We start from the raw sequence: 138744 nt of genomic DNA, 5'->3' as shown, positions 1-138744 counted from the left end.
CAGTGCCTAAAAAATTAGGAAGCCCACCTCTGGGGTATCTGTGCGGTGTTTCCACGGATGATTAGATCATGAGGGCTGAGACCTAGTGAATGATAACAGTGGATGGATTTGAATTTTGACTAGGCTGTTGAATAGATATTGGAGGTAGTGGGACTTTGGAAAATGGGACCTGGTGGCAAGAAGAGGTCACTGGGTGCATCCAGCAAGGGTGGGGATTGTTTGGCCTGGGCCCTCAAAATCATTGGTATGGGACAGGACAGGACAAGACAGACTCGTGTTTGTGCGCTGCCAGGGGCCTGTCTGTCAGTATTGATAATTCCTTGTATGACCCTCCAATGATGTTATAAATACCTGAATGTCCCTTAGAAGAGAAAAGATTTCCCACTCTGCCTAGCCCCTTCCTGTGTTCACTGTGCTTCCTGGCTGCCATGAGTTAAACAACCTCCTTCACTGTGTCTTCCCACCACCATGATGGACTGAAACCTCTGAACTGAGCTATTTTTAAATTAAGTCCTTTTATCTCAAAAGGAGTTTTTGTCAGGTATTTCATCACAGTGATGCAAAGTCTGACTAAAACAAGCCCTTTAATCTATTATAAGTCTCTTGCCTTTTTGTTGCTTGTCATTGTATTGACATTCCTGCTGGAGTCCTAACCATTCTGCCCAGATTGAACTCAAAACTGTGATCCTTTTCATCTCTGCCTTCACAGTAGCTAAGATTACAGGCAAGAATTACTATGCCCAGCTGGCCAGTAATTTATGTGGTATTTCATTCTCACAGTGCATGGTCTACAGGTGTTTGCCTCTAGTACTCAGAATGTTACCAGAATTAATACAAGCAGAGAAGCTGCTTATTCCGTTGCCAGTGTTGCTTATTAGTGTGTCACGGTATTGTTCATGCTGTTTTTAACATAGATGTGTCCATATCTAACAAGTGCCAGGACAGGGCAGTCGGTGCTGGTTGCACCAGGCACTGGGGAAATGGCTGTGATTGGGCTGGGGATGTGGCACCCTCACCAGAAACGGCAGTTGTAAGACTATTCCTAATACTTGTCTTTTTTTCTCCTAGGGAAAAATTAGAAGAAAAAGCCAAGTTATATGAAAAAATGACTAAAGGAGACTTTATAGGTAATGTCAATAATTTATTTTCTGTATTTACTTCATTTTCTGTAACTCATAGGTAGCATGGATATTAATATGTTTAAAGAGCTGTAAGAAAAGGGAGAGATTTTTGCCTTCAGTGCTGCTCCAAAACAGGATAGGATAGTCCACTGATTGCCCAGTGGCTACAGTGAGGCAGGTGTCACAGAGCCCTTCATGGGTCTAAAAAGGTTTCAGTGGGCCATCGTTATGTTATAGCTGAAGTTTAAGGTTAAGTTTACATCTTTGTTTAAGTAAAAAAGAAAGTAGGTGAGAGTTAGAGTTATATCACTGTGTCCAGGTTCTTTTCTCCCATTTTTCCTCTTTGTTTTATTTCTGTGAGGCGCATATGATTGCTTTAAAACAATGGGAATAACATACCTCTTCTTTTTCAACACTAATTTGGGTTAAAAAATAGTAGGAGGGATTTTGAGAGGCAGGACACTTTTCATTGTCAGAAGGGAGGAAGAATGATGGTGTGCTTAGGTTATTTTCTGGACATATAGCATCTTTGATACTGCCTTAAGGGTTTTGGCGAACTGGGGAATGGGTTCTGTGGTAGGAATGGTATGCGAGTAGATCAGCAGGGCATGGACAGGGCCAGCACTGAGCAGGGCCATCTTCCCTAGCTGGGGCAGTGGCCCAGTGGTAGAGAAGAAGGCTGGGTGTGGGCCAACCAGTGTCCCTTCGCACACAGACACTCAAGAGCTGGGAGGTGTGGGAAGGCTTTGCTACTTTTCTGCAGAATCAGTTGGTGATTGTCACCAGGTGGCCTCACCAGTGTGCTCCTGCACCTGGGCTCCAGAGAGCACGTCTCTTCTCTGAGATAGTACTACACTCGGGTTTTTTTTGTTTTTTTTTTAATTTAATTTTTTTTTTATTGTAAAGATAGTATACAGAGGGTTACAGTTACATGAGTGAGGTAATGAGTACACTTCCTCTTGAACATTGTTACCCCCTCCATTGTTCTCCCCCTACCATCCCCTCCCTCCCTCCCTTCCCCGGGGTTCTTTTTTTTTTTAATTGTGATTAAGTGATTACGTAATTTCCGGAAGTTCACAGTATTGTGGAATGATGATACTCATTTAAAGTCACAAGTTCATTCTAACTTTCCTGGAGCAAATTGTCAATCACAGTCTGTAATATATAACGGTGCTCACATGTTATATACCATATATGTGATCAGCAGTATGGGGATATTTAGTAGTGGTTCGACCAGATGAATGGGAGTTCTTTGTTTCTTAAGTCCTGTTAGTTTTGTCATATCACCTAACATTTTGGATTTAGCATCCACTTATCAGGGAGACCATGTACCGTTTGTCTCTTTGTTCTTGGCTTACCTCGCTCAACATGATTCCTTCTAGCTCCATCCATTTCCCTGCAAATGCCATTATTTTGTCCTTTCTAATGGCTGCATAATATTCCATTGTGTATAGATACCACAGTTTTTGGATCCATTCATCTGTGGTGGGGCATCTGGGTTGTTTCCATATCCTAGCTATTGTGAACAGTGCTGCAATAAACATGGAGGTGCACGTGTCCTTGTATATTGGTTCCTGTTGTTCAGGGTAGATGCCTAGAAGTGGTATGACTGGGTTGTAAGGGAGGTCAATCTTTAGCTTTCTAAGGACTCTCCAGACTGCTTTCCAAAGTGGTTGTGTAAGTGTACATTCCCACCAGCAGTGTAATAGGGTTCCTCTTTCTCCACATCCCCTCCAGCATTTGTCGTTGGCTGATTACTACACTCGTTTTTGTTGATTCTGGCTTGAGTCATTGAAACAGAAACCAGGTCCAAAGGACTGTGGATGTCCAGATCTAGTCTGGACAAGGCTTCCAGCCTGCATCTTGATGGCAATACTGACCTGTGTGCTTGAGCCAATAAGCTTCGGAGACTCTCCTCTAAACGGGATTACAGTGCTTGCTGGTGACAGAGACTCTTAGTAGCTGCTCAGTATATCTTTATCTGTGTCCTCAGAGAAAAATACTCACTTACCTTAACCATAGCAAAACTTCACATGATATTGTCTGCAATTATGTGAGCTGTCCTGGGTGAAATTAAACTAACGTTGTGGGTTGCTGTATCCTGGTCAGCATGTGTCTTAGCTCCTCACATGCTCTTCAGCCCCAGGGCAGACAGTATCCTGTAGAGCGCCGTGTGTTCTACAGCCTTGTCCATGAGCTTGAAAGAAGTTCAGATGGCTACTTTTACCTGAGTTATGACCTGCAGAACATTTGCCCTGCCCATTACCTGGTTAATAAGGGGCAAAGGTACAGCCCAGTGCTTAGAAAGGCTGTTGCACCTGCAGATCCACTGTCCTGATCTGCAGCAGAAGAAATGCTATTCTGCTCCTACAAAAGTCACTGAAAATGAGGGTTTTGGTGGTTGTAAAATGGTGTTCTGAGACTGTATTGCTTGCTCAGATGACTTATTGAGTAAGAAGAAAAATTTGGGGCTTTTAAAAGATCTTTTTGTGTGTGATCCATGTTTCCAGTGGCCAGTTGACAGCTTGCTCTTAGGTGCCAGTGCCCTGAGTCTTTGCAAAGCACTCTAGGGTGGAAACACTGTGAACCATGGGCACCTGAGCTTCCAGGCAGTGAGCGTGATGACTGTCTGCCAGTCCCAGGCATGGTTTTCTTCCTTGATGTCAGTAACCTGAAAATTGATTTTTGTGTCCTAGATGAGGAAGTGGAAGATATGTACCTTGTGGATTTCACACAGAAGATCATAGACAGACGCAGAGAAATGGAGGCGTTTGGTGTCAATAGAGAGTCCTTGAAAGGAATAGAAAGGGATGATGACGAAGATGGCGACAACCTTCCTGAAAGAGACATACCTCCTCCGCAGGACCCTAGTGAGGAATGGTGGGTGATAGCGGGAGAGAGCAGAGTGACACTTTCAGATTTATGTTAGCTTTTTGTTGTTGTTGGTCGTGGGCAAGCCCCGTCCAGCATGTTTTCTGCTAGTGAGATGTGGATGCTACCTTCTGCTCCCTATGTGACCTCAACCAAATTCCTGACTTCTCTGAGACCCAGAGTCTTATCTGTGAAATAGAGATTAGAGTGTCTCATTCCATGTTTCCACAATCATTTAGCATTAAGAGATAAACAATAGGGGCTGGGAAGGTAGCTCAGCGGTAGAGTGCATGCCTTGCAAGCATGAGGCCCTGGGTTCGATTCCTCAGCACCACATAAACAGAAAAAGCCGGAAGTGGCACTGTGGCTCCAGTGGTAGAGCACTAGCCTTGAGCTGAATAGCTGAGGGACAGCGCCCAGACCCAGAGTTCAGGCCCCATGACCGGCAAAAAAAAAAAAAAAAAGAGAGAGAGATAAACAATCTAGGCTGCCCAAGAATTTACTCTCTGGAGCATAAACAGATACTCTGTAAAGCTTCATTTTTGAAATCTTCCTGGGTTTTCTGTTTATGTGAAGGATGCCACATCCTTACTGGCTTATGAGTCAATCAAGTCAGTAGAAATTAGAAGGAAGATTCCATTGTAATTATTTTCTCTCCCTAGACACTCATTCCGCACACAGGACATTGCTTAGAGACTTAATAATCTTGACTGTGACCTGCTGTCAAACTCCGTGTCCTCATTATGGGGTATTTCTTAGAACTTGCTTAGGACTGTTTGTGGCATATTTTGTCATTTTATCAGGCTGTGATCCTGTGGGCCGTTGTTTATAGGAAGCCAAGTTCTTATGTTCAAATACTACTGAAGGTCTGTGGTAGTCCAGAAATAACACTCTATTAAGATAAAACAGGTGGCTTTCTACCTACCTTCTAAAAAAGCTTATGTCTTAAAGAACATTTGGCCACTGTCTGGCTCTGCTGTAGGAACAAAGAGAACATGTATCCTCTTTTATCAATGCCTTCATCATCTGAATGCTCATCTGATCTTGGATGGGCTTCAGAAAAATAGTAAGGACTTCTCACATGTTTCCCACCTTCCCCAAGAGATGGGGCAGAGGGGAGCTCACTCTGCCTGGAAGCTCCAAGCTTGCCCAGGCAGCCAGGCTGCTCAGTAAGCAATTACTAATGAAACAGAGCCATTGCTGACTGCTGTCTTCCTTCTCTGCTGACAGGATCTGTTTTGGAGGCCCACTGAAGAACAGAATACTTTGTGATTGCTTTTCTGAAAAGAAATCACATTTCCTTTGAAAGCTCATTTTATTTTTGCTTATTAATGCCTATATGATTACAAGCAATTTGTCAGTGATTTGAGTCTAGGGACAATGCAAAGCGCCACATGCTACCATATATGAAATAAGACACACTGCAAGTATTATTTTAACACTAAATGCTAGAATTATAACAGTTCATAAAATCCTTGTAACAGTAGTTACATTCCAGGTGGTGGAAAAATCTTCCTGTAAAAATACTGTAAATTACACAGACCATCTGGCCTGCTGGTTTCCTCCCATTCACTTTTTTTTTTTTAATCTGCTTTTAGCAGTTGGAAGTTTCATATCTGTGGCAATCAGCTATAAACTATAGTAGTAGATTTCTGCATTTTTAGATAATGGGCTAACAATGAAAATCAGCATTACTTAAGAGGAAAGAGACTGATGGACCTTGAATTGGTTCACTAGTACCTATTGGTTCCTGTGGTGTTGTCAGCATCCTGCAAAAGGCTATGTGAGATACCTTGCATTGTATCTTATTGTAAATAAAATGTTTTCTGTGAGAACCCACAGATCTTTCCTATTGGTAGAAAGTCACAGAATTTCATGTGCTGTGCTGTTTGCTGGCTGCCTTGTCTCTGCTGTGTAATTAGGGCAAAGATGAAGAAATAGGTATAGTGATTGCTTCCTTCTAATAAAAATACCTGAAAAATACCACCTCTTTTAATCAGGAAATCTGTAACACAATGGAAAAAATTGTACCGATGAGAAGAAAGCAGGGCAGAATTAGAAAGTGGGTCTTTTAGAAAACATGTTCTTAATGGTAGTGATCTCTGAGGTTCAAGGTTCTTGGTAATGAAGTCATATTATTTCTTTTTTATTAAAAATGTTATTTATATGTTTATCAAACCACAAATAATTGTTTAGATTGAATTCTTTCAGCTGACTTTAAAATTGCATTCACAAGGCCTGCATTTCTTCACTGCACTAGCTGCCTGACAGAGAGACCTGCCCCTGTGCACCAGACTTTGTCCCTAGCCTCTCACTTTCCTTTCAGGGTGGACTACGTGGACTCTCTGGGGCGGTCTCGGCGCTGCATGAGGAAGGACCTGCCAGACCTGCTGGAGATGGACAAAAACCTTCAAGGGAGACTGTAAGTTTTGGTGTGCACCTCTTACCAGGAGACACTGTTTAATCACTGCCAGTTATCTTTATTGTTCCACAAAGATTTTTTTTCTGATGTTTGAGAATATTTACTGAAGCACTTCAGTGGATAGAGTATCTGTATGCACATGAGCCACACCCAGGAAACAGTTTCCATGGATTATCATCTCTTCTATTTTGCCCAGTATTAGGGTTCTTAATTGCTTGGCTTGCTTATATAGCTATACCACTGCAATCATGCATCCAGCCTAGTTTTTTTTTCTGTTTCTTATATATTTATGTGTGTGTGAGAGAGAAAGTGGAGAGGGTGCGGTGGATAGGGCTAGAATGAGATGACTTGCTAAAATATTTGGGGAATATCTGTAAAGTGCCTACATTTTTTTCATCACAAGTAACTTTTGTGTGAGAATTGTTGGAAGATGCTCCATCTTGTCGGAGCCTTCCAAGCCAGGAATCTTACAGGTAGGCCTGGACTCAGCAAGAAAGGGAGAGCAGAGACCATGGCCATCTGCCAGGACAAGAAGTGGTGCCTGTGCATGGGGTTAGGCCCTCCCTAACAGTTCCTAGGAGTTCTTTCTCCTTGCCGGTGCTGCCTCTTTTTTCCTCCTCCCCAGAACCAAGATGAGAAGGAAAGTTATGTCTTTTTGGTTTTCTTTTGTTTTTTTTTGGTTTTGATTTTGTTTTAGATAGTGTCTTGCCATGTCCCAGGCTTGCTTTGAACTCATGATCCTCTTGTCTCTTAACTCCCAAGTGCTGAGACTACTGACATGTACTACTACAGCCCATTGCTTTTGTCTTGAATGCTGAGGCAAGACACCAGTTTGCCTGTATAATACATCTGGCTCTTGATTTAAAAGGAAAATACCAGTATTGTTGATCAGAAAGCTTTGCTAGGTAACTGTTGTCTTTATCAAATAGTGTTTCTTGGAGGTGGAGGTGGGGCACACCTGTGACCTCAGCTCCCTGGGAAGTGGAGGACTGCAGTTGACAGCCAGCCTGGGCAGAGTCAGTGAGACTGCCTCAACAAATGAGCCAGGTGCAAAATAGTCATGTCTGTCATCCCAGCTGGGCACGGATCCTATTTGTATAATAGGATTGCTGTTCATTCTGGCAAATATATGAGACCCCCACCAGAAAAATAAGGAAAGAAAAAAATATTGAGTGTGACTAGTGACAGACAGAGCACCTGCCTAGCAAGCTCCACGCCTGGATTCCAGCTGTAGTGTCACCACTAAAATGTGTCTGTGTTGTTCCCTGTCCAGATCCAATGGATTGAGCTTAGGCACTGCTTTCCCACAGTCTTTTTGAAGAGTTTTTTTGCTCTGTTCTTCTACTAGCTTTGTTAGTCCTGCGAATGAGAAAACCTTGTTATCTGAAGACATGAGGAAAGAACTTCAGCGCCAGCAATGGGAGGAAGAGGAAAGGGAAGCCCTGAAAAAGCCAGTGGGGCCCGTCCATTATGAAGACATCCGAGAAAATGGTATGCTTGTCCTCCAGTGCTCTGAAAGGACTGCTGTCACCACCTGCCAACAGCTCTGACACAGAGGTCAAGATGCTGCTTTGGAAATTCAGATAATCCCTCTGTTTATAGAAAAAAAAAAGACTAGAAATTGGAATACCTTCCATTACATAGAAGTTCCATTACATTTCCAGAGAAAAGTAGGAACAGCCATAGCTAAAATTTATGCATCTTTGTTATGTTTATCACATGGGACACAATGAAAACTAGTTCTAATTTTTTTTAAAGTGTGTAAATATCACTGTGTTTCCTTTAGGTTAGGAGATCTTGAGTGTTTTACTGATAGAGTCATCTAATCTTTTGAATAATTTTGACTTATTTCAGAGGCCCGACAACTCGGTGTTGGATATTTTGCCTTTGCCCAAGACAAAGAGTTGAGAAACAAGCAGATGAAAACTTTAGAGATGCTACGGGAACAGGTACAAATTAATTCAAAGTCAAATTAAGGATTTCAGTAACTGGTTTTCGTTGGGCTTGTTGTGCAGAAAAAGCAGCAAATAAAAGTAGGAATTCAAAATGCTATAGTAGGTCGTGTAAAGGTTTCTTGTGCTTTTAAACTTTAAAATTAGAACTGTGTCAAGCTACTCAGGAGATGGAGATCAGGAGGGTTACAGTCCAAGGCCAGCCTAGGCAAAAACGTTAACAAGACCCCCTATCAACAAACAAGCTGGCGTGGTGGTGGCGTAGGCCTCCTAGCTACATGGGAGGTATATGATGTGAGGTTGGCCAAGGTAAACAGTGCAAAAATAAAGGGGGGGGGGGGAGAGAATAAAGAAAGGAGTAACACTGTCCACATGAAATGTACTTAATACCCGACTTATGTAACAGTAGCCCATCTGTCTATCACCTTTCTAGAAACAATTAAAAAAATTAAAAGTAACAAAAACAAAAAAACTAAAGCAAAGATGCTGGGGGCTATGGGTCAAGCAGTAGAACACTGTTGACCTAATTCAAACTCCCAATAGTACCCTCCTCCTCCCCAAAAGAAACTTTTCAGACCTAATGTGACTTTCATGTTTTAAATCTGCGGTGTTTTGGGGATGGTTTGAGTAAGAAAATAAAGTTTCTTTAAGGGAAAACATCAGATGTTTGTGTAATAAGTTTGTTTTCAGGGTCTCAAGGAGAGCTTTTTAGAGATACTGTGAAAATCAGTCTTTTCGAAAAAAATCATTTCATTCATTTAAGCAGAAATACTGTACATTTGGCTTCAAATAATTTTGTAACTTTCTATATCCTGTTAAGACAACAGATCAAAGAACAAAACGAGAAAACATAAAGGAAAAAAGAAAAGCTATGTTAGAAGCAAGACTTTCTAAGCTTCGACAAAAAAAGATGAAGAAAAGCAAAGAAGATGGGGCAGGAGAAGAAAATGGAGGTAAGTTGTGTCTTGCTTGCTGAATTTCACGGTGAGCATGCTCGTCCCATTGATGCTCACTGATGGGATTGGCATTGTGGGAATCACCACTTAGTTTTATCTGTAGGCAGAAAATGAACTTTTGAGGCACTGCTAGAAGCAGTTTTTAGAACAAAAGTGGTACAGAGTGACACTCTAGTCCTTTTCGACAGTAGACAGAGATATTAATAAACTATATATGGGGTTGTTTCCTGGAATGTCATTTTAGTAAGGGAGACTTAGGCATTCAAAACATAGATATAGACTTAGACAAAGGCATCTAAGGTGAAGTTCAATCTTGTACATATGTAAGTGTACATAAAAAAATAAAAATTGTGTTGAGTGCTTTTTGATGTTTTGAAACAAGTATACATTGTGTAATCTTTAAGTCAGGGTGAATAGATCTGTTTCCCCAAATAGTTACCATGTCTTTGTGGTAAAACCATTGAAAATTCTTTCTTCTAGTTTTTAGATTTTAATTTTATTTGTGATAATATAGTCTCAAAAAAATATGTTCCCAAAGTTGGGAACTAAAGAATTTAGCGAAATGGTTATAGGTAATTTTCCAAAGCATTGTGCCCTAGACTGGGATTGGGAGCTTGGAGCACGTGTCCCTGGGGAACACCACAGAGCACCCCAGGCAGTCAGCCTTCTCTTCCTATGTGTGATGGCCGGACTCTGAACCAGGCAACAGACACCCTTTCCAGAATGCCTTCATGAGCACAGAAGGCTGTTTTCCCTCTTCAGGGTGTGGGGTGATCAGGGTATCTTAGTAGCTCTGCCTCAGAGCTCATCACATCCTAGGCTTCTCCCATCTTGCTGTTCCCCAGTGCTGCTCCTGATGGCAGGGTCAAAACTAGGCTGTGCTTAGCACAGGGGAAGTTGGGAAATGACCTCTCATTTGAGGCGACCACACGCCCAGCTGAACCTGGACCGTTTTATTACCGAGAAGATAAAGACAGTAGGCCATTTTATAACCTCTGGACAAAACTTTACCTTTGAAAAGTTACAAACTGGAAAATTATCTATTTAATTTCATTAAATGGTATCATGGTAACATGTTAAGCTCTGCATATTATTTGTTTTTATTCTGTCTCTGGGATATGCCAGGAGATGTGAAGTGCCAGCATAGTGGGTTTTTGTTGTGTTTGTTGTTTAAATATTTTCTTTAAAATTTAGAAACTTTAGAAATGGCCATAATTGAATAGCACATTGTAGGTTATGGCTCCATAGCACCCTGACTGTGTTTGCTTTGTCTGGGCTTGATGCTTTACTTGGCTAATTTGGGGTTTTCTGATCCTTTGATTGTTGGCTTAGGAAAACTTGGGGGGCATAACAGAGCAGTCTTTGAAATCTCTGAACCTGGGTTTAGAGTCCTTTTTTTTTTTAAGTTACTTTTTATTGTAAAGATACTATACAGAGGGGTTACAGTTACATGAGTAAGGTAATGAATACATTTCCTATGGAACATTGTTACATCTCCTTTGTTTTTCCCCTACTATTCCTTCCCTCCATATCTCCCCAACTCCTCCTTCTACCCTCCTCCCCCGAAGTTGTAAAGTCCGTTTTCAACATTGAGTCCTTTCTTAACATTGAGCTGAGTCTTCCTCAGTGTCAAAGTGGGAATAAAATGGAATACTGCATTTATTAATTTGTTATGAGTTCAATAACTAGTTGTATATAAAGTGCTTACACAGCCCGCCACCTGGGATGTAATAGGTACTCTATAAATACTAGATGTTGCTTTTACTCTCAGGACTAGCATGGTCATTTAAAAAGTATTACAATGAGGTCTTATTTCCATATGTAAAACAGATGGAGACATTATTGGACCTTTGCCATCAGAGGCAAAGGCTATGCCAGCTCCAGCTCCAGCTCCAGCTCCCCAGAGCAGCAAGGTGGAAGTCATCATCCAGGAGAGGAAGGATACCAGGCCAGGAGTACCTCACGTCAGAGAGTGGGACCGAGGAAAAGGTAAGGGAGAAGGTGTCAGGTGTGAAACCTTTTCCAGTCGGCAGCCTTACGAGGGTGCATTGTTTTACCCAAGTGTGATTCTGGTATGGTGCTGTTGTTTATGGTGCTGGGATCGAACCCAGGCTCTCGCACATGTTGGGCAGGCCCTCTGCTGAGCCACCCCCAGCCCCTTGGTGAGTATTGAAGGTCCTTAGAGGTCTAAGGAAACCTCAAAGTCTTAAACTTGTTTCTTTTCCACACTAGTCGGGAGACCTGTAAAATGCAAGTATAAAAGAGCAGGGTCTGCAAAGGCATCATGCCAAAAGGATGGAGCTCCTTTTGTTTTATTGGGTTTTTTGTTTTATTGAAGCACAAAGGAAAAGTTTAAATTAGTGCTGTTTTTGTGTGGCGTTATACTGTAGAATGACAATTTAGTTAAGATTTGTACACATTTCTTCTGTGTCTCAACGAAAGACAACAAAATTCAACAAAAGATGAAAGTTTATGTTTTGGTATGATATACCGTATCTTGTCAAACAAATGATTTGACTATTCCATTTTTTTCTTTTTTTCTCTTCAAGTGAATTTTAGAGCCTTTTTTGACAGTCTTCAGAACCTGCAAGCCTTTTCACAGTCTTTCTCTAATCTTTCCATATCTTAAAGTCACTTCTTGATTGTAAATGTGTGTATGTATGTATGCATATGTGTGTACGTATACACAAATGTGCCAGCACAGGGGCTTGAACTTGGCCTTGCCCTCTCACTTAAGTATCTCATACTCAACTATTGTTCTACCTCTTGAGCCATATCTTCAACCTGGCATTTTGCTGATTAAGTTGAAGGTAGAGTGTCTCAGAATTTTCTGTCCCAGCTGGCTTCAAACCTTGACCCTTCAGGTCTCGGCCTCCTGAGTAGCTAGGATTACAGGAATGAGCCACTGATGCCTGGCTGCTAATACTATTTGTAGATATAAAATACCACCCCCCCTTTTGTTGGTTGTAGGACTTAAACTCTGCCTAAGTGCTGTCCCTCAGCTTTTCAGCTCAATGCTAGCACTCTACCACTGGAGCCAAGGGCCACTTCTGGTTTTCTGAGTGGTTTATTAGAGATAAGAGTCTCACAGACTTTCCTACCCGGGCTGGCTTTGAACTGTGATCCTCAGATCTCAGCCTCCTGAGTAGCTAGGATTACAGATGTGAGCCTCCAGCACCCGGCAATATAAAATATGTTTGACAAATGACAAATGACAAAGCTTTGTCATTGGCCTTTCTTATCTTCCAGAGTTCAGTATGGCTTTTTTTTTTAGGTCCTGGGGTTTGAACTCAGGACTTAGGTGCTGTTCTTGAATTTTTGTACTCAAATCTAGTCCTGTACCACTTGAGCCTACAGCTCCACTTTCAGCTTTTTGGTGGTTATAGAGTCTTAGGGACTTTCTTGCCCAGACTGGCTTCGAACCAGGATCCTTGGATCTCAGCCTCCAGAGTAGCTAGGATTACAGGCATGAAAATGGCTTTTCAGAAATACATGTATAAGCTAATTGGCAAATAATAACAATGAATTTATCTCGTAATTAATTAATCAGTATTCTAACTATTCTTTCTCATCTTCACTAGAATTTTCCTTTGGTTACTGGTCGAAGAGACAGTCAGATCTCCGGGCTGAGCGGGATCCTGAGTTTGCCCCACCATCAGATTACTTTGTGGGTCAAAAGAGAACTTCTTTGAGTAGCCAAATGTGGAACAGATCTGGACCTGCACCAAGTGACCCCGAGCAGCCCTGTGCCGAGGGCCCGGAGCCCCGCACTGCACACATGCCACCCCCGCCTGCTCGTGAAGCCACACCACAAGCCCCCACAGTCAATTTTGAAACGCTGGATGATATGATATCATACTATAAACAAGTAACATGATCTCCAACAGCATTTTGAACTTGGGTTTGTACCCTTAGTGGTGACTTCCTCTCCCAGAGGAGGAGAAACAACTTTGGGGACTGAAATGTACCTGTATCCTCTTTCCCTTTCCCGAGAAGGCACAGGCTGGTCCTAGGCTGGATTTATCAGTAGTGGGGAAGGTAAATGGGAGAATGGGAATTTTTCATTACCTTGCTGTGTATTTATTACAAATGGGTGTAGAAGAAACCTGCTCTGCTTCATGCAAGTGCAGTCCAGGCTTCTTTTTTGGGGGAGAGGGTCAGTCATGGGGTTTAAACTTTGGGCCTGGGTGATGTCCCTCAGCTCTTCATCTCAAGGCTAGAGCTCTACCACTTGAGCCACAGCGCCACTTCTGGTTGTTTATTGGAGATAAGTCTCATGGATTTTCCTGTCCAGGCTGTCTTTGAACCATGATTCTCAGATCTCAGCCTCCTGAGTAGCTATGATTACAGGCGTGAGCCACCAGTGCCTGGCCAGTCCAGGCATTTATAATGCTTTTTTTTTTTTGTCAGTTGTGGGGTTTGAACTTAGGGCCTATGCACTGAGCTCTTGTTTGTTCAAGACTAGCACTCTTACCACAAGAGTCTCATGGGGACATTGAGCTGTGATCCTCAGATCTCAGCCTTCTGAGTAGCTAGGATTACAGGCGTGAACCACCAGCACTGGGCTTACGCTCTCTATTTCATACCTACTCCCATGACTTAGATTTATGAATTATGAATTTCAGTCCTTTTGCAAACACTAGCATATTAGGTACCTTTATTTAAAGGTTCAGCATACAGGTTAGTTGGAGCATAGATCAGAAGGAGCTCTTGATTGTCCAGCAGGCAAAGGAAGAGTATCTTAAGAGAGGCAAAGTAATCCATTTCCCCAGAAGATCCTGGAGCTGGTGCAGTATTTGAAATAGTGAGGCCAGGGAGAGTGCCTTTGTAATCCAGGAAGGCTTTCCACATCTCTGTGCACAGTAGTTATCTGATGAAACATTTCTGGAGTCCACTGAGACTGGTCAGAGATTCAGTGGACTCAGTGCATCTTGGGTATAACAATTAGAGCTTTTTAGCTTGTCCTGTCCTCCTGCTGACACTCCAGACTGCCCTAGGCCTTCCTGATTGCATCAGATGTATGCTTGTGTGGAGTGAAGCAGGTAGGTCCCTGTGTCCTTACTATGAAGAGGTGTCCAGGTAGGCAGGGTTCCAAGGAATGGCACTAGGCTAGAGACCGCCCTGCCTCTGTCAGAGGGACCCCTGTATAGCACAGATAAGTAGCTGGGAATTGTTTGCCATGCCCATCCGACTCTCTGGGGCAGGCCCCAGGCTGGTGGGTGTCCTGTTGGAACTCAGCTTAAGTCTTCAAAGTTCCCTGAAGGAGGAAGTGGGAAGGAGATAGCATCCAGCCTCTGTGGCTGACTTCTCCAGCACAGTGGCGTCGGACAGGAGTGCCCTCATCCTCACTACAGATGACATACAGGAGCAGGGGAGAGGGTCAGCAACTGGTCACCAAAATGCCACTATGTCTAACCTCTACAGAAGTCATGCTCCAAGTGCTCTCTGTTCATAGCCTTGTTGCCTCAAGTGAAGCAGATTTGGACAAAAATTTTCTTACTTCTGAATCCATAGCATTGGCAGAGTTGCTACCTATTGTCATTCTGTCGGCCTAATCTAGCAAATACCTCTGAATAAATGCAAGTGTAACCCCACTAATTGAACTATCTTCTTTGCAGAAATTGACAAGCTGATCCTAAAATTCGTATGGAAATGAAAGGGATTCGGAATAGCCAAACAATCTTGTTAAAAGAACAAAGTTGGAGGACTTGCACTTGCTGATTTCAAGTCCAGTTGCAAAGCTGTAATACCTGTTGTGTCCTGGCATAGGCACAGATGGATAGATCAGTGCAATAGAAGTTAACTCATGGTCAGTTGACTTGACAGGAGCACCAGGACCATCCAATGGGCAACTAATAGTCCCTTCAACACATAGGGCTGGGACAACTGGATAGCAATTACTCCTACAAAAGACCAACTTAAATAGACTAAAGACCAACCAGTTGAAACAGCTTAAAGGACAAAGGAGGAAAAGGCAAAAAAAAACTAAAAAGAAATAATGACTATATGTTAAGAGTCATAAGAAATGGAAAAAGGAAGATGAGATGGGAAACAGGAAATAGACCATGAGAAAGATGTAGTGAATGTTTGTAAGGCAGGGCAAGTGAGGACTCAGGAGGGGGCTGGGAGGTGGGGGACGGGGAGGGGGGCGGCGGTGGTACCCTTGAAGGAGGGACCAGAAGATCAGCCAGATGGCATCCAGAGCCTACTTCAGGGTGGGCCCCCCAAGTGGCATTTTTGTCCTGGCCTAGAGCACCTAGTGTGAACAGAATCAGTTGTGCATGTTGGCTGTGACTAATAAGTCATGATTTCCCTGGGATTTGAGAGACTGTACAAGCCTATTCCTAGTACCTTCCTTGTAGCATAAATTTCAGTTTTTGTGAGTCCAGCTATATCCTGTTCTGCTTTAGACCCACAGTTCAAGTGTTAGTACCCCTTCAGGAAGTCTCCAGCTTGTTTGGTACCACTTAGTGTATCCAGCAGATGGCGTTGGTGTACTCAGATCCATGCTCTAAAGCAGCAGTCTAATAGAAATATAACTATAATGTTGTTTACGAAGAACAGTATTTTAAAAATCCGATTAAAATAATAAACCCCAATATCACAAAATAAAAAAATTAAAGCCAAATTAACTTGGATGTTTTATGTTCAACCCAAGCTGGCCAAAAGGTAGCATGTAGTTAATTCATGGAAATTATCAGTGAGATAATTTAAATTTTTTTACACTGTCTTCAGAGTGTCCTGCATCACAGCAAATATCTCCGTTTGAATATGCTCTCTGTGCTTTGTGTGTGTGTGTGTGTGTGTGTGTGTGTGTGTGTGTGTGTGTGTGTGTGTGTGTGTGTGTGTGTGTGTGTGTGTGTGTGTGTGTGTGTGTGTGTGTGTTTGAGATAGGATCTCAAGATACAGCCCAGGCTAACCTTGAACTCCACAGTCCTCATGTTTCCACCTCCCAGTCTAGGGATTCCGGTGTGTACCACCCATAGCCATCCATAGCTTGGACATTATGTGCAATATTTGATCCATATTGAGATGTCCTAAAAAAGACAGTTGAAGTATGTTCCAGTCCAAATTGTTCCCCAAATATTTAAGATAGCCAACAATAGAATTACGTTACAGCAAATAAAACTAGCGATATAGGTCCTTAGCACCTGATGCAGCTCCACATGACTGGTTCTGTCCAGCCACACAGCTTCCATTAGTAAGTGAACAATCAGCAAGTGAAGTCAAGATACCCCACATGCAAACTTGGGAGCAAGTAGAGGCAAAACCTGCCTCTGGCCACACCTCATGCTTTCCTTGTAACCTCTCCTCCAGGCCTTTGTGTATATTAGAACAGTTTGTTTGAATTGGCTCACTAAATCATTTTGTTTACTTGTAAAATTCCCGAAAGAATATTCAAATCCATATACATGAGATTCCTTCTCTGCTTAGCCCTGTGTTTGCCATAGACTTGGGGATCATTTGTTCCCCTGCAGGCCACAATACTTGCAGCCTGTGCTCTGGCTCTCAGCTAACCTTGTGACATACTGATGCAGTAGAATTTGGAATGGGGGTGGGTACTGGTCTTTACAGTTAACATAGCCATGCCATATGCAGGTCGTTTCCTTTTAAGCCAGCAAGTCAAGTTACATCACTTGTAAGTCAAACTGCTCATATATAATACTTCCATGACTAAGGTAAATGGTGATAATTGCAAAGAATTTGTCGATCCCCTGAAAACAATGAAAGAAGCTCCTGCCTCTCTCCTGTTAGGTATTATTGGGAAGCATGTTGCTGGGGTAGCTTTTGGATATCTCCCTGTCTTTTTAAGTGTATGTGTGGGTACTTGTACACACTGGGGAAGAAGAGCTGGGGACAGCGGTTGGTATTACTGTCTAGGAAAACTGGAAAATCAGAATGTTCACACAGAGCAAGGTGTTTTATGAAAACCTGTTTTTAGCCTAGTCTGCCATGGTGTTTCTTAATAAATCCAGGACTGTGTACATTCATGCATAGCAAATGCATGTTTGTCTGGTAGAGGAATGGTCAGAAACATTCCCGCTTCCACTTACAATTTAAATAGGCTGCTCCACTCCATCTCTAACTGCCATGTTCTCCCTAACTCTGAAATCTCACCATGCTTAGTGGCAGCGTGGCCTGGGTAACGTGTGTTCTCTGGGGCTCGCTGTGGCTGCGGTATGGCCTACTGTCCTTCGTTTCCTTCTGCTTTGTCACTGTTAGTATTAAGCTTCCCTGAGCTGGGAGCGGGTGTCCATTCGGTCCACACCACCCTGTCCACACACTGTCTGTTGTTTGTGAAAACAAGAATATTCAAGAGTGGGCTCTGCTCCCATCCAGATGACCCAGGCCACAAGTACCTTTGAAAACTGGCCTGCTAGCTTTGTGGGACACCGGAATTTTTATTTTCTTCCCAACTGTTTTTAAGTCTCCCTGTGTATCTTAATATATCGGCATTTCCTTTCCTTTTCCTTTCTTTTTTCTTTTCTTTTCTCTCCCTCCTCTTCCTTTCTTTCTTTCTTTCTTTCCTTTCCCATCTTCCTTCCTTCCTTCCTTTCTTCCTTTTCATTTTGGTCTGCAGTTTTCAAAGTACCTGTAGTTGGTGTGCAACCATTTGTGTGGTTTTCCAGGAATCTGGCCCGAGTGCCAGGTATACATACTATTTGTCTGGTTTTCAAAGAATCTGTGGACAGTGTGCAGGCATACCCTACCATTTGGTTCTCTTGCTTCCACTTACCAGTTCTAAAGCTGGTCTGCTCAGATATTTTTAATGGCTGCCTAATCATCAAAGTGATAGATTTCACTGTTCAGCACTTCGGTTGTTGCTGTGTATTATCTCTATTAATTAGGAAGGATGTGGCTGAAAGGTCTTTAAAGACAATTAAGCCGAACTAAATCAAAATTTAATAAGCATAGCTATTTATAGGAAGGCTGCTGCTTTTGAATCCAGCCCCTTTCAGGAGTGACATCACTGGGTCAGAAGGATGGTCATTGTTAGGTCTGATTTAGGGCCCATCTCTGTAATGCCTTTGCCACCGCAGTAAGTCCTCCTGACTGAGGAAGCACGGGTTCAGAAAGGATGGGAATGTGGGCCGCCTTGGGTTGGTGTTGAGCCCTGGCAAGGTACTGTGTGAAACTCGATTGTGCGTCTGCTGGCCCTGACGGTGCTGGAAAACCGCTTCTCTGTGGTCAGGCGCTCCTGCTTTCCTCTCTGATGAAAAGTCAGGCATTTGCCAGAATCTTCATCAGCCAGGCCAGAGGACAGCATCAGTGAGCCTTCCCGCCTCTGTTTCTTTCCTGCCTCAAGCGGCCTGGTCTGCAGCTGTCTTTGCCCAGCGCACTTACATCTGGATTCCATGCAGATTCCTAAAGCTGATCTAGAGGAAACCAGAAACTAGACAAAATGGCAGAGAGAGAGATCCAGCCCCAGATAACCTGCGGAAGATAACTGGAGGAAGGCTGATTTCATTTTGCTTTTAGTGTTTAGTTTGTGCGTACTGAAAAATGTGCTGGTGGATGAGTGCAAGTACAAGGAAGAGCGTGTGCCCCTGCATTTCCCCTTTGTCATGTGTGCAGGCATTTACACAGCCATCAGCATGGGTATGGCGTGCACTGGCATCAGTGTCATCACAAAGAAGGAAACACTGCTAGCACTGCATTGTGATGGTTGTGATGACAACATAATGTGACATAACCAGACTAGGAAGCTAACAGCTCCATTATGCTCTCATGTGGACCCCTGTGTCTCCTATGTGGCCTGTCTTTATAGGCCTGGAGACTGTACTTGTTTGCAGCATTCAAAGATATAGCAAGTACAAGTTCTCTGGCGTGACATGCAAGGCTTCACCTGGCCTCATCTCAGGCCATATTACCAGGTTGGTCTTCTGCCATCCTACAGTTTCCTTGGCCCCCACTGGGGTCTAGATGGCCCTGGGCCTTTGCCATGCTGTTCCTTCTGCAGGGGCTCCCTCTCACCTTCTCTACCTGGCTTTTTGCCATCTTATGCCATCTGTTGTTCCTCCCTCTTGACTTTCCTCTTTAGGTTTCTGTGGCCTTTGTTCACTTTTCTGTAGTGATACCTGTCAAGCATAATAGCTAGTTTTGGTCTACCTCCCCCCATCCTCTCAGATTTTGAGCTATTTGGGGATAAGGGCTGTGTCTGGGTGATGGAAAGGTAAGTGGCAGGTTATAATGGGATAAACAGTCACAATCACCTGACTGGCAAGGACCACATTTGGTGGCAAGGATAGAGATCTGAGTGGATTGCAGAGACTAAGGGTTTATTATCTTGTGATGGCAGTTTGGAGGCAGGTGATTAAGATATAATGTGGGGGTGTCACAATTGTCAGGAGCCCTGGCTCTGTTGCTGTGTAGCCACCACTAATGTTTGCTTTCCCTCTCCATGGCTCAAAATGGCTGTTTGGAGCTACAGCAGTCTCATCTGTTTTGGACAACAAAGATGAAAGGAAGAGGGTAAAGGAAAAGCATTCTCTCCAAAAAAGTAGCTTCCTTTTAAATCATGTCTGGAATGCTTGTGACATTGCTGATGGGACCAGGTAATGCAGCCACTTTGGAACAGTACAGCAGTTCTTCAAAAAATTCAATAGTGAGCAACCTTATGACCCAGCAGTTCCACTTACAGAGGTACAGCCCGGAGGATGAAAAGCTTCCTCTGCCACTGAGATAAGACGATGAACATTAACATTAGTAATTGTTGATTCTGTCTGCAAACACTTGTGCAGAGTCTTGTGGCAGCATTCATGAAGGCCCCATGCAGAAGCAATGGAAATGCATGTCTACTAGTACACCAACAAAGTTTAACCTATCTATACAACGGAATAATATTACTCGGCCATTAAAAGAGATGGAGTACTTGCACATACTGCATCGTGGTTGAAGTTCAGGAAACAGCAAGTACGAAGAGCCACTCACCAATGACATGACTCCATTTACATGTAATGTGCAGAACTGCCAGATCTCTGCAGACAGAAACTGGATGAATGGTTGTCTCCAAGAAAGAAATTACTGATGGATTTCTTTGATGAAATGTTCTAAAATTAGTGATATCATATAGTAAATACCATTTTATGTATATATATATATATATATATATATTAAAAATCGGTATCTGTAAGACTGCTTTAAAAGTCAGCTTTTATCTGTAAATCCTATCTTCAAAATTAACCTCAGAAGAAAGGAACTCATTGGATGGGGGTGGGGTGTAGGAGGAGGAAGTTCCCCAATGAGATAATATCGCAAAGATTTTCAAGGATTCTATTAACCATTATCTTCATCTGGGTCCTAACTTAAAAAGAAAAAAGAAGAACCGTTCCTGCATGGTCAGGGTCAGATCCCGCTGGCTGGTTGCCGGGCTGCCCATGTGACTTGAGCTTCTGAGTGGTTTCTTTGTTCTGTAGACTTACATTTCAAAGGCTCATCTATTTCTCAAAGCTTGCAAAGCTAAGGCATGGGGATGAGGGGTCAGCAGTGGACATAGGAAGCCACTGTACCAGCAGGCCGGCAGAACATGAGCAGGATTTGCTCCGTGTGGCTCCCCTTCAGATTCTATTCCTGGACAGCAACAGCATAGAGGCCATGAAGGAGGACTGTGGTGTCTGGAAAGCCTGCGTGCTTGACCTCTAGAGATAGTACCTCCCCACCAAGAGCTCTGGTTCCTCAACACACAGCTCTTTTTATGTAGCCGCACTGGTCTCAAACTCATGACCCTCTTGCATCTTGGGTGATTCCATGCCTGTTCTGGTGTTGAATGCCAACAGAATGTCTCTTTGTCTTTCCAGGCTTTTACCAATAGACCATAGCAGATCTTCTGTTTGGGATGTGTGACTACAAAGGTATGGCAGGTCGCCCTCTCTTCCTTGCCTTTCTGTTCCTCCGGCCCCCTCACCCTCCCGCCCCTGGCCCCTCCCTTTGGCACTCAGTTTGTCTGACTGTCCCTGAAGGTTTTTCTGGACCTATCCCCACAGCAGATCCTCTGAAAGCAGCTCTGGGGACCTCCACTGTGCGGGAATGACCGGGGACTTCCTTGTCCCTGCAGGTTAGGAACTGCTGGTGGAATGACCTGTGAGGGCCACTTCAGCATGCACACCCCGCCTGTCTGGGAGGCCTTGCTATAGTGTGAGCTGCTGTCCTGGATCACGTGTCAGAGCGCTTGCGCCAAGTCTTGACTACAGAAGGAACCTCTCCTCTGAAATGGACAGTATTACCTAACATGATGTGTGCGCAGGCAGCATGAGCATGGTGAAGGGTAACAGACAGCTGTTTCTGGAATATTCGGCCATGGCTCCCAGGCTGCTGGCCCGCATCTGCAAACTCATCGTTATCTGCCGCAACGCGGGCGTTGCCGTTCCGAAGGGCATCAGGAACATCTTTGAGTTCACCTGGGAGGAGCTCATTGCTGACCCCACGGTGACCACCCCTTCCGACATCGCGGGCCTGGAGACCAGCTTCGGACCCCCCCCTACACCTGCAGAAATGGCTCAGCCACAAATCCTCGTCCAGAGGAAGCCATTACCCTCCACACCACAACCCACATCAGGGGCGCTGGCCAAGCAGCCCACCCTCCCTCGCAAGCCCTCCCGCCATGGGCCCTCTGGCCAGGAGTCCCTAAACAAGTTTCAGAGGCAGTCCATCCATCTGCTGACGGAGCTCCTCGCCCTGAAGATGAAGGCCATGCTGGAGGCTGTCTCTGGTAAGGATGGTCACGCATCTCCCTCTATTCCAGCCCGTGGGTGTGTGTATTCGTCGCGGCCACCATGGACAGTGACAGTTGAGCATCCTTAACCTGAGCGTCTGAAGCATTCTCAAACCCGAAATTTCCCGATTGGCAATACGGTGCCACAGTGAGAAATTTTATGCCTTAATGTCCTGTGAAAATGGCAGGTGTGCTCCAAATACTGTATTAAATTCCCTTAGGTCTGTGTATAGGATGTACACAAGCCATCAGTGAGTTTCACGTTTAGACTTGGGTCCTGCCCCCAACGTAGCTGATTAAATAATGTGCAAACCGCAAACCAAAACACTTCTGGTCCTAAGCACTTTGAATAAGAGATATTCAACTTGAATATAATAGGTTTGTGCTAGATATGGACGGTGGTCGAGGGTCTGCTATAGAACCTGAATTTCTCCCCTCGGCCCTGCCAGGAATCGTCCCTTTCCCCTTCTCTGATCTCCCCTCCCATTTCCCAGCTCTATGGAGCTCAGGTTGGCAGGTTAGCAGGACAGCAATAAGCAGTCAGAGGTACAGAGGGTGGTAAAGCTACGCACAAATTTGTGAATGAAGAGGGTCAGTTGGTGGGAACTCAGCCAATACCAGGGAGAGACAGGGTGGGCAGACAGGTAGAGAAATGCTGCCTGCTGGGTCTCAAAAGCAGGAGACTATTTCCTTAGGAACCCCTCACCTTTCATTAGGAAGTCTGCACTGCCCGTATTCCCCGAGGCTGTTTGCACATGTCTCATCCCGGAGGCGCCGCCCTGTGCCGTCTCCATGCCTGTCATCATTCCTCTGCAGGTGCCAACCCCCTGGATATCACCAGGCGCTTCGTGGAGGCCAGCCAGTTGCTCCACCTTAATGCCAAGGAGATGGCCTTTGACTCTCTGATTGGCACCGTTGGGAGAACTGTCTACAGTGTGGGACATGTAGGGAAAGGTGGGTGCCTGAGCTTCTGCTTATAGGCAAAAAGTACATGCAGTGTCAGCAAGGCCGTTGCAAAGGTAAAACCCCAGCATAGAGGCAAATATAGAGCCACAGGGGCCCTCTGGTGCTGCTGGTGAGTAACCACTTGGTGCTGCGCCCAGAAAGAGCAGTCTGAGTGTCTCTTGGTGGGAGACCTATGCACCTCACAACTCGGTGCTCCCCCAAAATGTATCTACAGTGAAATCCCTTGAAGCAGTTAACACACACTAGAAAAAGATTTTAAAAATTATATCTTGCCAGGTGCTGGTGGTTCATGCCTGTAATCCTAGCTACTCAGGAGGCTGAGATCTGAGGATCACAGTTCAAAGCCAGCTGAGGCAGGAAAGTCTATGAGACTTTCCTTTCCTTATCTCCAATTAGCCACCAAAAAAAAAAAGTCAGAAATGGCACTGTGGCTCAAAGTAGTGGAGCACTAGTCTTGAGCACAAAGCTCAGGAACAGTGCACAGGGACTGAGTTCAAGCCCTGGGATGGGCACACACACACAAAATTATATCTTAATCACTCACCTTCATATACAAAGTAAGCCACCCATTACTCATTGGTGTCTTTCTTTGTCTTCTGAGTTGGTTTCTTTGTCAGGTTTTCCCTGATTGGAGGCCAAACATCTGATGATATGGAAATCCAGTGCAAATAAAATGAATAGTTAAAATTGCAGCTTTGGGGGGAAATGTAGGGTTTCATGGAAGTCAGTGAAATCCCTAAAGGGGAAAGTCCTCAGTTCCCTGTGACAGGATGAAACTATTTAGCCACCAATGGGGGAAATCTCAATAACAGCTGAATAAAAGCTGGTTGGAGTGTCAAAGAACTAAAGATAAAAAGTGATAAAGTCCTTAAATATTTTTACAAAAGGTGGTTATAAGAAGATCCTATTTTGTGGCTATACATAGTTTTTCTGGAACAAAAACCTGGCATAACCAGTTTTAAGTTCTATAAGAATTGGTATGTACTTATGTTATCAAATATAATTTGTGCTTGCGTGTACATGCATACTAGTACTGGGGCTTGAACTCAGTCTGGGCACTGTTCCTTAGCTTTTTTTTGTTTAAGGCCGGTGCTCTACCAGTTGAACCACAGCTCCACTTCTGGTATTGGGTGGTTAATTGGGAATAAGAGTATCGTGGACTTTCCTACCTGGGCTGGCTTTGAATCATGATCCTCAGATCTCAGCCTTTAGGATTATAGGTGTGAGCCACCAACATCTGGCTCTGATTTTTGTCAGGATAAAGAAGCTTATTTTGATAGGTTTTGGTTTCTTTTTCTAAGATAAGTTACAGTTAACCCCCTTCTCTCCAAATTACCATGAAATAGAGGTCTCCATTGAAGGGACTGACATTGTACAAGCTCATTTGGTATCGAACAGCCAGGTTCTGTGACCACCTGTCCTTGAACTTCACTGAATTGTTCAGGTGGACGGTGATGGACATACTGGGCTCTGCTGTTCATGTTCTGTTTGGGGGCTTAGCGCTCACTTCCTGTGGGATCGTGGCTGCCTGCGGGTGGTCTGTTCACAGTGATGAGGTGTGCAGGACAGGATAGGACCAGGCACACCCTCTCCATCTCAGGCCTTTGTGCTCTCCTACTTGAACACAGCTGAACTCTGACCATGAGTTCCAGACGCAGATTAAAAAAAAATTTTTTTTTTAATTCTCCTACTGGGGCTGGAAAGGTGGCTCAGTGGTAGAGCGCTTGCCTTGCATGCATGAGGCCCTGGGTTCGATTCCTCAGCACCACATAAGCAAAAAGAAAAAAAAGCCGGAAGTGGCGCTGTAGCTCAAGTGGTAGAGCGCTAGCCTTGAGCTGAAGAGCTGAGGGACAGCGCCCAGGCCCAGAGTTCAGGTCCCATGACCAGATCCCCCCCCCAAAAAATTCTCCTACTGAATATGTGTACATACGTCCCCCATCATTAGTCTCTTATAGAATACAGCTGTTTGCATAGCATTTGCACTGAGTAAAGTCTAAGCCAGCTAGAGATGATTTAAGGTATGTAGTAGGTCATGTTCTATATAAGTGCTATGTGATTGTATTGGCCCAAATCCTCGATTTTGGCATGCCCTTGAGTCTGGAACCAATGACCTGTGGCTCTCAGGGACAGCTGTATTATGTCCCATCACCTTTAACAGAAAAATAATCTTAGCTACTGAGGAGGCTGAGACCTGGAGGATCACTATTTGATGCCAAAACTGAGCAGAAAAGTCCATGAGACTGCATCTCCAATTAGCCAGCAAAATGCTGGCCTGTATTGGCAAAACAAAACGAAACCCAGTGTTCAGATCTTCACCATCAGTGCTTATCTCATAGTTACTCTGAGTCAGCGTTGTTGTTTTTTTTCAGGATGACAGCCTTGTGTCTCCAAGACTCCTGTATCCTGTGTAGCCTATGATTCTGAGGGGAGTGGGGGGAGAGCTTGATCAGTCTCTGGAGACCTCTGAGGAGATTCGGTGGCGTCTGCCCCAGGGAGGGCAGAGAAGACCCCTGTCACTGGGAAAGCATGCTCGACAGCTGGCACTGTGGGCACTGAAGTCACCTTTTTAAAGGAGCCTAGAGTTCAGGGACAGAAAAGCACCCAAATCTAAGTAACACAGTTTTCTGTTTCTTTTCTTTTTGTGCCTGTCCTGAACTCAGGGCTTGGGCACTATTACTAGCTTTTTTGCTCAAAGCTGGCAGTCTACCACTTGAGCCACAGTTCTACTTCTGGCTTTTTTGATCATTAATTAAATGTAAGAGTGTCTCAGCCTTTCCTGCCTGGGCTGGCTTTGAACTGTGATCCACAGATCTCAGCCTCCTGGGTAGCTAGGATTACACACCTGTAATCAGGTTCTTTTATGTGGCAGATTACAGACACTTTCCAGCAAGGCTATATCGGCTCAATAATTATCATGAATGTGTGCAGACTCCTCCTACTGTTCATGTTCCATATTTACCTACATGACTTGTATTAGTCTAACATGGCCACTGTATGTGTGTCCTCTTGTTTCAGTTGTATTGGTTATTAAAATTAACTTCCCAAGGGAGGGATTGGTGAGCAGAAAGGGTCACAGAATATGTAGATCTCCTCTTTCTGCAAGAATGGTTTCCTACACTGACAGGGTTGATGGGTTTTGTTCTTCACCTTTACCAGGACTGGTTCTTGTTGGTCTTTATCCACTTATAGTAGAGGAGACTGGAAGTTGTTTGAAGCTCAGTGCTTGGATCACTAGCTATGCCAGTCATCTCCATGTTTTGTGATGCATGTTTATAGTTCTTACTTGTGTGGTTGGGTTGGCCATTTTTTTTTCAAGTATGCTGTGAGGGGCATATTGCATAGTATCTCCTAACAGTGGTTTTGTGCCTGCTTACAGACAGGACCATCTCTGGGGAAAGAATAAGCGATGGCTTGGTGAGGTTCGCATCAGAAGGATGCAGGTTTTCTACTGGTGAGGAGAATGCTACATGTGAGATCTCAAATGCTCGCACATTACGTGGTTCCATATAGGAGGGTCCATACCCTGATGGACACATGGTTGAAGAAGCATCTGATCCCCCTCACTGGCCCAAAGGTCATCCTCTCCACCGTGTGTGGCACCCATTCCTTTTCACTTACCCTTTGGTAACGTCACCTTTTGCTTGAGTGCTGCTTCCTGCTCTGGTGCTAATGCACCCCTGAGAGGTTGTGGGGAGGCGGACGCACTGTAGAAGGGACCTTTCAGCATGTCCCCTAATTACTCTGAGCTTACCCATTCATCGAAAAGTCTGTTCCTCCCACGACGTAGTTGTTTTGTAACAATAGGTTCATATTTGCATCCTATACTATTAAAGTAAGTCTGTATTTACATTTTGTTTTAAAAACAGTTAAAGTTTATGCCCGGCATTAGGAGGCTGAGATCTGAGGATGGTGGTTTGAAGCCAGCCTGGGAAAAAAGTCCATGAGACTCTTACCCCAATTAACCACTGGAGTTGGAACTATGGCTCAAGTGTTAAGAGTGCTAGCCTTGAACAAAAAAGCTCAGGGACAGTGCCCAGGCCCTGAGTTCAAGCCCTAGGACTGACACCTACCCATACTCCACACACAGAAAACAACAACAACAACAAAAAACAGTTACAGTTTTAAAGCAGAAGATTCACTCGCTCTTTCCTCTCCAGAGTCCCCTGTGAACATCTCTGTCATAGGAGTGAACTCTCCATATCAGCTCATCTACCAGTCTTCTACTGCCTGTCTGAGCTTTTCCCTCTCAACTGCAAAGGAACCCAGGAAGAAAACAGGTAAAGAGTACTCCCAGCAAGGTCTGGGGCCCACTTGGTGGTAGTCTGGGGATAGAAGCCTGGGGAAAGGAAGCCCCGGGAGACCTTGGCTGCCCGTGTGGCTGGTGGACTGGGTACGCCTTGAGTTTCTGAGAGGAAGACTCTCAGCCGCCTGGCCTTGGAGACACCGATTCTCACCCATGTCAAGGTGGCTGAGCACCCCCAGCAGCTCCATTCAGAATATGCAGCAGACATAGCAGCCCACCCAGCCCGCACCTTCCATCCTTCGCACCATCTCCACTTCTGTCCTCCGCTTCTTAGCCATCCCCCAAATGGAGAGCTAATATTTGAACAGAAATATTTGGATCGCAAGCCTAACAGACCTGGCCATACCCCTGACCCTCAAGAAAGAAGGGCTTAGGGGAAGAGCAGGTAGCAAGTGGGAGCACACAGGAGAACAGCTTGTCAGAGGGATAGGGCTTCAGACACAGGCAGACCTCTAGGATGTGCTGATGACAGGATGGGCGGGCCAGGCGGCTGACATAGCAAAGGAGCAGGACTGTTGGAGACGTGGGTCACTCACCCTGTCGCCTTCATTCCCACAGACACGGGAGGTGAGGCTGGAAGCTGAAAAGCTTGGAGTTTGTTCTACACCCTGCATGCGGCCAGCTGTGTGACGTACCTTCCCCCCGGATCCTCTCTCCTTAGTAAAAGGGAGGGGACTGTCAGAGGCTTTCCTCATCTAAGCCCTATTCCCATCATGATCCATAAGGCTCCTGTCTGGTCTAATGCTGCCTACGCTCACCTCAGCTTTGACTTCTCTCAGACAGTGGGCTCGAGGCATGACCACTGACTTGCAGAGTTACATTGTTTTATAAGTCACCAGTCGATCAATTCTCATCCCTGCGAAACAAATAATCCCCTCTCCATTCCCCCAGCCTCCTTGCCCTGAGACACACGCCGCCGTGCTGGAGAACAGAGCTCCCTAACCTTGCCTCCTTCAGTTCCAGGGAAGTCCAAGGGTTTGGAGGATACCCAATCATTGCCAAGCCCGCACACGAAGGCCTTCCCCGATATCGAAATCACTGACCCCTGCCCCGAGGCCCGCGAGATGCTGCAGGATATGTGTCGCCACATGTGAGCCCCTAAGTGGCTGGGAGATGGGCATGGTCCTGGGAAACCCGCTGTGACAGAGAGCCAGCAGTGAGCCCTCGGTGACCGCGCACCACCCCCTCCCCACCCCCTGCCCCCGCCGCCCTGCCATCCTTTCTTCATGCACCGCAGTAATCCTTCCCTCTTTGCAGCTCATTTTGAGACCTGAGGCAGCCTGAGCAGTCAGATGGCCACTGGCTTCCTACGCAGTGATTTTTGCCTCTGCAGCATGCTGCTTTTCCCAGGAAGCCCCTTTGTGTAGCAACTGGAGGTCCAGTTTCTTGCCTGAGTGTCAGTTTCTTAGCATTATCTGCCCAGATGTTCTACCAAAAGGAAAAAAAAAAAAACCACCACCAACAACCACCACCACCACCTAGTACCTCTCAAACAAAAATCTACATGGGGCTGGGAATGTGGCTTCAAGGTAGAGTGCTCGCCTAGCATGCATGAAGCTCTGGGTCTAATTCCTCAGTACCACACCAACAGAAAAAGCCAGAAGTAGCATTGCGGCTCAAGTGGTAGTATGAGCCTTGAGCAAAAGAAGCTCAGGCCCTGAGTTCAAGCCCCAGGACTGGCAATGACCACAAAATGATGATGCGAATACTTCTGATTTTGTGAGTGTTCTAAGGCCTAGCAAGAAATTCAATGTTCCTGCAAGGGGCCAGACAACAGATTTAAGATTTATAAGCCATATATGTCTCCTGGGGGGGGAGTGGGCTCTGGGTCAGAGCGTGGGTAAAGGACAGCCACCCAGCTTATCTCTGTACTGTGGCGTTCTAGCAGCTCCTTTGCCCTGGAAGCTGCAGATGTGGGCTGGAGGGGTGAGCAGAATTCTTTCTGTATAGCCCCACTGCATGGGACCTTGCACGGGCTGCGCTTGCACCTCAACCCTAGACTTCCTCCTAAAACACCGCCTTGGGTGTGAGGGACACTAGCAGGGGGAATGGGGCCAGGACAGGGATTTTGGTGCCTCCTTGGCCAGTGAGCGCCCAGAGGCCTGAAGATTCACCATTCACCTGTCTCCTTCCCTGCAGACAAACTGAAAAGGCCACATGCAAAGGGAGGAGTGTCTGCCACCCCCTGATCTTACGCAACTACAAATCCAAGTCGGCCGGCCAGCCAGCGCCAGCCTCCAAAGTGGACTTTCACGTAGCTCACCACTCCTCCATGGGGACTCACACTTCCACCTCCACCCCTCACCAGCCCGTCAGTCACCATCCTCAGGGCGGCTCGCAATCGCAAGACACAAAGGCGCTCAGGAAGCCCCTCAAGTTCCACCACGCCTTCCACGATGGGTCCTCCTTCATTTAATATCCTTTTGCCCGGTGCTACCCTTCCTCAACCACCACTGAGCCCCCGAGAATTCTAGGCCTTGAAATAACCTAAGCAAAGGTCTGGCCAGGGCCTTGTAGGATAGTAAGCCTGCGTCTGGGTCAGATAAAGGAGAGTCAGAGGAAGATGATCCAAGTTTTAGGCTTTGAATTGAATTCAGATCTGATCACAGGAATATACCAAACCCCAGCTACCTGTGGATGTTTGTCAGTGCAAGTGACGCCCTGTCTTTGACGCTCTGCCAGGAGAGGGAAGGTAAAAGACAGTGTGGGTTATCTCTTGCTTAGAGACAGTAACTTGAACCCTATGACCTTTGAGAAGTCACTGGAAATGGTGTCTTGGTCGCATGTACCGTAGGTTTATATATACGCGTGTGTAATACACAGCTAGCTCGCCTTCTCACAGGTCTTTGCAAAGTTCTGTTTTGGAAATTTTACATGTCTACAACTTCATTAAAGATTAATGACATTCCTGCATATTACTCTTTAATTAATATTCTATTTTGTGTGGCCTATCAGTAATTAATAATTAAATAGCTGATTTAGGATCTTTATGCAAATTATTTGTATTCTCCTATGCATTGTCTAACTCTTCCTTTATTTAATTTTTTTGTCTAGTTGAGTAGCTTTAAATAACTTTAGCTTACCCAAATATAGAGAATATCTAGAGGTACCTAAGAATTCTTTTTTTTAAAATTCATTTTGATTATATGATGGAAAAGTGTTACCTGGTATTGCTTTTTCCTTTGATTTATACTATTGAGTTAACATAGATTTTAGAGCTTAAAATGTGCTTACAAGTATTTATGTAAATATTAAGGTATTCAAGCCTTAATTCTTGAAGTAATCTGATTTTGGAAGAAAGTGGAATTTAAGAAAAGTCAAAGTGTAAATTTTATACATGTGAAGTATGAATAGAAGGTAGAATGAACAGAGAATTTTCTTTCATTTATTACTTTACCACTCAACTATTTTTCTAAGTCTCGAATTAATTCTAAGCATTTTAGATATTTTTACCATCTTTTAATGCTTTGATATTTTGCTTGTTACATTTTAGAAAACTTCTAGCTTATTTCATAAACTGTTCACTTGCTTATGACTGATGCCAGGCTTTGACTAATAAATTGAAGGCTGTTTTCTGAGTTGTCAGTGTGTTTTCAGATGGCCTCTCTGCTCTGTGAGGGTTCAGTCCTCACAGGCATTACTGACACAGACATGCTCAGCTTTTAATGCATTCTACAAGTGGACGCACAGATTCCAAATTGTCCAAAGTGACTGTGCTCCTCATGGTGAGATCTCTATTTGTCCTTCTGTCTGTCTGTCAGTCTATCTCTCATATGATTTAATAAAGTGTTAGGATTTTGTTGCTGTTTAAATTCATTTGTTGTGCTGGTCTTACCAAGGAATCACTTTTGTTTAATTACTCTGAGGAAGTCCAAAGTTTTCTTTGAGGGTTCTTAGTTTTCTCTGGCCTCTTTTCTCTTAACAGTAGATTGATGATTTTATGTAGGTTTTTTTTTTTCAATAAAAGATGCCTTCTAGTGCTGGCAAAAAAAAAAAAAAAAAGAGTATGGTGATGTGTTCGAGGTATTTGTTTTCCTGTTCGTGATCCTTGTGATCATTTCCTACGTCATCCCAGAGGTTCACCTGCTCAATCAAGAGTGTAAGCTCTTACCCCCTCGTGCTCTGTCCATGTGTCCCATTGCTGTGGCTGAGGTCTCCCTCAGTCTGGGCACTTGGGATCCCCTGCCTTCCTGCAGGGGAGAGGACAGGTATCTGGGCTTTTCCCAGTGTCTCTCCAGAAGCCAGCATGCCAGCCAGGCTTGCCCACTGACAGCCCTCTCACTTCATCTGGCCTCCTCTTGGCTGAGCAGGGAACTCAGAATGTAAGTGCCCTGTCAAAGGAGTCTCCTTTCTCTGGCTGTAAATGAATCCATTCATCACATTCCACTTGGCTCTCCCTTCCCATTATCCAATCTAGAGCACAGCAAACTCCTTTGATGGCAGCTGCTGATCACATCTGGTTGTAGGGCTCCCCACTCCTCCTCTTCTGACTCTTAACAGTGTTTAATAGGATCAATACTATATGATTTAGGTTTCTATTGGAGGGACCTGAGATGGGCATGGCTTGGAAGCCTTGTTTTTTCACCTGACCCAGAATTCCAAGGTGCCTGTAAAAGGGACCATCCCAAACCTTCGGTCCATTGCTACTGGCACGTTTGATTCGTATTTCAACAGTGACTTGATGATCCTTTTTCTCTTTGGAAGTCAAAAGAGGCCAGGGCTGTGTGTTTAGTACTTGTGTGACCCTGCACATAGCACCTCCATGCTTTTCTTGATTATAACTTAGAAAGTTAGACCCAGTTGTCTTAAAAGAGAAATTACGTGTTTCTGTGTTCAAATGGCCAATAGGCACAGGTGCCTGTTTGGGAAACACTAACTTCACTCGTGACTTCCATAGACTGTTGGGGTCATATGCTGGCTCTGTTCCCAATCTCAGCCTCCAAAGTAGGGCTACAGCCAAATCTCCCCTTCCCTCCCTTAAAAAAAACCAGTCTTAAGAGTTTTACTCATCTAGTCAAAGAACCAGCTTCTGGTTTTGTTGATTCTGTTTTTTTAAAAAAAATTATTGTTATTATAAAGGTGATATACAGAGAGGTTACAGTTATATTAGCCGGATAAAGAGCACATTTATGTTTTGACAATGTCACCCCTTCCCTCACTCTCTCCCAGTTTTTCCCTCCCATCCTCACACATGTTGGTTCTATTTGTATTTTCTCTCCCTCTCTCCTCCTCTCCTCCCCTATTCCCCCTTGCTGGTCCTGGGCTTTGAACTCAGGGTCTGGGCAGTGTTTCTAAGCTCCTTTTGGTTCAAGGCTAGCACTCTATCACTTGAGCTACAGCACCACTTCTGGCTTTTTCTGTGATTTATTGGACTTTCCTGCCCAGGCTAGCTGTAAACTGTGATCCTCAGATTTCAGTCTCCGAGTAGTTAGGATTATAGGCATGAGCCTATAATTTTATCTTTCTTAACTCTAATCTTAATACTTTCCTTCCTCTGCTAGCTTTGCTTCAGTTCACTCTTCTTTTCTTTGTTGATCTGAGATCTTGTCTTCCAGTGTGGCTACTTAGAGCTACAGTTTTCCCTGAGTACTGCTTTTACTTCCTCTTCTAAGTAACTTTTGCTACATGGTTATGGTTTTGTTTTCCTTTATCTAAAGTTATTTTTTGTTAGTATTGGTCTTGAACTCAGGGCTTAGGTGCTGTCCTTGAGCCTCTTTGTGCTCAAGTCTGGTGTTCTACCGTACCACTTCTGGTTTTAGAGTGGTTTATTGAAGATAAAATTCTCATGGGGATGTTTCTGCCCAGGCTCGCTTTGACCTGGACCTGGTCCTCATATCTCAGCCTCCTGAGTAGCTAGGATTACTGATGTAAGCCACTAGCACCCGGTCTAAAGGTATTTTTAAATTTCCTTTGTGACTTATTTATCTGTTGGTGGGTTAATAATCTTCAGAGACCTACTAATATTCTAAACTATTTTCTGTTACTGATTGTTATTTCATCCCATGTGATTAAAGAAAAGATGTTTTCTATGGTTTAACTCTTTTTGAAACTTATTGAGATGTGTGTGTATATGTGTGTGTGTATGTGTGTATGTGTATGTGTGTGTATGTGTGTGTATGTGTATGTGTGTATGTGTATGTGTGTATGTGTATGTGTGTGTATGTGTATGTGTGTGTATGTGTATGTGTGTGTATGTGTATGTGTGTATGTGTATGTGTGTGTATGTGTATGTGTGTATGTGTGTGTATGTGTATGTGTATGTGTGTGTGTGTATGTGTGTATGTGTGTATGTGTATGTGTGTATGTGTATGTGTGTGTGTATGTGTATGTGTATGTGTATGTGTATGTGTGTGTATGTGTGTGTGTATGTGTATGTGTGTGTATGTGTATGTGTGTGTATGTGTGTGTGTATGTGTATGTGTGTGTATGTGTGTATGTGTATGTGTGTGTATGTGTATGTATGTGTGTATGTGTGTGTGTGTGTGTGTGTATTTTGCCAGTCCTGGGGCATGAACTCAGGGCCTGGGCCCTGCCTCTGAGCCTCTCTTTGCTCACAGGTAGTGCTCTACCACTTGAGCCACAGTCCCACTTCCTGCTTTTTCTGAGTATTTTCTTGGAAATAAGACTCTCACAGACTCTCCTGCCCTTGGCTGGCTTTGAACCAAGATCTTCAGATCTTAGCCTCCTGAGTAGATAGGATTACAGGTGTGAGCCACAGGCGCCAGCTGAGATTTGTTTTATGGTCCCATACATTATTATCTCTACTAGAGATAAATTCAAGAAGAAATTTCTGGATTCTGCAGTGAGTTAGGGCTGTCTGTTATAGTATTGCTCAAAACCTCTATTTCTGTCTTTTTTTTTTCTTCATTTTTTTGTGTAGCCCAAGCTGGCCTCAAACTCATAGTTCTATCTGAGGTCCTTAGTGCTGGGATTATAGGCATATGCCACCATGCCAAACTCAGCTCTTCTAGTTCTTGATCAATCTTCTGCATATTTATTATTGGTAGTGAAGCAGTGATGTCTCTAGCTATTACTATAGAATAATCTTTCCCTCAGTTTTGTTGTTTTGCTTTATACATCTTAGAGTTTGACTCATAGATATGTCTGCAATTTTTCATTATGACAGTTTCACCCATGCATATGTCCTTTGTATTTTAACCTAAAGAAGTCTCTTCAGCATTTTGATCTGTTGAGTGAATTTTTCATTTCAGTTGTTGTGCTATTATCCATTAATTGATTTTTTTTTCAGCAGGTGAAATCTTCTATTTTTTTTCCCAGAAATCCTTGAGTCTGGGATATTACTTCAGAATCTCCTGTATATATGACAATAGTACCAGTAATGTCATCCTTAGTTGGGCCCAGTGCTTTTCAGACACTCTTAAGTAGGCCTTTTCCTAGAATGGCAAAAATGGAAAGTGCTCTGATGACACTGGAAATATTGTTGGCCCCGAAGACCACATTAACTCCACTCCTTCCATCTTTGATGAAAAGGAGCAGGCCATTTTTGACTCCCCAGCAGGAGGGTGACTAACTCATGCTGTCTTTCCTTGGATTTCCTGGTTTTAGCCTTGGAAGTCCCATGCCACTAAAAGCGGTCAGACTCAGGAAAACCCTATTTATCTGTGAGACAGAGATAATAACACCTATATGAGAAAATGCAGGAAGATACCTGGGTCATCGTTGGATTTTACAACCATATAACCGTTACATGTGTGAAGTGCAGACAGGGTCTTTAAAGATGAAAAGTGATGCAGCCAGTAGCTAACACTTTGGCCTGTCCACTTGCTTCCCCGGGGACCTGAGAGAGAGTCTCTTGTTAGTTCTGCTTGACCACTCCTGCCAGCTATCCCTCCGGGAACATCGCCGTGTGTCAGATCCCCACGTGCTGCACAGGCAGAAGCATCACCTGCCTCTTTAATGACATACCTCACTTGTTCCTGGCACTGTTCAGTGCTGAAGGCCAAGCCTGTGTCCACTACAACTCAAAGGCCTGGTAAGTGGGTTGGAGGAAGTCTCTTCCATAGACGTGTTCCTTAGGGTACGGGGTGGGGTGAAGGAGATCTAGGTGTGCAGTGTCTGCAGAGACATAGGTGTGTTGAGGCCCAGCCTTTGCCGGTTGGCTCCACGTTATAGCCAAGGAGAATGGCAGCGTAACTCCCCCTCCCTCTTGTACCTCACACCAACAGATTGATTGCTAGTCAGATTCACATTTTTTTTTTGGTGGTGCTGTAGATTAAACCTTGTGGTAAGCATGTGTTCTACCACTGAATCCTGTCTGCTCCCTGCCTCTACCCCCCCTGGAGAATTCCTTAGTGTCAAAATTATCTTATGCTAGGAGTGGGTAAGGGGAGGCATGGACAGCACTTCTGTGGTATATTAGTTCTTTTCCCATTGCCACGATGAAATGTCTGACAGAAACAACTTAAGGGAGAGAAAGACAGATTCTGGTCCATGGTTCCAGTGGTATTGGTCCATCCTGGCACGTGGAGCAGAGCAGTTTACATCATGGTGGCGGGGAAGCAGGAAAAAGGACAAACAAGAAGGGCCCATGGACTCCCAGGGTTCCCCAGGACATGCTTCCAAAGCTCTGCTTCCTGTAACTGAAGCCCCACCTCCTACCTTTCATCGCCTCCCAACTATACCATCAGATTATGAAGTTATCAAGGGGTTCGCCCATTGATTAGGTCAGTTCCCTCATGGTCTATCATTGTCTCTGGAAACACCCTCAGAGGTGTTTCCAGTCAAGGTGACAAGATTCATCATGAAATGGAGCTTCTGCCAAAAGAGGCACCTGTCCTTGCCAGGCAAAAGTTGACATCGTCTGGCTTTTCCTAAGTAGCCGTCCGGGAAGGAATGCTCCCTTTACTGTTGTGGAGGTTCCAATTCCCTCTTTGCTGCCTGATATTTTGTGCTCAGCCTTCTAGGTGACAGAATAAATCTCGTGATTATTCTCTCCCTCAGCCTGGCCTTTGCTGCGGGCAGTCATGGTAGCATGAATAGGTGTGTAGGGGTCTGGGCCACAGCAGGTGGGGAAAGTCAGGCTACCCGTAAGCCTCCATTGTCCCCCAGCCTGGGCACACTCCCAGCCTCGCCCGCCTGCAGCCTATCATGAGGAGGCTTCTTGCCAGCGTCCGGCAGCAGCTTTTCACTTCTGTGTATCTCCTAGCTGTCCGTATATTCTGTTCTTCGACGACGAAGGTGGAACCACCAACGACCAGAAGGGCTACATAGTCCACAGGTGGAGCTGGACGTCCAAGACAGAGACTTTGCTCTCCCTGGAGTACAAGGTAAGGCAGGCAGCACCGCCATGGTGGCGGCCGGCCGAGGCCTGCCTGGCACGAAGGGCAGAGTGCAGTTTTTGTGAACCTATGGCAACTCTTGGCCGCCATACCAACCTTCCATGACACTGTCCCATGAATTCATTTTTATCATTGTTGTATTTTTATTGTAAAAATGCCTTTTATTTTTATAAAGCAATAGCTATAGCAGTTGATAGCTTTATTTTTTTTGTATTTGTTTTTCTGCTTATGTGGTGCTGAGGAATCGAACCCAGGTCCTCATGCATGCAAGGCAAGCACTCTACCACTGAGCCACCTTCCCAGCCCCTTGATAGCTTTATTTTTAAAGGATATTCATAACAATAATAAAAGTTAGCAACTTTTTTTTCTTTTGTGCCAGTGCTGGGACTTGAACTAGGGTCTTAGGCTTTTGTTCATCTTTCTTGCTCACATCTGGTCCTCTACCACTTGAGCCATGCCTTCAGCCCAACATTTTGCTGGATCACTGCAGATCATGTCTCACAAGACTTTTTTGCCTGAGCTTGTTGAGGTTTCAGTCTCGTGGGTAATTTTAGGATTACAGTCATAGGTACCAGGTTTTTTTTTCTTTTGAAACAGAGACTTACAAGGTAGTGCAGGCTGGCCTCAGACTCAGAATCCTCCTACCTCTGACTCCCAAGTGCTGAGGTAAGCACAGGCTGAGGCATGTGCTATTATGTTTGGCTATTTAGCAATGCATTCCAGGGCACTGTTATATTCCTTAGAGCTGCACCACAGAAGATCTGTGCAGTAGATGTGGTCTGGTCTGGCATGGACCACAGTCTTTCTGTCTATACTTCCTGAAGTGGCGAGGATGATAACAGTTGTGTGCCACCATGCCAAGCTTTGTTGAGATGGGTCTTGTGAACATTTCCATCTGGGCTGGCCTACCACCATGATCCTGGAGCTGGAGTGACAGGTATACACCACTGTGCCCAGTTATGGGTGAGGATGGTGGTTGGGAGAGTCCTGAGAACTTCTTGCCTGGGAAGGCCTTGAACCAGGACCCTCCTGATCTCAGTCCCTCAAGTAGCTAGGAATACACAGCATGAGTCATCATTGACCCAGCTCCTTCATTTCTTGAAATACAGATCTTCTGGCAACAAATGCTACTTTTTTGTTTTTGTTTTTGTTTTTGTCAGTTATGGGGCTTGAACCCAGGGCCTGGATGCTGTCCCTAACCTTTCCACTTTTATTTTATTTGGGGTTTACTGGTTTTTAATTTTTGAGAAAGGCTCTCATGTTGCTCAGGCTGGTTTCAAACTCATGATTCCCTCTCTCTTCAGCTTCCTGAGGGCTGAGATTACAGACATGTACTACTTGCTGAGCTGAATTTCATTTTTTGTTTTTGTTTTTTTTTAATTTTCCTGGTCCTGGGGCTTGAACTCTGGGTTTAGGCACTTTTGTGCTCAAGGCTAATGCTCTACCATTTGACCCACAGTTCCACTTCTGGCTTTTTTGTTTGTTTGTTTTTTGTAGTTTAGTGGAGATGAGTTTCACAGACTTTACTGCCTGGGCTGGTTTTGAACCACAATCCTCAGTTCTCAGCCTCTTGAGTGGCTAGGATTACAGGTGTGAGCCACCAGTACCTGGCTTACTGAACTTTTTGAATCTGCATATTTATGTACTTTTATTTCACCAAATTATGAAGACCATCATCTTTAGAAAAAAAAGTAATTCTCTCTCCTGTTCTGTGACTCCAATTATATTTATTTCAGACTTTTACTCAGGACCTTATTTTAAAGGTCCTTTTAGATTTGTTATTTTGTGGTTGTGTGGTTCAAATTACTTTCTCTTTATTATTCAGATTGGATACTTGGACAATTTGCCTAGCTCTGTCTTCAAGTTCATGTACTTTTCTCCTGTCATCTGCATTCTTGTAAGCTTTTTTTTATCAGCATTGGAGATTGAACTTAGAGCCTCACACTTGCTAGGCAAAATTACAACTTGAGCCCTTTTTTGCATTAGCTGTTTTCAAGGTAGGGGCTCACTTTATGTCCAGGCCAGCCTGGACTGGTCCTGTGTGTGCTTCCCAGTCACTGGGATATGCCCCTGAATCCAGCCGTTGTGCTGCTCCTGAGACTGGGGTGACAGGTACACGTCACCCTGGCCAGCCGTTGGTCAAGATGGAGTTTTGTGAACTTTTTTTTTTAAAGCGGGGGGGGGGGGGCGGGGTGTTGGCTCAAACCACAATCCCTCCCGATCTCTGCCTCTCAAATAGGTAGGATTACAGTTTGAGCCACTTTTTAAATTGCATGCTTTCAGATCTAGACTTTCTTGTACTTATTTTTACACTTTATATCTTTCTGGCAAGATTTTGCAATTCATCACAAGTGTATTTTCACTTCATTGAATCTAATTGAATTAGCTGCCTTAAAGTCCTAGTCTAGAAATGCCACTGGTTCCTCCCCATGAGTCATTATGGGCTGGAGGAGGTTGGCATTGTAGATGTCATGTGCAAGTTCTGTTGTCTTCCTTCCAGAGATTTGATGCTCATTTTGTAATGGGCAGAGAACTTGGTTGTACTTGGAGACCACATACTTTTTTTGTCTCATCTATAGTTGGATGGCAGCTCACATCTCAGTTTTGATTTGTCCAGTTGTAGTTGGTGGAGTTTGGGCTGGTGCTATGGCCTGCCTGCCAGCTAGAAGCATGAAGCACACTCTCCCAGGCTGGTCCTCTCAGAAGTGTTAGCTTCTTTTCAAAATCTTCCTGGTTTTGTTCCTTCTTCACAGCCTTTTGATAGTTGGTTTTATTTTTGTATGTTTCAAGCTTGTTATTATCTGTGAGAGGGTGAGCTGGTTAGGAGCTGGCTCAGCTATATGGAAGTGAAAGCAGAGGGTTAGGTTTGGGGCTGAGGGCTGGAAGTTCAGCCCAGCCTCGGTGTAGCAGCTTAACAGACAGGGAGAAGCCAATGAATAGACAAATGGAGAGGAACCATGACTGAGTTCATAGAGCACCTGCCCTTTTCCCCGGGGAAAAGGAAGAACCAGCACCAGGAAGCAGATCATAAAGAACAGCTAAGTTCTGTGTTAATGGTGTCTTAGTCCATGGAGTATGCACAGTACTCTTAGAGAGGGCTTTGTTCTCACCTGCATGCTCAATGAGCTAATAGGTTTTCCTGTAATCTACCAATTGGCAAATGGCAACACTGGGACTTGAAGCCTGTCCCATTGCAAAACTTGAGCTTGCGACTGCGTCTCTTCCCCATGTCTCTAGAAGGAGAGCAGAGTGGGTTGACTTTCTCTTGAGTCAAGTGTGGAGATATCAGAAGACTTGGCAAGTTTGTGGTTCTCTGTCTTTGGGGTGCTAGGGGAGGCACAGTGCCTGGGTGGCAGAATGCAAGAAAGAGACTTGGTGGTGAGAAAATGGAGTGCTGGCTTCCAGGCCAGCAGCTGGAACAGGAAGGGAACAGAAGACCAAAGCAGACTGGAACTGTTCTGCCTTCTCCCTGCAAGTGGAGTTCCAGCATCAGAACCTGAGAAAGCTCACAGATGTTCAGCCCCCCAGTGCGAGGGGTTGGCTAGGAGTTCTCTGAGTGCTGCTGCTTCTTCCGTAGATGAACGAGCAAATGAAGCTCACAGTTCTGGGACAGGACTCCATCATGGTTACCTTCACCTGCATGAATGAGACGGTGACACTCACTCTATCGGCCAAAAACTGTCCCCACAGCACCACCCACGACAAACGGGTAAGATTCCCTAAGATTCCAGGCAGCCTCTTTCTTTCTTTCTTTTTTTTTTTTTTTTTTTGGGTCCGGTTGTGGGGCCTGAACTCTGGGCCTGGACGCTGTCCCTCAGCTCTTCAGCTCAAGGTTGGCGCTCTACCACTTGAGCCACAGTGCCACTTCCGGCTTTTTTCTTCTTGCTTATGTGGTGCTGAGGAATCGAACCCAGGGCCTCAGACTTGCAAGGCAAGCGCTCTACCACTGAGCCACCTTCCCAGCCCCCGGGCAGCCTCTTTCTATGTCAGCCCTTGGCCCCTCCCCACAGGCAAGGCCCTACCCCTTTCTCTGTCACCGCCTTGTCCCTGTTGTTAAGAGTTGGTCAGTGGCATGCAGTAGAACCCAATGTGGACTGGACTGGCTTAAGCACAAAGAGAATAGGTTGGTAGAGTAAACCAAGAAGCTTCAGATAACAAGATCCAGGCCTGCATGTGGCCGCACTGGATGAAAGCATTCTGCTTTCTCAGATTTATTCCCACTTCCCTTCATGTTGGTAACAGGAAGGCCAGGAGTATCTCTGGGCTCCTTTCTCCCTGCCCCAGTGTCCCTAGTACTACAGAAGAAGTGTAGCATTGTGCCTGGCCTGCACAAGTCCTGGGGTCATCCCAGCACTAGAGAATGGGAAAAAAAAGAAAACAATACTAAGAAGAAAAAGTGCCCACATCAGCACTCTGATGGGCTCTCCAGCCACGTGTGGCCGACACATTCCATGAATAGGTATGTGTTGCTGCAGCTAGACTTGAATTTCCCACTCATCCTGGGGCTCTGGCATGAGATCAGCCCCAAATGAGCCAGCTCCTGAAGTGATGAGACAGAAGCGTTTTCCCGAGGAGAAATGGTGCTGGCCAGAGTAATTGCTCTCCACCACGCCTTTCCCTCCCCAGGTCCCTCTCTGGCTCCCCTTGGCTTTCCCTTCTGTGACTGGCTTCCTTCCAGCACTCCTTCCTTTAACAGTCTCCTCTGCCAAACTGGGAATCTATAGGATTTCTTCTACTGCTTCAGATTACATATGATTAGTCCTTACTGTCCGTGAGGGATTCTGTTCTAGAAGCTCCCACAGATAGCAAAATCTGAAAGATGTTCAAGTCCCTTCTATAAAATGATGTAGTGTTTGCATATAACCTGCACATGCTCTCTTGTGGACTTTAAATCATCCTCTGCATTGCTTATAGTACCTACTACAATGCAATGTAAATAATTGCTGTACTACATTATTCAGGAAACAATGCGAAAAAAATCTGTACAAATTCAGTGTAGATGCAGTAAATTATTACTGAATATATTGGATTCGTGATTGCTTAAATCGAAGGATGCAGAACCTGACAGAAAGGCTAATTTCTTTCCTGGTGTTTGTTGGGTAAATGTTAAAGTTCAGGTCTTGGAGAGAGATGGAAAGCGTGAAGAAAATATTATCTCTGAACCTTGAATCCAAGAGGCAATAAGACTGCAGTCACCAAGGACTCCTTTTGATGGGCAGGGCTACTAAGTGATACTTTGGATTGGCTGCTAGGAGCAGGAGCAGGCACAGTCTCCTGTTTCCCAGTTTCCCCAGAGCCAGTCCCAGTTCACACCTGTCTACCTGGAGGAATAATAAATAAAACTGTTTACATCTCAACACTGCCTTGAATTGGGTGCCAGCGGCTCACGCCTATAATCTGGCTACTCAGAAGGCTGAGATCTGAGGATCCATGTTCAAAGCCAGCTGGGGCAAGAAAGTCTATGAGACTTATCTCTAATTAACTAGCAAAAAAAAACAAAAAACAAAAAAAGCCAAAAATGGAGGTGTGTGTGGCTCAAGTGGTAGCACATAAGTCTTGAGCGAAAAAGCTATGAGACAATGGCCAGGCCCTGAGTTCAAGCCCCAGTTCTGAGGGCTCATAAGCTATGGGGCCATTTGTCACCGTATATAGCAAGCTCATGAACTCTCAAAGCTGACAAAGCAAGGGACAGCCAGCCATCCTCCCTCAGGGACACGGTGCGTACGGGCTCTGGCTGGAGATGGAGGTTATCTCAAGAAGGCACAGAAAATACCTATAATTCCTTTTTTGATGGCTAATGAGAAAAAAGAATCTCACAGACTTCACTGCCCAGGCCAGCTTTGAATTTCAATCCTCGGATCTTAGGCTTCTGAGTGATCGTACTCTTTATTTAGTGAGAAAAATAATACCTTGTTAGGATCAATTGCCCATCTACGAGTTTTAAATATCACTGCTCACCAGCTGGACCAGGCTGGATAGAGGGCAGTTTTCAAAAGGGGACCCTCACAAAGGGTGGCTGGACGGAGCACGGCTGTAACGCTATTGCAAACAACAGTGGCTCAAAGGGCACATCTGTCTTGGGGTATGTAACACAGTTAAACAGATACAGATGATAGGAGTGGATGCAGAGTGGAGGAGACTGCTTGTCAATCAAGTGCTGAGGGTATAACCTCATCTATTTGAGAATGCAGGGTGTATACTACAGTGTATGTCGCAACATTTTAACTGGATAAACAGAAATACCATGATCTCCTGTGAGCAGCAGGATTTCCAAATGTTGCGTAGCTACCTGGTTAAGTATCTCAGGATATTTTGACACAGACTCCCTACGCTCAGACAGTTGGCCCATCTTAGATTCTTTGTCTGGGAGAGCTACAGGAACAATTCAGTCTGCTGCGTGTTAGGGCTAGCTAGATCTATGCTAGGAAGGGATCTTAGGGCCTTGTGCCAGGCCCTTCCCTGGGTAAGCTTCTGTTTGTCATCTCTATGGCAGTGTGTACAGTCTGTCCAACCTTAGCAGGCTCCCATTCTAGGCATTCAGAATTTATTCAGCTCTATCCTATGTGAGTTTACCTGGGGCTTGGTTCTGCAAAAAGCGTGTGGCCACCTAGGAAGGCTGGGGCTGGGGGCAGGGTGGCGTTCTGCCTTGTAGCCTCTGTCATCGGGAAGCTGGTTAAATGGTTTTTCCCCAGATGCCCATCATCCCAGAAAGGGCCACCCATCATGGTGACAGGCAGAATGGCAGTCCCAGCTTTTACAGCCCCGAGGCCTCGATCATGGCAGCACTTTGGAAGCAAGGCAATGCTCCGATCTAAATGCTTTATTAGCCCAGAGTGCTGCCTCAGATCCTTTTTGGAAGCAGGCTGGGTATAAATTACGAAAATAAAATAAAATTAGCCAGAAGCAGCAGCTAGTACCAACACTCGCTGAAGAATGGTTGAGGCTTTGCTATTAATTGGGGCATCCTTTATAGAATTCTTACCTTCGGAGGAAAGAACAGGGGAGCCAACTTCCCTTTCCCAGAAAGCTGTCCACTGCTTCCCTTCCTCTGTCCACACCATGCTTTCATTACACATAAGACGTTTTTGGAGCATTTCCATTGTGTTAGGTGAGAGAGCTAGACAGCATAGAGGGAGCTGACCAAATGTAGGGATAAAGAAAGTAACCATGAAGTTGACCCTGGGCAGACAGAATGGGAGCAGCAGGGGTGGGTGCTCAGCGGAGAGCCAGGCGCCTTTGGCTGGGGAACGTGGGGAAAGCTTCCTGGAGGAAAAGGTCAGATCCAACTCTTAAGGAATCCGAGCCTGTTTTTGTAGAGTCTCTGAGATGCCCTGGTTGTTGAGAGCAGGCAATAGCCCAGGTTGCCCAGGAACCAGGGTCTGTGATAGAGATAGGTGTGCAGAGCTTTACCTGGGGGCAGCTGGGAATGGCTCTTTGTGGATCTGGGTGGAGGGAGAGGCTGAATGGCAAGGCTTCCAAAGCAGAAGCCTCCCCTGTCCCACAGGGAGCCTAGAATCAGATTGGGGTGTCCAGGTTCCAGGGGAGAGGCCCTGGCCTTTGTGAACCTTGGTGCACTAGCCCTGTCCAACGGCCATTTCTGAGCTGTGAGCTGTCAGCAACCAGTACTCTGGGGTGAAGGGAGTTCTGGGAGGCTGCAGTCTGGCCTTCACAACAGAGGGAAATGGGCCTCAAACACTGGATGGGCTTTTGTCCATCCTGCAAAGCATCTGCACAACCACCAAGGAGACCCCAGAGCTCAGTCCTGCCTTCTGGGAGTCGCAGTGTCAGGACAGATTGAAGCGCACGTAGTTACTTGGTAAAGTGCCCATTTCTGTCTTGCACATCTGCATAGAGACATGTCAGGAATCAAAGCAAGGGACAGTGCTATCCAACGGCTCAGGAAACTTTCCATTCTGAAGACATTGGAGCCAGGTCTGGGCCCGTCTCTAGCAAGTCACCGAGTGGAGAGGGACAGAGAGGGGGCAGCATCCCTCAAGCCAGAGCAGGTCCTGATGAGAAGGCAGATGGGTTCTCCAAGGGCCGATGACCTCTGCCCCCAACTTTCCCTCCAGATGACCCGCAGAATCACTGTCACGGATGAGAAAATACTGAAGATGAACCGAGCTCTTGCTGATATCAAAAAGCGGTTTCAGAAGACAATGACTCAGTTCATGAACGCTGTCCTGGTGGTAGCAGGTAAGGGGTGGGCAGGGATGGAGATCTGTTCCAGGTCTTCCTGAGTCCTGGGTGGCCTGCATCAAGTCTAGCCTTGTCACCCCCCACCCCTCTGGGCTTGCAGGAGGACATGGCAGGCTCCCTCCCCATTAGATGGGGCCTCTGGGCCAAGGCCCTGCATTTGGGAATGGTGAACAGCCGACTCCAGTCTCCACATTCTCCCCCTACGCCTTCTTGTCTCTGTGTAGCCGCGTTGTCTTTTTGTATTCGTCCTGACCCTTTGCTTCATCTCTGGACAGCCACCTCCCTAGTCCGCAGCTCTCTCTCCCGTAGGGAAGAGCTCAGAAGGAAAATTGCGGGAACCTCACTAGGCTGTCCCTGTAAGCACGGAGTGTGGGGGCCTTAGGACCCTTCCACACGTGTGCACCGACCAAGGGACTCAACCCAGTACTCCTGCGCCGCTAGTCCATGCTACAGCCCTCCAAGGATCTGTGCTCCATGTCCCCTTCCCCCCAGGTGCTCCATGTCCCTCTGCCCCCAGGAGCCTGTGCTCCATGCCCCCCTCCCCCAGGAGCCTGTGCTCCATGTCCCCCTCCCCCAGGAGCCTGTGCTCCATGTCCCCCTGTCCTCAGGAGCCTATGCTCCGTGTCCCCCTCCCCCAGGAGCCTGTGCTCCATGTCCCCCTCCCCCAGGAGCCTGCTCCATGTCCCCCTCCCCCCTCCCCCAGGAGCCTGCTCCATGTCCCCCTCCCCCAGGAGCCTATGCTCCGTGTCCCCCTCCCCCAGGAGCCTGTGCTCCATGCCCCCCTCCCCCAGGAGCCTGCTCCATGTCCCCCTGTCCTCAGGAGCCTATGCTCCGTGTCCCCCTCCCCCAGGAGCCTGTGCTCCATGCCCCCCTCCCCCAGGAGCCTGCTCCATGTCCCCCTGTCCTCAGGAGCCTGTGCTCCATGCCCCCCTCCCCCAGGAGCCTGTGCTCCATGCCCCCCTCCCCCAGGAGCCTGCTCCATGTCCCCCTCCCCCAGGAGCCTGCTCCATGTCCCCCTGTCCTCAGGAGCCTGTGCTCCATGCCCCCCTCCCCCAGGAGCCTGTGCTCCATGCCCCCCTCCCCCAGGAGCCTGTGCTCCATGCCCCCCTCCCCCAGGAGCCTGCTCCATGTCCCCCTGTCCTCAGGAGCCTATGCTCCGTGTCCCCCTCCCCCAGGAGCCTGTGCTCCGTGCCCCCCTCCCCCAGGAGCCTGCGCTCCATGCCCCCCTACCCCAGGAGCCTGCTCCATGTCCCCCTGTCCTCAGGAGCCTGTGCTCCATGCCCCCCTCCCCCAGGAGCCTGCGCTCCATGCCCCCCTCCCCCAGGAGCCTGCTCCATGTCCCCCTGTCCTCAGGAGCCTATGCTCCGTGTCCCCCTCCCCCAGGAGCCTGTGCTCCGTGCCCCCCTCCCCCAGGAGCCTGCGCTCCATGCCCCCCTCCCCCAGGAGCCTGTGCTCTGTGCCCCCCTCCCCCAGGAGCCTGCGCTCCGTGCCCCCCTCCCCCAGGAGCCTGCGCTCCATGTCCCCCTCCCCCATGCAGTGTGTGCTGCATGCCACACACGCTCTAGCCCTGTACCTCATGCCGCTATAGTCCATATCACCCCTCCCCCCGGGGACGGCACCAGGCCTGGGCATTTATCCTTGCCTCTAGAGATGTGGCTCAACCATCCTTCCTAGGCACATTCTGTGACTTCCCTAGCAGTTGAGTCGCACCCACTCCCTCTGCTCCCTGTACTGATCTAACCACCTAGCATGGCGAGTCTGTTCTCCCATCCCCTGCCTGCTCCCCGCTAGTGGTTCTCAGACGCAGGGAGGCCTGGCTCAGTTCATCTGCGTACGCCTGGCACCTGCACTCACCACTGCTTGCTAAGGGTATGAAGGAGTGAGAGATCCCCGGCCTCAGAAACGTCTCCATAAAGAAACACAACCCCACAAAGAAAGCAGAGGGCCTGGACTTCACTGGGAAGCTGTGGGGAACTGCACTTTCATAGGAAGGGAAACACGCAAGCCGGCAGGGCCTCATGGGCCTAGCTTTGCAGTTGGGTGCTGTGGAGAACACAAAGCTGAGTGAAATGTAGTCCCCGCTGGGAAAGGAAGGTTGAAGCTGGGTCTTGGAGAAAGTATAAAAATGAGATTTTTTTTCATTCTTCCATTCAGCCAGCACTTTCTGATCTCTGACTGTATGAAGCTGGGGCAGGGGGCTTGGTGCAGATGGAGGCCAGGCAAGAAGGATCAGTGGGAAGAGCGGGAATGGGCTCCAATGGTCCGAAGGGGGGGCCATGAGTTGGTGCAGACGTAGCCCAGCTGTGGAGGAACGTGACACATCTCTGTTAACAGGTCTATTCACCATCACATATCCAACCCCAAAGGAAGATATCGACTTGAGTTGGGGCAGGATGAGATCTGGAACGTATTCTGAGCGAGCTTCCAAGCTAAGTATAAATGGAGAAATCCCCTTCCGATCCCAGTCAGCCCGCCAAGAGTCCGGAGTCGAGGACTCTCCAAAGGAAGAGCCTCCAGCGCCTTCTACCTCTACCACCACTGCCCGGAAGAAGATCGTCAAAAGGCAGGCCAAGGGCACAGCCACACACAGGTTGGCTTAATCCTTTATTTATTTCTCCCATAGTTCCCGTGCTATGCTAAGTTGAAAAGATGGGACAGCAACAGGCAGATAACACAGGGGCAGTAAGATCCCCTTTTAGAGCTCAAGCTCTAGGCACGGGAAAGAGATGAGTTTTACACGCACTAGAGAAGTAATTTTAGATAGGATCCCAGGGGTAGGATGAAAAAAATGCCAGAGTAACGTGTCGTGGCAGGGGGTTGGTTGCCGGCCACCTCTAGCCTTGCTGTAGTCATTGGTACATAACAGAATAAGTACTCAAATACAGAATGTAAAATTGTTTCCCTGGCCTCAGCCCTTTACATTTCTGTATCATTTTAGAATCAGCCTTCAATATTTAAAAAAAAATGTCCCGGGATTCCCATGGGATTGTGAATGTCCCAGTGACATTGGAATGTCTCTCTCAGTCCATGAACATGGGATATCCAGTCTTTCTCTATTTGTATGTCTTCTCACTAGGTTTCTGCTATAGCATTTAATATTTTTGGTGCTATCATAGATGATATGTTTAACATGATTTCTCTATTTGTTGCTGATACATAGGAAAGCAATTGATTCTACCTTCCATTTACATTTATTTTTGATTTGTAGTCAAGTTTTAACAAGTGCATAGAGTTGTATAATCAGCAGCCCTGCAGTGGCGTAACAGTTTTATCAACCCCTCCCCTCCAAGGGGAAAAGGCTATTCTCTTACATTACCCTGGATGCCAGGCCCTTCACTTTCATTCTCTAATAGCTGCTGATGTATTCTCTGAAGTTATAGTTTTACATTCCACAAGATGTCATGTAAGTGAAAGGTGTTATGTACAGCATTTAAATCTAACTTCTTTCACTCGGGACAGAAAAGTCCACCCATACATTTTTGCATGTATTACAAGTTCTTTTTAATTTTATTTTGCTTTTTGGTGGTACTGGGGTTTGAATACAGAGTCTCATGCTTGCTACACACACACACACACATGCACACGCACACGCACGCGCACGCGCCTTTGCTTCTTGCTCCCTAGCACTGCTCGCTGTGTGTCTTGCATACTTTATTGTTATCATTGCCTTTATGTAACTCACTAGAACACAAGTACTGGGAAATTGTATATTTGGAGTGTTTTACTGAGTGGAGTGAAATAGGAGCACTTGGCAAATTGTAAATGTTCCATTGGGATTTAACAAGCATGTAAGCACCTGCTATGTACCAAACACTACACTGGTTGGGCCTACAGGGGAGTAAAGCACATGCCATGTTTTATTTTTTCTCATTACTACATCCTTGCATAATGCTTAGTACATTGCAGCACCCACAGCAACTGGAGTGTACGTTGCCCTGGTTAAGTCTGTAACAACACTGTGGAATAGGCAGGGTTTAAGTATTCTCATCAGAAGGCTCCCACTGAGGACATAGACTGTCCCACGTTTACACAGGCAAATGACTTTTTGCCTGGACTGGCCTTGAACCATAATCCTCCAGAAGTCTGCCTCCTGAGTAACTAGGATTACAGGTATAAGACATTGCACCTAGCTTTAGCTAGAGTGATATGACAAGTTTCCAAGCCAGAAAACTCAGTGTGAGTGAAATAGGAGCACTTGGCAAATTGTAAACGGCTCTCTGTTGGGGACTCCAGCAATGCTTTGGGCCAGGCTGTTACAACTATGTATTAGCCTTCTGTCCATAGGTCAGTCAGAGGTGAGGGATGAGGTGATTCTCAGGTCTTTTCCAAACATGGTTCCCAACCTGGCCTCTGGATACGGTTTTCAAGACAGTAGTGACCTAATGTGACTGGTGTCCAGGCTGGCTTCCTCAATGGGGCACGCGTGGAGGGGAGGCCAGGGAAGGATGTGCAGGACCCACGAGGAGGTGTGCAGTGATCCCCAGGGGGCAGAGGAGGCAGGGCCGGTTCTGGATCTGTCCAATGTGGAGGGCAGGCTTGCGGAGAGCGTGGAAGCAACTGTGGTATGGAGAAAGGACTGAGAACGAAGCGTCAGCTGCCCTGAGGCTCAGGGAGGTGAGGGACCCCTCCCCGGCTGAGCTGCACACGGCACTGTGCATCTGTCCCCGGAGCAGGGGGCCGGGAGCTTGCGACCTCGGCTGTGCTCTTCCTTAGGGACAAGGCCAGGAAGCTGCCCAGCCCCGTGTGGTGGGCGGCCTCGCCCTACGACTGCCCGCTGGTGCTGCGGAAGCTCATATGCAAGGAGGACATCCGCGCTGGCTGCAAGTGTATGGTGAAGGCACCGCTGGTGTCCGACCTGGAGCTGGAGCGCTTCCTGTCGGCGCCCCGAAACCCCAGCCAAGTGCTGGTGTTTGGGATCCTCTCCAGCCAGAACCCCACCAGCTCCGCCCAGCTCCAGTGGCTGCTGGACACACTGTACAGCCATCAGCAGCAGGGCCGCGCCTCCCCCTGCATCCAGGTGGGTCCTGTGCCCAGCGAGAGTTCCGACGGGCTCGAGGGAGGGCCCGGGCGAGCAGGGCCGCCCATCCACCAAGACGCCAGCCTCGCTCAGCTCCTTTCCTCCCCTGGGCCTTGGCGCGCACGCTCCCTTCTGTCAGCCAAGTGTCATCCCCCTGCCCCTCATCCTCCTGCACAGTGTCACAGCAGGCCAGGTGCTTCCTGGGAGCCTCGAGTCAAGGCCAAGGCACTGAGGTCTTTTTTTCCTCCAGCGCGCTTGCCACGGTGTGTGACTATCACCGGTGTGGACGTGTAGACAGGGACAGTATCTCCCCCAAGGTTCTCAGGGTCCAGGCCCTCACTGCCTTCCCCCCAGTGCATTCTGGGACTCCTCATCTTTCCCCACAGTATTTGCACATGTGAAAGGCCGACGAAGGTGGAGGCCACGTGGTCATGGGAACTGGGAGTTCACACGTGATGTGTCCCACGCTGGCCTTCCCTTCCTGCCTACTGGAGCCATTGTCTTTGAGTCATGTCTCCTCTGCTGGTGCAGAGTTGTGAGTCTGCATGTGTGCCCCGGGGAGGGTCTTCATGGATCCTGTCCCCCAGGACCCCTGCCCACCCTCTGGCCTGCGCTCCAGCTGATGCCCAGAGCTCAGCACCAGAGCGCTTCTGCCAGACACCAGGAGCCCTTTGACTGCCTTTCTGCAGGAGAGCAGAACACTGCCCACAGCCTTCTACCGAGCACACATGCTGGAGCTATGCGTGTCTTCTGCCACCCACTTCCGATGTAGTTTCCCTCAGTGAATGCTTGTTGCGAACCTACTTTGTGCCCATCCACAGACAGACAGACATGGTGCCTGCCCTCAGCTTAGAGCTGGCTTGGCTCCTCTGGATGCTGGTTCAGTCAGAATTGTTCCTAGAGGGCAGGCATGCTCAGGTGGCCCAAGCCGGTCCTCACCATGTGACTGTGGGCGGGACCTGAAGATGGAAGTGGATTTCACAGTGACCTGCTTTCCACCATTGCTTAAGCAGAACCATCTCCTAATGCTCTTCTTCACTGATGGCTGCATTTCCAGTGTGGTTCTGGGTTTCACATTTTAAACTGCAGGCTGGAACATCCAGAATTACAAGACAGGTAGAGCCAGAAGAGAGCTCACTGAAAGACAGCTCACTGGCTGTGTGGTGGGTCTGTAGCTCTCAGGAAGAAGGGAAGTCCACTTTCAGTGTGGGTCCTGGCACTGGGTGTGACCCTCGGGGGCCACCAGCTCCCTCATTACTCTCTCCCAGTGCCGGCACGACCCCTACCGTCTGCTGCGGTACGACCTGGACAACCCCCTGCACAAGGAGCAGTCCCTGCTGGTGAAGAAGTATGCCGTGGTGCAGGGGATGGTTCTGGTGAGCTGGGTCCAGAGAGGGGTGAGCTGCTGGAGGCCCCCAGGAATCCTGGGGGGGGGAGGGGAGGGCAGACTCTCCCCGCTCAGCCTGCAGCTCTGGGAGCAACACGGGACCCTGGACCCGGCATGGCAAGGTCCTGGGAGATGGAGGGATCTGCTGGTGCTGAGTCCAGGGAATTAAATTGCCTTTGTCATCTAACCACTGTTTCCCACTTACACGGAACTTACTGACTATTGGAGATGCATGAATTAGAAAATAACGGCACCCTCTCACCACCAGAGTGTCTCACTGTTCACCCCAGTGAGTTTTGCTGTTGTGGGCACCTGCTAGGGCCGTGATCATCTAGCATTGGTGTCTGGCCATCCCAGCCCCTCTTGATGTCTGAGTGGCACAGACTGGTAGAAAGAGAGCCCTGCCTCAGGGTTATCTACCATCCGGAGAAGCAGGCTCCAGACAGCCCGGGGCAGGGGTTGGGGGCAGGGGGTGTCCTGAGATTAGGGAGGACACTTCTGTCAGCCCCAGGTCTTGGGGGGAAGGAGGGGTCCAGGGAGGGGGCGTTTGTGTGCAGCGACACCTGAGCAGGGGTCTGAGAAGCTGGAGGAGGCCCGTCACCAAAGGCCCACAGCCCAGCCCAGCCCTGCAAGGCGCGAAGCCTGAACCCGATCCTCGCGTCAGCCCTGCTGCTCTGCCGAGGGCCTGGCACGGCTCTCACCCTTCCTTCCTGACTGCCCGCAGATGTTCGCCACGGGGAAGCTCCTGTTCGGGGGCTGTGTTCTGAATGGATACGGCTTCAGCAAGCAGAATCTGCTGAAACAGATCCTGCGGGCTCAACAGGACTGCAAGATGGGCTACTTCCTGCCAGACAACTACAAGTTCAGGTACCCGGGAGATGTGGAGGATGAGTGGGAAGGGAGGAGAAGGAACGGAGGCCAGTGGCTGTGGGGGGAACTGGGGTGCGGGAACAGATGGGGGTGAGCCGAGAAGGGACGCGCAGCCTCTACCTTGGGCCCACGTGCCAAGGCTGCAGCTGAGGACACAAGTTTGGGGAAAGCCTGTCTTAGAGAAAAGGGTGATGTCAGGAAATCACGAAGAAGGTTGGTGGGCAGGCCTCGCTGTACCCCTTCAACCAGGCAACATCACCTCCCGGCCCCTTACCCGGCTCAGCTCCAGGGTAAGAGAAAGGACTGGGGGAATCTCTTGCCCCCAAATCCCAGGCAGCCTAGAGCCCAGGAGGAGCCCGGCCCTCGTGCATTCCCCAAGGCTGCCTTAGACGGGGACTAGTAGGTTCCAGAAGGCTCAGCAGTGTGGTGCTCTGGAGAACTCGATGGGTCAGGGGTCCCAAGATGAGGGTCGGCTCCGCTCTGTATCTGCTAGGTGGCAGCGGGCTCCTTTGGCCGGCCTCCCGACCCTCAGTGCCTCATTAACCCTGGACAGGGCTGCCAGGGTCCCCAGGGTGTGTGCTCAAGAGCTCTGTGAAAGGGCAGCAGGGATGGTGTGCGCACACACACACACACACACACACACACACACACACACACACACATCAGGATTGCACATGCCACTGTGCACCACCTGATGCCGGCTCCCCTCCCCAGAGCCCCGCCTAGCCTGCACCCTCACCGCACCCGCCCTCTGGCTGTCCTCCAGGGCTGGACAGCAGCCTTCCCGGGCCTCCGCCTCCTCAGAGGGCCTCCGCGGGGCCCTGTCTGTGGGTGGCATTGCTTTGTGTGGGCGCTCTCACGGTGGGGACGAGAGGGACAGGCACTGATTTGTGGGGCGCAAGCAGGGCACATGGAAGCCATTTGGTATCTCTCCCTTTTCTCAGATTCCTAAAATGCGCGCAGAGGCCCGGGCTCTTGGGCCTCACACTTGCCAGGCAGGCACTCTAGCACTTGAGTCACACCTCTATTGCTTTTGCTCTCGTTATTTTTCAGGCAGGGTCTCCTGTATGAAAACTTTGGACCACTATCCTCTATATAGGCCTCTGGCATAGTGAGGGTGATGCGTGTGAACCATCACATCCAGCTTTCTGTTAAGATCAGGTCTCAAACGGCCCCCTCCCCCTCTCCAGGCAGTGCTGGAATCTTAGGCTTTGTCATCTCTGCTTCCCCAGTAGTTACAGGTGTGACACACCACGCTGGCTCACGGTTCCTTTTTAGAAATAGGAGATCGCACTGTTTTGATTGTTTTGAAGAGTGAGCCCTACCTACCCCGGTCCACTGTACCCAGCCATTCCATCTTTGACGTGGTGCAAACACCCCGACCCTGTGCTGTACCCCATCTCCCCGGCGGTTGGCACACCCCTCCCGACAGGCTGAGCTTCATCAGGCCAGGTACTGTAGGTGTTCCGTTGCCGCGGACCGGGTTCTGTCGGGACGACGGAGGATACCTAGGGGAGGAACCTGGAATAGGATGGGGAGATGGCAAACAGACAACTCACACACATTAGGAGTGGATGCTGAGTGCTGAGTGCGATTTAATGCAGAGGATAGCAAACTTTTATAACAGAAGTCTCCATGAGAAAGGGCAAAAGGTTACACAATCTTGCTGCATGGCTTCTTTCTTGGGTGGTCACCAGCTGGGCACCTGATAGGCATTTGTCTCCGGCTTATCTCTAAGGAATACAATGGGTTTGGGTTTCGATGTTTGTCACCAATTAACCATTACCTATTTTTATAGAGGCCTTAACTTTCCCATAAGATCTTTCCTGTCTCTTTTTTAATAGTAAACTTTAAGGAGACCTACCAATTCTCTTAGTAAATAGCAGGAAATTCTCTCTCCTAAATAATTATCTCAGCAATTGCCATACATTCTTTCTGTTTTAGCTGAGCCTATAGCTTCTTGTAAATCCCTTACAAATAATTCCTTCTGCTGAAGTGACTTTGTGAAACCCCCAATACTTTTATATTTACTTATAACTTGTCTACTAGCCTTCATAAGAGGGGTTTCAGGGTAGCACTCAACTCTGGTGAGTTAGTCATATTTTTTAAGACACTCATCAGATATTGGAGTCGTCAACACTCTTAAGAAAGAGCTTTGAATAAGGGGACATTGACAATGAGCAAGTACAAAAAGCAGTAGAAGCAGTAAAAGATTAATAGGCACTCTTATGAGGGAAAGAAAGACAGAAACACATTTTTCCCAGGGGTTTGCCAGCCTTTCCAGGAGTAGGCCTCTTAGAAGCCCTATTCTCCGAGGTAGACTTCAGTGAAGTCCCAAAACTTGGAGATAGGTTTCTGTAAAGCCCCATTCTCTGAGGTAGACTTCGGTGAAGTCCCAAAACTTGGAGATAGGTCTCTGAAGCCCCTATCATGGTCTGATAGATGGTTTCCCATGCTAAGCAGACTCCACTGGAGTCAGCGTGGCATTCCGTGAACATGGCCACGCAGCCGGACAGCAAGTGAAATGCCAGGCCTGTCTCTGTTGAGCAAGGCCCTCCCTGCTGCACTGCACTGGGCTGCCGGTGCCTTTGTCCCCGAGTGGCCTGTCCCTGCATCTGCTGTGCTGCTCAAAACCTCCTGGAACTGGGCAGCTCATACAGGGAGTTGGAGAACAAGGTCTCCTCCTATCTGTTGGTTGTGGAGGCTGGAGATCTGAGGCCCAGGTGCGGGTTGGGCCTCTCCCGCTGCGGTCACTCAGTGTGGCCACCTCGGCTGATGGTTTCTTGGGTGCTTGAGAGGCTGATTGAGAGGCTGACATCAGTGAGTGGCGGCCCGCCCTGTTCCAGCCTGACTCCGTTCCCGGCTCAGCTAACTGGGCCTGCAGTGCCTTTGCAATGCGGTCACATTTTAGGGTCTTGGGGCTAGGAACTCTGGCCCACTTTGCATGATGTCATTCTTCCACCTTGTCTGCTTTCTGGCTCGTTTTGGGACCCTGCCCCTGTGGGCGTCGCCTGTGCCCAGTGCCAACTGTATGGTGTACCCCCACCTTAACAGAAGCTGGGGAAGTGACGTCTGCACTCCCCCTTCCCCGGGGTCCCCAGGGCGGTCAGCTCCTCCCGCACAACCCTCAGGAGGAGAAGCACTGGTGCCGGTCACTGGAAGAGCTGGATCCTGAAAGGGGCAGCGAGGAGCCCAGGCTGCGCGGCCTCGGACCCTCTAAGCGCTGCCCTCCCATCCTGCCCCCTCCTCAGCGTCACCACCTCCATCTCCATTCTGGAGAGCTCTGACTTAGCCAAGAGAGCCATGTCCGAAGATCTGGAAGGAAGCTTCTCCTCAGCCCTGGGCGAGAAGGTGGAGGAGCCCCAGGCTGACAAGTAAGCATCCACCCTGACCACCTTGTATAGGCCACGTCTGTCACCCAGTGCAGCTCAGCCTCTGACAGGGGCCTGCTTTATCAGTTTGCAGCCCTTGGACGTCAGGACTGCACCTAGAGCTGCTGGCAGTGTTCTGGGTGGAAGGACACAGCCGTTGGGAACGGTGGAGACCCCAGCGCCCTCCTAGCACTAAGTCCTGTCTCCCTGCAGGAAACATACCAGGATGGTGGGGGAGGGGCAGAACAGAATCAGGTTCTGCAGAATCACGTTGCCAGGAAGATAGAGAGGCAGGTAGAACGTCACGGACACGAGTCGGGTGTCAGTGGCTCACGCCTGTCATCCTAGCTACTCAGGAGGCTGAGATCTGAGGATCGCAATTCAAAGCCAGCCTGGGCAGGAAAGTCCGTGAAACTCTTATCTCCAATGAATCACTCTAAAAATGGGAAGTAGTGCTGTGGCCCAAGTGGTAGAGTGCTCGCTAAGGGACAGCGCCCAGGCCGAGTTCAAGCCCCACGACCAAGAGGAAAAAAAAAGTCATGGATGCACAACGGTGCCTTCCAGTTTGGAGCAGCCCAAGGCCCAGCCTCATCAGTGCCAGGGAAGGCCACCCCCCTACCCCCACACACAGCCAGGCCAGGGCTCCCAGCCCCTCTCCACCACAGCCCCTTCCCATTTTCCTGTGTAGGTTGAAACCCCCTGAAATAGAGGTGCAACCTGCCAGCAAGCAGCGGAGGGGCAGTAAGAAGTCTAGCACCTTCAAGAAGCAGGGCTCGAAGAAGTGACAGCCTGGCCCAGCCCCACCTCCTCTAATAAACTCTCGTACCTCCAGGTCTGGGTGAGGCCCGGGCGGGTAGGCTCTTACAAGACCAGAGGCCCCCAAGGGCCTAGTTCCCAGCTGAGTCCTGGAGGACGTGGTGTTCTCCCGTTAGGTAGGTAGAGAGCCTGAGACTCTCATGCCCAAGAAGCAAAGGTGCCGTGGAAAGAGGCCCAGACCGACTGTGTTCTGGTGGGAGGGAGGATGAGGGAGATGGAGAGGAAAGGTGGAGAAACATTAGTAGCAGAGTCAAGGTGAGGGATGGAGAGAGAAGGCAGGCTGGGGGGCGGGGGGAGCAAAGACGAGGTAGAACTAGAGAAGAGGAGCACGGACAGGGCTAGAGTGCGTAGCAACAGGAAGCCGGCAGCAGGGTCCTCTGGGGACCCCAATCCAGCCCACCCCCTTGGCAGGCTCCCTGCAACCTCAGGACCTGGGACAGCCAGGCCATCTGGGACAGTCTATCTTCTTGTCCAGCCTCAGAGGGCTGAGCCTCACACCAGCCCTCAGCCGGCGGCTCAGGCTTGAGCCTCTGGGCTCCTGAGACATGTTTTCTAGGATTGAGGACTCCAGAGTCCCAGAAGAGAGCTGAGGCCCTGACCACCGGGCAGCCTCTGGGGAGCATTTTACCTGTCACGGGTTGTGCGCGCTCTGTCACACATACTTTTACTATTGACTTTTTCTTTTTGAGATTTAGTTTTATCCTTTGTATCAATCAGAGAGATTTGCTTAAATTAGATAATTGTGCTAGAAATGGGTAGGAAATAGCCCGCTGTGTTCTCCAAGACGCATGCTTTGACAGGCGGGGCCTTGATGTTCGGGGACCGCCCTCCCTCCTCCTCCTCCACGCTGGGACCTCTGAGCACAGGAAGGGGACTGCAAGACAAGCCGCAGGCCCTGGCAGCGCCTGGCACAGGGGATCAGAGCGGAGCAGGCCCGGGTCTGAGTGAGGCTGCGTGCCTGGCTGTGCTCCGTGTATGTGTGTGCTCAGAGTGTCTGTGACTTCAGACATGTGCACTGGGGACACAGGCCTTCTGGGAAGGGGGATGGAGAAGGGAGAGATGTGCAAAGGGAACAGCGGACATTACTCGGTGTGCTACCATGCTGAAAAGGTGCACAGATGCTCTGCGTGTAAGCAGGGACGCCTCCCCTGAGCTCACAGACCCAGGGATGGCCGCTGCTTGCACTACCTCATTGCTCCCTGGGAAGGAGAGGGGCCCCTCTTCTCTATGGAAGCCTAGGAGGTGGACATGAGGTGTCACTCACAAGCCAGGCACTGATGAGAAGCAGGAGATCTTCCCCATACCTTCAGCTGATGGCACACGGGTGACAATCAGGCCAGCCACCTCCAGGCCTAGCCTAGCCTGTGACAGCTAACCACCCAAAGCTCCTCCCTCTCAGCAATGGAAAGTCCACTGGACCACAGAGGCAGGAGCCCCCTGAGCTCCTGGGGACTGAAGAGTCTGGGCCCCAGAAGCCGCCTGTCCGCTCCACACCGGCAGCTTGGGGAGGGAGTGCTGGCGGGTGCAGCAGCGTCTGCCTGGGCTGCAAGAGGCCCAGACTCTGTCCCCAGCACTTGCACACCACCAGGGTGTAACTTTCCCCTCTGAGGATTGAACCCAGGCCCCTCATATGCTAAGCAGGTATTCTACTACCAAGCAAGCCCAGCCCTAAAACCACCGCTCTGTATTGAATTGTTGCATATCAATTTCCTCTCTGACTTAAAATGGATACATTCCTAGGTTTAAGAAAAGCCAACAGTGATGCAAAAAGAAGTAAAGAGCTGTGAAAAAAATCTGCAAATTTTAACAAATAGAAATGATAGTATTCACAGCCCCCCAATACCCTCCAAAACCCAGTTGCTTCTAAAAATAGCAAATACTTCCCAGTTTACTAGACAAGGATTTGCACTAAGCTGCATTCAGCCCTGTGTTCTTTTTAGGGTAAGCTATGTCAAAGTGTAGCATAAAGACAGACAGGTAAACTGCAAGATGCACGTCAATGAATGTTTACAAGATTATGTCACACACACACACCTGACTCTCCCCATAGATAGCTGGGTCTGTTTTGAGCTTTATTTAAATGCAACCCTCTACTTGTTGCTCATGATAGTGCTGCTCGAAGCTCAGACCTTGCTGGTGCCAGTCAACTGCTGTATTCCTGAGCTGTCCCCTCTGTGTGGCTCCTTTCATGTTCACTGTGCTCATTCTTGTCTGTGGTGGAGCTCATTTGGTCTTACTTGTTTACAGAATTTCGCTGTACAGATGTAACTCAATGTATGTATCCATCCAGCTGTAGATGAACATGTGTTTTTCTGAACCTAGCAGATTTCAAAGTCAGATAAAAGACTGGAGAAAATTATGAGCTGAGTCTAATGGTGTATTTCTTAAAATAATGCATTATGTCAGGTAAGGTTTTTCCTAGCAATGCAAGTTGGTTCAACATCAGAAAAACAATGTTATTTTTTATGTTAACGGACTAAAGAAGAAAAGTCCAATACCTTATTGGTGAAAAAAAATTCTTCAGATAAAACCTTGGCAAACCAAAAATAGAAATGCCCTTTCTTAGCAAATTTTATGTAACAGAAGCCTATAGTGAATACTATTGTCAGTAGAGATACTTCAGATGCATTCCCTGAAAGATGAGAGAAAAGGAGCCTGGTACTTGGCTCGGGCCTATGATCCTAGCTACGTGGGAGGCTGAGACTGCAGGGATCCTGGTTTGAGGCCAGCCCAGACAAAAGTTCTTCAGATTCCTTTTCAACCCATAGCAGGGCACAGAGGCATGTGCCTGTCATCCCAGGTTCCATGGAAGGCTGAAATGAGGGGGACTGCCGTCCTGGCCAGCCTGGGCAGGAAAGTCCACGCAACTCCCATCTCCAGGGGGAGCTGAGGCGGTGCCACAGGCGGGTGGTCCCAGCAGCGATGAAAGCCTATAAACCAGGGGTGGTGCTCACACCTGCACCCCTGGCTACTCAGGAGGCTGAGACCTGAAGGACCAAGGTTCGCAGCCCAGCCCCAGGCGGAAAACTCTGAGAGCTTCTAATTAGCAAGCCAAACCAGACTGGAGGTGTGGTTCAATCAGTAGAGTGCCAGATGTGAGCAAGAAAGAGAGCTCAGAGCTCTGAGTTCAAGTCCGGGTACTCCCCCTCCCGGCCACGCCCTGAGACTCGGGACACAATGGGACAAATGGGATGTTCACAGGAGTAGCCTCCTGGGGTGTTCCACACATTAAATACATTGAGAAAGGACTCGGCTCATTCCCTGGGAGGAAGTACTCAATGATTGCAGACCCCCATGCTGCCAACCTGCCCGCCAGCAGGGCTCGCCCGCCAGCCAGCGGCCTCCCGGCTCCAGGTCCAGCAAGGGTTAAGGAGTTGGGCTGGAGCACAGCATCCCTGCCTATCTGTAAGCCATCTCCTGGGGGGGGCGGGGAGCCTGGCCTTAGGAAATGAAAGCCCACCCCAGCCAGCCCAGGCAATCGCAGCTGCATCCTAATGACTTCTCTGCCAGGGAGGTGGGGGTGGGCTTCCCCTCCCTCCTCCCTCTTCTCTGGGCTCACTCACTTTTCCAGGTCTGGGGACCCCTGAGCTGTCACCCAGCTGTCAACTGGCATGTGGGAGAGAGATTGGGTCCTTCGGCTGCTGGTCCTGTGAGTTTGGAGGGACTGGGCTTGGAAGCTGGGGTTTGGGCGGGTCCTGAGGGAGGACGGGGTTAGCAGCAGCAGTAGGGATGCTCGGCCTGTGCACCCCAGACTCTTAGTACCTCCTGCCGCGGAGCTGCGGGCTTGTACCCCTAATGCACGGTGAAATCCATTTGGTGGGTGTGGTCCCCTTCCCAGAGAGTTGAATTGGGATAGGCAATAAGGTACATTGCACGTCTTAGGATGACATGCCTGACTTCAATCAGCCATGCTCCAGGACCTTGAGAACGCAGGTCCTGGGATACACCCACCCAAGCCTCAGTTTCCCTGCCTGCCACAGGGAGAAGAGCACCCCCATGGCTGCACTGAGGTACGGGAGCAGGGCATGCGGCTGGGGAAGACACTGGGCCACAGCAAGCTTTACTGTGGAGGGATTTCTGCCTTCCGGGAGAACTGTAAAAGCCTGAATGCCAGTGGACTCAGGGGCTGTTACAGACAAGAGTTTGGGGCAAAGCCGAGGGCAGGGAGATTGCTTTTAGCATCTCAGGAGGGAGGGGCCTGAAGAGCTGAGGAAGTTGAGAACCTCCAGGCAGGTCTGTGAGTCCACAGGCATGCTGGAATCGTTCGTTCTACGTGTATGGCAGGAGTGGAACTGATCTGCAGAAACGGGTCCAATGTCTACCTCTGCCTCAAGCATTCGCCACCTTGTTTTCAATGGTAAAGCAAATCCAGGAGTGAGAGGAGTCTGCCCGTGACCCCACAGCCTTCCTGCAGTGGACAGGATGGAACCCAGGTATCCACGCTCCGGGGACAACCCCACTGCCACAGGACCTGCCCGGAGCTGGAAGCCAGCCAGCTGTTCTCTGCCCACCACACCCCTCCTTCCACCCCCCCCCCATCATCCTCTCCTGCCTCCTCTCTGTTCTTCCAAGCATGCTTGGCTCTATCTCAACCCCAGTGCCTTTGCACAGCTCTTCTCTTCCTGAGAGAGGTAAAGCTTGTGTTATTAGACAATTAGATTGTTGCATTAGGGATGAGTTATTAGAGGCCCTAGGATGGATGCTCTCGCAATCCCTAACAACCCAGGAACATTTGTGGGGCAGACGCCATACTCACCACGCCCTGGCCGGGCCTTTCCCTTAGGATTTCAGAGGAGGACATTGGCTGAGGGAGCCAACCACTTGATAGACACCCCCAGTTAGTCAGAAGCTAAGTCTGGCTGTGCATTCCTCTCTCTCCACCACACCTTGGCCTGCTCTCCTCCCAGCTGTCTCCTGGAACATCCATCGCGGGGCATGGAGTCCTCCGGGCAGCTTCCTTTACAGATGGAGAAATGGAGGCTCGGAACAGAGCACCTGGCCAGGCCCGGCAGCCCGGTGCCTCGGCGCCCCCACCAGCCAGACATTGGCGGGAGCACATCCCTAGTCCCTTCCTCCCCTTCTAAGATGGATGTTCGTTATGTGGTGGGCTTGAGGCTGTGGTTTAAATCCCCCTCCCCTCAAGGAAATGAGAATAACTGAAAAGGAACTAAAAGGTCACCTCGACGGGAGAGGAACTCCTAAATTCTTAAGGATGGGGAGACTGAGGCCAGGGAAGCAAAGGCAGAGACAGGTGGCCATGTCGGTAAGGACCGGGTATCCGGTATTTGCTGGTCTGGGATCTGCAGGGCTTCTCGGGGCGGGGTGGGGAGGTGGGGGAGAGACGCCACGAGGTGAGCGCCACTTACCTGTCTTCCCTCTTTCCTAGTTTTCATCTCCATAGGTCTGCGTGGATGCTCATGGGGCCTCTGAGGCCCCGCCTCCCAGCAACTGTGCATCAGTCTCCGGGAAGGACTCGGATTGGCTGCTCCCCAGGTCAGTCAGTCGCCGTTGCCAGGGAAACGTAGAACTTGGGCCAGGCAGGGACAAGTGACTGCCACGTGGGGAGAAGGGGAGGAGCACCAGCTGCCTATCCCTCGGCATCATTCCTCTTTCCAGCCTCAGTTTCCTCATCTGTAGACATGAGATTAGGGGCCAAGGAAGTGGAGGAGTCCTGAAGTCCTCCATCATCCTCCCAAGTCTGCAGAGATGGTCTGAGGATGGCCTCACCCAGTCAGAAGAACCACCTGTGACTCCCTTGGTCTCCAGACTAACGGACTTTTTTTTTGGTCCAAGATCAGGACTCAAACTCAGTATCTGACACTTTTGCTTGCTGGCTGGCATTCGACCCCCGAGCCACGCCTACAACCCCAAAGGGATTGCAGTGGATTCTTGTTTTCGGATTGCACTAAGAGCGGGTCCCACAGGCCTGCCCTCACTCAGCTGAGCGTCCCTCCCAGCAGAGGGGCCCTCCTCCTCTCCACTTTGCTTTCTTGGTTGATGTGACAGTCCAAGCAGCCCTGGGGCCACTGCAAAGTCAAGCAGGAGGTCCAGGGACCCCCATGCTCCCTGTCTTCCTCCAGCTTTCCACCTCATCCTGTTCACCTCTAGATTGGTGCATTTACCGGGCTGCTACTCAGCCCCCACCCCCTTCCTGCTCCACCCGATCCTCCCCATCCCAGTCCACTGGGGGGCGCTGTGCCCACGCCAGCATCTGCACATGCTCTTTCCCTCCCACAGAGCAGCTGGTCTGCCTTCCAGGGCTTGGCTGGTCCCCCATACACCCAGCCATCCGCCCCTCTTAGCCCTTCTGTGTCATGGAGATCAGCACCATCTGGGGTTTACAGATGAGGAGAGCGGAGAGGCCACCCAAGTACCCGGGGAGCAAGCAGCTGATGCGGGACACAGACAGTGAAAGCCCCCCGGGTGGGCACAAGGAGCAGGGTGAGTGGGGACACACAGGATATGCTTCTTCCGGAACGTGGGGTGAGGGAGCTGAGCCACGAGGCCAGGCCAGCCCTGCTGCAGCCCAGCCCGTTCCAAGCAGAAGTCAAGTTCCCGAACACTGGCGACTTTCCTTCCTGCTTCATGCACATACCAGGCGCTTGACTGTGGGCGGAGGGTGACAGCACAAAAGCTGCTGCTCCTGACAGGGAGGAGAAGGCTCTTGTTTGGGGGTGGGAGTTTCTCCATCATAATAAAGCAGCCCGGTGGCTCACGCCTGTCATCCTAGCCACTCAGGAGGCTGAGTTCTGAGGATCCTAACTCAAGGCCACCTGGGGCAGAAACGTCTGTGCAACTCTCTCGCATTAACAGGAGATGTGGAGGTGAGGCTCCAGGGACAGCCTGGAGCAGCAAAAGCTGCTAAGCCAGAGTGTGAGGCCCGAGTTCAAGCCCCAGTGCCGGCACAAAATAACATCAACAGTAATCATCTCGACCCCGTGTGCGCTATACCAGGTACATTCTAGGCATGTTACACTTACTCCTAGCGGCCCAGAGATGGAGTGCTTCCTCATTCCTCTTCTCAAGCACAGAGAGCCCAGAAGACTTGTAAGGTCTGGAAGTTAAGCCCAGAGTACTTAGCCCTACTGTGTCCATAGCCACAGAGCAGGCCCACGTGGACCGAGGGGCCAAGGCTGCGGTACCTGAGACCAGCTCCTCCCCACCGGCCTGGCTCACGGCTGCACACATAGGTGCCTTCGTGGCACCCGCCGATCGCTGGGCATCTTCAGCCCTGGCCAGTGTCCTGGTCAGTGTCTGTGCTGACTGGGTCACGCGTGGTCCCTGGCAGCTTCTTGGCAGCTCTCTGACCTCTGGCTGCAGAGCTGCAGCTCCCCACCTCTGCCGTCGGTGGGGTGGGCCTGGCCCTTGTAAATTTAGCCGCAGGAAAAAGCAGTTTGTGTAGGCCTGGGACGTGGACACAATCAGCAACAGGAAAAAGCCATCGGAGGGCAGTGCTCGCCGAGTCCTGCAGGCATTGTCCCTGCCTGAGGAGCCAGGGCTGCGGCCCGCTGCGCCTGGAGCTGCGTCAGGACAACACAATGTGGGTGTCTGAAGGCCGTGTGCCAGGAAGAAAAATACTGGAAATTCCCTGTGTCCCAGCCACAGCAATGGATGGAAGCGTGGACGCGCCTGTTGTTGAAAATCAACAGCAGGGGAGAGGTCGGGTCTCTGCCTGCCTGGCCTGGCTGGCTGGCGGGGTGGGGGCCTCCAGGAGCAGGAGGAAGTCGCCTCGATATTTTGAGATATTTTCAGTCTGGAGTGATGCTGGTTGATTTTCCAAAACAAAACGACCTTCTGCTGGCGGGGGAGGAGGGCTGCCCGGGGGTGGGGCCCAGCAGACACAGAAGCTGACCCAGTTGGAGAGCTCCAGTGCTCCAGAATGCGGGCCCACAGCCCCTCGAAGCTCTGGGAGGCCTGGGGTCTCTGGTGGATTCAAAGGCCCTTCCAGACTTCACTCCAGTGGTCAAACTGCAGCCAAATACTGGGCTCCTCCACCCAGAGAGCCCACAGAGTAGCCAAGCGGATCTGCTTGCTCACCTCTGCTGACAGGGCGCTCACTGCCCTGGATAGCTCAGCCCATATCTCTACAGCTGACTGGGAGAGAAAACAGCAAACGTGTGTGGAGGAAATACAGAGTGAGCCAAACACCCAAACTCCTGCCTGGCAGAGCTAACCTAGGGAGAAGACCCAGCATTGGAATTACACTAGCACTTTTGAACAGGGAAGAGGATGGGAGTGTGTGTGTGTGTGTGTGTGTGTGTGTGTGTGTGTGTGTGAGTGTGTGTGTGTGTGTGTGTGTGTGTGTGTGTGTCGGGGGGGGTGCAATCCTAGAAAAAAATGGTTAAGGATAAATGTCCCCACACTCTCGGCTGGGACCCTCCTTCCTGGCCCCCTTGCTGTGCTCCAGGAGTCTAGAACTGCCTGCCTTGCCCAGAACTCCACAGAGTGTTTAAGCCCTCTCTCTCTCTCTCTCTGAATGCCCCAAGGCCCCTTTTAGCTGTTTCAGTGCCTGTCTGCCACTCCAGCCTCTGAATGGTCTGCCTAACCCATGGCTCCAAGATTCTGCAGCCGCCAGACCCCAGGGCTAGAAGGGACATCTCCTCCTGTGGCATTCTGTCCACCAAGCCGGCCTCGCACACAGGTGCACCCATATTCCCAACCCACCAAGAGCGCCTGAAAATTGATAAGAAATGCAGAATGAAGATAAAGAGACATGGGTAATGAATACAATTAGGCATCTCCACAGACATAGAGAGATGCAGATAGCCAATAAACAAATGAAAAGATGCCCAGCCTCTCCATCGGCAGCTGTGGAAATGCAAATCAAAAGAACAATGAAATGCCATTTCTATCCTATCAGATTGGAGAAAATATTAAATATTGATGACATCCAGCGGCAGGTTTGATACCACGGTAGTGGGGGTGGGCAGGGAGTGCTGTCATCCGTTGGGAAGGAAATCTGAAAGTTGAAAAGGCACACAGCCTTTGATCCTGAAATTCCACTTTGGGTAAGTAACCCTGGAACACTATCTATAGACACCAAAAGTGGTATGCACATGATGCGTGTTGAAAAGATAAGAATGCACAAAATGTGGATCCTTAAGGCAGCAGGTCAGTGAATTGTGGGCCATTTAGTCTAGGTCATCTCTGCACGGACTTTTATATGTCCAGTAGTAAGTGCTCATTTCTGGCAGCACTAGTATTTGAACAGTACATTTGTTATGCAGGCTCTTTACCACGGGAGTCAGGCTCTAAAGTCTTCCTCCACACTCCCTGCGCCTCTTTTTGCCTTTAGTCTCCCTCTTATCGGACCCCATGGCTTTTTGTGTGGGGCCCAGCCTCAGGCCAGGACCTCATCCCTTTATCTCTAGTAGCCGGTAGCTGAGATTACAGCTTCACACCACCCTACCTGGCTTGCTAGCTTGGGATCTCCCTAACTTTCACCTAGGCTGACCTTGAACCACAGTCCTCTTCGCTGCCGCCTCCAAGTTAGCCGGGACGGTAAGTATGAGCCACCATGCCTGCCTGTAAGTGCTTTTTCTTAAAAGTCGTTTTTAAGCAGTTCCTGTGGCGATCTGCCCGTCATGAATCATTAGACACAAAGGCAGGAATCAGCCCAAGGACGGGGATGGGAGGTTTTCCTCTCCCAGCGGCTGGGGAGCAGCTTTCTCCAGACCCACCCTGTCTGGGCCTCTCGGGGGACACCAGGGTGCTCACACCCCTTCTCACCCTCCCACTAGCGGGAATCCACTCCCTTTCCACGCTGCATTCCACCTGTCCAGTGAATGACAGTTCCAGAAGCGTCTGTCTCTCCAGGGTTTCCCAGTCCTGGTCAAGGGTCTGGGGTGCAGTCCCCAGGATCCCCCCCCATACCAACTCTGAGCAGTTGTAGACTGTCACAGGGGTGTTTTGCAGACATGGATTCTGAGTTCATTTCTGGGCACCACAGCTAAGAGTGCTGTGATTGATTAGTGATGTCTCCTCTGGGCCAGGGGCTGGGAGGTGGGCGTGCCCAAATGGCCATGGAAGGTCTGGACCGGGTTCTGCTCCAGAGGGGCGAGGGCAGCCTGAGCCGCTGCAATTCCAGACTCCCCCACAGGGAGGCAGCGCTGCGGGCCCCAGGGTCAGCCTTGGAGGGGCCAGGCTCTGGGAGGCCCTTGGGACAGCTGCTGCTTCTCCCACTCAGCTTCCCACACATTTGTGAACAGAAGTGGCCGGCTCTCCCCAGCCGTCCCTCCTTTTAAATCCATCACTCCATCCCAGGCTGGCAGCGGTGCTGGTTGTAAACTTCACTGATAGACAAGCAAGTTGAGGCAGCAGAAACCTCCCCAGCCCTTGTCTTCCAGAAGCCACGCTAGCCAGAGACCACACGGCTGGTCCCCCGCAGGGCCGGGTGCCTAGACATAAATAAGGCGGCGGCCCAGCCAGCTCGCTCGCAGCAGGCGCTGCCGACAGACAGCCTGAGTTATGGACTGGAGGAAGCCCATTAGTCACCACAGCCGAGAAGTTAACTGGAGCTTATTAACTCTAAGCGTTTATTATTCACATTGATCACCCAGCGGACAGCACCCGCCACCCCCAGAGCTGCCAGCACATTTAGATGGAGGACAGAGGTTCAGGAGAAAGGGGTTCACCGCCCCAGAGTTCGCAGAAAAGGCCAGCAGGGGACAGACAGGCTCTAGGGAACCAGGAAATGTTTCTGACCTGTGGCCTCGACGTGGCTCCTCCCCGTGCCGGGAGGCTGTGGGCCGGGAGCTGGGGAGCAGTCCAGGAGGACCTTGGGGTGGTGGAGGAGCCAGGGCACTGGGGCCATGTGGGCAGCGTGGTCACGCCCACGGGGGGAGGGGGCGCCGCCCACGCCTGGGTTGGGGTTCTGGCTGAGTCCCCACCCTGCGAGCTGATCACAGAGCGCTCAGCTTTGGATCCACGAGGACAGAGTGGCTGTGGGAGGCAAGTTCTGGGGGTCTCTGAGCCTCAGGCCTCAGTTTCCCCATTTGGGAAGGCCTCTTCAGCTCCAGCCTTGCTCTCGGGAGGGTGGGGGTGTCAGGGATCACCCCTGGAGCCAGTGGGCACCGTGCTGGTCCCCGCATGCCATGCTGACTTTCCCAAGGTCCCGCACTGAGGGGGGTGGAGCGGAACGGGTCCCTGGGCTTCAGGTCCATCAAGCCACTTCATTAATTCAAGGTGGGCATCATTACCTCCAGGGTGCTCCCTTTATAAGGTGTGGGGATAGAAGTGCAGCTTCCACAGCCTGCCTTGGTTCAAGGCCCAGCTTCACCCTGTAGTCACTGTGTGACCCAAGGCAAAGACCTTAGCCTCTCTGTGCCTGGAGTTCCTCACATTTCAGAGGAGCTCCTCTCCCACAGGGCTGCTGCGCAGCTTAAATGAATTAATAAGCGAAGCACTTAGAGCCTGTCACGTCGTAAGTCTCAACTAAGATTGCTTCTTTACGACCACAACTTAGTATGACGCAAGTCGTAACAATAAAACACTGGAAACAGCCTAAGTGTGCAACAGCAGAGGAGCTGCTTAGCCAGTCATGATTTGTCGATTTCAGCGGATGTACTGGGAATGGAGACAGAGTGGCACTGGTGCAAAGATAAGCAAGCAGAGCAAGAAAAGAGAGCGCAGAGGTACAGAGCCGCCTGGTTTGTGGCAGCAGAGACAGGCGGTGTGCTGGGGAAGGATGGCGCTGGACGTTATGTGAAGCAAAAACTCCTCCATCCCAACCTCACACCGCACCCCGCTTCCGCCTCCGTGCACCCCAGGCAGCCGCCCTCCGCACCAGAGTGTCACTCCGTGCACGAGAAGCTGGGACAGCAAAGTCAGGGCTGCAGACAGACGACACACGCAGGCTGGACAGGCCCGAGTGGACCGCGGGCCGCGGGGGCGTCACTGTCCAGTTGGAAGATGAAGGCTGTTCCGTGGTGTTGACGCCGCTCGCACAGCCCGGTCAGGTAATGGTTAGAATGGGATGCACAGGCACAGATGAGGCCATCGGGAGCCCCCACTCCGCTCGGATGAAAAGCAAAGCGCGTCTGGTGGTTCCCCATGACGCGGTGGAAAAAATAAAACGGGAGAAGTCACCCCACTGTCCTTGCGGCCCAGGGCCTGCACGCTGTGGCGCCCTAAGGAAATCAGAGGCTGAGTGAGAAAACCGTGTTTTCCTCAGGCAGGACGTCCGTGGGAGCCGCTGGGAGCCATGATTGGAAACACACAAATAAACCATAGCCGCCTCTCTAGGTCAGGAAAATGAAGGCTGAGGATGGGGCAGCGTGGGAGACGGGAGGCCAACTAGGGTTGGGATGATTCTGGGTGTGGTGGGCACCTTTCAGAGCCCCGCTTACCTGTGTCCATGTTGCAGGGCTGGGGCTGGGGCTGGGCGGGCGGGCGGGGGTTGCCTTCCGGGTGTGTGGGACGGGCTCTGTGTGGAAGCCGCCATGTTGGGCCCAAGTCTGGGAGGATCTGTGGTGCTTTATCCCCATCTTCTCACAATGTTTGGAAATTGTGTGTGTGCGCGTGCGTGAGTGTGCTCGTGCGCACGCACGCTGGCATTGGGGCTGAACTCAGGGCCTCAGCGCTGTCCCTGAGCATTTTTTGCTCAAAGCTGGCACTCTACCACTTAAGCCCTAGCTCCACTTGTAGCTTTTTGCTGGCCAGTTGGAGAACAAAGCCTCATGGCGTTTACTGCCTGGGCTGGCTTTGAACTGCAGTCGCTCTCAGAGCTCCACTTGCTGAACAGCTGGGGTGACCGGCTATCGAAATGCGAAACTTGTGAAAAGAGGCCTTGTGTTGTCATTTGCAGTCGGCCCCACACATCTCCCTTCTAGTGCTGACCCCGTGGACTCTGCCAGGCCCTGGTGTAGAGAAGGCACGGACAAGTGAGGCTTACATTGAGCGTGGGAGGAGGGAGCCAAGGGGCATGGGCATGGCTGGGCCAGGCCTGCCCCAGCCGCTCCTGGCCACGGAAAGCCTTTCACCACCCCCAGGGGGCACAACTGTCTCCATTTCCAAGAGCAGTACCCCCGCTCGGGAGGGACGTCCCGTGTCAGGCCAGGCTGTGGCCTGCCAGGTCCCCCTGTTGGCACACGGGGGGCGGGGTGATTATACAGGACACGCACAACGCGCACGGAGGCTCAGGAGGTCTTTCACCGCCCTGTCACCCTGGCTGCCACCCAGGCTGGGAGTGTGAGGCTCCTGGGGGAGGGGCTTGAGTGGGAACACTGAGTGTGACTTGACCCTGGGACACTGACCTGGACAGCAAAGGCTTCATGCTGTCACCTGACCACTCGTGAAACGTGACTAAATAGTTAAGAATCCGTGGACACTCTCAGTGTGGTTGTGTACACCTATAATCCCAGCTACTTGAGAAGACGGAGGCAGGAAAAGCCTCAGCCCTGACAAAAAGTGAGGCTAAAAACAGGGCTGGGAGTGTGACTCAAGTGGTAGAGCGCCAGCCTTCCCTATTCAAGGTCCTGAGTTCAGACTCCAGAACCGAGGAACTAGGTCGGGGGCCGACAGTGAACCAAGCTCTCCAGTCAGTGCGTGGCCCAAGAAAATATCCCCGGCAGGAAGAGTCCCATCCTGACCAGCAGCTGTGAATGCGGGGCCTGTGTGTCCCATGGACGCAGTCACGAACATTGCTGTGCGCAGGCGCAGAGCTCCGGCCGGCTGCTCTCTTCTTTCTCCTCCTTCCCCCTGTACATACGCTGTGGAAATGCTGTGGTAGGCAGACGAGTCAGGGACCTGGGAAGGGAACGGTTGGCCTGGGGCTCTGGCTGGTCAGCCGGTGGTGGGACTGGGGTTCAGAGCCCGGTGCTCAGCTGTGTCCCCAATCACGGGGGACACAGTCACCGGCGTGATTTGCACACGGCTCTTGCTGCACGGTCCTGCCCTCAGTGGGGACTCTGTACGCGGGGCAGAGGGAACAGAGGAGCACTGTAACGCACGCAGCTCAGGGCCTGCTTCATTAAGTGTCTAGGCATCAGGCGGAGGAGATCCCCATCAGCAGATGGGGTCACAGTCACCTCCGCCGTCCCTGTCTGCGTAAACGCAAATGCATGGCTGCCCACAGTGGCATTAAGCTAATTAAGAAGGTCTCCCCCACAGCCCAGGCCGCAGGGAGCCGCAGTCCCTGTAGGGAGATAAATCAGGGCCCAGTGGGCTCATGGGAGTGCCTCTTGTAAACCACCACCTTCCCGAGTCGGAGCAGCCTGCAGGGGGGATTCAAGTCCAGAGGGCCTGTGGGTGATCAGGAGTCCATGCTGCCCCCTGCTCCCACTCTGGGCATGGCAGGGTGTGGATAATGCGTGCCCAGGAGCCCCTCCCACGGCCTGCTGCCTGCAAGGCCGCTCAGATAACCTGAGCCCAGGCTTCTCAGGAGAGAGAGCCCAGAACCCCCCAGGGTTTGGGGGGAGGCCTTGGAGTTCAGGCTTCGCCAGCCCCGAAGTCTCCTCCAAACTGGGGTCCCATGGTGTGGGCTGTGGCAGTGGGCTTGCAGGCGCTCACGGCTCCGGCCACCTTTTCCTAGTCACGGCTGTACACCAGGCCTTGCCAGCACGGACACAGCGCTATCACTTCCTCTGCCTCTGGTTTTATGAGACCGTGTGTCACCCCCCCCCCCACACACACACACACTCCAGTGTACTCAGCCCCCAGCACTGTTCCTGGGGACAGCGGGGGTGCTACGGGGTGTGGGCCTAGAATGTCCCCCAGAGGCACAAGTGGAAGGCTTGGCCTCCAGCCCAGGACTGTTAGGAGCTGGTGGACCGGGCCAGGGGGCGGGGCTTAATGGGAGGTTTTCAGGTCATTGGGCAGTGTCCTGGCAGGGACCGCAGGGTCAGCTCCTGTCCCTTCCCCTGTTGTGAGGGGAGATGATTTGCTTTGCCACACACCTACCGTGATGATCCGTCACCAGCCAAACCTACAGGCCAGACTGGGAGCCAAAATAGACGCCTGCTGTTTTTGTCAGGTGTTTGTTTCAGTGGCAGAAAGTGGGCAGTGCTGGGGGGAGGGTGGGGCCGCTCCCAGCACCGGCCCTGCCGTCCCGCCTGCCAGAGCTCTCCTCCACAGCCTCGCTCCACCACAGTGCAAAAGTATGAAATGGAAAATTCCAGATAAAAACAATTCCCAAGTTTTAAATAACTTTTATTACTGCCCATTGTCGTAATTGTTCTATTTTATGATTAGTTATTGTCGCTAATCTCTTAACTGGGCCTCACAGATCAGGGAAGACGGACAGTACTGGAGGTCCAGCACTCTCGCTGGTTACAGGCATGTGCTGCAGAACATGCGGATGAGGGGCTTGGGGTTCACAGCAAGGTGGACGGGAGGGTGTTGGGTTTGCATGAAAGCAGGGTGCAGGAGGGTGGGGCGCCAGGGTGGGCCTGGGGGAGGCTCTGACATTAGACCTGATGTGAGCGAGGAGCCAGCCCCGTTGTGTGAAGATCTGGAAAGGAGTTTTCTAGGGAGTGGCAACAGTGGGTGCAAAGGCCGGGAGCCTGGAGAAGCCAGGCAGACAGGGTGGAAGGGAGGGTCTGTGTGGCCAGTAAAGAAGGTGGGGGTGGGGTGGGGGGTGGAGGGGAAAGGGGTCCCAGCCCGGCTCGGGTTCTCGGTAAGGCCAGCAGCTGTGACTCCGCAGTGAAGGCTGAGCGGCTGCGCGCGTGGCTTCAGCGCCAGACACAGGGCCCGTGGCTTCCTCACGGCGGCCCCTGGACTTGGGGGGCTGGGCAGCGTGAAGGCCGGGCCTGAGGGGGGGCAGTACTAGGGCCCAGGCCCCCGAGTCTCGCCTCTGTCCCCCCTGCACAGCCCGGCTGGCTCTCCAGGATTTGGAGGCTGCTGGGCATGGGTCCTCAGCAAAGCCCACGCTCCAAGTCCCAGGCCCTGAAAATCCCAGGCACAGAGAAACCTTTCATGGGGTGTTGGGGATGGAGCCCTAAAAATGCAAGTTAGAATCCATCGTCTGCAGGACAGGCTTTCCGCACACCTGTGTTCTGGGCTGGTGGGGACACGCGGGAGGAAGGACTGCAGAAATGACGTGGGACGGCCCCCAGTGGCCTGTCACCCTGTTTCACCCGTAGACACACTGAGCTCTGGGAAGGCTCAGCCATACGCTCGAGGCACGCAGCGAGCAAGGGGCGGGCATTCCAACCCCAGGCTCACCTCCCGCGGCACTCGGCTCCAGGCCTGTGTCCCCCAGGTTGACCTCCGTGTGGCCACTCACGCAATGGGTAGCAACGCCTCACCTTGCCCCTCCTTGGAATGGGGGGACACTTGGGGACTGTGGCCATGGATGGCCGACACCCTCCCTCCATCCAGTGTCATACCCAGGAGGCTGGTGGGCAGCAGCCCGAGCCTGGCCTGCCCAGGAAGGGTTAATGGGGCCTCTTTGTAGCATGGTTGCCTTGGGGACAGTTCCTGCCCTTCAGGAAGCAGGGAGAGCAGTTTCCTGTTTTGAAGAAAGCCCAGGGCTGTTTTCCTCAATCCGCCTGCCCAGAGAAGGGCAGGAAGCCGGGGCCTGGCCGCCCGCTGCCGGTGTGCGGCGAAGCCGTGCCCACGCCCAGAGGGCCAGGAGGGGTCTGGGTGGAAACGGAGCCTCTGGAAAAGGCCAAGCCAGCCAAAGAGGGGGGGATTGCCTGGCCGGAAGGGGGTGTGCTTCCTCCGCAGACCTCGAATCCCACCTAGTGATAAAGACTCCACGCTGGCCCTGCCCAGCCTGGCGCCCTCCTTGGAGAGTTCAGGCAGCTGGGCAAAGGCCACGAGGGCTCCTGCCCACTCCCCTGCCTGAGCGGACCCCGCCCTGGACACGGGGTGCTTGAGCTCAGTAGGCTCAGCCCTCATTTCCCATCCCCTCCTTGCCTCTCAGGAGATGAAGCCCACCCCCTCCCGGGAGCCTTCCCAGCATGCCTCGGGCCGGTGGGGCACGGGGGAGTGCAGGCGTCACTGGCTGGGGCAGGTCTGTGGCTCCCCCGTGGGGCCATCTCACCTCCACGCTTGGAGTCCTGGATGCCAGGTCCGCTTCCCTGCCTGGGGTGGCTGCTGGGGGCTTCCCCCGGCCTGGGGGGGACACCCTCATGCCCACGTCTCCGTCTGGCCTGTGCCACCGGACCTTAAAGCCCAGCTCCAAAGTCACCTCTGCCCCTCCTGCCCATGGAGCTCCTGCTTCAGCCCAGCACCACTGGATCCCGCCAGCTGACCGCCGCAGCTGCGCCGTGCTGGCCAGGGTCTGGTTATCCTCAGTGTACTGCGGAGAAAACTGTGGCTTCCCCAAGGCCAGGGCCTGGGGACCCCAGGGCAGGATGGCTACCTGATCTCCCACCAGGGAGAGGAAGGGCAGCCTGGCCAAGCCCTGTCCAGGGCTGTCTCTGCTCCGCTCTGCCTGGGGAGGCTACTTAATAGTCTCCTGGCCCTTGAGCCCCAGGCGGGTGAGGCCCAGTTCTCCAGGCCGCAGCCCCTTTCAGAGGTGCAGTTGTCTGGTGGTGAAGCAGACCTCCTGGTCCGCACCGGGGCCGCAGGCGGCGGGGATGTAGAGGTGGCGGCAGTGCAGGCCGGAAGGAAGGGCTCTGTCTTGGCAGGAAACAAAGCTGCTGTCACCTCCTTCTGAGCTGGGGCAGGAAGCACAGCCCCAGCCGGGTCCCCACGGCTCCCGAGGGACTCCCGCCTTGTCCTTCACCTCTGCCCCCCGACTCTGCCACCCAGTATGCAGATGGTACTCAATAAATATTAGGTACCATGACTTGCAAGTGGGGAAGACTCACCCCCAGGTCATCCCCAGAGTCACCTGTTCCTGGCTACCCCGTCACAGTGCCCAGCTGCGCGTCTGGCACAGGGCACTCTTGCTTAAGCTCAGAGTTTGGGTGCCAGTTCGCTTCTGGAGGCTGGAGCTTTGGAGCTAGTGAACACTTTACAGGGGGCTTTAGACAGGCAGGAATGGGGTGCTAAAGATAGTCAACCCCAGGGCTGTGTGCTCCTTGGAAACTGGAGGGGTCCAGGAAAGGGTGGCTGTCAGAGGTCCTGTGCTCCAGCCACAGTCAGGGCAGGGGCCAAGGACAGCGGGAGGGGTGAGGCTCCGTTCCCACTCGCCCTCGACCAAGGGGGTGGGGGTGGGGGGCCGGTACATTTTCCATAGGGGAGGGAGAAAAAGCCATAGCGAGGGAAGGGACTTCTGTTCTTGCAGGAGGGCGTCGATGGATGGAGGGAACTGAGTCCTGCCCGGGCTGAACAAAGCCTTAGTTTTCCTGTCTGAGGAATGGAAATATGGTAACGGACTCTTGGAAACAATGCCCACGATGCTCCTGCCTTCGAGGGTATTGAGTCACATGCTCGAATCCCGCGGGGGTTCTCTAGGTCCAGACATCCAGTCCAGCCATCCAGCCTTTCACATCCATTTCCTCCTGTTAGGAAAAACAAAGGAAGGAGAGCCCGGTCTTCACAGCCCTGGCTACACAGCGGTGTCAGCTGAGCGAGTTCTGACCTGTGTTTTCCCAGCTCGCCTGGGTGCTGTGATCTCTGGGAGACAGTGGACTCCAGCACTGGTCCCTGCCTGTCTGTCCATGCCCCGCTAGAGCAACTGCTGACCCACCAAGCCACCACCCTCGCTCCTCCCCACCCTGTGGGGGCCCTAGGTTATTTGGCTTTTCTTGCTGCTTCTCAGAAACAAACACTTCACACACACACAGGTACACAACACACACACACACACACACACACACATTTTCTTTCTTAGAAAATAATTCAGGTAGGATCAGCTGTTGGTTTGCTTGTCTGGGTTGTTTTGCAGGTCTTGGAGCTCGATCCCCTCCCACCCCTCTCTGAATAGCTGAATAGCTGAGGCTTGCAATCCACATCCAGCTTGTTTGAGACAGGTGTTGCTCATGTTCTGCCCAGCTGGCCTTGAACCAGCTTCCCCATCTCCACGTCCAGGTAGCAGGGATTACAAATGTGAGCCCAAACATGTTCCCCCTCCATCAAATGCTGACTTACCCATTCATTCAGACCCACATTCAAACACAGCCGCACCCCCCAACGCCATCCCCTCCTACCAGCCCTCACAGCTCTGTTCACTGTCCTCCCACTCCATCACCTGCCCCTCTGGCTACGCCACCTCTACCACCAGCACTAGGGCCACTATCGCGGTCCACCCCCCTCCCCCCACCCCCCCTCCCCACTACCACCCCCCTCCTCCCCCCACCCCCCTCCTCCCCCACCCCCCTCCTCCTCCCCACCACCACCGTCCTCCCCCCCACCCCCCTCCTCCCCACCACCCCCCTCCTCCCCACCACCACCGTCCTCCCCACCACCACCGTCCTCCCCACCACCACTGTCCTCCCCACTACCACCCCCCTCCTCCCCCAACCCCCTCCTCCCCCCACCCCCCTACTCCCCCCACCCCCCTCCTCCCCACCACCCCCCTCCTCCCCACCACCCCCCTCCTCCCCACCACCACCGTCCTCCCCCCACCCCCCTCCTCCCCACCACCCCCCTCCTCCCCCCACCCCCCTCCTCCCCCCCACCCCCTCCTCCCCACCACCCCCTCCTCCCCACCACCCCCCTCCTCCCCCCACCCCCCTCCTCCCCCCCACCCCCGTCCTCCCCACCACCACCGTCCTCCCCCCACCCCCTCCTCCCCACCACTACCGTCCTCCCCCCACCCCCCTCCTCCCCCCCCCACCGTCCTCCCCCCACCCCCCTCCTCCCCACCACCCCCCTCCTCCCCACCACCCCCCTCCTCCCCACCACCACCGTCCTCCCCACCACCCCCCTCCTCCCCACCACCACCGTCCTCCCCCCCCTCCCCACCACCACCGTCCTCCCCCCACCCCCCTCCTCCCCCCCACCGTCCTCCCCCCACCCCCCTCCTCCCCACCACCACCGTCCTCCCCCCACCCCCTCCTCCCCACCACCCCCCTCCCCCCCCACCCCCCTCCTCCCCACCACCACCGACCTCCCCACCCCCCTCCTCCCCACCACCACCGTCCTCCCCCACCCCCTCTCTACCCCCCCTCCCCACTACCCCCCTCCTCCCCACCACCACCGACCTCCCCACCCCCCTCCTCCCTACCACCACCGTCCTCCCCCCTCCCCCCCATCCTCTCCATCTCCACACCTGGGCAGGAGGATCTCAGCGCGCACGGTCCTTGCTGCCCACCGACTGTCCCCCGGCAACCCCCTCCCACCAGCCCCGTGAGGACAAGACCCGGGCCATCGGCGAAGCCCCCCAGAGTTCTTGTTTCTGGAGAGTGGCCCCCAAGCCTGCTGGGCCTCCCCAGATGTCCGCACGGGGACAGCCGGTGGGGGGGGCTGCCGGTCATCCTGGCCACCAGGAGGCTGAGATCCAAGGACCGCGGTTCGAAACCAGCCCTGGAAGGAAAGTCTGCGAGACTGACCTCCGCTCCGCCACCGCAAAGCCAGAGGCGCTGCTGCGGCTCAAGGGGCCGAGCGCCACCCGAGGGGGCGGGCGGAGGGGAGGGGGAGGGGGAGGGGGCGGAGAAGGCGGCGACCCTCGGGCTGCTCCCTCTAGGCCCTGCCCCCGCCCCCCTCGGTCCCCCCCCTCGGTCCCCGTCCCCCTCGGTCCCCCCCTCGGTCCCCCGCCCCCTCGGTCCCCCACCCCCTCGGTCCCCCCCTCGGTCCCCGCGCCCCCTCGGTCCCCCATCCCCCTCGGTCCCCCCCATCCCCCTCGGTCCCCCATCCCCCTCGGTCCCCCGCCCCCCTCGGTCCCCCCATCCCCCTCGGTCCCCCCATCCCCCTCGGTCCCCGCGCCCCCTCGGTCCCCCCATCCCCCTCGGTCCCCCCCCGTCCCCCTCGGTCCCCCCATCCCCCTCGGTCCCCCCATCCCCCTCGGTCCCCGCGCCCCCTCGGTCCCCCCATCCCCCTCGGTCCCCCCCGTCCCCCTCGGTCCCCCCATCCCCCTCGGTCCCCCCCGTCCCCCTCGGTCCCCCCATCCCCCTCGGTCCCCCCATCCCCCTCGGTCCCCCCATCCCCCTCGGTCCCCCATCCCCCTCGGTCCCCCGCCCCCCTCGGTCCCCCCATCCCCCTCGGTCCCCCCATCCCCCTCGGTCCCCGCGCCCCCCTCGGTCCCCCCATCCCCCTCGGTCCCCCCCGTCCCCCTCGGTCCCCCCATCCCCCTCGGTCCCCCCATCCCCCTCGGTCCCCGCGCCCCCTCGGTCCCCCCATCCCCCTCGGTCCCCCCCGTCCCCCTCGGTCCCCCCATCCCCCTCGGTCCCCCATCCCCCTCGGTCCCCCGCCCCCCTCGGTCCCCCCATCCCCCTCGGTCCCCCCATCCCCCTCGGTCCCCGCGCCCCCTCGGTCCCCCCATCCCCCTCGGTCCCCCATCCCCCTCGGTCCCCCGTCCCCTTGGTCTCCCTCGGTCCCCGCGCCCCCCTCGGTCCCCCGTCCCCCTCGGTCCCCCCCACCCCCCTCGGTCCCCCTCGGTCCCCCCCCCGTCCCCCTCGGTCCCCCTCGGTCCCCCCCACCCCCTCGGTCCCCCTCGGTCCCCCCCGTCCCCCTCGGTCCCCTCGGTCCCCCCACCCCCTCGGTCCCCCTCGGTCCCCCCCGTCCCCCTCGGTCCCCCCCGTCCCCCTCGGTCCCCTCGGTCCCCCCCACCCCCTCGGTCCCCCTCGGTCCCCCCCCGTCCCCCTCGGTCCCCCTCGGTCCCCCCACCCCCTCGGTCCCCCTCGGTCCCCGCGGCCACCCCCCCGCCCTCCGCCCGCCCCGCGCGCCGCGCGGACTCCGGTCTGGCCGCCCGCCGCCCGCCCCCGCCCAGCCCGTCCGCCCGGCCCCGCCCCGCCCGCGCCCCGCGCCCCGCGCCCACTGGCCCTGCGCGCCGCGCCGGGAGCTGCGCCCGGGGAGGGGCGGGGTCGGCGGCCGGGGGTGCGGGCCCCGCGGGGCGCCGTGAGCGCGGCGGCGGGCGGCGGACTCGCGCCGGACCGACGGACGCCCGGATCCCGGACGGACGCCGCGCCCCGCGGCCCCGGGCTCTGCGCGCCGCGCCGGAAGATGAACCGGGCAGGTAGGAGCCGCGCCGCCCCCGCCCGGCCCGGCCCAGCCCCGGCGCCCCGACCTCCCCGGCCGCCCACCGCGGCCCGGGCGGCGCCCGAGCCTCCCGGAGCCCCGGGCCCCCCGTCCGGGCCGCCCGCCGCCTGCGCCCCACAGCCCAGCCCCGCGCGCCGCGCCCCGGCCCCGGCCGCTCCCGGCGGACCGCGGGGAGGACTGGGGGAGCCCGGGGCTGGGGCTGCGCGCCCGGCGGACCGCGGGGAGGACTGGGGGAGCCCGGGGCTGGGGCTGCGCGCCCGGCGGACCGCGGGGAGGACTGGGGGAGCCCGGGGCTGGGGCTGCGCGCCCGGCGGACCGCGGGGAGGACTGGGGGAGCCCGGGGCTGGGGCTGCGCGCCCGGCGGACTGCGGGGAGGACTGGGGGAGCCCGGGGCTGGGGCGCCCGGCGGACCACGGGGAGGACTGGGGGAGCCCGGGGCTGGGGCGCCGGGAGGACCACGGGGAGGACTGGGGGAGCCCGGGGCTGGGGCGCCGGGAGGACCGCGGGGAGGACTGGGGGAGCCCGGGGCTGGGGCTGCGCGCCCGGCGGACCGCGGGGAGGACTGGGGGAGCCCGGGACTGGGGCTGCGCGCCCGGCGGACCGCGGGGAGGACTGGGGGAGCCCGGGGCTGGGGCTGCGCGCCCGGCGGACCGCGGGGAGGACTGGGGGAGCCCGGGGCTGGGGCGCCCGGCGGACCACGGGGAGGACTGGGGGAGCCCGGGGCTGGGGCGCCGGGAGGACCGCGGGGAGGACTGGGGGAGCCCGGGGCTGGGGCGGACCGCGGTGCCCTCCGGGCCCCCGAGCCCTCCGCGGAGCGCCGGCCCTGCCCGTCGGGGATCCCCCGCCCGGAGCCGCCGCCCCTCCTAGCACCCGCAGAAGGCCGGCCAGGCCCGGCCACGTTCCCCGACTCAGTCCCCAGAGAAACAGGAAGCCTCCATTTGCTGTCTTGGAAGCATATCCTGCTGTGGGGGGGATGGGGCAGTGGGGGGAGAGGGGGAGGGACGGGGGAGGGGAGGGGGAGGGACGTGGCCTGTCCCCCTTGAGGGCTGTTCCCAAGAAAACAGTCTTCTGTTCCTGAGGTGCCTGGGGAGGTTGGATCTGACCAAGGACTGGAGGTTTGCAGGGTTCGTGGCCCTGGGGCCGGCAGGATGTGAAGGTCACAGGGTGGAGGGCAGCAGGGGGACATGGGGGTCACAGGAGGAGGACAGCAGGGGGACATGGGGGTCACAGGTGGAGGACAGCAGGGGGACATGGGGGTCACAGGTGGAGAGCAGCAGGGGGACGTGTGGGGGGTCACAGGAGGAGGACAGCAGGGGGACGTGTGGGGGGGTCACAGGAGGAGGACAGCAGGGGGACATGGGGGTCACAGGAGGAGGACAGCAGGGGGACGTGTGGGGGTCACAGGGTGGAGGGCAGCAGGGGGACGTGTGGGGGGGTCACAGGAGGAGGACAGCAGGGGGACATGGGGGTCACAGGTGGAGGGCAGCAGGGGGACACGGGGGGTCACAGGAGGAGGACAGCAGGGGGACATGGGGGTCACAGGTGGAGGGCAGCAGGTGGGGGGCGGGAGGGGCCGGCCCGGCTGCGGTGGGGTAAGGCCGCCCGCCCGCCCGCCCGCCCGCCGCCCACAGTGTGGACGGCCAAGGCTGGTTCTCCTCCCCTGCTAATGAGGTTTGCTGGAACAATGGTGAGAGCCGTCCAGCTTCCTGCAGAGGCTGCGGCCAGCCCTGCCTTCGCTGGGGATCCGGCCGAGGCGGAGGGAGACCCAGGAAACTTAGAGGCAGGTCTGGGCCCAGGAGCCTCGCTGTGGTGGTCTTGGCTCCCGTCAGCCTGCAGTTCCTCTCCAGCCTGCAGCCAGCTCCCTTTTCCATGTGCATGATCTGATCCTGTAGCTCCATGGTTCCCACTCTCCGGGAGACTGTGACTCTCAGCCCCATCATCCGCCTGGTTGTGTGGCTGAACCTGAGTCTGTCTGTGTCTGAGAAAGGGGGAGATCTTTGTCAACTGAGTCTCATCAGTCAACACAGTGAGCTTGTTAAAGCTGCGGAGAACAGGGTCCAGTGTAAGCAACCAATAACTATTAGCTGCCGCTTCCGGTGCTGTGGGAGCTGCCTGCTTCAGGTGTTAGCATTCCCACAAATCTGGGGAGGCAAGGGCTGCTGCTGTCCCCAGGTTACGGGCAGGAAAAACGAGATAGGGAGATTTTGCGTTGCTGACTGAGCCAGGATCAAATCCCGGAGTCCAACGCGGGAGCCTGCTCTGCCGTCGATAAGAAGTGTCTGCCAGTTGATTTTGTTACTCATTTTATTCCCATGTCTATTAAACTTCTCATACATCTGTGGGGGGGAAAACGTGCCATGGCTTCCATTTAACCCACACAACCAACGTGGGGCTGTGTCCAGGTGAGGCTGCACCCGCAGGCTGTATCTCCGGGAAGTGCCCTGTTGTGGGTCGCTGCACCCGCTTAGCATCAGCCTAATTAGAAATCACTGAGCCTGGCCTGGACATTCCAGAAGGTTCAATTAGGATGCAGTGGGAAGTGAATCTGGAAGATAATTACGCTGGCGGCATATGGCCCTGCAGCTCCGTGGAGAGCTCACAGCCCGCAGCCGAGCCGGGTGTGAGGAACGCAGTTGGGGGTAGCGAAGAACGTCTGACGAGCGGCCAGCTGAGAAGGTTGTCATTGTGGTCACCCTGGGCACCCAGAGGGACCGATGGGGGTCTCCCTCTTACTTATGGGAAAGTTGGAGCCCAGAAGTGGGGGATTTGCTCAAGATTGCACCTCCACTCAGTGACAGGGCTCCCAACCCCCTGTCCAGTGCTCCCCCAGGACTCCATTGAGCTTCTGCAGAGCTGGTGGGGGAGCAGCGAACGTAGACATGTGAGTGACAGATATTTAATTAATACAGAGAGAAAAATGCAGACTGGCGCCCAAGCCCTGGCCCGGGACGATTTCTATCACCAGATGCGGCTAAACACATCTTTTCTGTGCCTGCAGCTCCCCCTGTGCCACGTTAACTCTGGTCCTCTTGGTGAAAAGGTGTTCTTCCTGCGAATCATCCCCAGGTGGAGCAAACTGCCCCTGGTCCTGAGCATCGGGTCTGCAGGGAGAGGGGAGTATAACCTTAGGGGGAGAGAACGTTCCAGAGGAACTATGTGGCCTAAGGGTCCCCCAGCTACATTCAGGGAGGGAGTTAAGCTTCATCAAGAAGAGTAAAGCTCAGTGCTGATTTACCCAGGACCTCTGCCTCCCAACTGCATGGTCCTACCAGCTGAGCTGCGCCCCATTCTCTCAGACACCTGCCATGGCGCTTCCATTCCTCACGTTCCCTCCTCCTGGAATGCTCATCTTCTCCAGTAGTGCTCCCTCCCCTCCTCCTGGAGTGCCTCCATCTTCTCCTAGAGTACTCCATCTCCTGCTACAGTGCTCCATTCCCTTCTCCTAGAGTGCTTCATCTCTTCCTGGAGTGCTCATGGCCTTGGAGAGTGCTCCCTCCCCTCCTCTAGGAGTGCTCCAGCTCCTCCTGGGGTGCTCCATTGTCCTTCTCCTGGAGCGTTCCATCTCCAGCCCCTTCCTCTAGCGTGTGTGCTAGTGCCACCTGTTCCCAGCGTTCTCCACGCAGATTTGGTGTGAGCAGGCCTCCTGCGGCCTCTGTGAAGGAGAGGTGGTGGGCGGCGCTGACCCCCGCTGACCCCCGCTGACCTCCGTGTTCTTGGCTGGCCTCTGGGCTCTGTTCTCCCTGTTCTCTTGCTGATCTCACCAAGCCCACACCTTCAGCCCATCTCCTTGTGGCCACCTGCCCGCGCTCTTCTCCCATGCCTGCTGGCCTCTCCACGCAGGGTGGGATTGGAGCTCGCCTGGACCTGGGCTGGCTGAAGTCCTGGCTCCCTACCCCTCCCCGCCCCCCCTCCCCGCCAAGGCACCGGCCGCCTATGCCCTCTCCCCCTCTCGGGATCCTCAGTGACGGTGGTGATGGCCTTGGCTTTTTCTTGCATTATGTGCCATGTGCAGCTGAGCGAGTCCCTCAGTCTGCCTTCGTCTTGGGAACCTGACTCTGTTCAGCCTGGGGAGCGTCTCCCTGCAGCCTCCCTCGCTGTTCCCGCTCTTCAGGCAGACTGTGCCCTGCTGACATCCCACTGTCAGCCCTGCTCCTGCCACAGGTCACAGGTCACAAGTCACAGTCACCATCACCTCCACCTCCCCAACTCCTCTGGCCTCAGCTCCTGCTCTTAACCTGGCTGCTCGCCTCCCTTCAGCCGGCTCCCTGGCAGAGCAAGCAAATCCCCTCACGCCGTTCCTCCAACTGGGCTCTAACGTCCGCCCAGGGCCGCTGTGCTGGAAGTTGTCACCTAACAGTGAGGTGTCGTCTGTCTTGTTTCTCCCTCACCAGCTTTCCGTATGAAATGGGGCAGCATTTTTATTTCATGTGTTGATGTGTCCCAGGACGCTAGATGAGAACTTGATACGTGTTGAAACTCAACAAATGCTATTTACCAGAACTAGACTATTTACCAGAAGTAGACTACTGGAGGGCTTTTCTGTCTGGGCCGGCCTTGAACCTTGATCCTCAAGTCCTTGGCTTCTCGAGTAGCTGGGATTTCAGGCATGAGCCACCGGTGCCCAGCTGAGTGGGAACAATTTAAAGCCAGTTATTCACCTAATGATCATTACTAATGAACGCCCGACCCAGCTGTCTATGTCTGTCACCTGACTAGCTGGCCTTTGTTTCTCTGCCTGAGTTTCTCCGCGTTCCCTCTCCTCTGCCTCACTGGAAGTCAGAGCCGTCGGCCTCCACTGTGGAGGAACGGCGTGCACGCATCAGCGGGCAGGCAGAGGGGCAGGGGCCTGGGGCAGGACGCAGAAGCCCAGGTTCTTCCCAGGCACTGCTGTGGGCGAGCTCATGCTGGTTACATCTGTGGTGCCTCAGTTCCCAGCTTTCAGTGACTGGTCAGACAAGGCCTTTCTGCCACCGGGCTGCTGCAGCTGTCAACCCGCAATACTCAGATGGGCTTCTGCGAGAGAGGCATTTTCTTGCCTGATCACGCCTCAGACACCCACGGTAACCTTTCCCGAGGAGCGGGTCCCGCAGATCAATAGCGTGATTGGATGAAGGATGGGGTGGGGGTGGGGCGAGGCGGACATTCATTTTTCATGGCCCTCACTGGTGTCTCGGGGCGCCGGCGTGGAGTGCCACCTGTGAAGGATGAGAAATGAGAGCCCCGCCCCCAAGGCACAAGGCCGTGCCACGTGCCAGCCCCCGACACGGGCGCGGGGAGCTGGAGCTGCTGCGGTGAGCACCGCTGAATACCAGGGCACGAGCGGCAGGTGGGATGAGGCTCGGCCGAGCAGCCCTCGCGTTAGGAGCTGCTCCTGTGTGAAGTCCTCCGAGAAGCACTTTTAATTCATTCCGTAGGAACATAACTTCCTTCCAGCTCCCTCGGGGCAGTGCTTGCCTCGTGCCCGTTTTCCAGATGAGCACCGCAAGGCCCTGTTCCATTACTGGCTGATCTGTGAATCCAGATCAGCCAGGTGCACGGGCTCCGTGACTCCCCGCTGAGAGTAAGGGTTCTCTTTTTAAGCTTGGGCTAGTGTGGAGAGCATGTACGACCCCAGGGTCTTCTTTCCTGCCGGTGGGAGCAGCTGCAACGCCGTGTGTCTCTGGGCTCATCCGCTGCCAGTGTTGGGCCGGTTGGCGGTCCTGGGGGGGCTGGGGCTGTCCAGCCTTTGGTGGCTCGTTTTGGGCGTCTCCACGGCACTGGCCCGCAGCCTTGGGGAACGTGCGGCGCTGTGCACAGCTGCTGCACGCACGAGTGCGTGGACGCTCGGGACGCACCGTGGCCTCTGGTGTGGACGCTCGGGACTCGCCATGGCCCCTCCAGCGGCGGGCTGGGTGTGGAAGACCACTGTGGTTTACAGTGAGCGCAGTGAACCGCCCAGGGCTTTTTCTAGTTGTGGGGGCGGGAGGGGGTGGTGCCACCATCTGGGGAGCGGTCTCGGGGCTCCCCGCAGACCACCATCGGTCGGCCCTGGGAGTGCAGATGGCTAATGGTACTCTCCCCTTCTGTTCTCCGCTTTCATCCTTTAGATTCACCCAAACCTCCACTTGCTCCCAAGCCCAGGACTGCCAGTCCTTGCACGCCAGCAGCCGTCCCCAAGATCTCTGCCTTGCCCAGGCCTGAGCGCCTGGGGAGCCCCCACTCCATGTCCAGGGGGCCGAAGCCCCCCATCGCGCCCAAGCCCAGGCTGGCCGCCCCCGGCGAGGGCAGAGCCGGCATGCACACGAACAAATGCAGCAACGGGAGGCTGCTGTGCGCGGACAGGGTGCCGGACGGGGCGCACCGCACCGAGGGCTCCGAGTCGGAGACGGACGAGGACTTGGCCGTGGTCCCCGGGGCTCCGGAGGGAGAGGACGGCGAGGAGCCCGCGGCCCAGGCGCCTGCGGAGGTGACGGGGGACGAGGATGAGGACGCGGAGGCAGGAGGCCCGGAGTGTGGCCCGGAGGAGACAGGAGCCCAGGGCAGCCCCGCGCGCCCCGTCGGCCCTGCTGGAGAGGCGCTGAGCGGGGACGGGGAGGGGGACACCGGCCACACCACTGTGCACGGGGAGGACAGCGCGGAGGAGCCGCAGGAAGAGGAGGAAGAGGAGGAGGGAGAGGAGGCCTTTCAGAGCACCATCAGCCTAACTCACATCCACACGGAGTCTCCCGAAGGCCCCGGGGAGGCGGAGGAGGATGCTGAGGAAGGCTGTGTGGATACAGAACCCGGGGGACCCGGGGGAGGTGTGGATTCCGACTCGTCCACTCAGGACGCTGGACAGGATGCGGATGAAGCCTGTGGGGAGCCCCCTGAGGAGGAGGAAGAGACCCTGGAGGAGGAGCTCCCCCAGGAGGAGGAACCCCCAAAGGAGGAGGAGGCCACCCAGGAGGAGGAACCCCCAAAGGAGGAGACCCCCCAGGAGGAGGAGGAGCCCCCCCAGGAGGAGGAACCCCCTGAAGAGGAGGGGGAAGAGGAGGAGCCCCCCCAGGAGGAGGAACCCCTCAAGGAAGAGGAGCCCCCCGAGGAAGAGCTGGCCGCTGATGTCCAGGAGACAGAGACACCCACGGGTGCCCTAGGCGTCGTGGAAGGTGGTGAGGATGGCGGGGGCCGCGGGGCCCGGGGGGACCAGGGAGAGCCGGCTGCCCACCATGAGGAACCGAGCCCGGGAGACGCGGCGGCGGCCGGCCTGGAGGAAGGCCCCGAGGCCCCCGGGCAGGACGACCCCTCGGAGGATGGCTGCCACATCGTCCCCTTCGAGAGCGACAGCGCAGAGGACGTGGTGGCCTCGCCCGCGGGGAGCCCCTACCCCTTCTTCCCCACCGAGAGCACCTCCTTCTGCGGCCAGCGCCACTCCATTTCCGAGCATGCGCAAGAGGACAGGGCGCCCGCCCCGGGGGTCTGCGCGGCTGCCATCCTGGGTGCTGGGGCCCCCCGTGGCGGCCGTGACGCCCTGCTGGGGTCCCCCGGCCCCCGGGTGGTCATGCTGGAGGAAGAGGACGCCGCGGACGGCTCTCTGGGCAACCCCTACGTGACGTGCCTGGCGGACGCTGCGGGGGCCCCGGGCGCGGGGGACACGGGCGCGGGGGACGGCCCGGCCCCCACCGACAGGAAGAACGCCGCCGCCAGGGCTCGGCCGCACTCCGGGAAGGTGGCTGGCCACGTCCCAGAGACCGTTCCAGAAGAAATGGGGCCCGACAGTGGCTCAGCGGCCACAGGCGTAGGGGGAGCGGCGGAGGAAGCCGGGGAGCCGGCGTCGGCCGAGCCGAGGCCTCCGGAAGCCGGCCGGGCCGTGCCCCTGCCAGCCAAGCCCAGGGCCTTCACGCTGTACCCACGCTCGTTCTCCGTGGAAGGCCGAGAGCTGCCGCTGTCCCTCTACCGAGAGCCCGTGGGGCCCGGGCTGGAGGAGCACCGCATCAAGAGGAAGGAGGACAACCTCTCTTTGCCCTGTGTCATCGGCTCTTCCGGAAGCTTCTCCCAGAGAAACCACCTTCCGTCCAGCGGCACCTCCACCCCGTCCTCGGTGGCCGACATCCCGCCCCCCTTCGACCTGGCGTGCATCACCAAGAAGCCCATCACCAAGAGCTCCCCCTCGCTCCTCACTGACAGCGACTCTCTGGACAAGGGCGCCAAGAAGAAGAAGTCTTCCTTCAAGCGCTTCCTGGCGCTCACCTTCCGGAAGAAGACGGAGAGCAAGGGCCACGGGGAGGTTCACCTGTCCTCGTCCAGGTCCTCGTCCGAGTCCAGCTATCACGGGCCGGCCAGGATCCTGGAAATGGACCGGAGAAGTCTCAGCAACTCCCCCCAGCTCAAGTCCCGGGCCGGGAAGCTCCGGGCCTCCGAATCCCCGTCCTCCCTCATCTTCTACAGAGATGGCAAGAGGAGAGGGGTCCCCTTCAGCCGGACGGTGTCCAGGGTAGAGTCCTTCGAAGACCGCTCCCGGCCTCCCTTCCTGCCCCCGCCTCTCACCAAGCCTCGCTCCATTTCCTTCCCCAACGCCGACACCTCTGACTACGAGAACATTCCAGCCATGAACTCCGACTATGAAAACATCCAGATCCCACCGCGGAGGCCCGCGAGGGCCGGCACGTTCACCAAGCTGTTCCAGGACCAGAGCAGAGCCCTGTCCACGGCCAACGAGAACGACGGCTACGTGGACATGAGCAGCTTCAACGCCTTCGAGAGCAAACAGCAGAGCCCGGAGCAGGAAGCAGAGAGGTACGGGGCGCTCCTGGCTGGGGGGGGCGGTCACCGCGGAGGCCGGGGGCCGAGTGGAGGTTACATCAGCCTCAGGCGCTCTTGCGTCCTCCTGTGTGGTTTGGGGTGCGTGGTGCACCTCTTTGAGCCTCCGTTTTTTTTCCCCTGGTGAAGCGGGCCCATGCTGTCTCATGCAGGGCAGATCAGGGGACACGGTGCGTAGAGAGGCCCGGACGGCACGGTGCGGTGGTCTGGGGGGTGGCTTTGCCACACCCCTCTGGGAAAGCAGCTAGGAGACGGGTCTGGCATCTGGCCCAACCAGCCATGTCTCTCACGAGGAGGAAAACACCCTAACTTGAGCCGGATACCTTCCGCTGGGTAAATAGACGCCGCTTTCAGCAGGGAGCTGGGAAGGAAGGGGCTTTAATGGGTTTAGAGAGCTGGCAGCCCTTGAGCTACATTTCTGAATGGACGTCTTTAAGAGATAAACCCTTCAGATGATTTTTTTTGATGGTGTTACTTTGTTAGTGAGAGTGCAACACGGGGGGGGGGGCCTTCTGAGCTGCTGGTCACCTAAGTGCGGGGTAGGGGGATCCTGCCCCTCACACACTGAGGTGTAGCCTCAGGCTCTGGGCCGTGCATGCCCCTGGTGTGAGCCCACACCATCCGTCATGGCTATGATTTGAAAAGGAGCCCTCAGAGTCTCCCCCCTCTTGTGGGGGACCTAATAGACCCATCCCATCCTACCCCCACCCCGGAGCTGCAGGAGTGAACATGGAGGGCTCCGCTAGAGGTGTTTGCTGGTTTGTACTCGAGTATTTGGCCTTCCATCCCAAGCCTGGGTCTGGTGATTTATTAGTTCTTTCTAGGATGGGAAGATCTGCTGCCAGAGCAGAGGTAGAGGCCTGCTCTCCCCGAGGGAGTGGTTTTTGCTTGGAGAATGAGCTACGTGTGTGTGTGGGGTGGGGTGGGGGGGCCTCCCACAGAGACCAGGATTGGTAAGGCCACCCGGTGGCTGCGAGTGTTAGTGGTTAAAGAACAGGCCTCCTGTCCAGATGATCATGACGATAGGAGAGCAAGATGACCAGGAAACTGGGAAAGGCCCGGGACTGCCCGGGACTGCCTGCTGCGGGCTGGGTCCTTGGTTCTGGCTGACTCCAAACCCGAAGCACGGCCAGGCCAGGCTCATTGAGCCACGTCTCTGTATCCTCTTTCCATACCCTCTTGCATACCAGTTGATCAGGGAGCAAAACTTGCTTCCTCTTCCTGCATGAGACACAGATGATCAGGAGCACAGGCAAATGGGAGGTGGGGGGGGGGAAGACAGGTGAGCAGTGGCAGGGGACAGCTGAGGTGGGGGACAGCCAAGGCGGGGGACAGCCGAGGGGGGGGACAGCTGGGCGGGGGGGGCAGGTGAGCAGGGGGCACTGCCCTCACACTGGCTGGAGCAGGCCTGGGTGCAGGCAGCTGGAGAGGGAGCCGTAGCTGCAGGCAGGGCTGACAGGGGCTTTGAACATGGAGAATGCAGGCAGATATGGCTCCAGGGAAGGCGGGCTTTCCCCAGGTGGAGGGTGGGGACCCCAGCAGGACCGGGCAGGGGGGCTGGTGCCAGCCACCTGGTCTTCACTTTGAAGCGGTCTCTGCCACAGACAGTGCCTCCTCCTCTTGAAGAAGGCTGGGTTGAGGGGCCAGGGGCCCCATGAGCCTTGGTTTGTAGTTGTTACTTTTTCCAGAATGCTCTCTGCGGCTGCTAGCATCATGCTGCCCAGGCTGCCTGCCGGCTCTGTGCTGGGCCTGGGTGTGATGGCACCGTCCGCGTGCTCAGCAGACGTGCCCAGGCCCGCGGGACAGGCATGCAGTGTGTCCGGCTGATGGTAGAGGGGGGCGGGCAGCTAGAGTTGGGAGCTGGCCACAGTGACGTGGGGGGGGGTGGAAGCAGAGGCACGGGGCTTTGTTCCTGCGCTGAGGCCTCGCCCGTGCCCGGTGACCTCACACACCCCCAGCCGGGCCGTGGGGGCGCGACGATGGCTGGGCATCACAAGGTGTGCTTGGTTGGCAGGCAGAGTCTGCTGGGCACTGAGAGATGGGGCGCCAGGGGTTAAGCTCAGGGGTCATGGCGAGGCCCTGGCTGTCAGAAGCCAAGCAGGGGCCCCTCAGGAAGCCGAGGGGGGTCTGCCAGTGCCATGCGCACAGCAGCTCTCCAGCTCCTGCTCCGTCCAGTCGGCTCCAGGACTCTGAAGGTTGTGTCTGCCTTGTGTTTCTCTTCCCATTCACTTCTTTATCCTGGATAATCCGTCTGGTCCCAAAGAAGTAGCGCGTGTGTCAGTTTCCAGTAAAAAGTCAGAAACATTCAGTCTGTGGAATAAAAGCTAAAGGAGAGACCAAGGAGTAGAGTTGGTGATGGTGTGTAGAGTAGGAGATGGTGTGTGCGTGCAGACCACACCAGGGGCAGCACCTGCCGGGAATGTGAAGCCTAGTACAGGAGCTGGTGTCAGCGCCGCCCTCCCCCTCCCTCCTCCCTCCATGCCCCCTCCCCCTCCCCTCCCTCCTCCCTCCATGCATCCATCCACCCCACTGCCTTGCACCTGCAGCCTCTCCACAGGCAGTGACTACAGTATTTTGCCAAAGTGGTTCCTAGCTTTTATTTATTTATCTTCTATCATGGCAGACAGTGCACACCCACAAATGTAACAAAGAAGGTGATCAGAAATGTGTGAGTGTGTCTTGGTGGTGCATAGCGGTGCGTGTCCATGAGAGGTGGTGTGTGGCAGGGCGTAGCTGGCAGACTTTGGGACTGGTGCCCAAGCCTCTCTCCCTGGAGCCCGCTGGAGCCTGCTGGAGCCCGCTGGGGCTGGGGCTGGGGCTGGGGCTGGGGCTGGGCCTGGGCCTGGGGCTGGGCCTGGGGCTGTGCTGCTGGTCCCTGGTCTTCGTTGGTGTCTGCATCCTCTCACAGGCCGGCGCCTTCCTACCGTCATTATTACATTTTTGACAAATGAACTCACGCAGAGTTTTCATTATGTTTCATTGAAAGGACCTGGAACTGCCATAAAAATTATTATAATCTCAAAGCCGTCACGTCCAAATGCGTGTGGATGCACTTCTTGTTGAAATTGATTGATGAGAATATGCGGTTTTTAATTTTCTGACTTAAAATAAGACCATCTGCAGCTGTTTCTCTTAGCAATAATTTTTAATTAAATGCAATAAAATTTACAGAGAAAGACCCTAATAAGAAAATCATGTCAGGAACACATTTATTGTAACATTACTAGCACAATATTAAGACCCCCACTATGTTTTTTTCAACCTGCCATTCCACGATGTGGAGGCAATCCTGATTAAGTGTTATCACAGTGCAGCCCTGCCTTCCTAAAACCAGGGTTTCCCTGTGGGAAGCGGGAAGAGAATTCTCGCTAATAGGAGACAGTCTGGTCTGGTGGGAGGGCTCTTGGTCACGTGTCAGCGGTAGGCGGCTGTGAACAGCTGAGTGAGGAGCAGCCAGGCCCGTGTCCGGTCGGGGTGAGCCAGGTGTGCGGTAGTTGGTGCGTTCCTTCAGTCAGTGCTTACTCAGTGCCGCGGGTCTCCAAGCCATGCAGCCAGCCGAGAACAGACACAGGCATCCTGACAGACCTGTGGTTCTGCAGGGAGAGGCCGGCCATGCACACACTCTGCTCCGTGTCAGCGCCGTGGCTGCTGAGAGAAAAAAGAGGGAAAGAAGTAAAGTGTTAGGAAGCGCCGCTGGAAGGGGTGTAACACCGCGGGCAGGGGTGGCTTCTTGGAGGAGGGGACACAGGAAAATAAAGATGAGCAGACATCTTGGGGACAGCATCCAGGGAGAAGGAACAGCAGGGGCTAAGGCCCTTGGTCCTGAGACTGGAGTCCTTGGGGGGTTTGTGGACAGGCCAGGAGACTGGGGAGGTTGGCAGGCAGAGTGACAGCGATTGGGGGCGGGGCCTGGTGGCACCTGAGAGAGGGGTGCCACTGGAGGGAAGCTAGACCCTGCGGTAATGGGGATCTGTGGTAATGGGGATCTGTGGTAAAATCCGGGATCTGTGGTTATTGGGGATCTGCGGTAATCCAGGCCCTGAGGTAATGGGGACTCTGCGGTAATGGGGATCTGTGGTAATCCGGGATCTGTGGTTATTGGGGATCTGCGGTAATCCAGGCCCTGAGGTAATGGGGACTCTGCGGTATTGGGGATCTGCTGTAGTTGGAATCTGGAGTGCTGATGGACACGGGATGTTTAAGGCTTGGTCCCCAGTGGGCACCAGTGGGAGGCGGTAGATCCTTCAGGAAGTGGGGCTAGGAAGGAGGAAGTGAGGTCATTTAGGCTACTGGAACCCCCTCCCTCCTCTTCCTCTTAGCTCCTCAGTTTGAGGTGAGCGTTCTTTGTGAGCTGGCTGTCACCTTAGGTGGTAGCAACAGCGCTGCCAGCCACAGCCTTCAAAACTGAGCAGGATGAGCCTCTTCTCTGCATAAGCTGATGCTCTCAGTGTGGGTCACAGTAACAGCCAACTAACAAGAAGCCAACTAACAGGGCACAAAAATGTTTCCTTATCTGGACTCTGCCAGCCATTTTCCTGGACTTTAGGCTTAGGGTCAGATAGGTGTGATTCAGATGGTAGAGCCGCGTTTGCCACTCACAAGGATTCTCGGACATCAAGACGCGAGGCTAGGGGTCTGCCTGTGGCAGTGTGATTTGGGCTGTGCCTCAGGTCTCTCCCTCCTGTGCCTGCTCTGGTATTTGGGATGAGTGCTCCAAGTTGCGTCTTGAGTCTCTTCCCAGGCGGCTTAGGGGGGCCTGCCCCTGCCCCCCACATCTGAGGGAGGGAAGGAGCCGCAGGGAGCTAGAAAAACTTAAAAATAGATGTGCTGAGTGTGTACTCTACCACAGCAGGGAGTTGTGGATGGTTTTCCAGCAGTGTGTACGCTTGCCCAGGCCTGGCGGGCTCTGGATGGGGTGGAGCGAGGAACGCCACAGACGAGTTACAATGGATGGGGCGTGGCAGGGGAGCCCCTCCCCCTCCCCACCCAGCACAGGCTCTGAGGTGGCCGATGGTGTTCTGGGGGATGGGGGACACAGATGATGGAGCTGGAGGGGCGGTGGCACAGCAGGAAGCAAGCACAACGTCAGATCCATCATGTGTGACTGCAGCGTGGGTGCTGGGCCCCACAATGCCAGGCTGCTGCGTGGGGCTAGAGCGACAGTGTGTGGACAGGGGCCGCTTGTCTCTCTACTGAGCAGCTTTTGGGGGCAGTCAGCCTGGCTTTAGCTTCTAGTAGAAGAGAAGCAGGATCTGTAAGGCAGTAGGTGCTGGAGCAAGGGGAGAGAGAACATCCATCGCCCTATCCCCCCCTCCCCCGCCCCACTTTGCCCCTTTGAGAACCTCCAGCTACAGCTGACCCGCAGGTGTCCCAGTGAGGACGCGAGGAAATGTCCTCATTATCCATATTCATAATCAAGCAGCTCTCTAGACGTCCAAATAGCCAGAGGATGACATAAAACCTGCCCAGAGGAAACAGCAGGGCTGTGGCGGGGACAAAGGGAGGCTGGAATTGCCTCTTCCCGGCAGGAGGCTGGCGCGCTTGTCCCAGGGCAGCCCTGCTCACCGTGCCTCAGAACCACCTCTTCCCACTGAGTTCATGGCCTCACCTGGCTCTGACAGCCCAGGACCACCCGACGGGTGGCACTCGGCCGGTCCTGCCCGCAGTGGCAATGCCATGCCTCGAGCAAGGTCTGGGAGTTGAGACTGGTGTGTGTGTGTGTGTGTGTGTGTGTGTGTGTGTGTGTGTGTGTGTGTGTGTGTGTGTCTGTGTGTCTGTGTCTGTGTCTGTGTCTGTGTCTGTGTGTGTCTGTGTGTGTGTATGTCTGTGTGTGTGTCTGTGTGTGTGTGTCTGTGTGTGTGTCTGTGTGTGTGTGTGTCTGTGTCTGTGTGTGTGTGTGTATGTGTGTCTGTGTGTGTCTGTGTGTGTGTGCGCGCATGCACGCGCGCGCGCCTGGCTTCTGTGTGAACAGAGGTTCTGGGTGTACAGGGCAGGTCTGGTGCTCTAGACACCTTCAGCCACTTGCTTTTCGGTGATTATTTTGGAGATGGAATCTCTCAGACTTTTCTGCCCCAGCAGACTTCAAACTGCGACCCTCCAAATATCAATTTTCCAGAAGGTAGCTAGGATTACAGGCGTGAGCCACTAGTACCTGGCAGAAAGACAGGTCCCACGCCTCTCTATAAAAAACTGCAGATGCAGGGTGAGTGGCTAAAGGCATGGTAAAGCACCAGCCAAGCCAGCAAGCTGAACAAGCGCAAGGCCCTGAGTTCAAACCCCAGTACTGCCCCCCATCAATGTTTCCAACCAATGCCAGTCTTCCACAGGCCCTCCACAGGTCCTCCTGGGCCCCACCAGCCCGCTCTGCCCTCGGGGAGCAGACATTGCCTGGAGGCAGAGCCAAATGTCCCATTGCTGGTCATTCAGTCAGCTGTGTGTGACCTCGGCCAGCCAGAGCATGTGGCGGCTTGGTCCTTCGCCTGGCTGAGGAGTGAACTTGGCAGAGGGAGGTCTAATAGGGAGAGTGGGAAAAAGTAAGAAAGACCCTGTAAGGAAGGTGCAGTTACTGCTTCCTATTTGTCATGGGGAAACTGAGGCTCAGAGCAGGGAATCGGCTGGCCCACGGCCACTGAGTGCCAAGAAGAGCTTTTTTTATTTTTGTAAATCTCAAGAACTTTCCTGCCCAGGTTGGCTTCCAACAGCAATCCTCAGATCTCAGCCTCCCGTGATTATAGGCGTGAGCCACCAGCGCCCAGCTCTTTATCTGTCTTAATGTAACGGAGAGGTCTGAAGCAGGACCTGGGTGCTGTGAGATTCGCATCCAGGAAGGAAAAGCCTGTTCCCAACACCTCCCCTTCCTGCTCAGCACAGGAAGCGGGAGCCCCGCTGTCACCTCCCGGCTGGCGCAGACGCTGAGCCTTTCCATCCGCAGCTCCGGTTGGAGATGTGCCGGGGCTCGGACGGCTGCAAAGAGACCGTTTGGTTGACCTTAACCGGGGCTCCAGAGGACGCTCAGAGGAGCCTCTGTGGCTAAGGCTGGCCCAGAACGTTGGGTGGCCTCCTTGCAGCATGGCAGGCGCACGGGTGGCACGTGCCAGCGCAGTGTTCCCAGAGGGCCGCCTCCCTGCCCGTCACCAGCCCAGCTCCGCCAGCGTCTCCTGGGGGGAGCTCAGCGGGGGAGGGGGCGGGGTGAGCAGTGGGGGTCACAGCGTGGGGCACCAGGACAGGACAGGTGGCGGGGGAGCTGCTGTCGGAAGGCGCCTTGGGGTGTGGGTGCCCATGGGCCCTGCCAGCGCCTCAGTCCCCCCCGAGGCCGTGTGCTCAGGGACCGGAGTGCTGGGCGAAATGGGGCTCCTCCCTAATTTCTGTCACCTCTTCCTGTCTGGTGAACAGACGCTGCCTGTGAATAATTCGGGGTTCTGAGGCGGGAGAGGGTTGCTGGAAGCTGGGCGCAGATGAACAGCCCAGTGATGGAACTCATTCATTCCCTTCCGATAAGATGGCAGGAAGATAGAGGAAAAGGTCACAGAGCAGAGGGCAGGGTAGAACTGAAGACTGACCTTTCTCCCTTATCTGGGAAGGACACCCGTGCACCATGCACTGGCAGGAGCCCGGAGGGGGTCCCAGGAAGTGCAGCCGGCTGGGCGTGATTGAGGGGTTCCTGCCCCCCCCCGCCTCCCCGCATCCCTGCCCCCCACCCCCCGGGGTGCAGGGCACCCAGATCAGGTATCTGCCATCCTCTCTTCCTGCAGAGGACTCTGGCTGTGCCGAAACCCAGATGTTTGGCCCAGGGCCCCGTGGAGCGTCAGTCTGGGGAGCTTTGTCCTGGAGAGGCGTCCCAGCGCGCCCAGACTGCGCATCCCCGTGCTCCAGCGCCAAGTTGTCCTCACAGCAACCCTGGTGTCCCCACCCAGGCCCTCCCCCCAGCGCTCCAGGGGAGCTGCCCGCTCTTCCTCTGAGTGCAGCGCTCAGGCCACATCCATGCCTTGGGCATCCCCCCCTCCCCCCGTGACCGGGGGGACGGCACTTATGAGAGTTGTCTTCTCCCTTCCAGTGTAAGGACCAGGCCTGGTCACAGACACCAGCCACTCAGTGACCCCATCCTGAGCCCCACCCTGCTTCCTCTCAGGCCTGGGAGGGCCCCTCATCTCCTCCCCTACGCAGCCCTTCCAGAGCTCCCCACATACCCCCATTCCATCTCTCAGAACCGGCCACTGGGGTTCTGTCTCAGTCCTGCACACAAACCAAGCGTGTGAGGTCTGTGTCCTGCCCAGCGTCCATGTGTCTGTCTGTGCCCTGCCCGGAGTCCGTGCCCCGCTCTGCCCGTGGCTGTGCTGTGCCCACCTCCTCCCCGAGGGCACACATGGGCTGTCCTTCCAGGCCGTGCCTCCTCTGGCATGGAGCTGCATCTTTCTTGTCCCCACGGTGCGTCTGCTCTGGTCCCGGCCTAGGCACGCCTCTGGCTCCTGCCGTGGCTGTGTGTGTGCGTCCCGGAGCCCTGGACCCCTCCATGCTGCGCTCTCCATGCACTTAACTCTGTCGGTGTCCTGCCCGCTGGACTCGGAGCGGGCGCAGGCGGGTGTGAGCTGGTGGACGAGGGCCGGCCCCTGCATCCCGGTGCCCCTGGGGTCACGTGGGTCACCCCCGTGAGCCTGCAGAGCTCTGCTGCTCCCTCACCCTGCAGAATGTGAGGCCCTCAGCGGTGTGCTCTATTTATATTTTCTTAATTTAAAAATCCCCGCGGGTGCATCCTTGGTGTTTCTTCTAGAACAAGAGACTCTAAATCAGTTGCCTCTGTTCTCTTCACTAGATTTATTGTCGCTTCTCTTTGGACTGTGGTTTGGATGGAAAGCGGGGTCCTCGTCCCAAACATAGCACAGCCTGGGCCCACGATGGGGCCCCGGGCCTCATGAGCAAGCTGCTGGGAGCTTTGAGCGTGAGAAGACTGGAGGCCGGGCACTGGGCCGGACGCCCCCACACGTGGGCTTTCCCTTGTTCCCTTGAAACCTGGCCTGGGCTGCTCACCCCTGTCAATGGACGCCCTCTTGGAGGCTGACACCTGAGCCTGGCCTGCTGCAGACCACTCTCTGTCCAGGGTCCACAGAACACCAGCCGAAGGTCCCAACCTCACCCCCTCACCCTACAGGGGACCTGGCGGAGTTCACCGTGGGTGAGGTCATAGCCCCTGCCCTGGGATGGGGGTGGAAGGAACATGCTACCAAACCTGCACCTCTGTGTCCAGAGGGCTCACCTACTTTCCCCTGAGTTTCCCAGAGGCCCAGAAAGACTCATGGCCGCCCAGGGGTGTTAGTTTTCCTCCCTACAGTGCACTTGAAAGAAGTAACTGAAAGAAGGAAAAAGTTACTTGGGCTCTTCTGCTCTTGAGCCTGTGGTAGAGGGGCCTGGTGAGGAGACTCCTCAGCTCATGGGAGCCAGGAAGTGGGAGGGCAGAAGGAGGGAGAGGAGAAGGAGAGGAGAAGAGGAGGGACCAACCAGTTCTACCTTCAAGGCCTCCAGTGACCTCCCTCCTCGGCCAGGCCCGACCCTGGACCCCCCCGGGCCTGCCCTGCTGAGGATCCTCTGTGAGTGAGTCTATTGATGGGGGGAGCCCGCATATGGACCACTAGCTGGGGACCAAGTGTTCCACACGCGGGCCCATCTTACCAAACCCTAACCCCAACACTGGGTCTGCACAGCCAGGGGAGCTGAGATTGGAACTGGAGTCCCCCGACCCTCCACCTTAATATATGCCTTTAGAGAATCTGTCATTACAACGTCAGGTGGCCAGGTACTGTCTGGGTCTGGGGGTGGGGCTCAGAAATCTAGGTTTATTTATAGGCTCCACTTGCCTTTTCAGTTCCCCCTGAAACCATTTCTTACTGCATGAGGCTCTTCCTTAACTGGCTTCAGTAGATGTCACCCCCTCAGTCAGGCCGCTTTCAAGAATCTGGAGCCAGACTGGAGGCAGAGGGGGAATACTGGCACCTGGGGCCCCTCTGTTTGTCTAAAGGAAGGGACAGGGGAAGGTGCCTTCAGGGACAGCCAGACCAGACATGTAGACACAGGTTGATTAGGGGTCAGATGGGTGAGATTTAAAGCCTTGGCTCACACCTGGAGTTCCAGCTACTTGGAAGATGAAGATCGGGGATTCACAGTTCAAGGCCAGCCGGGTACCGGTGTGAACTACCTTCTCAGTCACAAGCTTGCACTGTAGCACATGACTTGGAGGCTCTTAACTGAGTCTGAGCCGAGTGTGTGTGTGTGTGTGTGTGTGTGTGTGTGTGTGTGTGTGTGTGTGTGTGTGTGTGTGTGTGTGTGTGTGTGTGTGTGTGTGTGTGTGTGTGTGTGTGTGTGTTGGGGGGTGTGAAGACAGGAGCCAATTGGTATCCGAAGCATCTCAGCCAGGGGCCTCCAGTGTAGGGGGTTGAACCCTGGGGCCGGCGCTGCCTGCCTGGAGACACAGTGTGCGGAGCCTGGATTGAGAAGCACACGTCCCGGGCTGCACCCTGACCGGGGGGGGGGGGGCGAATGAGCCCCCACGTGGGAAGAGGGTGTGACGGGGAGCTTGTGGAGTGGGGGCCCCGCAGGTGGGGAAGGCAGTGGGGGTTGGGGAGCTGCTCCAGAGATGGGAGCCCACAGCCACACCTCTGGGTCCATTCCCAGGAGGCTGCCCTCCTCCCATCGTTGTCCCCCCCCCCACAGTGATGCTTCCAGCTTGTTTCAAAGAAGACTGTGGGGTGTGTCCGCACATGGGAGAAAACATGCCCTGTGGGCCTGGGGCTCTGGGGCTCTTCCGAGGGGCAGAAAAATGGCTGCAGGAGGGGGACACACCCGCTGGGCTCCGTGTTTCTGCTCATTGTCTCCCTTCCGGCACTTTCTTTCGTCCCCACGGAGTGCTCTGTGGATGTGTGGTTTCCCCCGCCTTGCTTGGAGCGGTCCGTCCTGGGTGTGGTGGGGGTGAGGCAGCCATTCTTAGAACCCATGTTTCAAAATAATTACTGACCAGAAAAAGCAGGCTTGGCTGCAGCGCCCGTGAATACGTCCAGATCCCCCCGCAGGCCCCCAGGAGCGGCACGCGATGCAGGGACGCCCCGCAGTGCCCCCCACCCCCACCCCCGCCAGCCCGTTCACTGTTCGGGCTCACGCGGGGCATGGTGGAGCATCGCCAGGCACAGGTCCGGTTGGCTGTAGCTGGGGGACCCCCTCCCCGCCTTCCCCGGAGGTGGTGGGCAGTCCGCAAGCCGGAGAGGCGAGAACTCACTTTGCGGGCTGTGGAGGGCTGGGCTCTGCTGAGCTGGAGGGCAGGGAAATCCACGGCCACCATTCTCCACGCCTCCCCCGCCCCCCTGCCCTGGTTTGCCTCGGTGATGCGGGGCTGTAATGGCCGCCTGGAGGCAGTGTCACCCGGAGGGACACAGCAGGCAGGCAGCTGGCCAAGCGGACAGCTCTCCTGGTCGCCATGAGATGAAGGCCACCCAGAAAGGCGTGGGGGTCGTGGCTGAGGGTGTGTGGGGGCCATGTGGTTGGCAGCTGTCCGGCCTGTCGTCCAGTACCTCATTCGCGGCCGTGGACCTCTCCGAGGGCTCTTCTGCGGGGGGCTCCTTGATCGCCTCGCAGCCCCCCAGCAGCCGTGCGCAGAGTGGAGCTCTCGCTCTTCGTCCCACTTTTCACGTGGGAAGAACCGAGAGGCACAGGCAGGACGTGGATTTGTCCAAGGTCACAGGTGACTGGCTGACAGAGCGCAACTCCCCCAGCCTTGCTGACTCTGAGCGCCCCCAGCCTTGCTGACTCTGAGCACCCCCAGCCTTGCTGACTCTGAGCGCCCCCAGCCTTGCTGACTCTGAGTACCCCCAGCCTTGGCTGACTCTGAGTGCCCCTGGGGCTGGTGCACCCCACTTCCCAGGGCTGTCGCCGGAGTCCCGCTGCTGTCGCGGCCGGGTGGTCGGCGCTTCGCTGAGTGAGCACTGGCACACACAACGACTGCGGGTCCTGGGTTTGTGGAACCCACTACATCCTCGCCACCGATGCCGCTGCGTTTACCAGGGGGATCCTGCCCAAGCTGGCACAGCTGGTAGATGGTGGAGAACCAGGGTTTAGAAACCCAGGCAGGTCCCTCCCACGCCTCACTTCTGACCCGTTCCTCCTTTCCAGGGCTCCTGGGGTGCCGTTGGTGTGCGGAGATTCTAGAACGCAGAGACGCCTGAGGTGTGAGCCTGTGCTGGGGTTCAGAGATGAGTGGTGTTGACCCCCCGTCTTGCCCTGGCCAGCCCCTCGGCTCCCTCCTTGTGCATCCTGCGTGGCCCATCTGAGGTGCAGGGCACCCGGGGTCCCGCCTTAGCACTGGGCGCTGTTGCTCTGGCCCCCGGGAAAGCCTGGGGCCCTGGCCAGCCATTGTGAGCTGGGCTCTGTGCTCTGTGGGCAGCTGGGTGTGGGCCGGCATGCCAGGCCCTCCCCGGGGAGGAAGTGTCCCTGTTGACAGGAAATGCAGGACAAGGCTTGGGAGGTGTGTGGAGGAGGAGCAGAAAGCCGCTCTGAGCGCTCAAGACCTGTCTGGGCTCTGGTGGGTGGTCCTCTTCCCACCCGGATGTCCAGGCTTTTTGTGGTGGAAGGAAAAGAGTGCCATATTCTAGGCATTTCCTCCATATAGCCACACCTGAGAGCGGGGGGGGGGGGCTGGCATGGGGGCCCTGCACGCTGGAGGCTCCCCGGAAGCAGGCTCCCCATCTGCCCGCCCTCCCCCCTGGCTCTGGCTTCCCCACCAGCAGTGCGGTTGCTGCCTTGCTGCTGCTCTTACCAGTGCTGGAGGCCGCAGGGAATCCTGGGATGTGCAGGCTCCTGGCCGCCTAGCACCAAGTGGAACCGGTGGGGCTCGGCAGCAGCTGCCAGGCCAGGACACGTTCTATACCTACAGTGTGGAGGGCCATTGAAGGCGAAGGGTAGACAGCTAACAGCCGAGAGCAGGGCAGGCTGCCTGGGGTAGCCCAGGTGGACCTGGAAAGCCAAGGTCCTCAGCCAGGAGGTCTGGCTGCTGGGCAAAGATCGGGTCAACAAACTACGCCATGCTGTCCACTCCCAGGCCGGATAGGACGCCATTCCTGCCCTAGGCTTTATGGGCTCTTAAAGCCCTTTGCAGAGAGTTCCAGAAACCAGAAAGTGCTTGTTCCCTGTTTGAGGGGGGATTGGGAGGCAGGTGGCCCCTGCGATCATCTCTGTCTGTCTGTCTGTCTGAGCCTGTGTGATGGGTTCTCTATGGGCCCATCTGGGCATCCTGTTCTACATTCGGGTGTTTGTGTCAAGTCTGTGGACCGCCCACACGTCATAATCCCTTGAGGGCCCAGAGCCCCATGCAAGGTGTCTCCTTGCTGTCCTTGCGGACCAGGGGCATAGAAGTGACTCCCACCGTGAGCCTTGCTTGGTGTTACGCCTTGTGGCAGGCAGAGCAAGGGATTGAACCTCTTAGAGCCTCAGTTTCCCCTCTGTGTGGAGATGATGACATACGGGTTCCTCCCTCTAAGCTGCCTTCAGGATTAGACCTGCTGTCCCTGCAGCAGCTGGGTGTGTGGCTGAGAAGCACAGACCAGCCCTAAGCAGGTGGCTCTGGACCCCTAGCAACTGTGTTCAGATCTACTCTGCGTCTGTGTCTCCTTCTGAGGTGTTGGATGTAATTAGCCACAGGAGAGAGAGAGGAGGCGCAGAGAGAGAGGAGGAGCAGAGAGAGGAAGAGAGAGGAGATGGAGAGAGGAAGTGCAGAGAGAGGAGGTTCGGAGAGACTGGAGGCATGGGGAGGGGAGGCTCGGGTGCAGCCACTGCAGCGTGATCGCTCAGAATAGGGAGGGACTGTTTCAGATCATCCCACCAGGACCCGATCCGCACCCCAGCGTAGCTTCTCTGTGGAGTGCATTGGAGGGTTCGCGTCCTCCTGGGTGTAGTGCGGGGGGTGAGGGGGCTCCCTGCCCTCCCTGCTTCTCCCATGGTCCAGGTTATTTTGGACCCCGAGCAGAGACGGGGACAGCGGTGTACCGTGCTGCATCCTGCAGGGGAGGCCTGTGATGGGAAGTCAAGTGACCAGTGACCTGACTTAAAAGGCCACGTGACAGGACTCACGGAACAGAGTTCCTCAGCCTTGGGTGTCAACCTTTAGAAGCGCGTCTTACTTTACAGGGACGCTCAGCCGTGTCGCATGGCAGCTGGGACTGAGGCGGTGGGCGCTGCTCTGTTACTGAGCCGGATCTTCAGCTCAAACCACAGCAAAACCAAATTGCTGAGACTGGGCTGAGCAGATCACACGTTCACTGATTTCTGCGTCATCTCTGCGGGTCCACACATAAACCCTGGGGATGGAGGTGTCATGGTCCAATCCACGTCACAGGGGAGGAAACTGAGTCTGGGATCACTGAGGCCTGTGGTCATTGGGCAGATAAATAACAGAACTGTGCCTGGCTTCAGTTCATCACATTCTAAACCCCGTGCCCTTGACTTGTTCCTCCCCTGCAGAGAGGCGATGATATGGGGCCCTTGGTGGTGGCTAAGTCAGGCCCGGGCACCGATGGTGTGGCAGGTGCTCAGAGTCAGACACACAGGCCACTGGCTCTGCCGCCCACATCAGCACCGAGAGTTCCACATGGCTGAGTGTTAGCTTTCTGTCACTGTCACTAAACACTCGAGAGAACTTACAAAGAGAAAACATCTGCTGGCTCTGTGTTGGAGGCGCCTGTCCGTGATCACGTGGCCCAGTTGCTCTGGGCCATGTGATCTCTGTGCCCGGTGGGAGGGCGAAGATGAAGAAGTTTGACACATGGACTGGATGTAGAGAAATCCGACCCCTCATAGAACCACAGAAGCAGTGGGCAGGAAGCATGGCCACGTCACTGGTGGCCGTTCCCGGCTGTGGGGCAGCGTCACTGTAGGAGTGAGCAGTTCCCCTGCAGCGTGCGCACCTGAGACGTGAAAACACGTCTACACCGGGTCTGTGTGCAGTTGACCCCAGCAGCATCATTCACTGTGGCAGAAATACACTCAAAATGCCCACCACCTGAAAAGCGGATAGACTAAACACATAGCCTGTCTCTACAGTGGCATATTACTCATCCAGGAAAAAAGGGAGGAAGGGCGGATGCATGTTGTCATGCAGATGAGCCTTGAAAACATTAGTCTGAGGGAAGGAAGCGAGTCTACAAAAGGCCTCTTTCCAATTCCACTATGTGATGCCCAGAATAGGAAGTCTGAAGAGTCAGGAAGAAATGGTGCACTCCTGTAGTCCCTGCTACTCCGGAGGGGAGGTTAGGAGAATCCCAGTGGAGGCAAATGCAGGAAGAAGTTCGAGACTCTGCCTGAAAAAACAACCTAAACGCAAGAGCACTGGGGACGTGGCAAACACTGGGGACACCTGCAAACACAAGAAGACCCTGAGTTCAGTTCTCAGTGTCACAAAAAATAAAGGAGTAGGGTAGGGGTTGCCCGAGGACCTGCAGGAATAGGGGTGGGTGTTAAGGGGGGTTGTTTGGAGGTGAATGGCACTGTTTGACAGGGGGAAATCTCATGGCAGGCGAGCCATAGCTCATTAAAGCGGTGTGAAAAAGGAAACAGTCCTCCAAAGGTGGGGCTGCGCACTGGGGACATCACACGTCAGCGCAAGCATGGCCTGGGTTTTTACTCAGTGAGAAATGGAAATCAAGTTTTCTACACAGCCTCCCCTCCTCACTGTTTCTGGGAACCATTAAAGGCTGCCCCTTGGCTGACCCTCCAGGAGGAACGAGCGCCCAGCTCTCTCCAGACGCAAGGCTGAGCTCAGAGCCTGGTCCTGGCCGGCCGGCCTGGCGAGCGATGCCTGCGGCCCCGAGCAGCTGCGTGCTCTGGGGGTTTGGTGCTTGAGCCCTTCAGTCCGTGCCCACCTCCACTTTACAGATGTGGACACTGAGGCCAAAGCCCCGATTTCCTCGTGGGTCGGCGGTGGGTTCCGGACCCCCCCAGGCCTTCTCGCTGTACCACAGGGAAGACCCGCAGTGAGCAGTATCTGCCCATGTGGGAAATGGCGGGCGGGGGGCAGCTTAAAGCACCGAGGAAGTGCCAGGACTGCGGAGGCCGCTGGAGGGGGCACGGGGCTCGGGGCACAAGGGTCCGGGGTGTGGGGAGGAGTCCTCCCGCTTCCCTTCCCCCGCACCTGATCTCCCCGCTGGGCGGTCCAGTGGGAGCCGGTCCATCTGTGGTCTGCCCTCGGTCCTCGCTCATGCTCGGAGGACGGGGGCCAGGGCCGAGGTGTCTCCCGGGAGGAGCTGCCTTGTCCCTGAGTGAGCGCTTGGCCCCTTTGGCGGGGCTGGGCTTCCAGGCAGGCTTGGAGAGCAGGAACTTAGTGCTCAGAGCTGGGCACAGTTACAAAGCGTCGTCCCCCACGTGCGGACACACGGCGTCTTATGACTTCGTGGGTTGTTTGAGGTCACGGCTCCCAGCAGCCCTGATTTCTACCCCCTTTGGAGCACAGGGTACGGGAAAAGCAGGCTGGAGAGTGAGCACTCGGCCCTCCCGTGGGCTCCCCCAGGCTGACCAGAGTGGGCTCCCCCACTCCGTCCAGGCAGTGACCCCCTCCACCACTGTCCCAGCTGCCCCCCCTCACTTGGTAGAGAAGAAACAGCGAGAGGGTGCGTGACTTCCCTCTCTCTGAGGCCAAAGCTCTAAGCCTCTTGGTCACTAGGCTCAGAGCCGAGCCGCCTGGCCCCAGGCCTCTTCCCCAGCACGTGACTCCCCGGGTGAGCGCCTGCAGGGCTGGGGTCACGTGACCCTGTAGTGACCACATGTCCAGGGTATGTTCTGGAAAGCAGCAGGTATAAAGGAAGTGTCGGGGGCTCTAGACATGGCCCTGGGCCACGGTGATGTCCACGGGAGAGCAGATGAGCTGCCGCGGCGGCGCACCGAGGTGGCCCGCGCTTGCACCTCCTTGTGGGCTAGCCTGGTCAACTCACCCCACAGTGCCCTGCCGTCCACTCTCCTCCTCCCCTCCGTGCCTCTCTGCCAGCCTTCCGCACGGAGCTCGGTCATCCTCATCTCCCCCGTGCCAGCCCCACGCAGTAGGCGCTCGTCAGGCCTTTCAGAATCTGTGAGGGGACGGCGGGAGGGAGGGAAGGAGGGAGGGCCAGCAGGTGCTGAGCCCCTACCACCCGTGCCCCGGCAGGCCAGGGGGCGTGGATGCCGTGTGGTCCAGGTGGAAAGGCCACCCTGGCGTGTGACTTGGCCGGGCTGGGGCTGGGACGCACAGCCCTGGCTTTGTCCAGACCACCTTGTGTCCGTGTTCCAGGCCTCTGGGCCTCTGAGGGCCGACGCTGCTATCAGACCAGGCCCGGTCAGGCCCTGAGCTGGGGGGGTTGAATGTCTGGTACCCTCGAGGTGACTCTGGGCCTTTCCCCGCCGTCTCCACGTGCGTCTTTCGTAGCGTGTAGCAAGGTATCGGGGCTGCGGTGAGCCTGGCACAGTGGGAGCCCCGCCCGGAGGCCGGCGTGGCCGGGTGGTCCTCACACTTGCTAAGAGCTCGTGGCATGGCCGGGTCACCTCGCTTCATCCCTGTAAGTCAGCGGTTCTAACCTCTGTCCCCCTCTCTGCCCAGTGCCTACACGGAGCCCTACAAGGTCTGTCCCATCTCCGTGTCCCCCAGAGATGACGTCACATCGGATGAAGAGCAGGGGAGCTCAGAAGAGGAGGACAGTGCCCCAAGAGACTCCAGCCTTGCACCCAAGGTAGGCAGCCCCAGGGGAGACCAGGCCTGTGAGGGTGAGGGAGGAGGAGGTGGAGGGAGCACAGAAGCCCCCCCCCCGCTCTGTGTGGAGGGAGCTGGCGGTGCCAGGGCCCTGGTCCCCTCCACACGCCGGGTCTTAGACGGGCAGCCCTAAGGAGCACCAGCACCACGGCCCTGCCCAGGATGGGAGGCAGGCTGGCTGCTTCCACGGACGCCCTCAGACACGGGAGCGGGGGGCTCTCCAGGGCCTTTGGGGGGAGTGGCTACAGCTGTGTGGTCTGAGTCAGGATAGACCTGGTGTGCGCTGACCAGGTGCTTTCATTCGCCTTTGCTTGTTTTTGTTTTTTGTTTTTATTGAGATTAAGTGATTACATAAATTGCACAAAATTCACAGTACTGTGGGAGAGTGATACTCAGTCACAGACGCGGTGAACCTTCACAAGGCAAATTGTCATTATCATGGTCTAGAAAGCTTATGGGCTCTACAAACGTGGACCCTACAACTATTTCTTCCACATCGGGTGGGATGTACATTTCTTTCCTCTTGCTTAGTGTGAGCTGTTCCCTCTTTCCCTCTCATTCCCCCCCTCCCATCGCTGCCTTGAGCTGCTTAGTTCATTTTCATCAGTGTCCAGTGCAGCTGATGGCCCCTCCGCTGTATTGTTTCCGTTTCCCTCTGATTCTGTGCCCTCCGCCTACCTTCCCTTGGATGTACACACACACATATATATACCATATGTGAGATCAAGACTGTGGGGTCATCTAGAAATGACAGGACAAATGAAGAGGAGGTCCTTTGTTTCTTGAGTCCTGTTCACTTTGTCATATCTCCTCACATGCCTTTGCTTTTGAGGTGAGGCCTTGCTAACTTCGCCCTTAAACTGAAGACCCCCCTGCCTCTGCATCCGGAGTAGCTGGGATTACTGACGTGCTACAGTTTTTATGGCTGCGTGTTATTCCTTGAGCAGTGTTATTGGTTATCTGGCCATCCTGACAGAGGGACATTTATTGTGTGTCTGATTCGTTTGCTGTGCTGTTCACCAGCAGATGGCGGTAAGCGCATTCGTGTGCAGGAGGGCTGTCCAAAGCCAACCACCCGCCCAGAGCCCTTCGGGGCAGGTGTCCTGCTGCCCAGGAGGCTAGCAGCAGCACGCTGCTGGCTAGCTCCTCATACCAGGCAGCAAAAGGCAGTGCGGGGCCTCCCACACCTCCTCCCCGAGGGGCTGGTGGGGTGGGAGCCAGAGGAGGCTTGCCCGCTCCCAGCCTCCCATCATCCCTGGGTTGAAGAGCTTCATTTCTCCAAAAGGCAAAGGCCTAGCTACATACCAGTAGTTCACACCTGTAATCCCAGCTACCCAGGACTCAGACATCCTGACCGAGGTTCGAGGGGATCCTGGGTAGTAAAGTTTGACAGACTCCACCCCCAAAATAACCAGCCAAAAAGCAGTGGTAGGGGCTTGGCTTAAATGGTACAGCACCTGCCACAGAAGCTCAAGGCTTCTTAGGGAAGGAACACACAGGCACAGAGCCTATGTGCCTCTGATCATATAAAATAATATTTATCGAAATGGACTCCAGGAAATGGAAGCAGGAGGTGTTTTTTGTCTTTGTTGTTTTTCATTTCTTTTTGTCTTTTGTTTTTTCCTTTATCCGTCTTTGGGACCGCGAGGGTAGAGCACAGAAATGGAGGGACGAAGGGTGAGCAGGTGCGGCAGTGGTGCTCTCTGACACTGTGTTGGAAATGCACTACACGACGTGTGGGTGGGGAGGAGAGGGGAACACTGGGAGAGAGCGAGGAAAGGGGTGGCACTGTCCAGCAGGCCTCTGCGGCTCTGGCTGAACTCAAGCCGCAGTCCTTGAATCTGCAGCCACGCTTGGCCCCAAGTTGAGGATCTTCCCGAGCCCTGTCCAGGGTTCAGCATCACTGACTGCTCCGTGCTGTGCACATTCGGGCATTCGCTACCGTGGAGGCAGCTCGGACCTTGCCCAAGCCCACGCGTCTCCTGACCCATCTACGCCAGTTCCTTGGTGTTGCCACTCAGTGGCTCCTGGTCCTCCCTTTTTCTGGAAGGGCGTGGATTTGAGGCGTGCTGACTGCTCGCCCCGCTGTGGTCTGCCCTCCCAGGGGCTGCGGGACTATGCCCCTCCCCCCGATGAGGGGCGAGGCTGGGCAGGAACCCCAGGCAGCCAACTCCAGAGGTGGAGCTGGGCCGCGTGGCCACTCTATAACCTTACACGACAGCTCAGCTCCTGGGTCTCACAGAGGTTCAGAGAGCCTTTTCATTTCCTGATGTATTTATTCATGATGGTAAGTTACACCTAACCTTAATCACCGTCCCGGTGACCTTGACCACATTTTCAGAGCACAGCTCAGTGGCATCGGGCGCGTTGCCGGTGTGACGTCACCACCAGCTGTCTCCGGAGCTCCCGCCACCGCCCCAGCCCTGCGCCCCCCGCGCCCCTGGCTCTGTCTGCTTCCATGAGTTGGGCTAGTCTGAGCCCCCGGCACACGAGTGGAATCGGTGCTGTGTCCTGTTTGGGACGGGCTGACTTCGCAGGGCAGCCTGGCGCGTCCGTGTGGGCTGGCGGGCTCTGCTCTGGAATCCCTGGTCTGTCCCATGGCTGGACCATGTTTCCTTTTCTTTTTCAATTGTGCCAGTCCTGGAATTTGAACTCAGGACCTGCGTGCTGTTCCTGAGCTTTTAAAATCAAGGTTGGTGCTCTACCATTTGAGCCATAGCTCCACTTTGAGATTTTTTTTGGGGGGGAGGGGAAGCTTTAATTGGAGATAAAAGTCCCACAGACGTTTTCTGCCCAGGCTGGCTTCAAACCTCGATCCTCAGATCTCAGCCTCTTGAGTAGTGAGAATGACAGGTGTGAGTCACCAGCGGTGGTCACCAGCTTAGACCACTTTGGGTTTTTTTGGTTGATGTGGTAGCAGCTGTGGCCCCGGGCGTGCAGGGGTCTGCGCTCGGATCTGTGCGTCCACACAGGCGGAGCGGGGACTGGATCTTTACTAGTCCTGGTTTTCCGTTTTTGAGACCTGCCACACAGTTTCCCAGCAGCCGTGTGTCCTTGTTACAGGCAGAAGGGTTCCGCTGCCCTCCCCGCTCCCGATTTCCCAAGGCCTGAGCCCCCGGCCCGGCCTCACATTCTGTGCCCTTGGCTGGGCAGCAGGGGCCGCATGCCGATGGCATTCCCGCAGCAGCCGTACCAGCCCACCCCACACCCCTGAAGCCCCACAGACACCGAAACTCGGCCCATGACGAACTGTGAGACCCTCTTGTGTTTGCCCTGCTGGACGTTGGCACCAGATTTGAGTCCCTGATGTTTTGTGTTCTTATGGCTATATCTTAAACACAGACCAAATACAACTCAGCTGCTGCCTCGGCCCTTGGCCAGGCATTGCGAAGGATGTAAAAGCAAGCCAACCCCAGGGCCTTTTGCACTTGCCATTTCTTCCACCGAAGCATTCCTTTGCCCCCATGTGTCTGGCTGTTAAACGCTGCTTCGTCGGGGAGCCCTTCCCGGCTCTGCGATCTATGGAAGCATTCCTGCTCATTTCCTCCTCCTGAGATTTAGTCTTTATTTTTCTGCCCGCTTGCATACCGCTTGCCTTTCCCAGAAGGGCAGGTGCCGCGGGTCTTCTTCACAGCTGTGTCCCTGCAGCCCCGCACATAAAAAAGCATTCCATCCATAGCTCCAAGGAAACTAATAAACAACTGAATGCATTAGACTCACCCTGGCTCTCGAGGCAGGAACACGGACACCAGCGCCTGACAGTTTAATGAAATGGAAATGCGGGCCTTGCTCCCGTGAGCCGCTCAGCCCGTGCGCCGCCACGGCAGCCACTCAGCCCTGCATCTTTATTGCCGGGCGCATCGCCCCAGCTCCCCAGGCACCCCACGGGGCAGCTGCGAGGCTGCTGGGTTCTGTGCGGGACCTTAGTAGTTTGAGGTTCTGGTAGGGCCGTGTGCATGTGTGTGTGTGTGTGTGTGTGTGTGTGTGTGTGTGTGTGTGTGTGTGTGTGCACGTGCGTCTTGAAGTGGCAAAAGAGGGGAAGAAGAACTGGGGTCGCTGCTTCCTCCTCCCCAGGGCAGAAGAGAAAGACTACGTGATCCCTGAACCTACTGGGGCCCCTCCGGAGGACGGGCCAGGGGGCCGGGGGGCCCTGGCTACTGCCTCATGCCATACTCTGCAGCCTTGCCTGGTCCATTCATGTCCCGTGCCAACTGGGTGGTAGCTTCCAGCGCCACGGAGCTCAGGATGCTTGGAACAGGGCCCTGCTTCCCTCGGAGAAACAGTGTGGGACCCAGAGCCATCCCTTCCTAGGGCTCCTATGTCCCAAAGTAGACACGAACATCTATCTTTAGGTCCCAGGCACATGCCTGGAATCCTAGCTAGCCATCCAGAAGTCTGAGAATGGGGAGATCGCAGTTGGAGGTCAGCCTGGGTAGAAAAGCCCAAGACTCCATCCCAGGGGCAGGAAGCTAGGCGTGGTGAGGTATGGGTGTCACCACACCACAGTGGAGCCAAGAGCAGGTAGATCGAGCACATTTCTGGGCCAGAATAACTCCCGCAAAGCAGGGCTGAGGTGCGACCCAGTGGTAGAGGGCCTAGCGAGCATGAGGCCCTGAGTTCAAGCCCTATTAGTACCCAAGAAAAAAAAACAGTCTATTTTAACCCCCTTAAAGATAACAAAACCCTCTACATTTTAGCACGAATGTCATGAGGATTGGGTTCATGGCCTCATGCCTGCTAGGCAGGTGCCTCTACCATTTGAGCCACACTTCCAGTCCAGTTTGGTTCTTTTCAAGGTAGGGTCTCACTCTGTGCCCAGGCTGGCCTGGGCTGCCATCTTCCTCGGGTAGCTGGGGACCACAGGCCCAGCCACTGCGCCAGCCCCATAGCTGGGTAACAAGTGCAGCCCAGCTATTGGTTGAGATGGAGGGAGTGGGTTTAAGACCCACTTTATTCCTGGGCTGGCCTTGAACCATGATTCCTTGATCGCTGCCTCCCCAGGAGTTAGGATTACAGGCTAGAGTCACCACATCAGGCTGAATAGCAACTTTTTCTTATGGAGAAACCATAAACCAAGCCAAGCCAAACACGACCGGAAGAGTGGGCCTGGTCTATGGTTTCGGTGAATGTGGTTATGTCTGGGGCTGTGGTTTGTGTCCCCCTCCTCCCCCCCTGCCCCTTGGCTGAGCTTGCTGGACAGCGTGTGCTGGTCACCGCCTGGGAAGAGGGGCCTTCCTGAATCTCAAAGGTCCTTGGACCACAGTGGGAGCCATTCGCAGGTGGGAAACCAGGGTGCAGAGACAGAGCACAGGGCCGGGCCATCTACCTCTGACCCCCGGGAGGAAGGACCGTCCCCTCCAACCTTCCCTGTGCTGGGCCAGCTGCTTTGTCTGCAGCTTGGGGAGGAAGCGCTGGACTGAGCCCCTCGGGACAGCTTTGGGCAGGGGTGGCACAGCGAGGTCCACAGCTATGGCCACGCATGGACTGAGAAATGTGACACTGAACCCCCACCCACCCCCATGCTCCTCAGAGGAGCCCTGTTCCCAGAAGCCCATGTCAACCTCAGCGGGCGTTTATTTCCTGCTTAAACAAACAGCTCCATTAAATGGCCCAGTTGGGCGCCGCCCAGAAGCGGCTTCTGTGCAGCCTTGGGCACCCAGCCTGCCAGCCACCCTCCGTGGCTGTCTGGTGAGGACTCATCCATCATCCCCAGACTTGCTGGAGCAGGCCTGCCCTGCGTCCTTCCCCGAGTCTGCCCCGCCAGAGGGAGGGATGTGCGGAGTGGCTGGTGCCAGTGCTTGTTGATTAGAACAATGACGTAAATGTGCGTCATCCTACTCGCTGCTCAAGGGTGGGAGGCGCGCTCCGCTCCTGGATGAAGCCGCTGACACTCAGCTTACACTGCGGCCGGGCCAGGGTGGACAGGGACCACAGTGCTCCTGATCCCGAGGGAGCGCTTGCCACTGCTCTGAGCCCAGAGAGAACAGCCCTGCCCCGACGCCTGAGGACGGCCGTCCCAGGGGATAGCACCACCCCAGCACCCCGGGACCCCAGCACCCCGGGACCCCAGCACCCCGAGACCCCAGCACCCCGGGACCCCAGCACCCCGGGGATAGCACCACCCCAGCACCCCGGGACCCCAGCACCCCGGGACCCCAGCACCCCGGGACCCCAGCACCCCGGGACCCCAGCACCCCGGGGATAGCACCACCCCAGCACCCCGGGACCCCAGCACCCCGGGGATAGCACCACCCCAGCACCCCGGGACCCCAGCACCCCGGGGATAGCACCACCCCAGCACCCTGGGACCCCAGCACCCCGGGACCCCAGCACCCCGGGTACCTTTTGTTCATCACACACGGTCCCACGTTCTTAGCGCTTCTTATTTTCGTTTCCGTTATATGTTGACACAGGGTCTTTCTGAATATCCCAGACTGCCCTCAAACCCTTGAGCCTCTGCCTCTGCCTCCTACGTAGCTAGGACTCAGGATGGGTGACACCGGCTCAATGTGTCCTGTTTTGTGGTGCTGGAAGTGACCTCTGGCCTTGCTAGTCAGGCCCCTCAGCCCTCATGTATGTTTCAGACGTGAGATGGTGTTGGAATCCTGGCTACCATGCCAACCATCACAGGATGGGTGGGAGCTGGGTACAAAAGCCGGACACCAGGGGTGACAGACACCGTGTGCACAGCCGCAGACCGCCTGGGCCCGCGGGGCTGTGGGCCGCGTGCACCGTCACCTGGTTGTGCCTGGGTGGGTGTGGAGCACAGCACACACCTTGGGTGGTGGCCTGCTGGGGCCTCCCTTTTGGGGTGCTCGTGGCCACCTGGCCTGCTGACGTCCCCGCTGTCTCTGCAGGTGGAGGGGCAGTCCAGGGCCCTTGTCGTCGCGCAGGAGCTGCTGTCTTCTGAGAAAGCGTGAGTGCCGGAGCCGCCGCCGCCGCCTTGAGCTCGTAAATAAAAGCTCCCCCTCCCGGTTTTCCTGGATGAGTTAACGCAGCTCACCCCTTTCCCTCTGCAGATACGTGCAGATGCTGCAGCACTTAGGCCTGGTGAGTTTATCACTTTAATTGTCCCAAACTCAATGCTCGTGTATAAGGCTGGGATGCGGGAGGCAGTCAGCGAGCACAGGCAGTTTCCATTAATGGCTCCGGCCCGCGGCGCCCGCCCGCTTTTCAGTCTCCTGATGGATGTGCCCAGGATGGACACCTTCTGGCGGGGGGGGGGGGGGGGGGTCACATGCGTGTGTCTGTGTGTCTGTGTGTCTGTGTGTCTGTGTGTTCATGGTTCCCTCTTGTTGAGGACAGGAGAATGGATGGAGTATTGCAGACAAAGCTGTGTGATGGAACCCAGGGCCTGGGGCCTGCTGGGCAAGCCCTGTATCCCCCAAGCTCCCCCAGACCCTGTGTTGTCTGCGGTGTGACAGCAGACTGCAGCAGGTCAGGGACCCGGGGCCTTCGTGGTCCCCAGCACTGAGCGGGAGCTGAGGGAATCCCCTGGATAAAGGGCCCTGCCAGCACAGTGCCCACAAAACGGCTGCCGTCTCCTCATGCGTTCAGCTCTGTTCTGTTCAGCTACATTTTTTAGATTTTTTATTTATTTTTGTTTATGTGGCACCGAGGATTAGAACCCAGGGCCTGCCTCAGGCATGCCAGGCAAGCACTCTACCACTAGGTCACATTCCTAGCCCTCCATTTTTTTTTAAACTCTTGCATGAGAACTGGGCACGGCGGCTCACACCTGTGATCCCAGCTGCTTGGGAAGCAGCGATTGGCAGGATCATGGGTGCAAAAACCTGGCAAGTCTCTAACTCAGCTCATAACCCAGGCGTTGGTGGGATAAACCTGTCAGCTACTTGGGACATAAGTAAGAGGATAATGGTCCCAGGCTAGCTTGGCAAAAATGAGAGCCTATCTGAAAAAATAATGCAAAACAAAAAGAGCTACTGGCAGCTGGGCACTGGTGACTCCTGTCTGTAATCCTAGCTACTCAGGAGTCTGAGATCTGATGATTAAAGTTCAAAGCCAGCCCAGGCAGGAAAGTCTGTGAGACTCTCTCTCCAGTTAACTACCAGAAGACTGGAAGTGGAGCTATAGCTGAAACTGGTAGAGAGCTAGCCTTGAGTAAAGGAGCTCAGGGACAGCGCCTAGGCCTTGAGTTCAAGCCCCATGACTGACAAAAAAAAAAATCTCTAGCTGGAGGCAAAATGCCTGGCTAGCAAATGCAAAGCCCTGAGTTCCAGACCCCAGTACCACTGAAACGGGAAGAAAAGGAGAGAGTGAGGAGCTATCTGGCCCTGGAGGGGACATGACCATCAGCCATGTGGAATCTGGGCAGACCTCCCTGAGGGGGTGACCTGAGCCGGGGCGAGGTCACCAGCAGGGGCATGGAAAGAGTCTAGCAAGGACGTGGGACATGCAACAATGTCCGCTCAGCCCCCTGGCCTTCCTCTGAGCATGGGTAAACCATTTGCAGCCTTGCCCCAGCTTGGCATCGGGTCCTACACTGTGTGCGTCTGTTCACTGTCTTCCTGCCGTCGGGGCTGTGCGTGGGTGGGTAGTGACATGGAGGCTCCCAGGGTGACTTGGACAGTGTCACCCAGCCAGGATGGACGCGCGGGTCTCCTGACACCTGCAGGCCACCCACCACGCTTCCTAGCAGCCAAGTATTGCCAGTGCCGTGCTCCCCAGTAGGCAGGGAGCGGCCAGGACCTGGGATGGGGACAGAGTGCTCCTACAGCTGTCACGGCCTGCCCCGCAGGGACAGTGTCCCAGCCTGCCTCTCGCCACATGGGAGAGTCTGGCAAGGGCTTGGGCCGGAGGCCAGCAGAGACCTTGAGATGTGGGTAGGAGGGGAAGCTGCGTTCTGACAGTTGGGAAGCTGCCGGCTGCACAGGAGCCCGTGCAAACACGCCGGGGAGGGGAAAGAGCAAGAGCCCACAAAACCGCCACGCTGCCCGAGGCCTCCCTCCCCTCGGGGCCTCTGCCCACGGAGCGCTGTTTTTATTGATCCAGGCCTCAGAGCCCCTAAGATGAGCAAGCCCCAGACCTCCTCCTGGGGCAGGCCTCTCTCTGCAGGGGGAGCGCGTGGGAGCGGAAGCAGATGCCGTCAGGCCGCTCTGGGGTAAATAGGATGGTGTTGTGCCGAATCTCCAGGAGCTTGGGGGAGGAGGGATTCATGCGGAAGAGGCGCCCTTGGGACAGAGGTGGAGAGACATCACCAGACATCACCATCTCTCGGGGCGGGGAAGGGTGCTCAGGGCAGGGGACTGCTGTGTGCCGGTGCGTCCAGGCCAGGAGGTGGTGTGGGCATGGTGAAACCCGGGTGTTTGGGCAAGGCAGGGGAAGGCTGAGCCAGGCTCAGGCAAAGGGTCCTAAGACCGGATGAAGAGCAGGCGGAGAAGCGTCCGCAGTGCCAGCTCAGGGGCTCGGCCTGTCCCCGGTGCTTAGCGAGTCACTGGCAGTTTGATCAGCTCCTGCCCTTGATTGTCCTGCGTCCTCTGTCTCCAGTCACTGTCCCCGCGCCAGCGGGAGGCCCCTCCCCCACCTCTGGGCGGAGGCTTGAAGGCCTGCTCAGGAGCCTGCGGGGAGGGGAACCCCCCGGGGCACCCCAAGGCCCCTCCCAGCACGCCCTTCCTCTTCCACTCAACCCCACGGGCCTTCCTCTGTCCCGCGTGTCCGCCGGACTCTGCACCTGCTCTTCCCTCTCACCTGGAACAAGGGGTGACCCAGAGCTGGGGGGCTGTGAGGCACCACATGATGGTGCGCGCAGGTCCTCTGTGGGGAGCAGGGGCAGGGCATGGCGGGGCTGCGGGGCCCTGCCTGCGAGGGAGACTCAGAGACCGGGCCACAGATGGCTGGGATGGGGGGGCCGGGGTGTCATCACTGTGGTCAAGGCTGGCTTTGTGGGGACCTCTGTGGGGCTTTCCTTGGGGTCTCTGCATGCCCCCCCTCTTCCGCGCAGCACTGCGGCTGGCGCCAAGAGCAGTTGTCTCAGGAGAGAGCCGGGAGGAAGAGCCTGGCGGTTCTTATGAAGGTGGCCCGGAGGTCAGGAGCCCGGCTTCCCTCCTCTGTCCAGAGGAGGGAAGATCCAGGGGATCTGCCCAAGTTCAGGGGGTGGAGACGAGTCGAGCACCCGGAAGGAGGGAGCTGCAGGTGCCTGCAGCCCAGCCTCATTTGGGGAAGGAGACGGGCGGCATTTTTGGAAGACACCACGTACTCCAGAGACATTTCCATAATTCCATGTCATTGGGGAATGGTGTTTGACTTCTTTGAACGGAAAGCTAATCATGCTACCTTCGGGGGTTTGGATTTATTTTGTGATGTGAAATGAGTCCAGAAGTCAGAGCCTTGGGTCAGATTTGGCAACTGTCTTTCTGTTGTGCCTCATGCACACCAGTAGCTGCTTCGGCTGTAGCCATCGCGTCCGTGTTCCAGGCAGGAAGACGAAGAGGAGACAGCAGAAAAAGTGCCTGTCACCCAGCTTAGTTGCTTGAAAAACTTTTCTGAAATCAGTTTCTTCATCTCACTGGGCCCTTGTGGCTTCAGGAGAGGCTGGAGGGCTGGGAAGGGGGCTCCGTGGTGGAGTGCTCGCCTCGCATGCATGAGGCCCTGAGTTCCATTCCTCTACACCACTTACGCAGAAAAAGCCAGAAGTGGGGCTGTGGCTCAAGTGATAGAGTGCTAGCCTTGAGCAGAAAGAAGCTCAAGGACAGTGCCCAGGCCCTGAGTTCAAGCCCCAGGACTGGCACCAAAGGGGGGGGGGCTGGATTAGCTGGTTGAGAGCTGGTTACGGCTCAGTTTGACTCTGTGGCCTTCCTTGCTGTGTGTTCGGGCAGAAGGAGCAGCAGACAGCTGTGGGAAGCCTTCCTCCTGGGGACGACTAATGGAAACATTCGAGGGCTTTTGAAGAACCGTGTTTACAACCGTTCTCCTGATGTCTCCTCAGCCAAGCCCAGGGTCAAGGGACCGGGGATGCGAGCTTGCCCTGCGGGGAGGGGAGGGAGGGGGAGGGGGAGGGGGAGGGGGAGGGGGAGGGGGCGGGGGAGGGGATGCAGCCGTGTGTCTTTCTTCCATGGGCTTTCTCATGCACGCACTTGGTTTTCTTTTCCGTGGCAATTTCTCTGTGTGCATTTACCTGTCTTATGTGTTTGCTCACTTGTTAGGCGTGCTTTTGTTTCCATTTGGTTCAACGCCTTTTCTTTGACCCAGCTGTTCAATTTAACGTGTGTGTGTGTGTGTGTGTGTGTGTGTGTGTGTGTGTGTGTGTGTGTGTGTGTGTGTGTGTTTCCCAGCTCTGCTGCGCCAGCTCCACTCTGGGAGCAAAGGGACCTTGCATGGTCTGGGGCCCTTTGCGTTGGGCTTTGATTCGCAGCGTGGCGCGTGGTGCAGCGACTGTCGCGTGTGTGTGCGTGGACGGGCTGCCCTCTCTGCTGTGCTGGGCTGGGTCCCCAGGCTGTCCCTCGGCCGGGCCGGTCAGTGGGTGTGCTCCAGCCCTCTGCCCTGCTGGCTGCCGTGCTCTCTGGTATCTGAGGCTGCTCGGGGCTCAGCTGTGAGTGTTGTTTTCTCGCTGGCTTCGATCCGATGCTGTTCTGCTCCACCGTGTCTTTCGGAGCTGATTTTTGGTGCTTGTCCGCCGTCTGCCTCCCTCACCAGCCTGTGCTGCAGGAGAGCAGCCCGTCATCTGCACCCAGCCACTGTGATGCCCGCTCTGCAGCCGGGCAGATCGGTGTGCGACACGTCCTGTCCTCCTGCTGTCAGAACCACCTCTGCCAGCCAGGTATGGCGGCTCGTGCAGGGCCCCTGCCCTCCAGAGCGGGGCAGCCTGCTGGGGGAGAGGACACCCCCAAGGCACCGGGCCCAGGCTTCCACGGTTCAGGAGAGAACCCCAGGGGAGTCCTGGCTAATAGCTGGGTAAGGAAGTGGCATCTGGAGCCAAGAGGGAGAGGGGGGACCAGAGGCGGTGGGCAGCCAGCACCAGAGCGAGGGCCGGGAGGGAAGGGGCACCTGCCATGCTGGGCCAGTGGTTTGATCCTGAGTGCCTGTCGGGAGGCCTGGCCTGGCTCTGTGACACACCGCTGGCTCGGGCAGGGCTAGGCCAGCTCATCCAGACTCCGGCCGCCGCTCCCCGAGACCAGTGTGTGAAGCCGTGGGTAGTGGAGGGCTTCTGTGAGCCAGGCTTGCAGGCCAGGCACGGACAGTGCGTGAAGGGAGGAGCTGCGGCGGGGGCCTGGCCTTGTCTGGGGTGGGAGTCGTATCTGGTGCTGTCGGGGCTTGGCCGGGGTGGTTCATGGTTTTGTTCTGCTTCGTGGGCATCTGTCTCCTTCCTGGGAGGGCAGCTGCGCTTGCAGTGGCTACGTGACCACGAAGGGCTGGATGTGTGTGGATGTGTGTGGTGATCCGGGCCTGGGCTGGATGTGTGTGGTGATCCGGGCCTGGGCTGGATGTGTGTGGTGATCCGGGCCTGGGCTGGATGTGTGTGGTGATCCGGGCCTGGGCTGGATGTGTGTGGTGATCCGGGCCTGCAGTTGGCCGTCCTGCCCAGCGGGACTGAGCTGATTCAGAGAGCATTAATTACCATCGAGAAGCAGCTCACCAAGCAATTAATAGTTTAGTTCCCCAGAGTACAGTGTAGACACAGCTGCCCATCCTGCCCTTGCCGTCCTCCCTTCTCCCCCCCCTCCCCCACCCCCCCCGGTCACCGCCCCTCCACCAGGGCCCTGGGGTGGCTCGCTCTCCTTGGCCATGAAATGGAGGTTGTGGAGTCAGCAAGTGTGATAAACCTTCCATGTCACCCACCTGGCGGGCTTTCCCGACAGCGGGAGAAGATGCCCTGTGCACAACATGGCAGCCGCAGCGTGTCCCTTACCACCCCAGGCCACGGTCCAGCCCCAGAGGATGCTGGGACTGTGGTCAGAACTCTCTGGACACTGATTCTTCCCGTGCTACACCGGTGGTTTGTCAATTAGGCGAAGCACGGTAGCGAATCACGAAGCCCCGGCTGTGACCGTGGGCTGTGGTGAGGGCGTGTGTGGTCTGCCTCCCGGCGCCTTCCTGCACACTGTCACCCGTGCGTGGGATGAGGGGGGTCAGGCTGCTGGGCCTGTCCTTTCTGTCCTTGGTAATGAGAAAATTCACCTTTCCACTTAGTGGACACGCTGAGGACACCCCCAACCCATGTGAGTTGCCAGCGAGCGGTCCCTGTGCTGTGGGGTCACTGGGAGTCAGAGAAGCGTACTGGGGACAGTTGGGGACCCGAGGGCCATTGAGCGATGTGTGGACAGGCAGGACAGGGTGGATGCCGGGTGGGTAACTCACTGGGCAGGGGCGATCGCTCCCATGGAAGATGGGGCTTCACGCTGCTCACCACGGGATCCTCTCGGAAACCTAGAGATTTTCTGTTGTATGTTTTTAGATCTCAGTGGTCTAAGGGTCACTGAAGCCACGGATCAGGGGGCTGCTGGTCCACGCTCACACGCCAGGCCGTGCACAGAGTCCTCGTGTTGGGGGGATAGCGTTTTCCTCATGGTGTTCTGCGTGAAGCTGGGGGGGGCGCTCTATGAGTGGTACTCTGGGTGCCAGCTTAGGCAGCCCTGTGAGCAGCAGCTGGGCTCTGGCTTCTTGGGGTACAGCTGAGGGTGTAGGGTATGGTGACGCTGGCCCAAGGTTCCGCGGCCATCTTTGCGAGGCAGGCCTGGAAGCCTGGGGGCCGCTGAGGGAAGCCCGCACTCAGGCCTGTCCACCCCCGGGCTCAGGATTTCCACGCCGCCATCACGAGGGCCTTAGAAGAGGCGGACCCCGGCGGGGACGCGCTGGCCCGGGAGGAGCTGCGGAGGGGCCTGAGCGAGCTCCCAGCCATCCTCGACCTCCACCGGGGCATCCTGGAGGACCTGGAGCAGAGGCTGCTGGACTGGTGAGGCCCAGGGATCCCTGGGGAAGCAGGGACACGGGTGGCGGCCGCGAGTGAGCTCCGTGCCGGTCCCAGGTGGTTCTGTTCTCACCGTCCGTGCCCTCGCCTTGGCTGCAGGGAGGGCCAGCAGAAGGTGGCTGACGTGTTCCTGGCGCGGGAGCAGCACTTCGAGCACCACGCCGCGCACATCCTGCAGTTCGACCGGTACGTGGGGCTGCTGGCCCAGGACTGCCTGCGATCGCCCCCGCTGGCCGCCGCCGTGCGCGAGTTCGAGGTAGGTCCGCGTCCTCCGAGACCTGGAGGGGCAAGGGCCGCCGTGGCTGCGCAGCGAGCCGGGCAGGAGACCTGGCTGGGATGTGGGGGGACCATGGGGAGGGAAACTCCAGGTCAGCCTCTGCTGGGCAGCAGGCCACACTGGGCCCCATTCTGCTCCCCTGGTTACAAAGCATGAGCTAGCAGGGGTCCTAGGCACTGGCTACAAACTGGGGATCCCGTTCCTGAGTGGAGATGGGGGGCTTCTCCCTGTTGGGGATCGAGGGGCAGGGCAGGGTCTGGGTCTGAAGGAGCCACAGCCCGACGGCCACGCTAGGCAGGCTTCCTGGTGTTGAAGCCAGGGCAGGCGCTGAGGTTGGCGGGGAAGAGGTGTGAGGTGCCGGTGACTGGGGTGCCGTGTGCCCCCAGGCCGAGGCCCGGGAGACAGCGGGCGCTGAGCCTAGGCCGAGCTCCCTGACCAGCTTCTCCCTCCAAAGCAGCAGAGCGGGCTCGGGGGTGGCTGGAGTGTGAAGCACCAGCTGCTGCGCGTGGTCCAGCGTCTCTTCCAGTACCAAGTGCTGCTCACAGGTGGGCCGGGGACCGGGCGGGCAGTGGGCAGGGAGGGGACGCGTGCGCATGCGCGTGCGCAGCGCCAGGCCTGCGATGTGAGTGTTGCCTCCGCTTGGTTAGCCGGCGTGGGGGAGGGAGGCGGCGCGGCCCTGCCTTCCCACAGTCAGGCCCTAGCTTTCCCCTCCCAGAAGATGGCGGGTTGAGTGCGAAGGTTCAAGAGTGAGCAAGACTGCCCACACAGGCAGCATGGAGCGTGCTGGAAATCAGTGCATTAGAGGCTCAGCACATTCCTCCCGTCCCCCTAACCCTGGGCCATGGACTTGTCCCATCTGCCACCCCAGGGCCGCTGTCCCTCTGGAATGGCCTGGCACCAGGCGCGCAGCGGGCGCCCGGGGGGGGGGGGCTGGGTGGTTGAGGAGCTGTAATGCTGAGGTTGGCTTGGCGTCTGATGGGAGAGAGGGTGGAGGCCCCACTGTTGTGTCCCTCAAGACGGGGTGCGAGGTGAGTTGAGGAGAGCAGGGCGGGCATTGCCTGGGGAAGCTGACTCCTGCCCCTCCTTCCATTCCCAGACTACTTAAACAACCTGTGCCCAGACTCCGCCGAGTACGACAGCACGCAGGGTAAGTGGGAGGCCCGGGGAAGGGGCCGCCGACCTGTCCAGTCCTCCCCCGCCCCGCACCCAGCACCAGTGGGGGGGGGGGGACTCCACCCCTCCTGCCCCCCCGCCTCCCCGCCAGCCAGGCATGCTTTGCATGTGACCCCAGAGACTCCCCAAGTGTCCACTTCACAGCCAGGGAAACTGAGGCAGAGTGATCAGGTCACCGTCAACATCACTTGGGTAGTCACGGTAGCGCTGCAGGAGGGATCTGACCCGGTGCTACCTCACCCACGAGGCCCTGCCACAGCAGGGGCGGCACCTGAGGGGGGGGCAGGTGGGGGGAGGTGGGGCCCAGGAAGGGGTGAGGATGGGGCCGCCTGACCGGCCCTCCCCACACCGCCCTGCTGTCCACTCTCCTCCCTCCCCAGATGCGCTGAGCCTCATCTCCAAAGTGACAGACCACGCCAACGACAGCATGGAGCAGGGGGTAAGCTTCCGGGGCGGGTTCCGGGACCTCTCTACCGTGCCCCACCTGCCTGGGGCACCTGCCCACAGGCCATGTCCTGCCCTGTGCTGAGTGGCTGCTCTGGGCGTCCCTCTCTGGGCCTCTGGTTCACCAGTTGAACAACAAGGAGGCCACAGAGCTGTCCAGGCCTGGTAAGCAGTGCCCTGCTGAGTCACGCAGGGGTGACACGGGAAGGGCTCTAGGCACACCGCACGCCTTTCCTGCAGCATGTCTGGGCAGAGGTGCAGCCACAGGCTCTGAATGCCCATGCAAGATTGGGAATGGCCGAGTCACTGGACCGCCGGGTTGACACCCGGGACTCTGTGTTTGTTAAGACATTCATCATGGACCCCCTGGCTTCTGCCAAGAATAGCCCACATCCTAACTCCAGTCCAATGGTTACCATGGTTACCCCATCCAGGTAGTCACCAGCTATTAATAGGCTGGAGCTATGTGTTGAGCGTGGCTCTGAGGCCGAGTCCTGGCTGCATGGAGAGTTCAGTGATCCATTAGTTATGTCTTCCACAGGCACAGGAGGCGGGTGGGGTGGGGTGTGTGCTGTGGTGTTGTCCCACAGTGTAGGGACTGATAGTCACCACAGAAGAAGAGAAGGAAATAGCACCTAGCAGGAATGGCACCCTGAGGGTCAGGCCTTGAGCTTGGAGGATCACTGGAGGTGCAGCGGTGGTGGAGGTGAACCCCAGTTCTAGAGGAAATCACAGCTGAGTTGAGCACTGGTCCCTGGATGCATGCAGCAGGTCAGGAGGGAGGCCCCAGGTTGGGTTTGCACAGGTGCCAAGAAGGCAGAGGGAGGAAAGGACTGGTCTGGGACCCGGTGTGGAGAAGGGAGTCAGCTGTATGGACGGTCCCATCGCTCAGGGCTGGAGCACAAGACGGAGGGAAGGAGGGAGATTGGAGCTGGCTGGGGAAGAGCAGCAGAAGCCAACTGAGCTTGAGAACACAGGCCAGTTTCTGGGGTGGGTGAGACCTGTCGTTGTTACCTGGCACGCGCACGCTTGCACACACACACACACACACACACACACACACACACACACACACACACACACACACACACACACACACACACACACACACACACACACACACACACACACACACACACACACACACACACACACACACACTGCCCACCCAGCCCCATGCTGTGTCATTTGTGCAGCCAAAATGCAGAGGTGCTTCGGGGCTCATGCTCCGGCGTGGCGTGGGGCCAGGGCTCGGCTTCTCCCCACGCCACAGACACTTGGCCTGGCGGGGCTGGCTTAGGCCCTGGGCCCTGGGCAGGAGGAGAGCCACGGTGGGCGGGTTGCCTGGCTTTTCTCACTGCTGGAGCACAGTGTCCGCGTGCAGCTCTCTCACCACGGCGGTGGAGGACCGTGTGGGCGGAGGCCTGATGCGTGGGGGTGGAAAGGATGGTTTCCACCCACACAACTCCCATCCCGGCCACGTGCCTTGCACCGCACTTAAGGCACATTGCCTTAAGCACGGGCGGGCTGTGCTTAGCACTAATTCCAGCGTCCTGTGCCGCACCGTGGGTGCACCGCCGCGCATCCCGGGAGTCCTGAGTGGTCCTCAGGGTTATTGTCTAATCCTGCATCTCCAGAAGCATGTTTTCTTCAGCAGGCCGTGCATTTCTCACCAGCTGGCCCTCAGGGACCCCCTGACCCCGAGGCTGCCAGCCGGGCGGGAGAGGCTGGGTCCGGCCAGCCTGGGCTCTAAGTTCCTGAATCGAAGCCCTTAGCAGATCAAGGAACACAGGCCGAGGGCTGGAGCTGTGACCCGGAGACAAGCGGGTGTTAGTGGCCCAGGGACCATCCCGGGGCACACCAGGGGCGGCTTCGTGCCAGGACCCAGAAAGACTGGCCTGACTGCGGCCGGCCCTCGGCCGCGGCATCTGCAGACCCAGGCCAGACCCGGGCGCCAGCCCGGCCTGCCGTTTATAGGTTGGATTTGAGGCAAGGCCTCCCCAAACTCCATTTCCTTGTGTGAAAAGGAGCCGATAAGGCACCTGGAGGCCTGACGTCTCCCGCTCTGCCCCCACCCACAGGAAAACCTGCAGAAGCTCACCCATATTGAGCACAGCGTCCACGGCCAGGGGAATCTCCTCCAGCCAGGAAGGGTGAGTGCCGCCGGGCGGGGCACAGCCGGCCAAGGCCGATAAGCTCTATTGTTCAGTAGGCTGGCCCGCAGACCTGGCTGCAGGTGCCATTTTCTCCAGGACGGGTGGGGTGCCTGTCCCTGGCTTGTCCACCCCTCGCCTTGCCCGTGTTGGGCAATTTAGAGAAACGGTGCCCATGACGCTGTATGCCCTGTGGCTCTGCTCACCTCCAGAAGAAGAGGCATCAAGTATTTATAATACAGAGTTGCTGAGGAAGCAGAAAACCATCCAACTGTAGAAGGCATCTTAAAAATAATGTTGGCAGACACCGGTGGCGCACACCTGTCATCCCAGCTACTCAGGAGGCTGAGAGCTGAGGAGCGAGGCTTAAAGCGAGGTTTTCCTGCCCAGGCAGGAAAGTCCATGAGACTCTTATCTCCAATTTGTCACCAAAAAGCTAGATGTGACGCTGTGGCTCAAGTGGGAGAGCACTAGCCTTGAGCACAAAAGCTCAGGGACAGTGGGAGGCTGCAATGCTTGGTAAGAAATGTATCCATTATCCTGCCCATGTAATTGTAGCCCCTTTGTACAGTATGTTCTCAAATAAAATAAAATACAATTTAAAAAAAAAAAAAAAAAAAAAAAAAAAAAAGCTCAGGGACAGTGTTTAGACCCTGAGTTCAAATCCCAGACAGGCCATTAAAAAAAAAGTCCTTTAAGAGACAGGGTGTGCTGGGGGTGTTGCTCAATAGTAGAGCACGCTTTAGTGCCAGGTTCCCGCGTTTAGTTCTTAGCAGCAGAAACAAAAACAGAAGGGGGCTGGAGAGAGAGGGGTGAGCTTACTTACTTTTTAAGTTGCCAGATGAGAAGCATACAACCCAGCTCAGAAACAGTGAAAACGGAGTGGAGGGTGGTTGTATTTGGGGGGGTGGGGCTCTCACGGGTAGGGGTGGGGCTCTGCGAATTCACACTCAACATTCACTAAATGTAGCGGCCACTCTGTTCCAGTTGGGCACCTCACGGGGGCTCATGGTTTGGGCCCCGCTGGACAGAGTGTGTGGGGCAGGCCCAGGGAGAGGGTTCCCCGGGGCAGGGAGGGGCGGGGGGGGGACTGGCTGCGGTCCCTATGCTGCTCTAGCTCCTAGCTGGCATGGGGGGAGCTCAGCGTTGAGGTGATCTGCCTGCTCAGGAGCTCATGCCCATGTTTCCCACTCGGGGCCTCCCTGGCCCTCCCCTGGGACAGCGCCCCTGCTCACCGGGGTCTGCCTGTCTCCCCAGGAGTTCCTGAAGGAAGGGACGCTGATGAAGGTGAGGGGGAAGGACAGACACCCCAGGCACCTGTTTCTGGTAAGCACCTGGCCCCAAACCTAGTCCTGGGCCCGTGGAGTCATGCGGCTTTCTCCCAGGCCGGGACTGCAGGCCAGTTGTGGGACCGGGGCCGGGGTGAGGACCAGCTGATGTCTGCAAAGCTGCCCCTCAGCTGCTTTCGAGGAGGGGCTGCTGGGGTGAACTGCCCAGTGCCCACGGTGGCCAGCCGAAACCAGGCATCTTCCGGCCGGGGTTGGCTGTTGCCTCCTTGGGAGCAGGAGAGAGCCGGGAGTCGCCCCGGGCAGCCCTCTAGCAAGGGGCCGCTGACGCCAGAAGGACCTGACCCAGCGCGCTGGGTGCTAGTCCGCGCTGTCACCTAACGGATATCCACGCTGAGCAACTAGAAAGGCTCACCTCTGCTGCGCCCCACACAGACCCAGCCTCTGAGGGCCTGCGCAGAGGCAGGACTCCAGAGAGGGCTGGTGCTCCCGAGCAGACAAGTCCTGAGCGTAGCCAGGGAACGTGGGAACTGCTGGGCCTCCGAGGCCTGTGTCCTGGAGCGTTGCGGGCCCTCCAGCTCTGCTTCACCAACAGGCTGACCCCAGATACAGGCTGACCCCAGATTCAGACTCTTTTTCCCCCCCTCTATCTCTTTTAGACAATCTCACTCTATAGTTAAGGCTAGCCTTGAACTCCAGATCTTCCCACCTCAGCCTTCCAAGTGCTGGTCATGTGGCGTGCTTCTTTGGGCTTTCTGCATCTTCCCTCCTTCACTGCGCTCTACCCAGGTTCCATTTGTAGAGTGAAACACACTGACCCTAACTTACCTGTCTGTCTCTGCTAACAAGGATAGTGTTGTCCATCCACTGAGAGCACCGCCGACACACACCACCCCCCAGGCGCTTCCCCGGGCCTCTTGGCAATGTCCCCACCAGGAGACCTCTGTCCTGAGCCCTCACATGAATGTAACCAGCTTATTCTTGTGTGTGTCTGTGTCTGTCTGTGTGTGTGTGTTCCTTCATTCTGCATTAGTATGAGATTTGTCTGTGTGGCCACGTGTCTGTGTCTCTGTGGCTGTCTGTCATGTCTGTCTGTGTGTTTGTGTGTCTGGGAAGTTCTTTTTTTTTTTTTTTTTTTTTTGTCGGTCATGGGGCTTGAACTCTGGGCCTGAGCGCTCGCTGTCCCTCAGCTCTTCAGCTCAAGGCGAGCGCTCTACCACTTGAGCTACAGCGCCACTTCCGGTTTTCTGGTGGTTTATTGGAGATAGGAGTCTCACGGTCTCTCCTGCCCGGGCTGGCTTTGAACCGCGATCCTCAGATCTCAGCCTCCTGAGTAGCTAGGATTACAGGCGTGAGCCACCAGCGCCCGGCTGGGAAGTTCTTTCTTGGAGAGCTGCACAGAATTCCATAGCACAGCCCTGCCTGTTTCTCTTTCTGTTCGCCTGTGATAGGTGCTGGGTTGTTCCTACTTTCTGACTGTTAACCAGTAAAGCTGTTGTAACATCCCCGAGCGTGACATGTTCAGGAAACAGGCTTTGCTTTCTGTTGAGCTCCTGACAGGGAGTGGGGTACAGAATGGTTTGCTCAGCTGAAGGGGGTCCCTTGAGGTGTGCCAGGAGCCCGTGCGCCCCAAAGCTGAGGTGTCACCTCTGACAGAGTTGCCTTCTCCCCAGATGAGCGACGTCCTTCTCTACACGTCCCCGCAGAAGGACGGGAAGTACCGTCTGAAGAGCTCGCTGCCCGTTGCCAGCATGAAGGTAGGAGGCCTGGGCCCTCCGGGCCCTGCAGGCGCTCCAGGGGACATACAAAGGGGACAGAGGAAGCCCCAGGGGACAGGTGTTCCCTTTAGAACCCACGTCTCCACCAGGAGCCAGACCTCACCTGGGCAGCTGGGCCTCCAACACCTGCCATCCTGTCGAGGCTTGCCTGGGCGGGTGGGGAAACTGAGGCGAAGGGGGCATCCATGTCCCAATGGAGATCAGTGCTCGCCCCTCCCTGCCGCCCTGGACAGCTGCTGCTGGTTTCCTGGCAGGTCAGCCGCCCTGTGATGGAGCGAGTGCCCTACGCGCTGAAGATCGAGACTCCTGAGTCGTGCCTCACGCTCTCCGCCAGGTACCGCCTTCATCCTCGCACCTGGGGGACCTCGCACCTGGGGGACCGAAGACCTTTCTTTGTTTTCAACCTCTCTTAAGCATTGTGTGGTCACACCCTTGTAGCATCTGATCCTTATAGCAACAGCTCCACCTTCTCACCCCAGAAAGACTGCCTCCGCCTAAGGTTCCGGGTGTGGCTGGAGGTCGAGGTGGTTGGTGCTTCTTTGTGGTGGGTCAGGGGCAGCGGGAAGCGTGCAGGCGAGTGAGCTGAGTGCTCAGGGCCGTGCGTGGCGCAGTCTGATGCCGCTTTCGGGGGGGCGGGGGGGATGCAGGAGGCAGGGCGAAGAGCGCGAGCCGGGGGTCTGCTTCGGGGGCTTCTTTGTTCAAGCTGCCTCAACAGAAGCCCACGGACTAGCTCCTCACGTAGAGGCCGGGAGCCAGCCTTCTAGCCTCCTGAGAGGAAGGACTCTTCTTCTTGATGTAAAATGGGCACGCCGAGGCCCAGGGTGGAGATTCTGTCCGCCCAGCCATTATTACTGAGGTGGTGGCAGCGGTGCCCAGGCCTTCAGACAGGCAGGCTCCAAGTCACTGGCAGGCACGGGCCTGTCGCCTTCCGCCCAGACCCCCGCACCGGAGCCCGGGCAGAGGACTGGGTCCCTTTTACCAAGATGGCGCCTGACCAGGTCCACGCCACCTCCATGTCCCACCCTCTCCCTCCCTGGCCACCGTGTCCCCTCCCTGCCCAGACTCTTCTGGTCTTCTGGGCCACTACCCACTCCGTGCGGGGACATTGTGACACCTAGCGGACGCTGTGGGAACTGCCACCCCATGCAGTACAGCATGGCCCTGTACCCGGGCAGGGAGCTGTACCAGGCAGAGAGGGAGGGAGCTGGAAAGTCGGCCGTGGGAGGTGTATGGGTGTGGGAAACAAGGTGGAAGGTGGAGACCGGATGGGATGGCAGGATGTCTCCTGCCAGCCGGGCCCTTCTAAAGCGTGGGGCTCCACCCTCCACATCGCATCCCAGCCCCACCACACCCCACCGCCAGTTAGAGGGCAGCACTTCCCCGGAGGGGAGGGGCACGTGGCTGTCCGGCTAGCGAGCGAGGGGCCGGCGGGTGGCCCGTGGGGCCGGCGGGTGGCCCGCGCTCTGGCTGCGGGGCTAGGTGTCCGGGCAGGGGCTTAGAGGAGGATGCGTCCGCCGAGAGCCACCAGGCTCACCAGCTGCGCCCACAGCTCCTGCGCAGAGAGGGACGAGTGGCACGGATGCCTGAGCAGAGCGCTCCCCGAGGACTACAAGGCCCAGGCGCTGGCGGCCTTCCAGCACAGCGTGGAGGTGAGAGGGCGGGGACGCCGGGCGGGTGCACCCCAGCCCCGGCCTCAGTCAGCACGGTGCCCCAACGCGCTGTGCTCCCCACTGTGCTCCACTGTGCTCCCCACCCAAGGGCTGCGGAGCAGGGGTCAGGAGAGGCTCCTCCTGCAGGGCCCTGGCCCGTGTCTGTTCTGCCGGGCGGGGGCGACCAGGCTTGCCCCATCGAGCTGCTGTCTGACGGCCTTCTGACTCTGACACTGCAGGTTCGGGAGAGGCTGGGGGTCAGCCTGGGAGAGAGACCCCCGACACTGGTGCCCGTCACACACGTCCTGATGTGCATGAACTGCGGCTGCGACTTCTCGCTCACCCTCAGGCGCCATCACTGCCACGCCTGTGGTAAGGTAAGTAGCCGGCCTGGTGAGTGCGGCCGTGGGGGGCTCGTGTGATCCCCTTCTAGTCCCGGACCCCCGGACAGGTGGAGTGTTCTTGACACTTCACGGTATCATGAATCTGCGGCTCCCAGCCCCAGGCCTGGGATATTTTCAAAAGAACATGATCCTATCCCAGCTACTTGGGAGGCCGAAATCAGGAGGATTGTGGTTTAAGGCTAGCCAGGAGGGGAAAAAGTGTAAAACCTCATCTTGGCTAATAAAAAGCTACGTGTGTTGTGATGGTTCACACCTGTCACCTGAGCGGTGTGGAAAACATAAGAGGATTGCTGTCCAAGCCAACCCAGGAGAAAGACCCTATTTGAAAAACACAGAAAGGGCTAGAGCGTGGCTCAAGTGTCAGAATGCCTACCTAGCAAGGGCAAGAACTCGGGTTCAAACCCAGTATTGCCAAAGAAAAGACAGCTTCGGGCTGGACCCTAAGAGTATCGGATCATACGGGTTGTGGTTCTTGCATTGGGCCCGAGGCCTGGGAGCCCAGGGCTCAGCCATGGCCCTGGGCAAGGGCCAGACCTTGGGCTCCTTGGAGGAGGTGGGGGTGAGTGGAGCTAAGGGAGGCCGGACAGTCTCCTTCACACACTGAGACGGTGATGACGGCTCAGACACGTGCTCCACACGGCGTGCAGATCGTGTGCCGGAACTGCTCCCGGAACAAGTACCCACTGAAGTACCTCAAGGACCGGATGGCCAAGGTGTGCGACGGCTGCTTCGGGGAGCTGAAGAAGCGGGGCGGGGCCGTCCTGGGCCCCATGAGAGGTGAGCTGCGTGCTCCTCACCTTCCCCCCTCCCGCCCGCCTGCCACAGCGCACACTCCCCTGCCCTAGCCCCCGCTCCCCTGCCCCAGCACGAGCTCCCCTGCCCCAGCCCGCGCTCCCCTGCCCCAGCCAGCGCTCCCCTGCCCCAGCGCACGCTCCCCTGCCCCAGCGCACACTCCCCTGCCCCAGCCCCCGCTCCCCTGCCCCAGCACGAGCTCCCCTGCCCCAGCCAGCGCTCCCCTGCCCCAGCGCACGCTCCCCTGCCCCAGCGCACACTCCCCTGCCCCAGCCCAAGCTTCCCTGCCCCAGCCCAAGCTTCCCTGCCCCAGCCCAAGCTCCCCTGCCCCAGCCCCCGCTCCCCTGCCCCAGCCCGAGCTTCCCTGCCCCAGCACACGCTCCCCTGCCCCAGCGCACGCTCCCCTGCCCCAGCGCACGCTCCCCTGCCCCAGCGCATGCTCCTCTGCCCCAGCCCCCGCTTCCCTGCCTGCCCCAGCCCGAGCTCCCCTGCCCCAGCACACGCTCCCCTGCCCCAGCCCAAGCTCCCCTGCCCCAGCCCGAGCTCCCCTGCCCCAGCCCCCACTCCCCTGCCCCAGCCCAAGCTCCCCTGCCCCAGCACACGCTCCCCTGCCCCAGCCCAAGCTCCCCTGCCCCAGCGCACGCTCCCCTGCCCCAGCCCACGCTCCCCTGCCCCAGCCTGGCTCCCCTGCCCCAGCCTGCGCTCTCCTGCCCCAGCCCGCACTCTCCTGCCCCAGCCCGCGCTCCCCTTAGGAGGAGGAGGGGCAGAGACAGCTCAGGACACAGATGGGAGTTCAAGCCTCCCCACACCTGTGTTCCATGGGCAATCGACTGTGTTCCCACAGACGGCTTCTGCAGACAGCTGCGTTCAGGGGGTGGTGTTTCTGTGAGGGAACACGGTAGACAGGGCGTTGGGCCCATGTTACCCCAGAGCCCACTGGGGTGCCCCATAGGCCTGCTCCCTGTGGGACCTCCAGGGGTGGATGGGAACACGGGGAAGGGCAGAGGGCCGGTGACGAAGGGACAGGCTGCGTGGTGTCCAGCAGCTGGGGCGGGAGGGAGAGCAGGTGCAGCCCGGCGCTGCCCCCTCCCGGGGCCACGCTGAGGTTTCCAAGCCCCGCCCCCTCCCACTGCCCGCATAACCACCTCCACCGCTTCCCACCCTCCCCACGCAGAGCGGCCCGTGAGCATGAGCTTCCCCCTGTCCTCGCCCCGCTTCTCCTCCGTCCTCCAGAGCATCAGCCCCTCTACCTTCAAGAAGCAGAAAAAGGTTCCTTCGGCCCTGACTGAGGTAAGGCAGGTGGGGTCCCTGTGCCCCCTGAGAGGGGAGACTCACCAGAGAATGGGGTCCGGCTCCCCCGTTACAGCAGACTGGACAAACAATTCCTTCAAGAGCTTCCCGCCCCTGCGAAGGGCACTCTGGTCTGTGATGCCTGCTGGAGAACGAGCCTGCCTGCTGTGCGCCCAGAAGATGCCCGCGGGGGAGGGGCAAAGCGTCCTCCCTGCCTGTCCCCTCCGCATCTTCCCCTTCCCTTCCCTTCCTTCCTGCCCCACCCCTCTGCCATGGGGCCCGCGGGGCCGCTGCACCAGCTCCTCACCTGTGCTTCTCATCCTCCATCTTAGGGCCTCTGAGCTGAGCCCTGACCCCACGCTGGGCGCCCACCCAGAAGGGTGAGGGGGGGAAACCTAGTCAGCCCACAAGTAGAAACAGATCCGTGTCTGCATTCTAATCACGACCGCAGACCAATGTGTGCCTGTGAACAAACGAGCCATCGGGACGCGTGTGATCCGCTGTTCCCAAGCCGCCCCGTTAAGATTCATTATCAAGTAGCAGGTGGCAATGCGTGACTTGAACAGTGGTAGGGAGTAACAACTTAGGTGGGGACGCTTCTGTGCATCAACTCACTCCTTCCAGAAATGAAAAGTCTTACACGTAGGGCTGAAGGAGTGCTCAGCTCAGCAGTAGAGCGCTTGCCTAGAATACACCAGGCCCTGGGTCACTCCCCACCTCCCCCAGACGCACCATAGAAAAAGAGAAAAAAAACTTTGTAATAATATATGTGTGATGAAAGTTTGTTTGTTTGTTTATACTGGGACTTGAACTTGGGGCCTAGGCGATGTCCCTCAGCTCTTCAGCTCAAGCACTCTTCAGCAAGCACTCTACCTCTCGAGCCACAGCGCCACTTCCAGTTTTCTGCCTGGTTTATTGGAGATAAGAATCTCATGGACTTTCCTGCCCAGGCTGGCTTTGAACCACAATCCTCAGATCTCAGCCTCCTCAATAGCTAGAATTACAGGTGTGAGCCACCAGCACCCTGCTACTTCTAGCTTTTTGATAGTTAATTGGAGATAAGAGTCTCATGGACGTTCCTTCCTGGGATGGCTTCAAACCACGATCCTCAGATCTTAGCCTCCTGATTAGCTAGGATCATAGGCATGAACCATTGGCACCCAGCAAAAATAAATAAATATGTTAAAAAGTAAACAAATATCAAAATCACATGCAAAAGGATACATGGTGAGAAGTGCGTCTTCCTCCTCCCCAGGAGGCCACCTCCATCAAATTGATACTAGAGGATGGGTGCTGGTGGCACACACCTGTAATCCTAGTACACGGGAGGCTGAGATCTGAGGATTGCAGTTCAGAGCCAGCTGGGGCAGGGAAAGTCTGTGAGATTCTTATCTCCAACTAATCACAGGAAAACTGCTTAAGTGGCAGAGTGCTAGCCTTGATCAGAAAAGTTCAGGGACGGCACCCAAGTCCTGAGTTCAAGCCCCATGACTGACATGACCGCCGGTCTGCTGGCGGCTTGCTCTGTCCTGTTGGCTCTGTTTCACCGGTGCCTTGCCACCTGACACCTAACCGCTCTTCTTCCCTTCCGCCAGGTGTCCGCCTCTGGTGAGGGCGCGGCCATCAGCGGCTATCTGAGCCGCTGCAAGAGGGGCAAGCGGCCCTGGAAGAAGCTCTGGTTCGTCATCAAGGGCAAAGTGCTCTACACCTATGCGGCCAGCGAGGTAGGGCGCATGCTTGCTTTCCTCTCCCCTGGGAGGCCCCTGCCACCTGCAGGGCCCTGCGATCCGGGGTGCTGGGACCCATGCTACCTGCAGAGACTGTGTGTGGATGCACGGGGCACATGGGGCGGGGACGCATGCAGTCTGTGGGAGTTAGGAGGTGTGGTGTGCACACCTGGCACCAGAGGGTGGTCATATCACCGGAAAGGCCCAGCACCCAGATCGAGCCAGACACGCCACAAAAGAAAAACCTTCTTCTCCATTTTGGATGCTTGGGACAAAATTCAGCAGCTTACAGGAAGTTACTCTTTACGTGGTTGTTGTTTTGTGCCAGCACTAGGGCTTGAACTCAAGACCTGGACACTTTCCCTTACCTTTTTTGCTCCAGGCTGGTACTCTACTACTTGAGCTGTACCTCCACGTGCAGAGTTTTAGTGGTTAACGAGTTAAGAGTGTCCTGGACTCTTCTGCTGGTGCTGGCTTTGAATTGCCGTTCTCGGATCTCAGCCTCTGGAATAGTGGGAAGTAATAGGCTTTCGCCATCAGCTCAAGCAGTGCTTCTAAATGAATGAGATCATTTGTGATGCTTTCCTGGGGGCCAGTGCTGGCATCTGAACTCAGTGCCTCTGCTGGCTGAGCAGGTGCTCTACCACTCAAGCCATGCTTCCAGCCCCTTTTTGCCTTGGTTATTTTCGAGGTAGAGTCTTGCTTTATGCCTGTCTCAAGATCCTCCTACATGTGCTTCCCGAGGTTGCTGGGGATTATAAACATACACTCCAGCACCCAGACTTTGTGCTTTCTGTCTCTGGCAGAACAGGCTCTTGCCACTCTGCCTGGCCACTGGTTGAGATAAGTCTCTCAAACTTATTCCCAGGCTGGCCTCCACCTGCCTCCCGTGGCTACGATTACAGGCTTGTGCCTGGATATTTCTTTCATGTCTTCTCAATCTAGAAATACTGATGAGGGAGTCCTACCAATCAGCTGGTGCCTATCTCTGGTCAGGGGCTGTCTAATTTTGCCTCGACCTCAGCCTTAACTTGTTTCACCTTCTGAAAGGTTTCTGTCCTCAGGCCCCGTCTGGCCAGGCTGGCCACAAACTGAGGTCCTCAAGATCTCAGCTTCCTGAGAAGCGAGGATTACAGGTGTGAGCCATTGGCACCCAACTGCTGCTGCTTTTCTAATCTCTTGTTTGTGATCTTCGATTCAGATTTGTATCCACAGACGCTGCAACCCTCCTTCCTTAGCGCACCACCATTCTAGGCTGCTTAGTTATATCTGATTTTTCCAAATCTGTTTTATGCATTTTTTTACTTACATAAATGTATGAGCATAGAAATCCTTTCACACACAAATATTTGGTTTCCCATTATGTGTTTAAGATCCATCTATGTTCTCTGGCACACACCCCCTAAATTGCCTGCACCTTTTTGTTTTGTTTTTTTTATTTTGGGTCCGGTTGTGGGCCTGAACTCTGAGCCTGGGCGCTGCCCCTCAGCTCTTCAGCTCAAGGCTAGCGCTCTACCACTTGAGCCACAGCACCACTTCCTGCTTTTTTTTTTTTTTGCTTATGAGTGCTGAGGAATCGAACCCAGGGCCTCAAGCATGCAAGGCAAGCGCTTTACCACTGAGCCACCTTCCCAGCCCTTGCTTGCACTTTTTTATGTGTGTGTGTGTGTGTGAGTGTGTGAGTCTTAGGGCTTTGAACTCAAGGGCTGAACACTGTCCCTGAGCTTTATTGTTCACGGTTAACACTCTGCTACTTGAGCCACAGCTCCACTTCTGGCTTTTTTGTGATTAACTGGACATGAAATTCTCACGGACATTTCTACAGGAGCTGGCTTTGAACCATAATCCTCAGATCTCAGCCTCCTGAGTAGCAAGGAGGATTACAGGTGTGAGCCACTGGCGCCTGGCTTGCTGGCTGCTTCATAGCAAGCTGTCCTCAGGGTTTCATATTGACACATCATAAATAAGGGTTGGAGGAATGGCACAGGATATGGGATGAGTCCAGTCTCTGAACAGCTGGATCGCCAGCTAATCAAGCCAGTGGGAACAATGTCAGAAGCTCCAAGGCTGTCATTCCAAGTTCTGGCTCCTCCCCTCCCTGGCTGTGTGGTCTTAGGACACGATCTTCTCTGAGCCTTGTTTCCATCTTTGAAGGGGGCAGCTCCTGTGCCTGCTGCTGTCAATAGAAAACAACAGAGGTGAAAATACGTTGCCTTTAACAGGCTGCCCTTGCTCAGGCTGGCGCTTGGCGGCCAGGATGGAGAGTGGGGGGCCGCTGCCCCTCATGGAGGTGCTCCCTATGACATGCCCCTCGCGACCTGTCCCCCCCCCCCCGTGGACATGCCCCTCCGGAGGTGCTCCTTGGGAGTCTCCCATCGCGGCCCCAGTGCGTGCCACTGCTCAGCCCTCTCTGGTGCTGTGTTCAGTGTGGCTCTCCTTCTGCCCGCTGCAGGACAGAGTGGCCCTGGAGAGTATGCCTCTGCTGGGCTTCACCATTGCTCCGGACAAAGAAGGCGGCAGTGCGGCGGGGGCGGCCTTCCACCTGTACCACAAGAAGAGCCTGTTTTACAGCTTCAGGGCGGAGGACGGCGGCTCCGCTCAGAGGTGCGGCAAACAGCCAGTTCTCTGTCCTTGTCCCGCTGCCACTGGGACATGGGTCATTCCCACAGCTCCAGCCAACACCCCCCCCCCCGCCTGCCCAAGCCAGTCACCCCCAGACTAGCACGGGGGCCCAGACCCCTGTTCCAGGCCAGGAGGGTTTTTAGATGGTGCTGACTCATTTGTTCAGATGTGCACAGATGCAGTAAACTGCCACGCTGCATCCCGGGCCTTTTGCTCACTACGGGAAAGCTGTCTGGGAAGCGGACAGGACCAGGACACAGACCTGGATTCCAGACTGGCACATCAGGCCCAGGCACTTGGGTTTCCGTGCTGAGTTCTGGTGGAGCGGTGACGCTAAACGTTGTCTTCTGTTTGGTAGGTGGATGGCGGCCATGGAAGACGCCAGCGTGTTATAGCAGTCACCAGCCACGCGCCCTCAGCACAAACTCTTAGGTTGATATGTGAACCCTTCCAGAAGTTATTCCATGTCCTGACTCCCCCCACCCGACGCAGGCACAGCCGGGCCCGGCACGGAGCTCGGCCTGTTGGCTGTGACCCCGTTTCGCCTTCTCCAGTGAAGCCCGCACGGAATGTTTCTGGACATCTCCTCTGCCCACGTCCCCAGCCCTCCGTGACTCCCTGATTCAGCAGCGAGTTCGAGGCGCGTCTCAAGCTGGGGAAGCCAGTACAACAAGGACGTCTAGGAATGCAGATTTGCTTGTTAGTGGAAACGAGCTTTCCCATGTTCCCTCACGGTAAACAGTGTCGCCTCCCACACTTCCCATGCTGCCTCTGGTGATGAGACCCGCCGCTGAGGAGCAGCCGCACTCACCCAAAGCACTTTACTGGCGCCCAACTGCCACTTCCGGTGCCGCTTTCCAAATGACACGCTGAAGTCAACAGCAGAGGGCGTCTGTGCACGACCCATCGCCAGTCCTGGCCGGCTGTGCGTGCAAGGGCTTAGCCCTGGCCTGAACTCTTGGCATCTCTGCCAGGGCTGCGCTCTGCTGCCTAAGGGAGGGAGTGTGTTTCCTGCCTGCTGGTTCTAAGACCCATTTCCTGCCATAACTTATTGAAGGACGGCTCCCCGCTCCCCCCAGGAAGTCCTCAGTATACCACACAGCAGCTGCCTCCAGAGGTCAGCCCACACCCTTTGAAGACTCAGTGGTGGCTTTAATTTATTCTGTGCCTTTTCTGTGACTGCCCATGCGTGTTCCAGAAAGCCTGTCCTTACTGTCCACGCACAGGAACCCTCAGGCTGGAACTCCAGAGCCTTGTGGTTTCCTGGAAGAGGGAAAGGAGAGAGAAAAGGAGCTGTCATTAGAAGATGATTCTGTCTCGGCAGATGGTTCTGGACACAGTGAGAAGAGCCCAGGGGGTGGCACACCGGATGCTGAGCTGTTTCCTGCTGGCGATGCTGCTTGTTAGGCTGGGTGGTTTTACGTAGAGAGGGAGTGCGCCGGGACTCGTGCTTCGGTCCTTGCAGTGAGAACCAAAGACTCACATCATCTTCAGATGCCCGCCGCTGTGTCCTGCCGTCCTGCCGCCTCACACGGGCCGCGCCCACGCTGTGTAAAAAGCCCCACCTCAAGGACTGACTAGAATTAAATATTTTCAGGGAAAGGTTTTTTTTTTTTTTTTCTAGTTCCCAGTTCTTCTTTTTAAAGGTTTGCATTAAACATAATTAATGAACTCAGACCATGTGACTCAGACAGATCTTTCTGTTGGCTCTTGAAATCTTCATTCTGGCAGAACTGTTTTCGTCAGATGTGTGTTTTGGGCCTCCTAGTCCCACGTGGTCATAGCCACTTACCTGTGGCTCACCCCTGTAATCCTAGCTACTCAGGAGGCTGAGGTCTGAGGATGACTGTTTGAAGCCAGCCTAGGCAGGGAAGTCCATGAGACTCTTATCTCCAATTAACCATCAAAAGGAAAAAAAAAAGCCAGAAATGGAGCTGTGGTTCAAGTGGTAGAGTGCCAGCCTCGAGCAAAAAAGCTCAAGGACAGCACCCAGGCCCGGAGTTCAAACCCCAGGACTGGCACAAAAACAAAATGCAGTCATTCTTCTTATGTGAGGTTCCTTTCTGTGCTTACAATTACCTGAGGTCAACTGTGATCTGGAAATCTTAAATGGAGAGTTCCAGAAAATAAATAACTCATGTTTTAAATCATTTCTATTATAGTATATATTGTAGTTGTCCCATTTTCTTATTAGTTACTCTAAGTAATCTCTCACCGAGCTACCTTTTAAGTGAAACCATCACAAGTGTTATACATAGGAAAACACTCTGTAGGATTCAGTGGTCAGGCATCCTCTGGGGGTCTTGAAATGCATCTCCCGGGTGATGGGAAGTTTCAGGCAGTATTCTACTATTAATAGTCTCTGAACACTTCTTTTACTTTAGATCCCCTCCCACCCCAATTTTTTTAGGTGCTAAGGATAGAACCCATGTATGCTAGGCAAGTCCTCTACCACCAAGCCAGCTCTTGTCTCTTTTTATCCTATATTTTTTTTACCTCTTTCACCCATTTCTGATGCTCTTCAAAGGAGAGTTATTAGGGCTTTTATTTCTGTATATTTTTAAATGTGTGGACTATTGATATGCTAAATATTTAGTGTAGTGGCGCATGCCTGTAATCCTAGCTATTTGGGAGGTGGAAGCTGGAAGATTGTGATTCAAGGCCAGCCCAGGAAAAGTTAGTGAGACCCTGTCTTCCCAAAAAAACAAAAACAAAATGAAAGGCCTGGGGAAGGGGGTGCGGGGAGCAGCATGGCTCAAATGATGGTTCACCTTACATTCTTGAGCCCCTGCCTTCAATCCCTAGTACCAAAAAACAGAACATGCTAGATAGGTTTTATAAAAGGAAACTAGCAGAGGTCCCGAGGATCTGTGACTCTGGGCAAGGCCCTTCCTGCTCTAACCTTGAGTGACGTCTCCCTCCCATGCTTCTCTGTTCAGGCCAGCTTCTGCCCTGCCCCCCTCTTTGGCCCATTTCAGATTCTGACCACCTGTGTGTCCATGGGGCCTGGCAGGAGGGCACGCCTTCCTAGTGGACTCAGGAGCTACAGAAATGACCAGCTGTGACACCAGAGAGACGTACCCCCGCTCCCCGGCAGAGCCGCGTCTCCACCGCACAAAGGCTGCGTTTACCTGGAAGAAACTACTGTGCTGTGCTGTGAACAAGACAGAGCTCAGAAAACAAGGGCCTTGGTGGAGTAGCTGGGAGCCTCAGTGTCTTCTGCCACAGGAAGATTATTCCTGCACTTTCCAGAATTAGGGAGCAAATCCCAGAGTGAACGCTTGCGTTAGGAAGTCCAGAAACAGATAGAAGGACCAGCATGGTCATGCAGCGAGAAAGTGAGCTGGGTCCTGCATCACACGGTGAGAAGCACTTGCACAGCAAGCACCTCCTCTCCCAGGAAACAGACCAGACCAGGAGAGAAGCCCCGGCAGCCTGCACAAGCCTTCCAACCCCGGCGTCCCTCCACCTCCTCCGCCTGGCTCCTCCTCATTGCTTCTCACGGGAACCTGTGCAGCCTCAGCCTCTGCTGCTTCTGGAAATCTGCAGACACGGCGCTGCCCTGAAGGCAGGTGGTAATGCACTTTCCCCCAACTGGCTTCACAACTTCCCGCAGACCTAATTTGTTTCTCCCAACTGGGTTGGTCTAGGGGTTGGAGATGTGGCTCGGTTAGGAGAGGGTTAGCCAGTGAGCAAAAGCATCAGATACCCAGTTCAAGTGTAGGGCTTGGACCTAAAACAAACAACGAAATAACCAGCTGGGTAGTCTAAATGTTCCTTATCACTAAAGCATACCAGACACATCATCGCCCGGTGGACATCGCGCTCATTGGCCCTAATAATTCTCCACATCAGCAATGTTTCTCTGGCTGGGGATGCACTCACGGGTGGGCTTGCTGCACCCCACTGGTGGCCCGGTGCTGAGGAAAGGTCGTGGGAGTGAGGGGACACTGGGGCTGATTTTAGCATCAGCATGCAGACTTGGAAGGAGCCGTGCAGAGGCTGAAGGGTGGCATCCCCTCCCTCACGTTGTACAGCCTCTATTTCCCCAACAGCGCAAATGTCACTGAACACAAGCCCCCCCTGGGGCTTGTGGGACACCAGGTTTGGAACTCAAGTTTTCCTACAGAACAGAGCCGGCAACAAGCCAGAATATTCTGTGAATTGATTCGGCCTCCAGCCTCAGAAAAGACGGTGCTTGCACACACCCTGGAGGACAGGGCAGCTGGCCCCACACCAAGATGTCTTCTCAGGAAAAGAAAACCCCTTGGAATTGGCTTAACTCAGCAGGGGGTAAAGTCGGAAAGGCTGGAACCATGTTCTGTAGGCTTTTCTTTCCCGCTACCCACCCCACACACGCAGGTAGCTCCCCAGAGACTGGCCTGCCCACTGCCACCGAGAGTTGCAGCTACAGGT

The 138744-nt window shown here is 54.9% G+C and overlaps 3 protein-coding genes and 1 long non-coding RNA gene across 9 annotated transcripts in view; 3 read left to right on the top strand and 1 right to left on the bottom strand.

Annotated features, from left to right (window-relative positions):
- LOC138822730 (coiled-coil domain-containing protein 174-like) overlaps positions 1 to 15968 on the top strand; it is a 19952-nt gene extending 3984 nt beyond the window's left edge. Inside the window, exons 4-11 of the mRNA XM_070015639.1 lie at positions 1069 to 1127; positions 3818 to 4001; positions 6319 to 6414; positions 7763 to 7905; positions 8269 to 8363; positions 9187 to 9319; positions 11153 to 11311; positions 12904 to 15968. Of these exons, the coding sequence (XP_069871740.1) occupies positions 1069 to 1127; positions 3818 to 4001; positions 6319 to 6414; positions 7763 to 7905; positions 8269 to 8363; positions 9187 to 9319; positions 11153 to 11311; positions 12904 to 13199 (1165 nt within the window). The 3' untranslated portion in view covers positions 13200 to 15968. The remainder of the gene's footprint in view (positions 1 to 1068; positions 1128 to 3817; positions 4002 to 6318; positions 6415 to 7762; positions 7906 to 8268; positions 8364 to 9186; positions 9320 to 11152; positions 11312 to 12903) is intronic.
- Positions 15969 to 19075: 3107 nt separating this feature from the next.
- Positions 19076 to 56278, top strand: LOC138822728 (uncharacterized protein C3orf20 homolog). Its single transcript, XM_070015637.1, has 17 exons — positions 19076 to 19197; positions 21121 to 21174; positions 21378 to 22031; positions 22851 to 22988; positions 27158 to 27277; positions 28261 to 28393; positions 29443 to 29718; positions 35147 to 35296; positions 36470 to 36590; positions 40180 to 40311; positions 44675 to 44798; positions 47136 to 47391; positions 49515 to 49818; positions 51087 to 51194; positions 51930 to 52072; positions 55327 to 55449; positions 56135 to 56278. The coding sequence occupies exons 3-17, from the start codon at positions 21572 to 21574 to the stop codon at positions 56229 to 56231; spliced, it is 2685 nt and encodes an 894-aa protein (XP_069871738.1). The 5' UTR covers positions 19076 to 19197; positions 21121 to 21174; positions 21378 to 21571; the 3' UTR covers positions 56232 to 56278.
- Positions 53666 to 61730, bottom strand: LOC138822729 (uncharacterized). The gene is made up of 3 exons (XR_011370610.1): positions 61629 to 61730; positions 61019 to 61219; positions 53666 to 53808 (listed from the first exon to the last, which is right to left on the bottom strand). It is a non-coding gene; the product is annotated as an uncharacterized lncRNA (long non-coding RNA).
- A 16409-nt stretch (positions 61731 to 78139) lies between these two features.
- On the top strand, positions 78140 to 136615 carry LOC138822727 (FYVE, RhoGEF and PH domain-containing protein 5-like). Of its 6 annotated transcripts, none has more exons than XM_070015635.1 (21): positions 78140 to 78268; positions 84378 to 87042; positions 104660 to 104789; positions 111667 to 111725; positions 111829 to 111859; positions 118561 to 118718; positions 118833 to 118989; positions 119465 to 119555; positions 120107 to 120157; positions 120564 to 120622; positions 122709 to 122780; positions 124038 to 124106; positions 125740 to 125823; positions 126099 to 126178; positions 127394 to 127493; positions 127733 to 127870; positions 128521 to 128674; positions 129864 to 129979; positions 131575 to 131703; positions 134159 to 134310; positions 134687 to 136615. In XM_070015635.1, exons 1-21 carry the CDS (start codon positions 78256 to 78258, stop codon positions 134721 to 134723), a joined length of 4545 nt encoding a protein of 1514 aa, XP_069871736.1. In that variant the 5' UTR covers positions 78140 to 78255; the 3' UTR covers positions 134724 to 136615. The 6 variants fall into 6 exon arrangements, with proteins under 6 accessions (XP_069871736.1, XP_069871737.1, XP_069871733.1 ...); XM_070015636.1 differs by lacking the exon at positions 78140 to 78268 and adding an exon at positions 79383 to 79415; XM_070015632.1 differs by lacking the exon at positions 78140 to 78268 and adding an exon at positions 83201 to 83351 and having other exon boundaries at positions 119468 to 119555.
- The last annotated feature ends 2129 nt before the right edge of the window (positions 136616 to 138744 follow it).

This window comes from Dipodomys merriami, unplaced genomic scaffold (assembly GCF_024711535.1).
Source record: "Dipodomys merriami isolate MVZ:Mamm:240054 unplaced genomic scaffold, mDipMer1.0.p SCAF_114, whole genome shotgun sequence".
Taxonomy (NCBI): domain Eukaryota; kingdom Metazoa; phylum Chordata; class Mammalia; order Rodentia; family Heteromyidae; genus Dipodomys; species Dipodomys merriami.
Note: the sequence above shows the minus strand (reverse complement) of the source record. Positions and strands in the feature narration are given on the sequence as shown.

Excerpts from the sequence above, each read along its gene's own strand:
- LOC138822728 (XM_070015637.1), top strand. The coding sequence starts at position 21,572 with ATGAGCATGGTGAAGGGTAACAGACAGCTGTTTCTGGAATATTCGGCC. Across the intron at positions 28,394-29,442 it reads CAGGATATGTGTCGCCACAT|ACAAACTGAAAAGGCCACAT; the intron begins GTGAGCCCCTAA and ends CCTTCCCTGCAG. Across the intron at positions 35,297-36,469 it reads CACTACAACTCAAAGGCCTG|CTGTCCGTATATTCTGTTCT; the intron begins GTAAGTGGGTTG and ends TGTATCTCCTAG.
- LOC138822727 (XM_070015631.1), top strand. The coding sequence starts at position 83,297 with ATGGGCTTCTGCGAGAGAGGCATTTTCTTGCCTGATCACGCCTCAGAC. Across the intron at positions 104,790-111,666 it reads ACTCCAGCCTTGCACCCAAG|GTGGAGGGGCAGTCCAGGGC; the intron begins GTAGGCAGCCCC and ends CTGTCTCTGCAG. Across the intron at positions 118,990-119,464 it reads CCGCCGTGCGCGAGTTCGAG|CAGCAGAGCGGGCTCGGGGG; the intron begins GTAGGTCCGCGT and ends CTCCCTCCAAAG.